Source organism: Erithacus rubecula, assembly GCF_903797595.1.
Source record: "Erithacus rubecula genome assembly, contig: SUPER_Z_unloc_4, whole genome shotgun sequence".
NCBI lineage: Eukaryota > Metazoa > Chordata > Aves > Passeriformes > Muscicapidae > Erithacus > Erithacus rubecula.
The window spans coordinates 1,185,696-1,326,796 of NW_027635670.1; the positions used below are offsets into that span (position 1 = coordinate 1,185,696).

The window sequence follows — 141,101 nt, forward strand, 5'->3', positions numbered from 1 at the left end:
TAAAACCTTCTAATAATGTAAATACAAACAAATACTTCATATATAATGTTTAGACCCAAATATGATACTGGTAGTGCTCTTGCATCCTAACATTAGTAGCATTTCCATGTTGTATTGAAATCAAACCACCACAAAATAGAGTGATGAAATATCATTGCTTTAAAGTACCAAAGAATAAAAACAAATATCTCATTTTCAATCACAGCAACCAATGGTGGTGAACAGCATCTAGTTTTGCTATTGTTATTCACATTGGCTATTATATGCTGATTTCAGCACATACATGTATTTTGTGAGAACACCTTGTTGAATATCAGTACAGCATACATATCTAACAGAAAGATCCTCAGAACAATTTCAGCTGGCAGATTCTTGTCTCCCTTCCATTCACAATATAAAACAATCAGAATGAAATACTAAACTCATTAACAAGGAAAAAGTCTTTAATACACACAGAAAATTTTCACTCCTAACAGGCCAAGGAATCCTTATGAAGGTGTCTATATGTGATATAAACATCCCTCTATATTTTAGGGAATCAGACTGCATTAAAAGAAGTTTACAACTCTAAGTCACTCTAACACCCCTTGAAAAACTCACCAAACTATAAAATATCTTTAAAGTCAGGTTTTTTCCCTCTTTCTACAAAAATGATCTATTTTCTGAAAAATACAAAAAATTTTATTATTATGAAATGCTAACAAATAATTAACCAAAATCTCTGTGTAAATCAATATTTCAGGATAGATCAAGCTCAGCTTGTAGGAAAAAGGTTTTTTTAAAAGCGTGAAAAAATTACCATACTGGGTTCCATGCTTAGTTTCAGTAAGACAACTGACAATCTTTTGTTTCTGGGATAGAGACATATCCAGCTTAAAAATAAATCCTGTTAGAAAATTTACCAATTAATAAGCAGTTTGAATTACTGTACTTTTTCCATGAGTCTGAAGTTTGTAGATGAGGAGAAGGATGAAACAACTTACACTGCACTTATCTGTACTTTCTCTAATTTAAAATACAGGATTCTAAGAACCCCAGTTGCAGGTGTTTCTAGTGGATGCTCCTGGAAGCAGTACAACAGTCACATAAGTGAACTTCCCTTTGATTAATCCTTCCAAGCTCTGGCAATTGATTGAAAGACTGCTTGAGAGGGAAGTTGTATCTGGATCACTGTGGTTCATGGGGATAGACAGACTATACTGGGGTGTTTTGTAAGCCTTTTCTTAATAAGAGCCACAATTTAATCAGGTGGAGATTGTTTTGTGATGTCACAGACTTGTTTTACACTAGGATATGGTTACAATTTTTCTACTACACAAAACTAATCCCTGTTATACAGAAGGCCCTCAGTGGAATTACATTTATTTTTTGGAAGACAGTAAGTTGATTAATTTTGTTGTTATTAAGCTTGTGAGCCTTAAAATAATTATTAAGACCACTGTTCTGAAAAAGGAAATAAGACCAGAACAAAAAAAATCAACCTATCTCATTGGACTAGGTAACATCTACTTGCCCCTGGGCTCATATCTATCCTGTGTTTCCACAAGACTTGTCAGAAAAATAACCAGTTCCATCTTAATGACCAATACAAGTATCCAATCACAAATTCACAGAAAAGATTGTGCAGTACATATTTTATGCAATGTTAAGTGTCTCTATGCCACAAGGGCATTTAGGAAAAAATTAATCAATCATAAGACAAAATAATTGTCTTATGTCTATTCCCCAAATCTTTTCCCACATAGGAGATAATTCCTTTACCACTTTCATTTTTAAAATTTCTACTCTTTAAGAATGTGATAAAACTATTACTAGGTGAAAGTGGTAGCGTAATAGGAGTTAAATTTTCTTCATGCTTACAGGTAAACTATTGCTTTTCTTTTTCTTTAACAACACATTTACAGAGACTTTAAATGGAATCATAAAACTTCTCCTAGTTTTGGTCCTAGCTTCCCCATGTCCAATCTGAAATCTTTGGCTAAGCATATTTGACCAGCAAAAGAAAAGATATATGGAGGGTTTAACTGATTCTCATAAACTCTATATACAGCTGTGCTTTCAGTAAAATGTTCTTCTAAGGAAAAAGAAAAAATATTAGGGACAAAATTTCAAGCTTTTAAGAACAGTCAACTAATACAAATTGTTTTTCACTCTTCTAATAAATATCCCCAATAAAAATCTGTAAATTTTAGCAATTTTTTGATGCAGACAACACATTTTCACAACACCTTCAAATGCAAGAAAACATATGCCATATTTCCCATGCTGCAAAAAACTGAAGAACATGAGTTACTTCTATGCCCATGAAGATTCACCACAAACATGTCAAGGTTCTGCTCTTACAGGAGTGTGTTTGGGTTTAGAACCAGACTTTAGTGTGATATTACACTGTTCTTAGGGCTCCTCATCTGTACATGGGAGGGCCCCTGGGCATTCCTGGCTGCATCCCTGGGAGACATGGATTTCCAGGGGGATAGCCAGGTACCCCAGGCCTCCTGGGCCCCGGGGGCCTTGTCACAGCTATGGATGGTGGAGGAAGGTTTCCTCCTCGGCTCTGTGGAGGATAGTGGCCATTCTGGACAGGGCCAGGATGCTGGAGTGGCTGAGAGGAGTTGGTGTCTTGTGGCTGGCCTGTCTTTGCTCCGTTGCCATCCTGTCCTTTCTTGCCTTCTGCAAAGTGTTCAGAGGACAGGGTTAACAAATGGTTGTGCAAGTCTGAAACTCCCTGACAGGGAAATCCAGCAGCTGCCTGACTATTCTTATCTAGCAGTAGAAATTCCTGCCCTCCCCTGCCCAAACCTGGGGTGATACATCCTCATGACTTTTGTGCTGTATTTTCCATCTATCTTTTCTGCAAGGATCTCATGGGGGCAGGTGGGCAGTTTCTCAAGATGCACTTAGATATCACCTATCCATGGTGAAGAAGGCAGTAATTAAACACAGTTATTCCAAAGACAGTCATCTCTCACCTGGGTTTCCCTCCTAGGCTTCAGGCAGTTTAGTGGCTGTAGGGCATGCATGATGAGGGAAAGGAAACACCAGAAAAATCCCTCGGGACAGACTGACACCCACCTGCCCCAGCCACGCTTTCTGATAAGAGATGATTCCTGTGTTCCCATTACACCTTCTCCACATCAACCTGGCACAGATAACAAATACTTTCCTTCATAGTTCTGGGTCATCACAGTGCAGCAGAAGGGTAGCAGATTTACACTTTGACTAGTTTGTGATCAATAAGAAGGACCACTAGCACTTAGACCAAGCTTTAATTGCTTTTTTCCAACAGGACTGTGACTTCTAGTTCATTATAGTTAAGCTTTTAACTGCCAGGTATGGAGTAACATCACAGTATTTCTTAAGACAGAAAAAGAGATTAGGTTAATACTAGTGATTCAATACTGCAAAGGTGTTTCAGGAGATTATAGAGAGGAAGCAGTCAAGGCAGTGAGGAAGACTAGGATCACACATACATGAGTTCCTCATCATGAGACATTCAAACAAATTCTTACCTTTGTCTGTAGTGGATTCATCTTGCTTGTCTCCTTTTGGCTTTGCTGGTGATGGTTCTGTCTCAAATGGATTTTCCTCTTGTTCATTTGATTTTTGTGCCTTTTGTTTATTTCTTCTTTTATTTTCTTCTGCTTGCTATGATAGGGAGAGAGAAGGCATCTTTCAGTGAACTGAAAGGTTTCTTTAATATTTAATAAAATGCAAAAAAAAATCAATAATTCTCTATTCTTACACTTTGTAACTTCTTTTTAAGTTCCAAGTTAGCTTCCTTGTAAGATTTGGATGTTGCGTTCAGATAATAAAGGCTCAGGCTAGATTTAAAAAGTAATAGTTTCTTGTTAGACAATTATTTATATGGAAAGACTCAGAACACTCAACAGGAATCTTTACAGTTGTGATAAAATATAAGACCTGTACAACGAACCATGCACTTCCTTACATTGTGAAGAAGGCACTGCTATTTCAGGGGAGGGAAATTAAATAAATTTTTCTATCTATTAACATTTTACATTCAATCTTATAGTATTTAAGAAAGACATTTCATTAAGTAGTGTTAAACTGTGAAATGCCTTCTATAAAGTCAATTACAAAAGTTAAGTTGCATGACATACCTTAAAAATGAGTAAATCATATTTATGAAAGCTTCTGAACAAATATAATAAGCAATCTGAAATACTGTCAAGAAAAGAACCAAAATAATATTCTTTTTATTATTGTTACTTCCTTCTTCTACTAAGAAAAACACAAGAACATTTGCATTTTTTAGTGCATGTAATTACTATTGTGACAACTCAATGAAATTAGTTGTTTTCACTATCCTGATTTACTTGCAAAAAATCTACTATGGAATCTTTAATTGGCATGAGCAGTAAATAATTAATCAGCATATGAGGTTTCTCCACTCTGCTTAATTTTGCTTTGTATTTTCACTCTTTCTTTTTTTTTTTTCTTCTATCTATTTTTAGTGTCCTTACCCTTTATAGCTAAGGGTTAAAACAGAATATGGCATTAAGTGAACCTTGGCAAAATTTCATCTCAATATTTCATATTACTGATATAAAATCCTTTTGTAATTTCTATTGTCTTCTGCAATCTTCTCTACATTTACTTGCAGTTCTGCAATGCAAAGTTGAATTCCAGCTTATCTCTGTAAAGAATTAACTTCTAGTTCAGCAGTATGCTAGATTACATGATAAAATAACCCAATGAAGCAGGTTAAAATGTCTTGATAAACCAGGACTCAATACAATCTCTGAAAGCAAATATTCCAGGGTCACCTTCCTTTACCACTTACTGAGTCACTCACGAAATCCTCCACTGGCCTTATTTCCCAGAACCTCCAAAACTCTGTCTCACACCCCTGTCTCACTAATATATACCACAGCCTTTATCAATTAAAGGCACTGAAGATCAGGTTCACCAGAAGTTACTGAGAATAACTCTGCTCCATGATGTTCGTGCTCCTATTGAACTTGCTATGGATTTATGATGCACTGTTCTGTATATTGAACAAGTGGATAAATGTCAGAGCATTGCAGATTCCCTGTGGACCTTTTCCATTTTAATAGTTTTCTATTTTTTGTAGCAAGAGCAACACTTTTTAAAAACATAACTAAGCCAAAAAAAAAGCCACTGAACAAAAAAGAGATATCAACCTTTCTGCAAGTGCATGTTAAGTATGCACAAAGAAAAGACTAATGAATTGTTCAAGCACTCATCACTGGACAATCAGCACTGCATTTCTTAGATATTCAGGCAGTGATGATTCAGAGAGAAAGAAACTTGGCAGACCTTAGGTACAGCAAGCATTGAGTCAATATTCTATACGTACACCATCAGCAGTATAAAGGGTAGGATAAGTCCAGGGTTAGAGGCATAACCAAATACCTTCCCAAACCAGGAAGGAAAGTCGTGCTCCAGAGTTTCTGATATGACTTCAAACATTCTAGTCTTCCCACTATTGAACAGAAAAGTTGACAATATATCACATACAAGTATTTTTGCAACTATGAATAGATAAGCGAATCACATCACATCACATCAAACCTGGGAAAAGAACAATAGCTGGTATGCTAATATTATTTTAAACTTTACTCTCTGAAGGGAGTATTGCCTAAAGTATGTATTCTAAGTGGGGAAATAGACACCAAAATACCTACTGTGTGCTAATAGGTTACCACAGGTTATCACCCAAAATATTCCTCAGTGAATCCGTGTATGAGTTGTGAACTCCATACCATCAACCCATGAATGAAACATAATCTGTGCTCCATGAAGACGTGGGGAAAAAATTCAAATCCGTTTTTTTTTTTTTTTTTTTTTTTTTTGGTTGGCACGCAAAAAGTGATTGGTTTGCACCTGGTTTTTGTTCAGTCCAATTCCTCTCTCTCTTTGGTCTGTACCAATGCTACATGAGCCAGTGGTTGTGTTTCAGGATATTTTTGTTGTTGTTGCAGTAATCTAGTTTACCTTCATATGTAATAGTTCCAGCTTACTTAGAAAATTATTTTCTCCCAAAGTTATTTTCCTTCAGAAGTATATCAATAGATGTTCTGAAAATACTTCTCTGTTTATTTTGCCTTTTTCTGTGCCTCAGGGCACAGAAGTTTGTCATTTTTAACCTAGACAAGACTGGCAAAATGGGTTTCTGCGTATCCATTCTAGTTAGTAGTTTTACTTAGTTGCAGGAATTGTCAGCAAATTGCCACCTGATTGTCCAGTTATTGAAGTTTCCTGTCACTGCTTTTCAGTTCTGGTAAAGAACTTATTACAAATGGGTCCTTTTCTTAACTCATTCTCAATATTTACATCCTTTCAACTAATATAAAATTTTTGCAAGTAGAATTCTTCAGACCTGTTCTTTCTCTCTACTTGCCCTACCTACTCACAGTAGATGAGAAATTTCATCCTCTGCTCTCCTCATGCTCTCCAGCATGCACAAAGCTTTTTCTACTGCAATATTGCTAATTCTGTCCTGTCTTCCCTACTCCTAGCAGGTCTTTGCTGAATTACATCTGTTGCTTTAATGAACAGATTAAAATTAAAAACAAAAAACCAAAAAACTTAAACCCCAAAATGTTCACACATTTCAAAAAGGACGGGACACTGATTTGCTAAAAGGAACATTAACTATACTGAGTCTGAATGAACATTTCAGTTTCAAGTGCATTGAAGGTTTCACTTTTTGATGAAGAGCAACAATCTCTGCACATGACAGAGAAAGAGTGACAAGCATTATCCTTCTCATTTTGAGGAGCAATCTCACCATTTACTTAATACACAATTAAAAAACTACTGCTGCTCAGATCTGACCCCCAAATAGTCCCCTCAATATATTTGTGCTAGGACTCAAAATTTAAAAAAATTTTAAAAAAGAAAAATCTTAGTTTGTATCTCTTTTTTTGTTGTAAATTCTTCTCTAAATTCAAGTAATTTTCTGTCTCATCAGAATTGTCATTATGTCATGTGATTCTCCCTTTGAGGTAGCTGTGAGTATTGCAAGGACAATCCCTGTCATTTTGCCTTTGGACAAATTTAATTTGGTGAGACTTCTGCTCCTTTACAAAGTGCACTGGAGATCCTGCAGATGCCATTTTACTCATGACAGTATGTATTATTTAAACCTTTCATTGCAGCCTGAATGACTCTTCTACTGTTCTCCTGCTCTTGCTTTGTTAATATTTTATTCAAAAGAAAGACTTTTAAAATTTTTAATTTTTTATCTTGTCTGTTGTCATATGATACAACTCATCGTACTTGTATTTCCTGTTACCTGTCAGGTAAAAATGATGAAAGTAATCCTAGACTTTCCAGGTACTGTGGACAGAAGGAGAAAGTGTAGCCAAGTCTAAACTACCTTGAATGCAAGATGTGCTTGCAAGGCAGGTCTAGGTGTTCAGAAAGATTGATGACAATGGAGGCCTTTGAAGACTTCAGAAACAAATTCAACTCCATATGGTAGGTAGTGCAGGCACACAAAATTCTATGAGCTGGAGACAGTCACAGCACTCAAAGGCAACCACAGAACATTTATCACTCCCTCATGCATTCTGATCTGCCCTTCCTACGAGGCACACAGACATTTCCTAAAAGCCATCACTTTCAAGCACAACAAAATAGTTTTCCTTCAGTGCAGCAGCAGGGATAATTTTTTTACACTGAAATTGACAAAAAGAAAATATTTTCTTTCTACATCTCAGATAAAACTTTCTAAAGAATGAGTCAGTTTTCCAGGATTCCAGCTTTGGGAATTATCCACAATGAGAAATTCACCACAATTAAATACTCAGCACATCAGGTGCTAAAACTTATTATAGAGGAACTATTTTTCATTACTGTGATGTGAGGAAGCAGTTCATTACAACAATTGCAAAAAATGGAGTTGAAATGCAAAGAACCTGAAAGGACCACAGTCAAAAGATGGTGGGATGGAGACAATGGTGTACACAGCAGGCAGTGTGGAGAGAAAGAGGATGAAAAGCAGCATGGCCATGTAGAAGTTATTGGATCTGGAAGCCTTGAAGACCCTTTCTTGGGGCACATTGCAGCACATCACTGCCCAGCACTGCAGGTACATCGATGTGTGCAGGCGGAACACGTTGATTGCTGGGAGACATGGAGCATAAAAAGATCCCATCCTAGAAGACAAGCAAATAAATAAAACAACCTCTGTGTTATAGGACTTCTCTCTTTCCAAGCATGCCACACACTCCCTCTGACAATGTGTTTTGCACACTGTGCACTCAGAAATTCATATAACCAATTTTATGGGTTTTTTTAACTGGCTTTTGCTTTTTTTTTTAAAAAGGTTGAAGGTGTACAAAGAGAATTACCTGTACAAACCTTTTATTTCAAAGTCCTCTTTCTCTGCAAATTAAATGATGACTTGGTAAAATGTTTTTCACTCTTAATTTTTACAGGTAGTATCTTGCTTGTGTTGTGTAAAAAAGGGAAAGCCATAAAGCTAGGTATTACCAATTCCTACAGCTAGGTATAAACAAAATAATTTCATTCTTAGTTTATTATTTTTATTGATATACTAGCACTTTCTTAGGAAAAACATTTTTGCTTAGTTGAGATTTATTTTAACTGCTGTTGCCAGGGTAATTTAGTGCTTCATGCCAACAATTTTATTGATTCTGTTTGATTCTATTGATTCTTATTGTTAAATACAGTTTTTTCTTATGTGTGGTTACATGGTTATGATGACACCAAAACAGTTGGCATGTTTTTTATTTTGATCACACCCTGTTTCTTGTCTCATTCTGACTGAAGAGCAGTTAAATTCATTTTCATGGTCAAATTGTAGAGAATACAAGAGATCAGGAACCTGCTTCTTCCTTAATCCTTGTCCTTGTTATCAGGTGACAAAGTGATCAAGCTACACTGCTTTGCCCCTAAGTGCTTCATTCTATTTAGACACAAAAATATATTTACATTAGGGTTGGAAAGATAAGTATAAATGCACAGATAAGTATAAATACATTTGCTTAGAGGAATTTTTGCACAGGAATATGGGAAAAGAATGGTAAAGTATGCTGAAAGGCTAATTTTCAAAGGAAAGCACTACACCAAACAGTCAGTGAACAAAAGCATAAATTTAATCTGTGAATATTTTTACTGTTTGGTTTTACCAACTCAGTGCAAGATCCTGATGTATGTGCTCCAATAATTTGAACACATAACTAGTTTTGAACTCTTACAGCTGATTGCAGTGTACCAGAGTTTGGTGTGTATTGCATATTCTTCAATCAAATTAAAGAAATGGGACATGATCGGGATTTCAGAAAAATCCTTCACAGATACAGATAAATCCCACCATCCTGCAGAGACAAAATGCTTTGCCACACCTACCAGATCATGCCTTGGTTAAAGATCAGTCCCAGCACATTTCCACTTATATCAAACTCAGAATATGATGGCTGAAAGAAATGATATGGGTGTTTTCATTAGGTTTGCACAAAGATTTTTAAATTAGTTAGAGCAGATGAAAACTTTCACTTTCTGGAGTAGTAGCACACTGGCATCATATTGCAAGGTCTCTTGTTGCATCTTATCAGTGAACCATTAAATAAAGAATATAATTCAAGGCCACAAGATAGTTTTTAACATAGTTTGAGCATTTTACTGAAGATCTTCCTGACATTTGTTCAGAGGCAGGTGTTAATGGAGAATTAAAAATCATTCTGTGTACTGGGTAAATTTTAAAGAAACAATTCAGAAAACTTCCATTGGAATGGCTACTGGTTGTCACAATATTATGTCCTCCAGTACAGCACCAGCAGTGAAATTTAATGTGATGAATGTGATTTATCTGATTTAATACCCAATAGAACTCTATTTTTATTTTCTTTTTTTCATATTTCAGGTATTGTGCTTTTAAAGTTTTTCTTTTAATGTTGATAGAGGTTGGTAATAATTTTCTTTGTTTAATATGAATATCTTATTTCTAATTTGAGTGTTTGATTCCAATTTTTCCTTTAAGATTCAGAACTTTAAGAGGTCCATGGGGTCTCATTATCTCTTTGATAGCTGAAGAAGCCCTGTGTTATACATTTTCAGTTCCAGTGTAGACACATAAATACCACCAAAATTGTTTATTGTTTTATTTATGAACTAGTAATTTGACCCTTTGTTCTGGTTTTTCAAATCTTTAATCACTTACTCATCTCTTTTTTGACCTTAATTATTAATATCATATTTATGAACATTTCCAGTTTAACATTGAATACACTGAATTTAAGCAACAATTTAAAGGCAACGTGTAAATTTGTGTTCATGTGCACCAGATCAAAACTTCCTACTCAGAAATTGGTGGTTTTCAACTTTTTGTTTATACCTGAATATCTGTTTTAAATATATGGTATATACATATATAAATGTTATTTATATATTTTTGTACCATATCTGGTGTCCTGCCTGATTCACCATAATAATGGACAAAAAGGCCATCAATAATGCACATCTTCCAGGTAGTAATTATATTGATAACTGATAGAGGGTAGGAGGGACATGAGATGAAAATAACAATTCTCTAACAGCTAAAACAACACAAAGTCATTCAACTGAAGTCTTCAATTAAAGACACAATTTTGACTTGTACTGTGCTGTGCTATTGGAGTGTTGAAGTTCCTGCACTTTTTGTGTGCAATTTTGTTCATATACATACATACATATATATATATGTAAATATATATGTATTTGCTTACAATGAACTGATATATTTATGTCTTGTATTTATCAATCTGCTTACATAAGGGGAAAATTAAATAGATTACTAATAGGCCACTTGAAAAGCAATTGACTGAAGAGGTCTGTATAGGATAAAATATCAAAAGTAACATGGAGCTATTAATAAGATCATACAGAATCAGAAAACATATGACTGTGTTTTGTAGAATAGGTGCTAATAGAAAAAATAAATTGAAATCTAATTTTTAAACAAATAAAAGAAGGCCTTCCCACACAACATGCAAGTTCATCTCTGGAATCTTCCCCAAAGGACATTTTGATTGTTAAAAAACATTTTTTTGCTGAAAATTAATGAATATATATCCATGACCACTAACCACAGAGACATAGATATAGCTACTTCCAAAGGAAGATTTTCAGATGAGCTATTTACAGAAATTCTGTGATTTTCAGTTTCAATTTCCACTTCCAGCTGTTGTTTCAGGCAGCTTACTGGACCTGAGGACCATAATGGACCAGATCATTACAGACATTCCTTCCACATTATTGCCAAATAAAAATGTCAATTATAAAATGGTTTCAGGATCCCTTACAAGCAGATGTGTTGCTGCCAGTTTTTCTGTTTATGCTGTATTCAAACTCCTCCATTTGATTTTGATAATGCAATTTGATATAATTTCCTGTTTCACCAAAACCTGACTAGCTGGCAGTATCCATCCCTACATCCCCATCTTGTTTGAGGCAGAATGTAAAGCCTAGAAACAATGCTGAAATTTCATGGCAGTCAGCAAATAAGAATGAGATTGCTGCACCAAAACCGTGAGATTTTTAACAGGAAACATGTAAATTTTCACTTCCTGTGGAAAACTAAGACTTCCCAAGATGCAGTTCTTACCAGTGCAAGAAATTTTTACATGTATGAAGCCAAAATTTTGACCAAAGAAGGTGGAAATAACAGCTACAATGACTGCTTATGCAGAAGTACCCTTGATAGTCTTAAATTTCATAGTTCTTTTCTGTACTTCTCAATAAGTACAAAAAGAGGTTTCAGGAGCTTCACAAGCTTTGGCAACACCATGACTACTATTTAAAAGGTGAAGAACAACATCAGACCCCTGAAAGCATGAGTAGCTGGCAAATTTAATCCAGATCAGGTCAATGTGAGACCAGAAGTCTCAACTCCCAAGTGAAGAGTTCTATGCCTCCTTATGTTATGGGCTTTACTATCTTTACATCAACTAAACTAATTCTAATGAAAAAAAAAAAATATATATATATATAAAAATAAAAATAAATACAGATATAGATATAGATATTGATATATAGATAAAGATATAAATGTATTAACTTCTAGAACAATATCTAGAACTATGTGCTAGAAGACCCTATTCAATCAGTGAGATCATATTCTGTGAAATGTTCACATAGTAAATGCGTGAAAAATACGGGTTCTTAAAACAAAATAAAACAAATTTTAAGATTCCTAAACTTGCTGAAGTCCAAATAAGACGACAAATATCAAGACATAAGCAAAATACAAGAAAAATAAAACACAATTAGTTCAAGGGTTTTGAAGTTGGTATATCCAACTAAAAGCTTACTCCATATCATTGAAAGGAAAATTAGCTTCGTTGCCTATTTCTGAAGCAATGTATAGAAAAGACATGTAAGATCAGATACTCACAAATCCATACTCCAAGTCCCAGCACCAGCAGTAGTTGAAGAACCGAACAAAGACGGCTCTCAAAAAGTCGCCAATCAGAATCGTGATGTATGTTGTCATCATGTCAGAGACCACCAGGCGCACAAACTCCTGTTAGAGCAGTGTTATCTTTGAAGAATGCATTTAAGCATTGATAGTTACAATAATAAATACTGCACTAATTCTGTAAGTGTGCTTATCCTGCTTCAACATGGACAAAACTCGTAATCTTTCCACATTCAGTAATTCTGTAAAGATTCTGTAATGTGCCAGAAGTACTGCCCCTCATTTCTAGAAATATCCTTTGCTCTAACTTGTGTTCATATTGTCAGATGACTTTGACTTTAAGATTATTTTTTAAAAAAGAAAAAAAAGAACAATGCTTTCAATTCTGTCAACTTACAGAGGAAAGAATTTCCAGTAAGATAAGATTCAAAGAAAATAAAATCATTTTTATAAAACTTGTAGTTCAAGAAAAAGTCTCACATACACTTCTCACATTTTCTCATGTAAATGACACTAGTTAGCCAAAATAAAAAAGATTTAGATATCATGTCCTGTAAGGCACTGTATGACCTAATTTAAATATGAGCTCCAAGCAGCTACATTACCTGTCCTACCATTGTTTCCCAGCATGGCCCTCTGGGGACATCAGCAGGATCCACCTGTATTGGAGGAGCAGTTGAATTCTCTGGAATAGTACCATTGTACAGACTGGCTTCCCATATTGTCATGTTATATTTGACTATCTTTTCTTCTTCCAACTAAGTACAGAGATAAATTGGAGGGGAAAAAAATCAACATGAGTTTGTTATCAACCCTCAAGCATATCTATTCCAAAATTCCCATTGCTATCTTAGGCCTGGATGTAATTTACAGCACAGAAAGAAAAGAATGTTTTTCTCTTATATGTCTGTGGCTGACTGGAGGTTGTCAATGCTGCCCAGCTACATGTCAAACATAGTAAAGGAAAGTAAATATCTTGCCTTGAGGTTGATTTCATCCATTAGGGCGATAATGAAAGTGTAGAGATTGCCAAGAAAAAGAGCAAAGATTCTTCCCAGCTGCCATCTTAGAGCTATTCGAGGGTGGTAATTTTCCAGAGAACTGATTACATCAAATAAAGTTGGACAGAACATTCCTAAAAGCGACATAACTGTGTTCACCTAAGGAGGGAGGGGAAAAATTAACAGTGAAATGTTATAAATAAATTCTTCTTTTTTTATTGATCTGGGTGAGGAATACATTTGCATTAGTACATTTTATTTGGGTTTTAATAAAAACCAAAATCCACTCTGACTATCACAAGTTGATGAAATCCACACACCATCCCAGTCTGTCTCCTTTGACTAATTTCTTCTGCATGACATGCTAGACAATCGTATCTGAACTGTGCTCTGACAGAGCTGATATGGAGAGGGAGATAAAAAATTTACAACATTAAGAGAGAAAAGGAGAGCTTTTCCACAAAGTCATCAGCAGCCCTTTATTATGTTGTGCACTTCAGAAATAGATAACAAAAAATATATTTACAATGAATTTCTCTATTGCATAATTGCGTGCAAACAGTGCTCACTCCCTTAATGAATCCAGTGTAATAAAATTTTCTACAAATGCAGCTTAATACTTCTATGAAGAACGTAAATTTTTTAGATATTGCTTCTTGCCTGGCATGAGGGAGCTGCACTTTTGTTTACTCTAAGTTGTACATTAGATGCTGGGATTTTATTTCTGGTCAAATCCTTATTTCATATACAAATGATGCAAACATAAGAAAATTTGATCTATAAAATATGAAAATATGTGAATTTCACTCAGAAGGCAAGTATATGCAATTAAATATTAATATCCAATCAAGCAATGTTTTGTATTCACAAATATGTTAATTGTCTGTCTATATGAAAATTTTTAGCCAAATAATGTCAGTGTTGCTTTACCCACACCTTTAGAGATACACCTGCTCCAGATCTTAACTCAGCTGCCTTAGAAGTATATTTTTATTTTTTATAGCTGTAAAACTGTGAGCAGAAAGACAAATGTTACCTGCTTTCTGGATGGTAGCCCAGTTAGTGTTAGTACAAATCTGTTACCGCACCTTTAAACTGAGAAAAAGCTGAATTCTTCCAGAGTTTGTGCTGCCTTAAATCAAGACGTTTAGTACACAGTTTTTCCTTTCCCTCAAAGTAAAATGTGATAACAATCTGCTCTCAACAGCCCTATTTCTCTGAAAGCAAAATACCAAAGGATATTTGAAAGAAGCGAAGAAAATATTTGATGAAGAAGCAGAGACACATAAGCAATTGTTTTGTTAGACATTTCCCACCCACACTCAGAATATTTAAATTATCAAGGGGAAAAAGACAACATGCAAAGCAAAGGAAAACAGTTTCAAACCACATCTATTATAGAAATAGCACGAACTTCATTTCTTTCCCACCACCCGTAGTTCTCCAGACCTTCCAAGGCAAATTGCTGGGACCTTCTGACAACAAAAAAGATGAGGTAGCCACTTCCAGCAAGTGTGCATAGGGCTAAGAAGTTAGCAAGAACCCGTAGGAATCGAGTCAAGTGAATATTTTCTTCTTTTCGGCTCTCCTGCTCCTCCACGATTGCTTCCTGCACTTGTTAGAAAGAAAAAAGAATTATGAATACTTTAATGATCAAGGCACCGCATTGCTTTCTCAATTGTTAGAAATCTACTAAATAAATTACAAAGATTCAAATGGACATCTGGGGTTCATGTTTTGGGATTAATGTATATTATCTGTTCAGGTTCTGGCAGATTCTGGAGTTTTGGCTCCCCAGGGCTTCCTTTGCCCTTGCTTTATGTGTCCCCAGTGAGTCTTGTTATACTTGTACTCATGTGTACAAAAAATCCCAGCACATTCTTTCAGCTTGAAAAGTGATAGAAGGTTGAGTGATACAGCAGGATAAATGTGTGACTGCCAGTCAGAAAAGGAAATGTCATGCTTTAAAAATTTGTGTGAAAAGAGGAAAACGTTTTACTCTGAAAGTCAGCAACTCAGAAAGAACTAAAAGGTAGTTGAGATGTAGAAATTCCCAAAAAAATTGGACAGTGTAGAGCTTCAGAGTGCAGAACATGTTTGCCCCACATTTCTCAAAGTTTAACCTTTTTCTCCACTGATTTGTAATCTTTCTCAAATAGCTTTCAGCATTTGCTCTTCATAGGCAGGCAGGGAAGCTCATACAGATGCAGTGCCTTCAATCAGTATTTCCCTGGTATTTGCTTCCTTGGAATCTTCTCTTGATGCTTTATGCTGGAGGGCAGCTCTCTGCAGCTACTCCTGCAGCTGATGAGGAGCAACATCAGCTAACTTCAGGAAAGGGGGCAAGGTGAGGGGGTGGTGGCTGCTGTGGACAGGAGGGGTGGAACTGAGCAGAGCAGCCAGTGCTTGGGGCTCCAGCTGCCGTGGTGCCACATCTCAGCATCCTCTTCATCGTCTCACAACACTGTGTATTCCTGTGTATTCACCTCTGTATTCCCTGTACGTTATTGCTTTGAAAATTAAATCTTCCTTTGCATGCTGCACTGGTGTGTCCCAGCCACCCTACAGCACAAACTCTTTAACATTCAACATATAGAATATATACCTCCCACTGTTTTCACAGCCCTGCATCTTACATCTTGCCCTACAGATTCCTTACACAATTACTCTTGAAATCAGTACACTCTAAGTGCTGGAAAGAGGCCTAAGAACATTGCCTTCCAAATAGGGCTATATTTTGTAATTAATTTGAAAACAGAAACTTTTATTACTGAAAAGCAAGTATAAACTCTAAATCCTGAGGTGGTTCTGATAACTAGTCCTATGCAGATTATTCTATTACTTTGTCTTATGATAACAAGAGAAGTTGACAATGAGAGGCTGGCAAGTGGGAAACAATATTTTTAAAAAAGGTTTTCAGACAAACACCAAAAAAATTGGAAGCCATCAGAGATGAGAAAGGAAAATATTATTTTTACAATAGAATCCGTTTTCTAAAACTGATGCTGTCAGCACAGAAGATGTAAAAGATGCTAATTTTATTTATTTCACAATTAAAAAGAAAAAAAATCTAATGGCAAGACACAGAGACCTAAAAGGATATACAGATGCCAATTTGAGTATATATTTCTGAGCCTCAGCACAAATAACTCTTGACCTTTATTGCATTTTCACACCAATGTGAAAGCCAAATCATGTTGCCTCTCCTTAGTAAACTCTGTTTTACCTTAAAACTTGTTGTGATGGAGGCAAACTTATTATCTGCTGTCTCAGGATTTCCAATCAAGTAGTCCCAGCTTGTGAACATTTTCCAGCTGAAATTAAAACTAGTGTCATCCCCACCACCGTCGTCATTTGCATTCTTTGCCATTCTACAAAAACACAGAGATACAGGAAGACTTTGTTAGCACAAAGTTCTGTTTCGTGGGCATGACTTTTAAATGGTTCCTAAATTCTAACTTCTTTTCAGAAAAACTCTACATCCTTCTTTCTGTCAGTTATGCTTTATTAAATCTTTTTTCCTGAAACAAGATGGAGATTTTCATATTTAGACAGTTTATGAGCTCACCACAGACATTTTGATGAGAAAGAATGAATGTATTTCATTAACCTCTCAGAGAAACTCTGCTGGATAAGAAGCTTAATAGAAAAAAAATATTGAGAACATCTCTTGAATAGAAAAGTGCAGAGCATTCTGAACTACAATAGACTTTACTAGACAGTTCACAAATAGAGAAAAAAGAAAAAATCCAATAGGCAAAATATTCTAAAATAACAATAAGCAAAACAAATACATAAATAAACCAAAACAAAATAAATATAGCAAAGAATATAGGGAATATTTTACAACAAGAAGACAGAAGAAAACATGGTTGCAATATATTAAATAGCACTCATACAGCTATCTTTCCTATCATTTCCTATGAACATACAAAGAGATTTATTACATTGTCCAGAAACATAAGATTATTTCTTCAGAAAAGTATTTTTTTAGATTAAACTTAATTTTGCCTTCAAAGTTCTCTGTTTCATTCATGCAATAAGCATGGCATTGCTTTGCAAACTTTTGTTTGCAAAAGCCTAATTCGAATCATTAAACTCAAGGGAAGAGTGTTCTAATAAGGTAAAAATCATGTACTTTATGTGATAGTCTTCAGTATTTCTGGTCAGGAAAAGGCAACACTTATTTTAAATCTCAATAATGCAGCAGAGTTATGTTATTAATATTAATATGTTCTATGCATCTCATTTTTAAAAGTCCAATAAAATACATGCTCTGAAATCTAGGATGAGAATACTAAATAAATAATACATAGAATCTTTCTGGGATGCCAAAAATCAATACCAGGGTTGGTCAGAAGAGTCAGAGGTCACAAAAGGTTCTTGGTAAAGTCTGCCCTGCTTCTGGTTTATAGACGGAGACATTTCCTTCTCAAGATTTTCTAATGAAGTAATTAACATGCATGTGGTTAGAGTATAATTTCTTTGAGATCAGAAATGTTTGAATTTTATGATATGCATTGCAAGAGCTGAAGAGAGGAGCCCTACATCTAAATATTTCCCCTAAATAAAATAATTGTTCCTATAATCCTCACTATCTCTTTCACATAGACCGTACTCAGTTCTCAGCCAACAGCATTATATTGCTTTTACTTTCTGGGCTCACTGTGCTTCTTTCTGGAGAAATAGAAAAGAGCAGAAGACTGCAAGAACACTCACACAATTACCTTAATATTGGCCATTATTAGTGTCATATGGCCAGATGGAAAGTTAGCATACACAATCTATTTTTTTCCCCAATTATATTTCTTTGTTTGGGCTACAGGGTTTTCCTGATACCAGGAATATATTTTTGTCTGGAAGATAGTAATTGAAATAAAATTGTCTGAGACTAAGGCTTTTCTAATCTTGGCAGCTTTATCAAAAATATTTTAAAATATATATTTGAATTAAATCAATTGCTGCTTTTTATACTAGTTTGTTTTGTCTCCAAAAATACATATGTGACTGAAGACTTTTTTTTCCTTCAAATGATTATTGATTTGTGCAGGAAGCCAATTAGAAAACAGAACATGAATTAATCTAGTGCTCATGCAAGTAAAAAATACTGGCATTAGAAGAAAATAATGGAAATGCACTAGCTGCATTTCTCTATACTTAAAAGTATATACTTAAATCCTGAACTGTACTCTTGTAATTCTTTTCACTATGGGCTTTTTATAAAACCACTGCTGGAGCTGGCTACTACTGTGTTGGTCATCTTGCTTGAACCAAGGATATTAAATATTATATTAACTGGCAGCATTTACTGTGGACTCTGAGCTACATGCAGAATTATTTGCCATATGCTTCCTTATTGTGTTCTTCCTTCATAAAAGAGTTTAACTCACACAAAGTATCACTAAAGTTAAATTATTTAATTTCCTGGATTTTAGCTGAAGATCTACTGGATGCAAGTCCTATGAGAAGATGGGCTGACAGATCTCTTCCTCACTTTATGCATTCATTTTTATTTTTGAGGTTCAGGAGAGAAGTGTTTTGCAATTTTTTTAGAGATTTATTCTCACTTTCACAACACTGTAACACATCTTCTGGTGCAGAAGGACAGGTAAATAAATACAGGTTGAAGGAGTCTTACATAACTTTTACCTTGCACTTGATCTTGCATTGTTGTGTACCTAGAATTAGTGCATTTTTAAAAAGACAGTCTCCAGGGTCAGCAGTGGAATTACCTGCCTTTTTGAATGTACTTTTTTACAGAGCCAAGCAGAACTTACGTTCGAGTGACAACCATAAAGCTATAGCCAATAGACCCAACTCCAACAAGGAAATATGAAAGAGGCATCCTGAACTTGAGCCACCCAATTGTCCTCTGGTTATTGTAATAACCATAAAAGAGTACAGAATACTGTGCAAGACCCTGAAAAGTCAGAAAAAAATTATCATGTTACTTTTCTTTATTATGCACATAATCAGTAAATGTATCAATAACAATGTATTAAAACATTCATTTTACTGAAGTCAAATCTCACTATTAACAAAACTGACAGGGTAGAAAATGTGTCCCTTTATTTTAGAAAGACATAGAATATTTCATGGCAACTTTAAAACCTTTTTAAACTGTTCATTAACAAACTGTCTATAACTTAATGAGTCAAACCTTCTCATAAATTCTACTATTTTATGACTGGATTATAATCTGAAAACTGTATGTTAAAACCGAATTCCAAGTAGAATATATCAAAATCCAAATATACTTCCCTTTTCCATGTCGGTATTGAGAATAAAATTTCAAGAACAAAATAAGGCAGAATAGACATGCTGAGTTCATCTTTTCTTTACTTGTCTTGGAGGAAAGTGGGCTATTATGATCCATTTATAAAGAGGTGTCTTTGCTCAAAATAAGGTGACCATAAGAGACCATACACTGAATTCAATAGTACAGATTTTATTTAACAGTGTGAGGGGGAGAGAGACAGAGAGACAGAAAGAAGTGGGAGTAAGTTACCAAGAGAGAGGGGAAAAGAGATGTAGAAACACAGACAGATTGAGCAGAAAGTTATTACTTAAGTAGAAGGATACCACTACCACCACGTGGATTCATTTGGCATCCTGCCAGTGCTTTTTCACCCTGATCTTCTCGGTGGGTCCCAAGACATTATCCCATGTTATCACCTTTAAACAGTCCAAACTCCAGGAGTCCATGAGTTTCCTGTGACTTAGGGTGGCATGTGGATAAGCACCTGCTCCCTTTCTCACTGCTTGCCATAGTGGGAATTTTTGTCCAGATGCTTACCAAGCCTTCACCCCTTTTAGGCTTGAAACAAACTCCTTCCTACTGCAGCATCAACCATCCTCTTGGCTTATTTTATGGGGACACTGTTTCCTGCTGCATTTTTTGCATTCTTTCATAAGGTTTGGAGTTCTTTGGGTTTTGCTGGGGTTTTGTCTAGGATAAAATATTGATTGGTAATTTGTGATCACTTATTTCTGAATTACCTGGTAGCTGGCAAGTATTGCTAGCAGATGAAAAGAATTATTTCATATGCTGTTTAAACACAGATGTTATCGTCTTGAAGGAATATTTGCCAATTTGACATGCCTCAAGATTTTTTTCCTCCCCCAGTATTTCAGGGGATTCATACCCTTTCATTGCCTTATTCTATTTTATTATGTTTGCATTTGCTCCTTCTGTTAACTGCTACTTTGTTACTTACTGTACTTTCTTCTTCACACCTGTCAGTTTCTGTTTCTGACAATTATCAAAAACTTTTCCTGTCTTTTCTTCATCCATCAGTGTCTTCTTCCATCTTCTCTCAAATTTATTTTACAAGCTCTTTTCTGATCTTCTGTATAAAGCTCTTCTAGCCTGTTCTCTTTATAAAATCTTCAAGTTACTATAATTCCTTTTATTTCTCATTTTATAATTTCATAATCATTATCTAACTTTCCAGCCACGTTTAAATTTACTCTTACTGTCATTCAAATATACAACTTCTGATGCACTAGATGCAATATCATTTCATTAAATAGTCACTGCAAAATGTTACATACACATGTTCTTAAAAAATCTTTCAATCCTTTTTTTATCCAAGGAGAATCCATCACTGGCATTGTTTGCAATCAAAGGGATAAAATGTATGGAGCTCACTGGGGGTTTTTACATATTTTCTTCTCTTTTTTTTCCTAATTCATACTGCAATTAAAATTCAGAATCTTAATCATATAAAAGCAGAAGACCAAATTCACACTTAAGAAATGGAAATCCAGTACCCTAGAATGGCAAACCAGCTTTGAGATATTTCCCCCTGTGTCTTTGGATTACTACATATACTGAGACATGCTTGTGAATATCAAGATTCAGTACGTGCTTTATCTGAAAAAGCATCTATACAGACAGCCTGTGAAAAAAATACGTAAATTCATTATCTTGTGAGTTATGTCCTGAAATACTTTGTATTAAATAACTGAACAATAAATATTGATGTGAGTGTGAATAAAAGTCATGTGGATATGCAATATTGCAAGATTATGTACTTACACTAAAATCCCAGAGAGTAGCAAAATTCATAGCAGTTGCTTCTTCAGCTCTTGGGACAGTTTTTCTAGGCAAAGAGCCATAAGGCTTCCCCATCAAAGCCTGAAACCAAAAAATGAGAGTGATTTACATTTTAAAGCAAAATAGCAGCAAAGGACAAAATGAACAGTGATCCATCCTTTTTTTAAAAGACTGGCTTTATGCTCCTAAACTCCTCAATGAGAAAGACCTACTTCTACAATTCACTGCTTCTCTGAAATGCTGATTGAAACTGCACTTAGCATATGCATTCAGTGGTGTGTTCTACATTTAAAGTGCCAAACTGTGCCTCTTACATTCAAAGGTAACACAGAAGTCCATCCATATTTCTCTAATGAGTTTATCTTATAAAAATCAACAAATATTATATTTTCTTGCACTATGGATTTTATTGGGATATTTTAAATGAAATGGAGAGGAAGATGCTAAGGAATCAGTTTTTGGGTTCTGACAGTTCCCCTGCTGTTGGCAAGATGCTTGTTCAGGCACAGTACATCTCCTCACAGATGCTTTCCAGGCTCACCCTGAAAACAGCTGGACATTGATCCTGTTTTGGCTTCTAAGGAAGATCACAGAATGACAGAAAGTTGAAAGAGACCCACAAAGGCTATCAAGTCCAGCTCCTGGCCCTGCAAAAGATCATCTCCAAGACTCACACCACGTGCCTGAAAGTATTGTCCGAAAACTTCTTGAATGCTGTGAGACTTGGCACTGTGACCACTTCCCTGTGAAGCCTGTTCCAGCCCAGCCGTCCTCTGGGTGAAAAACCTTCTGCTGATATATAACCTAAACCTCTCTTAACACAACTTCAGCCCTTTCTCTTGGTTCCTGTCGCTGGTCACCACAGAAAGAGATCAGTGCCTGCCTCTTCCCCTCATTAGGAAGTTGTAGACTGTGATGAGGTGTCTCCTCAGTCTCTTCTTCTTCAGGCTGAGCAGAACAAGAGCTCAGCTGCTTCTCATACGGCTCCCCCTCGAGGGCCTTCATGATCCTTTGGAAGTTCTCTAACAGCTTCATGTCTGTTTTATACTGTGGCACTTCCAGTTGCCCCAGCACTGGAGGGGAGGCTGCCCCAGCTCAGAGCAGAGCAGGACAATCCCATCCCTTTCTCAGCTGCTGTCCCCCAGGACACTCTTGGCCCTCCTGCCTGCCAGGGCACTGCTGGCTCATGTTCATCTTGCCACTGACCAGGGCCCCCAGGTCTCTTTCCATGGTGCTGCTTTCCAGCACCTCATTCCCCAGACTGTCCATCCCTCCAGGGCTGCCCCATCCCAGGTGTAGAATGCATCCACTGGCTTTCCTTGATCAACTGGTTGGGTTACTTTGTCAAAAAAGGATCACAGGTTTGATGAGCAGGACTTTCCTCTTATGAAGCCATGGTGGCAGTGAACCACTGCATTGTTCTTCAAGGGTTTTTCAATACCTCACAGAAAAATCTTCCACTTGACTTTACCAGACACTGACATGAGATTGACAGGCCTGTGGTTTTTGGTGTTCTCCTTTCTTGAAAATCAGAACAACACTTGCCAACTTCTAGTCATCTGGGACATCTCCTAATTCCCAAGATCACTCAAAAGTCATTGAGAAGTTTTTGCAGTGACATCAGATGATGAATCCCATCAAACCCTATAGATTTGTAGGGATCCAGCTGGAGGGATCATGCTACTGAAATGCTGGGCTGGGAAGTTGTTGGAAATTCCTACCTGACTCTTCCTAATCTGCTTACTACAAAATGAGAAAGATAAGAGGAATATGGAGTATTGAAACCAGAGAGATGGCACAATAGTTTTAATTCCTTAAAAGCCCTGCTTTTAGAAGGCCAATATGGTGGCTGAAAAAACTCAGAAGCAATTTCATAGAAGAAATTCATGTCTGAGTAGTCCAATATCTGCACTAAGTACCACTCTCAAGAGAGATGTTGCACAATGCAAAATATGAGAGGTCTCTCTTGACTTTACAATCCTGCTACACCTTTTCAGCATTTGACTGTTGCATCTGAAAGAATCCTCTGAGCCCCAGGATGAGTCTTTCTATTGCACTGCACATTTAGTCAAGATAGTCCCCCTGGCTTTTTCTCAGACTCAGTTCCTCCACTTTGTTATGCAGAGAACCACCAAAACCAAAAAAAAATAAAGAAACAAACCCATTCCCCAGCCAAAAAAAAAGCAAAAACCCTTCACCCCTATGTTATCCCAGACTTCAAAAACCACTTCAGAAGACAACCCTAAATGTATTTCACATGATTCTGTCCTGTCTAATTCAACATATCTTTCTATAGAGATAGCTGTTCACAAAGGAAGTCCTTCTTTGCAGGCTTAGTACAGTCTATTACTTGCAACTGAAGAATAAAGAGACTAAAAACTGTTTAAAGCTCCAGTCTTATGAAATCTCACAGCAAAGACAGAAATCTACAGAGCAATCCTCAAAGATAATTTAAAAGAATCCCACCTCAGGCACCATTACAAGACCAAAGGTCAATCCAAAGAGAATCATGTTTATTCCATACATCCAACGCAAGAATATGAAATAGGATGCTACTGATGAGCCAAAGTGACCTGTGAAAAAACATGAGATGTGATAAAAAGTCAGATAAGCTAGTCCTTTGACATTATTTTATCTAAGGATGCACAAAATTTATTTAAAATAAGTAAAATCAGAAGAGGTTTTTACACATTTGGTTGATTCCAATTTTAATTAATTTTAAATTCTAATGAATTCCAAATCTAATTAATTTTAATTTTAATTTTTTATTACCACAATTCTAATAACTTTTTGCATATTGCATATTAGTATGTCTTGATTTGTCTGAAAAAATAGAAACAAAAACACGAAAGTATTAGTTAAATGGAGTATTTAGGGTTATATAAAAGCTGTGATACTTGCTATTATTAAGTAATCTCTGGAAGTATGTTTCCATTATTTTTATATTTTTTCTGTCTGATGTGGATTTTAAGCATTCTTGTCATGCTAAGCCAGAACCAGCTCAGTGCAGAATTAGCCAGTTTTTCCAGAAAGATAAAACACTCCTTACAAGAGTGCTCACCAGATTTTCTCACAAGATGCGAAAAACATTATCTGCAAGTGTTTGTACCCTTTCTTTCTCTTACTTTTCTGTTTATGTGCTCTATCTCTGGCCAGGTGTGCAGGTGAAGGATTTGACCTCACACTGAGAACCAAGGGCCTGATCTGACCCATGCTCTGCAAGCCAGGGCAAACAAAAATAAAAGTTCAAATTCAACCCCAGCTTGCTTAAGCACAGCCCTTCAAATAAAAAGCTGCAATTTAAATTTGTCATGGAACTGCAAGACAAATCTGACTTGTGACCCCTACTCTCAAATACACCCACAGTATTAACTTCACTGCCTCATTTATATATGGGGCATCCAAAACCAATACTGTTCTCTCTGTGTTTTATTATGTGGCTGACAATGAGAGAAATACAACTTACATGAAGCTCAAGACAATGAAAAAGTGGTAGAATTAATTGCAGTATAGGCTACATTGTATAACCTGAATAAAAATATACAGACAAAATAAAGTGAAGGTGAATAAAGAGAATGGCTAAACCCCAGTTACACTTCTCTACAACACTGGTTCTTTAACTGCAAACCTGTAAAATAATACTTTTTATCTATAAAGTGATACTCTGAAGAAAATGTCCAACTAGGTATATTATCAAATTCAACAAATATTGGTGAAAAAATAAATATTCGTTGATGCCAAACTATGCATTGAATACAAACACATATTCTAAAGAAATTTATCACTTTGGCACACATCAGAGATATAATACTAGATCCTATTCCTACTTACTTTCAATCTCCTTAATTTTCATTTCCCAGGGTATGCAGGCTGTTTTAAAATTTTCAAAATCTCTTTGAAATTTCATCCATTTCTGAAAAGAATCACAGAAAAAGAAACCAAAATTAAAAACAAAACAAAACAAACAAACAAACAAACAAACAAAAATAAACACAACCAAAACACCCTAATCTCAGTGTCCAGATGCTCAGTTCTTCCTTGAGCTAATGTAATCCCTTAATCATCCACAAAATCTATTGGCAGGGTCTACAAAGTAATTGTCTGTAAAGAACCATCTCCTTTTTGTCTGTTTTCTACTGGATTTGTGTGAAGATCCTATTTCTACCACAAGAAGAATTATTAGCTAATCACTTCCTTTCATGCCGATCTTTTTTTCTATTTTTCATTCTTGTTTTTCCCTCTTTTTCTTTTTCTTTTTTGTCTTCTTTCTCTTTTTCTTCTTCTTTTTCTCTTCCTTCTTTTCTTCATCTTTTACAGAGGGCTGTCTCAAGGAAAGCCTGAACTTTGGATTCAGTCCACACAAATAACCAATCTAGACTAAGAGAAATTAACTTTTGCAAGATATTGAACTTTTGCAAATTCCTGTAAAACAGCTTAGTTTTCTTTTGGTGACAAGTTTCAAAAATCAAACCATAAGCTTTCATTAGAAATATTTTCATGCAACAACAGTAAAAATAAAAACTTGAAATCCATAGAAAAATAAGGAACATTATTGTGGAAGATAAGTACCCATGGCAAAAAGCTCTAGAAGGCTTCCCATTAGTTTTACAGAAGTTAGTGAAACAATCAATTTACCTTGGTCATCATCACTTTGTATGCATAGAATTTTTTCCCTTTTCCTTTTCCAAGAGCACCTTCAAACTTTTCAACAAAAAGCTGTGCTTCCCTGGAAAATGAGGGCAAAAGAGACATATAGATGTTATATTCATATTTATGCCTTCTTTATATATTTATGTTATAGTAAATTTTATATACTCTCCATTATATTAACGTCATTTTTTACTCCTCACAGAGCTTTATAAAATCTTGTTCCCTAAGCAATGTTTGGAAAGGAAAGCTCTGAGATTTTGTATTTTGCAGAAGATTATGTAACTAAAATATATGTAATGCAAAATACAACTTCAGCTGCTTGATCTAATACAAACATATTTGGAGCTCAGAGATCTGCCTATGTCCAGTCAAGGTTACCCAGTATGTTCAGTCACAGTAAGTCAGTAAACTGACTTTTATAGTTCATCTACTTTACAAACACTTATTCCTGTTATTCTGACAGAAGAAAGAAGGATCTTCATGGGATGCTCTGGACTCTTAGTGGTAATCACATTTCCTGCTTTCTGTAATCCTTTGCTATTTCCTACTCTTCTAATTTCTTCTTTGCTCTCTTCATTGATAGTAAATAAAAGTGAATTATCATTTTGATTACCAATATTTGACCTTATCTGTGTCTTAGTCTTGCTCTGGAGACATTTGAAATTCACCCCTCTGTGTTCCCATTTTAGGATGCACTGCCAGGTTTGGAGAGATAAGTGTAGATTAGGGCTTTAGTTTCCTTGTGCCCAGCCTTCTCAATACTACATATAATTTAGCCCTTCTGAAATTTTGCATGCTTCTTCTTTACCTGCATCATTCCCAGAGTAATTTCTTCAAAATGCAGTTTCACTGGTTCCCAAAAGGCTAAAATTTTGCATCTAGAGATATATAAATTAAGTAATATAAAAAGACTTTTAAACTCTTTCTAAAATGCATAAAATCCATGGATTAAAACAACAAAGAGATGATATCATGTGCATGCTGACTTTTTCTCCATTTAATCTGATTTCCATTTATGACTTTCCATTATGTCTCTCCTGACAAAATGTGCCCTAAAGGCTAAATGTCCTAAACCACTGAAAAACATACTAAGTATTCTTAACTGTCAGTGTATGCACAATGCTGTAAACTGTTTTGTTGTCACACGGGATAACTTCAAAGCACTCTATATTGTGTTTATTTTGATTGTATTGTATTGCAAAATGCACTGGGAAAAGGTAAACTATCAGGAAAATTCCAGTTTTGATGCATATTGATTGCAATGCACATTTCTTTCTTCCCAGAACTGCTGCAGATAAGTTTACCAAGTGAATTTAATTATCATGCTTATATTTTCTGCTAATATATTTTATACAAGGGAGGAGAAAATAGTGCTAATCTGATAGTAAAGGCAGTATATAGCACTGTGCTTGAAATAAAGGAGAATTAAAATTACATGAGAAGACGTGTCATAACTTTTCTAATTTAATGGTTAAAAATCTCAACATCTAGGAAAGTAACTGTGTATGTTTTAGTAACTGCAAATGCTTGGAGTGATCTTCAGTGTGAAGTTCTATTGAAGCCTTTCACAACTTAGACACCCACTGCAACAACTGCTTTAGCTTGCTGTACCAAGGATCCAAATAAGTGCACAAAAGTGCAAAACTGAGTTAATGAATTTAATTTTCAGTCATTGAGAGATTTTCTTATTTGAGAACCCTCTGAGCACTCTCTTTTCCAAGTGCTTTCACCCAAACCCTGCTGGAGAAACATCAGGGCCAGGGCATGTTCACCTGACCTTCTCAGGACTTCTGCACACCTTTTCCCAACATCTGAAATGGTGAATGTTAATCTAATCACTTTTTTTCTCTCTCTCTCTATAGCACAAGGGAAGCAAATATTCAGATTAGGAAAGATAAAAATACCCAACCACCCCCACAGCCACAGAGTGCACATATTCATCATCTGAAAAGTATTCCTTGATGATCAAGCCAGTGTCCTTTTAAGGGTGTAGGTCCTTTATTTCCAATCCTGTGCTTCTGGATCACATTTGTATTCTAGATTTTTAAGTCTGATCTTTCTATATTTAGCAAACACTGATACTGAATGGGGTTTTGTTATTTTCCAAGCCACTCCGAGTCCTCCAGAGATTTTACAGCACACTGTTCACAAAAAATTTTTCATTTTGATTGCCAGAAAAATCTACTACTAAATTCTAGCCCTCTCAAGTAAGTCAGAGGAAATATATTGGCTCAGCTTCAGGAAACCTGTGTCCAAGGGTCTCCTTTATACACAAGCCACAGGATCCAAAGTCTTGCTGCTCTGTCAACAGATCCAAGGGAGTCTGACAGCAGATGGCAGCTTCCTCTTAAATTCAGCAGTCAGTGCTGGAACAGTGCCCTAAAAGCACACAGACTCAATAAACTGCACACCTATCAATCTCCCAGGTCAGAATACTGTGTTCTACTGCCACTTCTATCACTGGGTAATTCAGGCTTGCTCATGAAAATTTTCTGAAGTCAAACCTTACAGAGTAGAAAACTCCTGTCTTCAGTCCATAATTCCGTTATGCTGCAGAATAGGAAATTCTCAAATTTTAAGTTGAAGTTTTTCAGAGTGAAGCAGTAAGTTAGAAATTTAAGAACGTAATATGAAAAGAGCAATAAATTCATTTTTAAATCCTTGATAGCATATAGGAGAACATTTAGCATCTATAGGTGAAACTCTCAAGCTCTCCACAAACTTTTTCTGATATAAAATAAAGCCAAAACAGGAACGAATTTTCCATTTACCATTTTTTTTCTATCAAATTCCTAGAAACTATTTATTTTAAATCCTTTCTTTTACTTGTTTTTAAATTAATATTTTAAGGTTTCCCACAAAAACAAGCTTTTCTTACCCTCATCTGCCTCCTGAACCCCCATCAAATAATTTTTCAACTGCTATTGTATTTAGGCTTTTTCTCCAGGACAAATCAAAAAAATTTCTTTTTGAAGGTGGTGATCTGCACCTACAGATTTTATTCTGCTGATGCTCCTGAATGTTTCCCTGGATTCTGCTTTGCTGGTGGGTGAAATTTTCTCTCTTCTTGCACCTCTTCTTCCCTAAATGTTTTATAATCTATATTTCACCAATTTTCATTTTGTTTCCCTGCATTGGACTGAGTTCATCATTGCACCACAAGCAACCATTTCCAACTGAGTGGTTACAAGTGCAGTCAACTGAGCTGCACAAGAAAGACTGGACCAAAAAAACTGTTGGATCCATATGGACACAATATTTATGAAGTTATTTTCATATTTCATCAAAGTATGAAGTAACTCCTTTCACTTCTGTAATAAATTGCTTTCCCAACTACTTAAAAGTTTGCTATATAAATCCTGAAAGAAATCACCTGAGTCCCAATGGTGGACTTGCAGTATTATTTTCATTTGCATTTGCACTGAATTTTTCTCCAATCTAATAACAGCACGCTTTTTTTTTTTTTTCAATCAGCAGAATTGCAAGCATTAGTGCATTGACCATTAATGCCCACTGACCATGACAAGATGTTTCAAGCATGCATTAAAAATTGTGGCAATACTATCTCCAGTTTTTGTGGCGTAATAGCCAAAATCATCCCATAGTTAATAATCACCATGTAATTAATGAAAGAGTAGCCCATGCTATATGGCCAGAAGAGTGGTGGTGAATAGAGTTAAACCCATCTGTCATCCAGTCTCAGTGGCATTCCCAGGGCTCTGTACTGAGGACAGAACTGCTTTATTGATGGTCTGGAGGAGGAGGTCAAGGGCACACTTTAGCCAGTCTGCCTCCTCAAAGGAGGTTGTAGTGAAGGGGAATCTCTTCTCCCAGGTACAAGTGACAGAACAAGAAAGTCTCAATTTGTTCAGGGGGAGGTTTAGATTGGGTGTTACAAAAATTTTTTCGCCAAAAATTTGTCAAGCATTGGGACAGGCTGCCCAAGGAAGTGACTGAATCACCCTGCCTGAAGGTTTAAAAAAGTGGAAATGTCGTGATGAGGGACTTGGATTAGAGATGGCCTTGGTAATGCTGTGTTAATGGCTGGACTCGAAGATCATAAGGTTCTTTTCCAATCTAAATTATTTTGTATTATTGTTATCCAATTGAAGTAAATTATTAAAAACAAAAAAAAAACAAAAAAAAAAAAAGCAAATTACTTCGTGGAAAAAAAAAACTGGAAGTATTCTTTCACTGTTGGAATAAAAGAAAACAAATTAGCTTTAATGTTCTTACATTTTGGTAATTTCTCCAATAATATTCTAAATAATATTTTCATATTGCTTATGATGCTGGAGTCATCAAACAGAATATATATTCATTCTCTCGTATTCTTTTCTTCTCCCATCAGCTCTGCAGCATATTAGTCCACTGACTAATTATTCCAGTGAGTACTTACTCCTGACCTCTGTGGTTTGTAAGTTACTGAAACCTCCTGGCCTCAAAAGTTCAGAATCAACTTGGCACCATTCAGTCAGGGACCAGGCTTGCCATGTCCTTTCCATGTCTGTGGCACATGTTAAATATAGTTCAAGACATTACTTAGGTAAGGTTTCTACTTTGATGTCTAAACTATCTAAATGAAAGACCTCTATTTGTACATCCCTGAAAATTTGTGTCAAACTTTGTCCTTTTCTCAATTTCTTTTGTGTTATAAATAAAATAACTTCCTGGTAACAGGAAGAATGAAAAAAGTCTTAGAAATACTTAACAACAATACAACAAGAACCAAAACTACAAATATATACATATTCATGCCCACTTGGAAGTAATGAGACTTCACAAACACGAGGATGTGTCAAAAACGACACAGACCAACAAAAACAAGCTTTGTAATCACTGGTATCATGTGTTAGAGGTAAATTATCTGTAGCACAAGATAAGCCAAAGTGTGCCCCACTAGCTAACTGTGAATTTAAAGAAGCTTTAGAGAAAGCTTATTAATTGAATTACAGATGCAAGAACTAATAAATGTTTCAGAGGGCCAGGAATTATTGTCCCAGAGAAGCCTGAGTTAATTATTAAAGCAAGGTGTGGGGTTACAGCTTCCAAAGTGCTAGGTGTATGGTACCTCAGGCACTTCTGTGCTGCACAGAGGATGCATTACAGCTCTTAGAGCTCATTGCTAATGAATACAACTTGAGTGCATTGATCACATTTTTCAGTAACAGTTCAGGTAGGTTTCAGACTTTAAAAACTAAAAGCTCAATATAAAACTGTTGTTGATCTTCCAGGACTTTTGTAAGTCTTAGAAGATTGGGTGACAAAATAAATATCATCAGGCACAGCTCATTTGAAAAGCAGTTCAGCAATAATAGTGGGCAAATTATAGTGATATTTAATACCCAGCTGGCCTCCAAGATAACCAGTCTGGCCTCCAGGACTGTCAGTATATCCACAGCAAGAGAGATGAAATACTGATTGATGGGAGTACAAAGAGTGCAACAAAAGATGAGAAATTTACATCATCCCACACAAACATCTTACACATCTTTTGGTTTGTATGCTTATAAAATATCTTATTTCCAATTAATTTTTTTTTGATGGGCAGTCTAAATCCTGTAATAAAATGAATTGTGCTACAAAAATAGTGAAAAATCACCATAATATATTCTGTCCCTAGCATGTGATCTGCTATAATGGAGTGACCACCTCAGTGGAAAAGGGAAGCACATCAACTTGTTGGATCTAACCCAAAGGAGAACCACCAAGCTGCTCTTAGAGTAACTTGATTAGAAGGATGAAGAGAGCTTCCTATGAGCCTGAATGAGCTGGGATTGCACAGCCTGGAAAAGAAAAAGTTTCAAGGTGACCCAATTACAGCCTTCCAGCTCTTGAAGGGGGCCTGCAAGAAAAGGGCAGGAACTTCTTAGAAGAGGATGTAGTGGCAGGTCATGGGGGAATGGCTTCCAACTGAGATATAATAAGTTTGTAGCATAAATTAGGAAGAAATTCTTTACTGTGGAGGTGGTAAAGTGCTGACACAGGCTGTCCAGAGAAGCTGTGGTTACCCTATCTCCTGGATGGGGCTCTGAGTAACCTGTTCTAGTGAAAGGTGTCCCTTCCAATGGCTGGTGAGTTGGAATAAATTTAATTTTAAGGGCTCTTCCAACCCTAGTCATTCTATGATTCTAAGTGAAGAACAGATTCTTCACTGTTCTGATTTTCCTAGAGGAAAAAATAAGGTTCTCACATTTCTCTTTATGGTGTGCACTTAATTGGAAGTCTTTCAAAAAGCCTAAACTTGATATTTTACAGTCCTTTTTTTATAACTTGCTATTTCATTTGTTTTGGTATGTACTGTCTTGTGGTATAACTTTAGAGAACACCCTTGGCACATCTCTGGATTCTTGTGTTCAATTCTCTATATGGTACCATAATAAGCATTGCTGTTGGATATTAACACTAATATAAAGCACTATTAAGCAAAGTGAGATACCAGAGGCAAACACAGTAGCACAACTTTCAAACCCTTCCTTTTTCTTCATATTAAGGCAAAACTCAGGCAGAAAAACGCAAAACAGCGATGCAGTTCCCAAAATCCAACCCTCAGACTTGAATTGGGGTAGCTTTCCATGATGGTTTTCCAGTTTGCAACAGCTGAAGCTCTGGTCCATCAGTTTTCTGGGTGTTTTGTACCCTCTTCTAATCCAAAAATAACAGAATGATAGGATGGTCAGGGTTGCAGGAAACCTTTAAGAGACTGTGTGCAACCATCTACCCAGCACTACCGCTCTAACCCCAGAACCCCTAAACCACATCCCCAAACACCGGATCCAGATGCCTCTTGAACACCTCCAGACAGGTTCTTTATTCCTTTCAGGAGCCTCATTGTCCTTCTCTGGACAGGCTCCAGCCCCTCAATGTCCCATTTAAAGTGAAGGGCCCAGAACTGAGCACAGACTTGAGGTGAGTGCCCAGTACAGGGGCACGATCACTGCCCTTGTCCCAGTGGCCACACTTCTGTTCCTTCTTGTAGACGAGTGTTATATGTGCTAATTTCTAGTCAGTTGGAACTTCTCCAGTTAACCAGGACTGCTGGCAGATGATTGAGAGTGTTTTAGTTCTTTCACCAGTTCCCTTATTCCTGTGGGGTGGGATCCACGAGGACATGCAGTGTGCCATGTGCATGGCTAATTGGCATAGCAGGACACTAACCGCCTCCTCCTGGATTGTGGGGGCTTCACTCATTTCCCCATCACCAAATTCCTGCTCAAGGAATCATAAGGGGTATCATAAGGACAACTGGTCTTGATATTGATGACTGAGACAAAGAAGGCATTAAGTACCTCTTCCTTTCTCTCATTCCCTGTCACTACACATTCAACAAGCAATGGAGACACTCTTGGTCTTCCATTTACTGAAAATGTATTTATAGAAATCTTTTATTTTCTTTAAAAGAGGCCAATCAGGTTCTAGTAGGGCTTTGGCCATTCCAATCTCCTCCCTACGTGAACTTGCGATATCCTGGTAGTTCTTCCAAGTAACCTGTGCCTCCTTCCAGAAACAATAGATTATTTTTTTTCCTGAAAGTCAAGCCAAATATCCCTGTTTAACCAGGCTGGCCTTTTTCCCTAATGACTTGTCTTCTGGCACATGGGGACAGCCTGTTCCTGAACATTTAACAATTTCCTTTTTAAAGCACATCTAGCCATCCTGGACTCCTTCTCACTTTAGGACCAACTCCCAAGCATCTCTGTCAATCAATCTATTAACAAATTAATCAATTAATCAATCAATCAATCGATTTACTCCCCCACTCTAAATCTCAGTCTTGCAAATAATAGTTAATTGTCATTATCACCCAGTGGCTTTTCATGTAACTAAGGTTGCTGACCTGATTAGGCAATGGCAAGAAAAAATGTCACAAGTTCTCAATTCCCATAAAAAAGACAAAGCAACATAATTCACAAACCATTAAATCAAACAAGAAGAAGGGAAATTACTAAAACAAGAAAACTCTTCTGAAGGAGAATATTTGTCTTGATAAAAAGCCTGGACTCGAGGCACACTCATATATTCAGTAGAACAAACCAGTGTGTCCTCAGCACCCAACCAAGCAAGTCTATTGCTTAGGGCCTAGGAGAGTGGGGAACATCTGTTGTAACATCCTTTCACCCCCTCCATATCTTCTTCCTCTCTTTTTTCACATCTCCAGACCTGTGAAGATCTGACCATGATGTCTCAAGGTGAGCTTAGACTCTGACAGTATTAATAAAGCTCAACTTCAAACTACAGTGGGACATCATATCAGAGCAATATCCTCATCAAATCACAGTTCTTCAGAGAAAAATCATGGGCTGTTTGAAATGCTTCTTTTTAGGACAGGGATGTAAATTAGAGTTAATCTAAATTTCCGGTGCAGTTCTATTAAGAATGCCATTTCTGCAATGAACTCTCAGTCATGTTTTGGCAGAAGCATTTTCTGCAGAGTAACTAGTTCTACATCTGTGCTCTAAAATTATTGTTCATTCATGCACTTTCCAAAGAATGAAGGAAAATATTTACCATTTTACAAATTAATCACTGGTTAACTATAAGTCATCTTTCCCACCCTATACAGCTTAAGCCATGAAATAATGTTTCTGTGAAAATGCTTAAACAAAATATTTTCTTTAAAATGTCCTGCTTTTTTAAAAAACACAAATTTCAGTGAAAATTAAATATTTCCCCCAAAATTGTTTTCACTCACAACATTTATAAAAAAAGCTAATATTCACAATGAAAAGTCCTAATTAATGCTAATATTAACCATTCAAAATAATATTTTAAAAAGTACTTTCTTGGTCTTGTTTTGTCATGTATAGGACTATTACTGGATAGCACTTTTTTTTTCCATTCTTGAAAATAAAATATGCCAATACATAACAAACATGGAAGAGGGGTTTGGCTTATATAATTATGTAACATTTGTCATAATGCTGAGAAGAAACCTCCAATGAAGTATCACTCAGTTGTGAAAACTGGAAGACAAAGAACAGGTTAATTTGCTCTTCTACGTGTAAGAAGATAGTTTTGCTTTTTCCAGCACACTTCCCACAATATTCTAAATCTTTCACAGGGAAAGAAGTAGGTGACAGGGTGAAATACTTGCTACTAACAATGGTTCACCAAGAGTTTCAAGAACCAGAAATACTAACACAAGGTTATTCAAAAGTCACACTGATAATTTAAAGGTTTAAGGCACTTAGAGCCAGCGTGTATCTATTTTTCATAAGTACAAGAACCATGCCAATAATTCCAATCAGACTAATGATTCTGTTATAAATCTTGCTAAAACACAGAACATAGATACCTTAAAATATACCGATACTATTGTAACAGTTATCATAATAAAATGCCCACTTTTAAGATAAAATTTTTACTTGAAGTAGAAAGAAAACTCCAGTCTTGTCTTGCAATCAGTCGAACTTAGGCTCCAAAGAAATAATTACAAAGGCAGAACTCTAGAAAACACACTCTATAACTGCATCTTGGTTTGTATGTCTTGGGATCAGAAAAGCATTAAATGGTTTAGCCTGGAAAGAACCTTATAGATCACTTATTTTCAGACCCTCTGCCATGAGCAGGGACACCTTTTACCAGGCCAGGTTGAGCAAAGCTCCATCCAGCTTGGTTTTGGACACCTCCCAGAATGTTCCTTGGACAACTCTCTGAGCAGCTTCATCCAGTGTGTCTCTAACCTCACCATAGAGAATATCTTCCCTAAATACAGTCTGAATCTAAATTCTTTAAGTTTTATTACTGTTTTTATTTAAGGTTTAATTACCAATTGTCTAATTACCGCATCCTCTTCTAAAAATTTGCTCCCATCTTTCTTAAAAGCCCCCTTTGAGTTCAGAAAAGCTTCTATAAGGTGTCTCTAGAGCCTTCTCTTCTCGAGGCTGAACAACCCTACTGTCATAGCCTGTCTCCAGGAAAGCTGTTGCAGTCTTTTGACCATTTCTGTGGCACTCCTCTGGACATGCTCCAGTGGCCTTTCCTGTACTGACGGCTCCAGATCTGGACACAGAATTCCAGGTGGGGTCTCACTAGAGTGGTTTAAAAGAGCAGAATCCCTTCCCTCCCCCAGTTGGCCACTCTGCTTTGGATGAAGTCCCAGACACGTTTTGTTTGCCGGGCTGCAAACTCACATTGCAGACTTTTCGTTGACTTTCCACCCACCAGCACCCCCAAGTCACCCAAAGGGCTGATCTCCATCTGTTCCTCCCCCCACCTATATTGGTAATGGAAGTTGCCCCAACAAAGTTGGAGCACTTGATCATGTTAAACCTAATGAAATTCCCATGTGCCCACTTCTTGAGCTTTTCCAGGTCCTTCTGGATGACTGTCTTTCAGGTGTGTCAACTGCATCACTCAGCTTGGTGTCATTTTCTGACAGTGCACTTGATCCTTCCATCTATATCATTGATGAAGACATTAAATTGCATTGGTCCCAAAATGAATCCCTGAATAACACCCTTTGTCAGTGATGTCCAAGCAGATATTGACCCACTGACCACCAATTCCCTGGGTATGACCATTCAGACAAATTTTAGCAACCATACAGTCCACCCATTTAAACCATATCTTTACAATTCAGAATGAAGGATTTTGTGGTTTAACATAGTTTAGTTTTTAGTTAAGGAAAAAATCCATGAGCTACAGAAGCTCATGATTCCCTGTAAGGACCTTGGCAGCTTCCTTCAGACCTGACAGAACCAAACAACTGGCCAGTTTTGACCATTGACACCCTGTTGAACCACTGAGGAAAGCTGAATACGCCCCTGTGAAAACACATCTAAAGACAAACAAAGGCCAGGAAAACCTCTTGATTCCGGCCTTTGACTGGACATTAGCCAGGTCAGATCCCACTCTGCTGCAGCTCTGCCCAGATCAGTTCTGCTCTGCCACATAGCCCAGCTGGCTCAGCCCATGGCAGAGCTTAGCTCAGTTTCTACCACCACCAAGTTCTAGCTACAACCAGCAGGCCAGGCCAGCTCTGCTTGGCTTTGGGCAGAGTTGAGCCAAGCCCAAATCCGGCCATGAGCTGCCAAGACATCCTGCTGGTGCCACAGAAAATCATGCAGCTAAGAACAGAGGCAGCCCTACAGATGAAACCTGAAGACATCAATCTTCTCTTGAATGAGAAAAAAAGGAATGGGTGAAAACATGTAAAGAAAATAACACAGAGACATCAAGGCCAGTAAAGAAGGAGTAAAATCCCAGATGGGAGGAGAATGAGTAGATGCTTAGTCTTGTGGTGAAGATACAATTGATACATCCAACTGTTTCTTACCCTGCAACTCAAGAAATGCATTGTGGGGGTGTAGCATTCTAAAAACTGCCTTGACCAGAGGCACCTGTGTTGAAGCAAGCAGATGTTGAAGTAGCTGTGATCCAATTAGAAGCTTGAATGGAGAGAAATGAGATAGAAAACCTTGCCCCAGGAACAGAAGAAGAAAACCTCTGTTCCCAGAGATAAAGCAAATTTTTCTTTCTATAATAAAATAGCTCATCCTAAAATTGTACCCCAACAAGCTGAAATGATCCATGGTAGCAGCTGTGTGAAAACTACCCAACCATTGGAACTTCATGACTGCAGATTTCCAGGTGGATGTTATTCATAAAAAATCAAACCACAAGAGAACTCTTTCTTCTGGAAAAGTCTCCTGCATGGCAGGAGACACTACTCTCCCTAAGTGGACTGAAGAAAGATTATTTTGAAAGTGGTAAACTGACTGAAAATACCAGATTTGTTTTTTTACCTGCCTGTGGGAAAATAAAAGAAGAGCTGGGAGGAGGAGAAGTGTTCTGAAGGTTTATTCTGACTTCTTATATTTTTCTTTTGATTCTGTTAATAAAGTTTCCTTATACCCTTTAAAGTTTTGAGCCTGCTTTGCTCTCCTCCTAATCCTTATCTCACAGCAGAAAATGAGTAAACAATTCTAGTGGGTGCAGTGGCATGTGGCCAGCACTAGTCCCAGTACATGTATCAAAGACCTTACAGAAGTCCTCCCAAAATCCACAGCCCTTCCTTGGTCTGCTGATGTAGTAACTTCATCACAGAAGGTTTGTTTAGGCAGTTCATGTAAAGACATGCTTATTGTCTCAAATCAACTCATCATCTTCCAAGAGCCTTAGCAGAGTGTCTGAGAGGATTTTTTTCTGTGAATGATTGTATTAATAGACAAAAACTCTTCAATTATTACTGCCCATCACTGGAAGTATAGAGGAAAAAAATTGCCTCTGTGTCAGCTTTCCTTACCAGATATCCCAAGACTCAGAAGTGTCTCTTGAACACCCTTGAGCTATGTGTTACAGCATCATCACTGCCCACATGGAAAAGCAATAATGGGCAATAGTCTATGGGACATACATGGACATGAAGATTCCTTGGAATATCTAGGAATTATGGGATAGAAGAATAGCTATAAAAGTAGAAACTTTCTCCATAGGAAGGCGGCATACAAGTTGTGTACATGGGGATCCTTCAGCTGTAGACTATCCAAAATCTAATTTGTTCATTTATATTTTGTGAAATTTCTCTTACCTTCACAGTGCTTCTACTCTACATCTCATAGATACTGTTCCATTTTACCACATTTTATTCTTTTCATTACCTCTTGCAAGTTTACCCTTTCCAATAATTACCTTACCTTCTAAAAGAACAAATCTATGGACTTTCCACACCATATTTAATCTCTGTGCTTTCTGTTCATATTAAAAACTCTCTGTAGGACAGACCATCCTTTATCTGGCAAATGTTCTGTGGGTGTTGCTTGGCACTTGGCACTGCTGCAGTGAATGAGTTATCTAAAGCAGGGGAGTATAGCAGTTTTGTCAAAAATATAAAGTTCTCTCTATTTACCCAGTTCCTATGCTTGGTAGAAATTTAAATATAAAGGAATACAAAAAGATATTAGCTTTCCATATTTGATTTCAGCTCTACTGGGACAAGAAAACACTCATCTGTAAGACCATTTACCTCCACTTACTGAGAATACCTCCTGGGGAACAGAGATTAGAGGTGATCTGAAGTTAATTTTTTGAGTAGGTACAGAACTAAAGTGAAAATTCAGAAAAACAGTGCAAAGCAGGACAGCAGGTATTCATTATGGAAATCAAACCATACTTCAGGACAGATAACTTCTTCTTCATCTTCCATGGCTTGTTTCGTAGAGTGGCAATGAGTTTCTTTTTTTCTTCTACTTCTTCTTTCAGCTTGGCCAACTCCTCCTCTGTAATTGGCTCCTCCTCAGATTCAGAATCAGAGCTTCAAACAAAAGCAGGAACAAAAAACATCACCAAAACTCAGATAGGACAGAAGTTTTCACAGAAAAGTACACTTTGTGTTAATTTTGTGTTAAATTTGAGACTAGATAAATGACTTCACACTTGCACAGGAAGGGGGACATGCTTCATTTAGACTTACTAACTTTAGTTTGAAAGGCAAAGCGTGCGTGCAAAGTGCAGAGCTGCAGGTGAGCCAGCACTACACCTTCAGCATCACAGGGACAGTGAACAGCACTCTTGGAGTAAAATCTGACAGCATCTTATTGTTCCTGCAGCTGTAATCAGTCTCCTAAGAGTCCAGCTCAAACTCACAATGGCCAAGTGAGGATGCTATAACTGCACCCATGAAAGCATATTCCTCCAACTTAGTGTGTCACTGTAGAGAGAAGAGACCCCACAGCCTCAGTTAAGACAAACTTAAACACCAAATGACAGCCTATGAACTTACCAAGGCATTAACATGTCATAGATGGGAAAAATTCAACACCATATTGAGCAGGACCACAAGAAAGCAGCAAGCACTCAAGGAAAGGAGGTGCAATTGTAATGGTATCTCCAGGTATGTTGTGTCTGTGATCTGAACTTACTATCCATACATCAGTTTGCAGTATCTTTGCAAAGAATTTCTGATTAAAATAATATTCAGTTTCCTACAATCTGCATAGATACCCTTTTCTGTGAGCAATTCATTAGCAACAGGTGTTTCCTCTTTTTATAGCTGTGAACAGGAAAATGATAAAAAGGAAATTAATAGACTGACTTTCTGCCCTAAAAAGCTGACAGTGACAAATACCACTCAGTGACCTCTTGGTGATAATAGTTTGATGCATTTCTATCTGTTCTTGTCGTGATCTCTTCAGCTTCTTTTGTTTATTTACAATTTGTTTGGTTTTACGATCTTATTATACATCTCTATTTTGTTCTTTGTTTCATCTCCTCTTTATGGATGTAATATACTTTTCTCTTTATTTCTGTGTATGGCATTAAAAATTAGGATGAAAATGTTTTCTTCGAGCTAGGATGTTACAGGATAAGACTAGTATGATTTTGAGAATATAGCATGACAATTAAATAAAGTTGACTAAACTTGAAATCTTTTTTTCCTGTTTTTCATGCAAATTCGATTCATACAGATAATCTCCATAGTGTTGCCTGTTAGTTAATGCTATTCAGCTAGAAAAAAGAAGTACTGTCTTAAACGTCCATGTACCTCCAGGTTTTCACAGAAGTATATATAAGTATTATACTCTCAAGCAAACCTAATGGTAGTCAGTTTATTTACTCACAAATAGAGCTATGCAGTAGGAAGAATATAATCCCATTCCTATTTTTTTTTTCTCATGTGACTGCACAGCTTCTAAAATCAATCAGACAAAATGAAACGAGCCAGTAAAAAACTAAACCCTTTTTTTAACCCATTGACATCTGACAGTGAGACTAAAGGAGAAATTTATCACTGATATTTTGGGGTTGATAGTTACAAACTGTTTAGAGCAGGCCCTCTTCACACCCTCAGTAACAGTTAACAATCAGCCTCATCAACAACCATTAACATCTAAGAATAGATTTAAAATTTACCCAGAAAAAATTCCTTTCACCAAGACATTTCCCTGGGAAACTCACTACCACAAATTAACCAAGAGTGGAATATTAAGTTTTGAAAAAAAAACCAAAACAACTAAACCATAAATCAATGCAGTGTTCTAAGATTCTCTTGTGACCTTTATGTAGAATAAGCAGTGCATGAAGAGGTTTTTGTGATTTAAACGAAATGTACAGAGGGGGAAGAGAGAAACTGCAGCAGATTCTGGTGACTTGTACTGTGACCTCACCAAAATGGGCAATGCTGATAGTTTAGCAAAAGCCACAATGACAGTGGCAAATACAATACGATCTCTCTGTCAAATACTTTCACTTTTCATTTAGGGAAATGTTTTCTGTGCTTTCTTTCTTAACTTCTAATTTTGCTGTTTTCATGATATTTCATGCTGAAACACCTTTGTAATTAAAAAACTTCATCAGCAAGGCCCATTTTTAAACAGTAGAGAGCATTTGTTGAGATAGATACTCACAGACTTGCTAGACAAGTTGTATTTCTATTCTGCTAGCCTTATTTTCCATTCTGAAGCTTCACAAACCCTTTATCTCAATCACAGCCAAATTGATCACCAGTCTGCTATCTTTCATTCTTATATTATTTTGTTTTTCTTTTTGAAAATGTTTTAAAGTATTCTTATTATTCAGCAATCTTTTCAGCAGGTCCTGTAAGTCTACAAATGCCATATTCTTGAGTTATTTTTGAGAGTGTCCTCATCTTTTCCTCAAATGTTGTTAGGCTTACTGCTTTATGAACGAAGTCTTGTTCCACGTAGCAATTTCAAGTTATTTAACCCCGAATTATGTATTTTAATTCTAAGAACTTTGGAAGACAACAAAAAACATTGTACCCTTGTTCAATTTTCTACTTTCAGTAGCCTTTTAAATTTAATGTTGATTAAGACAAATTAAGACAAAAGAAGCAAAGGAGCATAGGTTTACACAGTCAGGACTGTTGCTATGTGAGTATAGGAAACTGCACACAGGAGTATAATTGCCACCACAGTGAAGAGCAATCAAAAAGATTTTAGGCATTCTCATTTTCGTTGGGAAGGGAAATAAAGTAGAAACATATAGAAATGTGATCACAGACAAATTAATATAATGGCATATGTCACTGTATTTTTTTCTTTCCTTTTAGTCCTGCTGTGCTCTTCAGCAATGCTTCTGGGAACAAAAACAGCTCTAACAACCACTGAATGAGGAATGGGAGTTTCTCCCTCTCCTCTGAGATAAGTGTGCCTAGATCCATTTGCTCCCTTACACGTTGGTCCCAGGGAACAAGCATTCAAAAGCAGAAGGGACAAGGAGCAAGGGAATGCTAGGATGGCAAAGAAATAGAAATATTTTTCTGAAGTGCTCCCTGTCACTGGAGACTTCCAGAGACCCAGGTTGCTTTAGATACTTCGGAAAGTGGTATTTCAGAGAAACTGAGTGAGAGAAGATTTGAAAATCCCATCTCAGTTTTTGGTTCCGAGTTGCTGAAATTTGGCACTGATCTTAAAAAGCTGGTTCACAAGAATTTTCTAAGAAGCATCAAGATTCTAGTTCTATACTGGAAATAAAACTTGGCTTTCTTGGAGGATTATTAGCTTGGGGCTTGGGGCATTTTATTTTTGCAAGAAGAAAAAGCAGGGCAGATCTCACCTGTTACCATCTCCTTCTACCTCTTCCTCTTCTCTGTCATTTTTGCTCCCCTTCTCTAGCTCATAAACTTGGGATGTAACTAAATATGACTTTCTGGAAAGTTCTCATTTCACTCAGCCATCATTTCCCCATTTCAAGACAAAGAATATCTGACCAGCTCCAATTAGACTGTCACAAGAAAGAGGGTCATATTGAGTCTTAGTATGTCACAGCTGTAAGTGAAAACAGGTTTTATTTAAGACAACTATGGTTTCGTTATTAAAAAAAAGAAGAAAACCTTAATTACCCTGATCCTGATTTCTTTTTGTCCTTTTTCTTCTTGTTGGCCTTCTCTTTTTTTCCTTTTTTATCAGACTTTTTGTCCCCTTTCTTCTCATTTTTACCTTTCCCACCTTTACCCCCTTTCTCATCTTCCTCTTCCTCATCATCTTCCTTGGATTTCTGATTTGCCTGATTCTTCCTGGCTTTTGCAGGTTCCATATCAGAATCACCAGCCTCATTTCCACCTGCTCGTCCTCGTCTACGGCTTCTGTGCCTGCGATGCCCAGTTCTCCTTGTCCCATCTTCATCATCCTCATCCTCCTCATCACCATGCCTGTCTCTCCCTCTGGCATGTGCCCTTCTGGTTCTTGGTTCTGCTTTCTTCCTCCCTTTATCTGTGATTGATTAAAAAACATTTAAAAACGTGAGAGGAGGGTACACATTAGAAGGAGAACTTTCCTCCTCCTTCATTCTTACTAATAATCAGAAAGCAAGTCTGACCTCAGAGTAATCCACATCACTGACCTGTTCCTTTGGCAGTTTCTTCATTCTCAACTGCACTGCCTTCTTCATTGTCATCATTTCCATCTGTTAATGAAAAAAACAAAGGCCAGTGCATGTGAAAGGCAGATCAATCATTAGGAATTTGGGGGTTTCAAGAAATTCTTGGCAATTGTGGCTTTGTACTTCTTTACAACATTTTATGAACCTAGCCTTTTGCAGCATTTTTGGAGCACACCTTTTCAAGAGGTAAGATGAAGACAGAAAATCTAGTGCTTTCCTTCAGCACTCAAATAAATAAGCCTCAAAGGGGCACCAGGAGGGACTCTTTCTTATGGAAGCAATATACTGGAAAGGAGAATGCTAAAAATACTCTAAAATTTGGAGAACAAGGAGGAAAATGCCTCAATTTTATGAGATCTTCTTAAACATGAGAGATAAATAACTGGTTGAGATTAAAAAATACTAAAAGAATAATTTTCTGATTTGACTGACTGGAGCACGTAGAGCTCCAGTCCTGCAGTGTAGCTGAAGAGTGCAGTTCCAGAAGAAAGTGCAAACTTACTTTCAGTTCCAACAACCAAATCTTTAAGCACAAGTACAAAACTTGATCAAACTCGCTTGTATGCTCTACCACAAACAACTGCTATTCTATCACTCTGTCACATGAGATTTTTTTGACATTGAAGGCTTTAGAGGGATGGTCTATTTACAGAAGATTGTACTGTTTCTGCTTAGAAAAATCTTTGATTTGGAGTGGATCTCTCATTTAAATTTTCATTTTTAAAAAGTTCAATAAGAGACAATGTCTGTGCTGCCCATCAATTAGCAGAAAAATATTCACTTCATTTGCCTGGTACACTTTGAAACTACAATCATAGATTTACAGAGAATAAACTAAATAATAAAAATACTACATAATATCTAATTAGCATGTTCTTTGAACATGTTGGCATGAACATATTAGTTAACATGTAAGTAATCTGAAACTGCAACTGATATTCCCTAGGAAAGTTTCTTCAGAAGCAATACTTGAGAAGCCAGGTTCTAATGGGCCCTTTTGAGGTTTTTTTGAGCTTGTAGGTGTGAGAAAACACTTCAGACATATGGGTGATGTTAGAAATATATGTAGAAATAGATGTAGAAATAGATGGTAGTAGGAAATTAATAAGAAGACTAACAGAGATTGCCATGAAATAGTAGAAATAGGTAGCAGTCATTCTACTCCTATATCATCAGTATATTCTCTGTGTATATTGTTTCCCTCTGGACAGGTGAGAGGTGCTGATCCTTATAGATGCATTTTTCAGGTGAGAAACTGCAAGTATCTTCCTTTTTCAATAATTTCTAACATTTCTGAAATTTTCTTTATATTCTTTCTTCACACATTCCCTGGTTCCCCAGTTTCTTCTGTAAATTTTACTAACGCACTAGCAACTCATTGAAAATTTATACACAAATTGGTTTATTTAGGGACTACTGTGGCTATCTGTGAAGGGCAACCTCTAGGCTTTGCCTCATATCAAAGAAAAGGAGCCGACTATGCCAGGCTGAAAACAAGAAAGAATCCAGGGTCTTGCTTCACTATGCACAGTAACAGGCAAAGTGTTATTAACCAGAATTTCACTGGCATATTAAAACTGTCTAACTTCCCTATGCAAAATCTCTAATTGTAATTAACACTTCCTACCACTTCTACAGGATCTGCACCATTATTTTTAAGACTATGCAAAAATATTGTCATTCAATATTATAATTGAATGTGACAATAAATGCTCCCTTGTTCCTCCTGGACACATGCCTCCTGCTGCTGACAGTAACAGGATCTCCTTTGATAAAGACCATTATGCTTCTATTGAAAGCTTGCAAAGATGAAGACAGACACCTCTAAAGAGATACTTCTCATGGTACTATCTCTTATTGAAACAAATGCTTTGGCTGACCTCCTATGGCAAAACAGAAATTCCCAGAAAAGCACTTTATTTGTTAGAGAGTGGCCTCAGTGCAGCCTGATGAGCTCATACAACAAGCAAACAAATGGAAGCTTATCATATGTAATGAAACATGCATCACCAGTGAAGTCTACCAAGCTTGAATTGACATCATATTGACATAACAAAAAGAGTGACAAGGGAATGTGAGACACAGAGACTTAAACAAGGTAGAAGATATCTGCTGGAGTCTGTTTAAACTAGTTGCATAAGGGTAGCAAATTCACTACACTGAAAACTTGAGATAAAATTCTAAGCTAATTTACAGATTTCAGACTGCTTGGAAAAAGCATTGAAAACATGTGGGTGAACATGTCTGAATACCAAGTTCTGTATCTTAATGTTTTTTGATCTGAATTATCAGGCACATAAGTGATAAAGAACAATTAGAAAAAAAAATAATAAAAAGCCTATAATCAAACAAATACCAAATTGCCATAAAACAAACCTGGAAAGCATGACCAGTGATTATATGGGATTAGCTAGAAGTGGCTACTATAGCTATGCCCAGCAAGCACTAGTGCGCCTTCAAAATTTGCCTGCAAAGATTTAAAATTGTATCTCCAAACTGAATTTCATATGAAGATACAGTGTGTTAATAGGAAGACTGTTGGAGGTGTGTCTTTCTCATTTTGATGTGTCTACAAAGTACGAGACCTCTTCCTTGGGTATGACATAGATGCATACAGAGAGCATTTTGCTGAAGCTTAAAATAGAGCTAAAAATTATCCATTGTGGCAGCTGTGATAGCAGTTGGTGTTGTTTAGAAGAGAAAATAATCACTGAGGAGAAGGAATGGAAGAGCTTTGTCACCCCTGAGAACTGCTCTGAACACGTATATACATGGGTTTGTGTAAGCTGCACAGCCACCCCACAGTGCACAGTGCAGCTGCCCCTGGCAGCTTGTATTTCGAACAGGCTACATTAATAATTATTTGTGTCTGTTTGCACTTATTATTGAAAGACACGTTAATAGTTGGCTGGGTATTTGTATAATAAGAGATAAATAAACTTTACCATATGGAAGAACATTAGTAGTAGTAGTAGTAGTAGTAGTAGTAGTAGTAGTAGTAGTAGTAGTAGTAGTAGTAAGCAATTCCAGGTCATAAACTCTGTGACACTTTCCAAAGAGGAAAGGAACAGGCTGGGCAGCTCACAATGCAGCAATTCAGGTGCTTGTGTAAGAGCCTGTTTCAATGAACTACAGGAGAAGCATTTCAACAATATTCAAACACAAATTACGCTTTGTGATGACACTATCTCTAAATGGAGTTTAGCACTTAATTTCAATATTCTGCTGTAAACCACAACATACACAAACAGTAGAGTGCAGTTCTCAGGTACTGTATTAGCATCATACAGGGTCCTAAAATGTATTTTTTATGCTTTGGTTTGTTAAAGTTGAATTATAGTATTCATTGCCGGGAAAAAAAATCCTCATTATATGGGAAATTCAAATACTAATCTTGAGAATTTTCAAACAGATTGTGTGATCCCACTTACCAAAAGTTCAGTGAATCCTCCTATAAAAACAACTAAGTGTCACAAAAGCACTGTCTAGAATTACTAATTTTTCCAGAAAAGGGTTGATAGAACCCCTTATCTTTACAGTATTAATATTCATGGGCTAATAGCAGCCTTTGACTCAGATAACTTGAGTTAGTGTGACTCAGTCCAAAACCTCAACTGCTACACCTTCCAGGATACATCATCTTGTCCTAATGATATTATATTAGCATATATATCATTAAGTGTAATTGAAAATATAGCCCATAACTCATACCCATAACTAACTTTTAGTCTAGGAAATCCAATTACTTTCTTATTTTTTTCCCAAGTAGTTTAAGGGAAACTTTCTCATCTTTCTAGATTAAGGGCAGTGATAGTGTAATCTAAGTAAGCTATCATTTTACCTGAGTGTTATTTAGACTATAGCCATAAATAAGACTGCAAGACCTAAGGAAGGTGTCCTGAGTAGGGGCTCAGACCAATCTGCAAGTCATAAGGCAGAATATCAGGCAGCTAGGAGAAGGCTCCAAACATTGACATGGTGGCTGGTGAGAAAACTATGGGCAGAAAAAACATGCATAACACCATAGTCTTTGCTCTATAAGGTGTCTATATATCAGATCATATGAATTGTTTTACCCTTACCTTGTTTTCCCAAGTTGTTTATACACATTTTATCAGAAGCTATTACCCAGATTTCATGCTTTGGATTTTTTTTAAATTTATTCTATACTAATATAGTTTTATGGATCTTTCACAGTGAGAGGGAAAATAATTCTTGAAACTAAATCTTAGAATATAGCCCATTCTTGTGATATCTATGCTCCCACTACTACTGTGTAAAGCTGATTGCTGCTAAGCAATTCTGCATTTTGGTGCTACAAAAAATTCAGTGGAGTGCAAAGTAACCTGTATATCAAAAAATGCTGACTTTTTGCATATGTTATATATTTCTACTTTATTAATTAATTGTCAAGCCAATGAAATGGATCATCTGCCAAGCAATTACTGTGCTTTCCTCTGAACTGGGCTATGTCTTTTCAGTGCTGGAAAGACATCAGCCTAGATAGATAATAAACTAATTGTTCAACAAGAGGAAATGTCAGAAATGAAAGATTGTATTAGACAATAAATACCTGGCAAGTACTAGCCAAAAAAAAGGGAAGTGTTATGTAATACTCAGTTTATATTTACATACATTTCCATGTTATTCTTTCTAATCATGGTTATATGAGTGTATCTCACAACAATTCTGTAATAACAAATGACACTAGAAGTAGCACCTGTGAAATACACAAGAACTAATATATCAAGATACCACAGAAGGTCTGTTAGAAAAGTGAATTAGTGCAGAATTCAACATCCAAGACCTTAACTAGAGACCTGATCCACTTAGTCTCTTTCCAGACTTTGGGAAGAACACCTTGTCCCACATCACACATGTGTCTTGAGCACATAAGAAGAGAGCTTGAAATACAGAAACCTCAAATAAAAGTTGAATTTATGGAGTAACCATAAAGCTCAATCTTTCAGACTATGCTTTATTTTTCCTCTGCTTTTCCCAGTAAATGTCACAAATTTTTCTTTCAGTGAACAAGCATAAAAATCACACAACTCAAAAAAAGTATCCTGACCAGCAATAGCTATGAATTTATAAGGTAAAATTAAAATTTATTTTCACTGGATAATTTATTGCTTATTTATCCCATCTAAATTGACAATATCATAAATACCAGGATGAAGTATTTATGCTTCAATGTCATAAGGGCATCTGGGTCTTGGAAGAGTTACTAGTCCTGCTGTGCCCTGCAGACCTGTATGCCTGAATCATTTTCAGAAATTGTCTCTGGGGCAATGAGTTTTCCCTCTCTGCAGTAAAGAAAATTCGCCCACCTAATATTTGAAACATTTGAAACATTTGAAATCAATTTTTGAAAAATGCAGTTGGGGACCACACGGAGGAAATTCAATCTGTTCTATTCATATCCATAAATAGCTCATTTCTTCTCCATTGGTAAGAAAAAATTCCTGATTTTCTACTGAAAGGACAGAGGCTGACCTCACATAGGTCATGTTGACACTGTAGCTAGCATGGGATACATATCTGATTGCTCTCTCCTCTTTCTGGTTTCCTTCTCGGCTGTACTTACACATGGCAAGGTTTGATAGCTGTCTCTCAGTTTAAGGGTCAGGACTTATCCTAGGCTAATCCTACCTTCAGGAATAAATATGTTGTTTATTGCATTATTTCAGTGCAAGGATTCTAAAATCTGATATTACTGTTACAAATCTTACAAAAGGTAAGGGGAAGACAATACAATGAGAAGCCCCTCAGTATTTTATCCTTTTCAGGGAAACATACGTAAAGTTTTCAGGCCTCTGTTCCTTACTCCATCTCTGTGGATACACCTGTGCCCTCCTATCTGTGCCCTACAAGGATCTAACCTTGGACTGCTTTGCCTCATCCAAGAGCTGAGAAGCTTGCAGGGCACATTGAGAGCTGTAATAAAACAAGACACAGCACTTGCATTTGGTCTTCATCACACATTATGGTGGTGGTGGGATATTCTCCAGTTTTGCTGCAGTCTTTACTGCAAGAATTAGGATCAGAATATTAAGTGTTCAGTGTACCTTGAGAAGTCTGAGGCTGACTCAAACCATACCAATTTGGCCTTTTCTGGTTCTGAAATGGGATTTATTTAGCTCATTGTCATTCACTAATAATGATGTTAAAATGAGAAGAACACATGATCATATAGAGAAAAGGGTTTATATTCAAGTTAAAAATGAAGGGTTCTTAGTGAAAGTGAAGACAATTGCCAAAAGGCAAAAATGCATTATTTGAAACTTGCAAGAATATTCCTCAGGACTGTGATGATACAAAACCTCCTGAAAAGAAACTTTAACTGGATTAGTTCTTGAACTCTGTGCTATATAACTCCAGCCCCTGGACTTTTCAAGTTAGAATTGGATTGAGAACTACATTCTGGAAGTGTCTCATAGTTATTTGTAATGGAAGTCCAGCTTTTTTAGTGTTCTGGAGTCATAATGCAGTTCTAAGTTTACTCACACGACCTCATCTCCAAATGCACACATAACTGTCATTGAGATTGTTAGGTTTTATTGTAAATTATATATATAAGATAAAGTTTCCTGGGGAAAAAAAAAGTGTCAAAGAGTGATCATGATTCAGGGACAAAAGTCTTTACCTTCTCCAGGTAAATAGTGTGCAGTATTGGCTTGCCATGGGAATGATATCTTCTATAATTAAAATTAATAATAAAGTCACTGGATCACAATACAAGTCAATTCAGTCAGGTATTTTCAAGTAAAAGGTGGATTTTTATGGCAGACTTAGAACCTTTTTAGTCTTAGAATTTGTTCATTATAAATGCTTAGAAAAATGTGTATATATATGCTCATAATGTTTCTTATGGAGATAAAAATTCTTTTGTGGCCATTAAGTGTTTTGCCTATCCTGCATTGAATTTTGTGATTTTCTTGTGCTAAAATAAGTTCCATTAGCATATACTGCTTGAAATTTAAATTGGTCAGTAAAGCACTGTAGGAAAAAAAATTGGTGAAGAATAATAAGAGGAGCTCAGATGATAAAGAAAGAAGCAAATTGGATGGACTTTAAATATGAACTGCTTGTTATATTCTGTCAAAATGCTCAGCAGTCCCTTCTGATGTTATCTATTAAAGTAGAACATTTTTTACTATTATTGAATGTTATAATGGATTAAAAATCTAGAAAGCCCCTTTAGTATTACCAGGCCTGGTACTTAGAGCTAAAGAATTAGGTCCCTGGAATTTTTTTCCATGGTGAAGACAAGAAACATCATGCTTGTTGCATACAAAGAGATCCTTGCTTTAGAAAGAGAACTGAGAGCACTTCCCATATTAGACTTGCTTTACACATTGCCAGAATAAGCCACTAGGCATTATTATCCTACAAAAACATTTCTTATATCCAGAACAGTGTAACATTAGTATAGAAATACTGTTTATCTTACTGTGAAGAATTTTTGGCATTTCATAATAAATATTGAAAGCAGTAAGAAAAGGAGGCATTGTTTTTGTGCACCTTACAGAAGCCACAAAATAATACTGTTTTCTTAGTCTTTCCTGCAAACTATAAGTGTAGTTTACAACATAAAAGTGTAAGAAAAGTAACAAGGCTGTAGTCACAATCTTTTGATTTACTAATCAGTGAAAAGCCACACTATCACGCTACAACTAGTCTAAATAAAACACATTTCTGAACAAAAGTTAATGAATTGTGACTGACAAGATTTTATATTAAAAAATAAGCAGAAGAAAACAGAATTTTCCAACTGATGAGCTACATGCAGAAAATGAACATGTGCTTAGGTTGCATAATTATATTCATAATTACCATTTCCTTCTGTTGTCTTGTCCTGTTTAGTCATCGTGGTGTTTCACAGGGCTTCTTCAGGTGCTGGATACACAGGAAAATGTCTGAAAGCTGAGTGGCTCAAGATGAAGCATACCACAATATCATCCTGCTTGTCACTGAACGGATGGCGCTGGTGAAGTTTCACTCACTGAAATATAAGAAGATACTAATTTCGTAAGTGATAAATCTTTCATGAATGTTTAGTTTGCTATTTAGGTTTGGCATGCTAGGATTAAAAGAATCAAAGAAGTTATTCTTTATTATTACTGCTGAAAAAACTCTCCTGCAATGTACTTACTTATGACTAACACTAATGTTTAAGTGCTTAAGTGCCTTGCTGAGGAAGGAGGTTGCACAGTGTCTGCACCAGTATGCTCTCATGCTGCATAGAGGTCTACAGTTCTGCACCTGGAGAAAATTACATACTTTATTTTTCTGTCACAAAAATCAGCTTTTACCATAGGCAATTTTAATTTGCATAGCTTTAGAACAGCCTGACACTGATTTAAAAATCTTAGCAAAAATTCTTAGCAGATTCTGACATATCTACTGGCTTATATTCACAACTCCTTGCACTTTCATTAAGACTCTTTCTTCTGCCTTTATACCCAGATATTACACCCCAAGTTTACCAGATTAACTGGTAAATGAGTTAATTTAGATCAAAATTTTGATCTAAATTAATAGTGAAAGAAAGCCAAAATGTAGTTTACAGGACAAGTTAGGCTTGGAAGTAAAAATCTGTAACAATACGTTACCAATAAAGAACCTGAAATACAATTCTTGCAGTAAATATTTAACTAGATAATTCCATCATAACTCCTCATCTGAAATTCTTGCAGCGTGACCCAGCTGAAAAAGAGTGTAAGCATCTGCAGAATAACCCACCTTCTCAGATGCTCCTTAGTGATCTCTGGATCCTCTTACACACAGGGCCATGAAAGACATTTTTTTTTTTCTTTGGAGCTGTCATTCAGGTGTGTGAAGGAAGTTTACCTGGAAATTAATCCAGTGGGGCTGACTACCTTACCTTTTAATTTTCAAGCTTTAGCACAGAGTTGGGGTTTTTTTTTTTGTTTTGTTTAGAAACTTAATGCTAATATACATTGCTATATATATTGCTTTTTACTCTTAGAGCATTAACATTGTATGTTTGAAATATTCCCCCAGAGATTAAGGTTTACAACTGCAAGAGTCCCTGTGCTATAAAATATATTTTCTGGACCAGTATTATTCAGTTTTGCTGCATTCTTATATTAGTGATTGCATAATATCCTAGATCCTGTGTTTTTATATACTTGGGAAAGACTTCTAATACAAAATGAGAAATTTAGGAAAGCATTCAAATCATCTCTGAATATCCCCAGTTAGACTATGTTTCAAGTATTGAGAAAAGTAATTATCATGTTCTAAAAATTCAGTTGGTAGACTTCTGTACTTCTTTAATAACTGAAATAAAAATTTATTGGGAAGAATGATGACCATGTTTTTTCAAGTACTTGCAAAAAAGAAACAGTGAAAAAATTCTAACAAGGTATTTTCTAGTTGCAGTCAAAATGGGATGAAAGCACTGGTCCTATAAGCCTTCTTCTGAATTTAAAATTAATAGTATCTCACATCTATTAGTCACATTGGAAAATATTTTACTGGATATGCAAAAAGATGTTGGAGTCAGTGAGTCGGGGTCTCTCTGAATTCTTCAGGGAGGAATCAGACTGCAGGGATTGAATTAAAGCCTTTAGATGAAGTATATTAAGCCACTTACACGTAAGGTAGTTGTTTAAGTAGAAGTCAGTAAGTTTTAGTGTGTGCTCTAGTGCTTTTGCTAAGTGAAAGGTTTCAAATGCCAGAGTAGCAGAGCAAGTTCTAGTGATGGTTGAAAAAAAAATACTGATGTTTTCAGTAGAGGCTCAAAGACCATGGTTGCAGACAGGACTTAGACATAATAGAGCTGTGGTAATACTCCTTACATTTTTCAGATAAAACAAGATAGTCATATGCATAGTCTATAGGGAACCTGGTGTGCTAAGAAACTAGAATTCTAATAAGTTAAGGAATGGTGGTCTGAGTTTGTGTCTTAACTTGTTGGGAAAATCCTATATAAGAGTATGTACTGGGGAGAGTTGTTGCTTTTAGCTATCTGCTTTTTGCCAGGGCTTCTTGCCATTTGCTTTTGCTATTTCCTTTTGCCGTTGCTTGTCTGCTTGCCTTTTGAGACTGATGTGCTTTGTAATAAAATGTGCTTTGTAATAAATAACCTTTTAGCAACTATTAACTGCTTTGCTCATTTAAGAGAACCCAATGAATTTGGTGCCTAGAGCACCGGAGGTTCCCTAACCTCACAAAAAGGAAAAGGACAAATATTGAATGCTGACTTATCAATCTTACCCCAAAAAAACCACAAAATACAAAAATAAGAGATGCAAAGGCAATATTTTAAAAATACATAAATAAAAGTTACACATGTAATTTGAATGTTGTCTGTGGGTGAGTATTTGCAATGATGCACGTGAATTGCACATTCCACTTCATGTGTTTCTCAAAATCTCCTGACTCAGTCAGCAATCAGATTTCATTAATTAGTTTTATCAGTATAGTATTTGTTAGTGTTTCCAGTCTGGTTTGTAGTTTATATTTGTGGCAGTAGAGTTAAATATTTCTTTAAGTTCCACTACTTGCTGCTCTCAGCAGTACGTCACTGTGGGGTGGCAGTGCAGACTGGATCTCTAATCAAAGCAAATCATCAGTTTCTTAAGTCAGCTTAATGCAGTGATCCCATCACAACACAGTCCACAAACAATTGTATTAGCACAAGATGAAGTAGTCAAATTTTGACATGATGTGGGAAAGGGCAGCCAGGGTCAGGAGACAGGAAGAGGCTGCAAACCTTTGAAGAGTGACTTTTCACTGGAGCTAACATAGCAAGGACATATGTGCTAGACTGGGAGTCTATCCTGGGAGTTCAAATACTAGTCAGAGATTGAGAACAGTTTTTGCCAAACCAAATAAACAAACTAAAACCCAAGCAAGCAAGCAAACAAACAAAAACCTCAAATCACTTTAATTTAGATCTATACCATAGCAATGAAATCAAAACAATAGAGAATTTAACAAATTTTAAAAAATTGAAATAGTCCCAATGCAGATGGATTTGGAGAACTGGCCTTAATCCTGACTGAGTTTGTTGAACATTGTGAAAGCTTCCACTGTTGGCAAACATGTCACATTTTATTCCCTCTGTTCAAATCTGCATCTCTTTGTCAGAAATATTTATTATATATTCCAAGAGCTGAAGGATGCATAGTAGGCGAAAGCTAAAGACGGCAATACACAATTATCTCTACCTAGCTGAAAATCCATGAGAAGAAGTGGAAAGTACTGGTCTATATACTGCTGAAGTGATAGTCCTCTGCCAAACAGATAAATCCAGCCAGGGAAAACAGCAATTGCACCAAAGAATGATGACTTAACCATGTTTTATATAAACATTAATACCTCTGTAAATCTGCAAGCGTCTGAATCTGAATCTGCTTATAAACAAACAGCTTTTAAGTTACTGTGCCACAACCCATGCACAAAGAACCACTGTAATTTCCTTCTTCACTCTTCTACACAGCAGCTGGAAACCCTTTCTTCAGCCATGAAATGCACTGAATGTTGATTTTTACATGTTTCAAGGTGAATTGTTCGTCTGTTTTTAAACTTAATGCAAAACATAAGGCTATATTTTCTGACAGACTTTGCTAAAGGTTATTCTTTTCAGGATGAAATTTTAAAATGCCATTTTGTTTAAAGGCACTCAAAATGTATATTCTACCTGCAGAAGGACATTATAAAATCAGGGAGCTCTAGAAGTAAATAATAAAACAATCAAAAACTCTTTTTTCATTCTAATGTACTACTTAATGTAAATCTTTCCCTAACTCTGCATTCAAACAACTCAGATGAGCCTGAACAGCATTAACTGGTAAGTCTGTGCCTACCACCCTCATTATCCCACATCTTTTCACAGCTCAGTGGATGAACAGCAGGAGGCTGCACCAGGAAGAGGCTGAGGTGGGATGGGGGTCAAAATTTCCCTGGGGCCACCAGCCTGCAGCAGTGCTATCAGAGCAGGGAGGTGGCACTGGCACTGGGGGGACCCTGGTGAGGGCAAGGGTGAAGGGCACAGTGAGATAACCAACCAGATTCACTAATTTCATGCCAGAAACTTCCAAAAGCTGACTTGCATTCTCTTTGACTATTAATTCCCAAGTCAACGAGTTGAACATTGATATGGGAATGCCATAAACAGATGTACAAGCAATGTTGTTCTGATGCCTCACTCATATTGACTGAGAATAGAGTTACAGCTTAAATCTATTTGTAGAGAGAACTTTATTTGTGCAGAGATCTCTGTGTCCCTTGTGGAAAGGAAATCTAACAACTAAGTTAGAAAAACTGCAGGGAATGCCAACACACTTTTATAATTATTGTTTCTAAAGCCATTTGTAATTTCTCTGACATTTCTGAAATGCTGTATTTCACATTTTTCTAAAAAAAACCCTGGAATTTAAGCTAGAAGTACAGCAGGATGTAATTTGTATTAGATTCTCGTGGTAGGCAAAAAAACAGGGTTGAGAGAAAAAACATCAAAAGTCTCACAAAGAAGACATTAAAAAATTCTAATCAATTGACGAGAATAAAGATATTTGGGTGACATGATTTAGAAGAATTTATCCAAATTAGTCTTGGTCAGTGAATCTATCCTGCTCTATTAGTAATTGGAATGTCTTATTAAAACCTCAAAATCCACTTTAAAACCCTAAATATTCACCAAAACTCTCTAATTTTTTTGGGTTTTTAATTAGAAAAGAAAATATTTAGCAGAGTTTCTATAGATCCATATGTTCCCTTTTTGCATCACTTCTGGAAATGTTTGGGAATTTAGTATGAAGATATGCATATATATATATATATTGCCATAATGATTATACTAGTTAAAATTAAATAATTCTCCTTAGAATCATGTTCTTGTTTTTCTTCTAGTGAAATTAATGGCTGAATGAATGGTCATTAATAGACCTGCTTTTTTTTATTATTATCCAGCAGCACACAATGGCAGCAAAGACTTCCTATGTGACTGCTTCTAGCACTGCTATGCAGACAAATTGGCACACTGCTCAAATGATTGCATTTACTACTTAGGTGTGGCTGCACCCAGTGGAACAACTCTAGATTTTTTTCCATTACTTGAAAAATACCGTGCTCTAACCCTGGACACACAAACTGAGGCTTGAAACCATAAAATCACCTTCCCCTTAAAACCAAAGACAAAGTTAAGTATATTCAAAGAACTATTTGCAACATAGAAGATCTTCTAAGGAAAAAACAAAACAAAACAAAACAAAACAACACAACACCATTAAGTATAATAGACAGTGAAGTCTGTCTTAAAGTTACTATGATTTGGACAAAATTCAGCTAATATTCTAAAAATCTTTCTGAAAACTACACCATTGTGACATGCTAGTGAACTTTTCTTCACATAAGCTTTGGTATTCACTGGAAGACAAAGGCAATTTTACAGGACTTTTTTCGGAATACTCTTGTCCTTGTGTCTTTACATAATAACATTGTTCCATCATTTAGCAACACAAATCCTTTAGAAAAAGGATTTTCCTAAGCACAACGATCTCCATCTCTATGGTGATAAAATGCCTCAATCAACCAGGTGTTCCTGGTCCTCCAAGCCCTGGCTCAGTCTTCTAATTATCCCCAAGAGGAGGTGAGACAGCTGAGTATGAGCCATGGAAAAAACTTTGTTTTCTTCCTGAAGTTTCTTAATGTCTCCAAGTATCCAGTTTCTGTGGGCAACATGCCATGTTGCACAGTCCTGGCCTATCAGCCAAATTCTGGGAAAAAAAATTTATAATTCTATTGGCATACATTTTCATTATGTGATGCAATATTCACTCATTAATTGCAGTTTTACTCATACACACATTATATTAATTGACTTAATGCTCCTCATTTATGGAGGAATGGAGAAAAATTATTATTTTATTCTTTCCATCACTCTTCGGCCATACATACACACATACAACAGTGTCAAACAGAGAGAGATTGGAATTACAGTTTGCTGGGAAAACCTCCAGAGAACAGACACTGGAGTAGCAGGGTAACATCAGACACTAGTGGCACCACTAGTGGAGACCTGCAGGGCTCCATCCTCAGCCATGTGCTCTTCAAGGTCTTCATCAACAACTTGCGTGCAGGACTAAAAGGAACATGTGTAGATGACACTTACGTGGAAGAGCTGACAACTGCTTTGAGGGCAGAAAGACCCTGACAAATAAGAGAACTGAGCAATCACCAACCACACGAAGTTTAACAAGGAGAGGTGCCAGATTCTGTACCTGGGACAGGGAAACCCTGGATGTACAGACACACTGGGAAATGAGAGATGGAAGAGCAGTGCTGCAGAAATGGACCTGGGAGTCCTGGTTAATGGTGAGTTGAACACGAGCCAGCAGTGCCCTGGCAGCCAGGAGGGCTAAGTGTGTTCTGGGGCCATCAGACCCAGCACCACCAGTTGGGAAAAGGAGGGGATTGTCCTGCTCTGAACTGGGGCAATTGCCTCAGCTTGAGTGCTGGGGGCAGTTTTGGGTGCCACAATATAAAACAGACATGAAGCTGTTAGAGAACATTCAAATGAGGGTAACGAGAATGGTGAAGGGTCTGGAGGGGGAACCGTATGACGAGTGGCTGAGGTGCCTGGTCTCTTCAGTCTGGAGAAGAGGAGACTGAGGGGAGACCTCACAGTGGTCTTCAACATCCACATAAGAAGTGAAGGGTCAGTATTTTAGGTTGCAATGCGAGATGTAATCAAAAGTATGTATTCTATCACCATCTGTTAAAACCAGGGGAGGCAGTGATCCTTCTCTTCTACAACCCCTCCTTCCTCCAGGGAGATATCTTCTGTTAATGGGCCATTGGGTCTCACTGCACGGCTGATAAAATTACATCACCCCATTGAGAGATGTTCCACCCAGGGGTAGGAATCAAGCATTTCCTACCTAGATAAAACCTGAGATTTGGAACACCACAAGTGTAGAAGAACATTTTATGGGACATACAGAATGGGGCTGGGGCCAAGCCTCATCCCCAATGGGATGCACACATATCTGACGTGTAAACAGCACTGAAGGAAAAAGAAGCACAGAATACTGATGTGCAGTGATCAATCAAAAAAGAATAAAAGGGTACATAGATGTTGTGCATATGAGAAACAGGGTATAAAAGGTTATACTGGGGAATAATAAAATGCTGATGCTTGAAACCATTCTTGGTTTCATTCTTGCTTGAAACAAAGCAGCCTTTTTCCACTGGATTACCAGAGGAAGACCAGACCCATCTACACCACTGGGCCTTCAGAGGAAAACTGCAGTCTTCTACAGGACCACTGCTTCAGCAGAACCACATCTGCCACTGCAAGATGACTGCAGCCACCATTTGATTGGACTTCTACCAACACCCTGACTGACAGGGTGTCAGGTTGTATTCTGACTCTGTCAGTGTTTTTGTACTACTGCATATTATTTTAATTTTCCTATTAAATTGAAATCTCCCACTGGTTTGCTTTCAAACCAGCACAGGCAGGCACTGATTTCTTTACTCTCACAACCAATGGGGGAACTCAAGAAAATAACATGAAGCTGTGTCAGCGGGTGTTCAGGCTGGATATCAGGATTTTTTTTCCCCCCAGAGGGCTGTTGAGCACTGGAACAGGCTCCCCAGGGAAGTGGTGACAGCACCAAGCCTGACAGAGTTCAAGCAGTGTTTGGGCAATGCTATGAGGCCCACAGCATGATTCTTAGGCTGTCCTGTGCAGGGCCACGAGTTGGACTAAATTATCTGCCTGGGCATCTTCCAAATCAGCCTATTCTGTGATTCTGTGATTCTGACCTCCCCTGTGGGTTTGCAGCTTCAGCTATCAGCAGATGTCAATTCATGCAAACCAACTGCACCTTAATGCAAGGGTTCCCTCACAACAAAACCTGCATCAAAGGGAAATCACAGTCTCATTACTTTGGAAAGTAATGGACCACTCAACAGATGTTTTGCCTAAAAAGAGCAAAAGGGAGAGCATGAAAATTAAACAGCATTAATCTTGCATCGTGTCAGTTATGTTCATTCTTTCCATGACCTGTTACATCTAAATTAATCAACTGTTTGGGTGGTAGAGATAAAATACCATTCTTGGTCAATCTGTCAGTGATATAAACAATGCACTCTTTTGTTTCATTGTATGGAAATAACTTCAAAGCAACATCCAGAGAGCAGCTAACTACAAGAGATAAAGGCTCTGGAAAGAGTCCACATTTGCTATGACATGCAAACCTTCCTTTTTGGCAGGTGTTTCTAACAGTGAATGAATACTTACATGCACAAATTGTACCACTCAACAAAGCAAAGAAAAACTACAGAAGAAAGCAAGGACATCTACATGTTTTATTTCATCTCTTCCATCCAGGAGAAAAATTAGAAATTTAATTCTATCTCCATGTATCCAAAAGGCATATGAATCACAAAACCTAAATGTGGCTGTCAAGTTTAAACAACTGCAAATAATTTTGTGAACCCATGAACCATATGAACAACATATACCAAAAGTCTGCTACAGAGAAGACAGACATTAACTACAGAGGCAGACAGGTGGACATGTCTAAATATGTATTTTCAAATATACTGACCTTGCCTTTCCCCTGTACCCTCCTTTTAAATAAAGTCCATTTTTCTTTTAATGGTCAGTCGTATAAATTTATTTATATGGCTATATCATCCCTTCAGCTCTGTGACTATTACTCCCATCCCCATTATCACATTTGAAGATTTCTATTCAAATCTATAAATATAAATAAGGAAAATTCAGGAGACGATAGAAGTTTTGGCCCAGTCCTAGAGAAAACACATCACTGGCAAAAGCAAAACATGGTGAGAGGAATCCTGTAACAGAGGTGCCTTGCTGGAGAGTTATAGCCCCTGTTCAGGAGGCATTGGCAGGGCAGGTAAGGTGAAGGGGTGGCATTTTATGTAATGGATGGTCTGAAGACCCTTCATGTAAGAATGAAGGGGAAAGAAAATAAAGAGGATACAGGAAGAGCAGACTTCAGGGTGCAGAAGAAAATACTGAGTAAGGTTCTCTGAGGATCTGCTTTTGAATTTACTTGGGTCCCTGAAGGCTGGTTGCTTTTCTGTCAACTCTTATGAGTGACCATTTCGTAAGAGCAGGCAATTTCAAAGTGTCAGAGGTCAAGCTAGCAGGGCAGAACACCAGCTTGGCTGAACAGGGATTTGCTCCCAGAACTTGTGCAAAAAATGAATGTGTACAGACAGTGAAACCAAAGACAGGCAACACAGGACAGCTACAGCAATGTTGCTCCCTGATGTACAGAGAAACTGTGTTTCTCCTGCATGCACTCAAAATTCAACTGGAATTCAGGCTACTCATCACTGTGAAGGGCAACAAAAAGGGCTTTACAAGTATTTTAAAAGATGAAGAAGGATCAGACATGAGACTGGTCTTCTATTCACAAGCAAGTCATAGACAGACATAGACACAGACATAGACAAAGCAAAAACATTAAAGCCTTTTTCAGCTGTTGTCTTCAAAACCAGTGGTGGGCCCTGGTGCCCTCAGAGTTGGAAGACCATGACTGGGGAAAGATATACTCTGTGGCAATTCCAAACTTGTTCAAAACTTGCTTTCTCACCTAGATGCACATAAATCTCCAAGGGGGCTCTTTCCAGGGTACTGAGAGAGCTGGATGATGGCATCACATTATCTCTCTCCATTATTTTCAGCATCTTGGGTGTCTGGAAATGTCCCAGTGAACTGGAAACTAGCAAAAGTTGTCCCATTTTTCAAGAAAGGAAAGAAGGAAGGCTAGTAATTACAGACAGGCCTGTCAGTCTCACAGTGCCTGCTGAAAATATGGAGAAGGTTAATCTGGGAACTACTGAAAAACACTTGAGAGGCAACAAAATCATTTTTCACAGCCACCACGGCTTAACAAAGGGAAAGTGCTGCTTAAATTAATTGCCTTTTACAACAAGGTCACCCCCATAGTTGACTGAGGGATGCCAGGAAATGGGGGGGGGGGGGGGTTGGAGGGTTAATTTTAGCAAAGATTTTGGTAACGTTTCTCTCAGTATCCTTACTGATAAACTGGCCAACACACAGCAGGACAAGCCAATGATATTTTGGGTGAGCAGTTGTCTGGTGGTTTGGGCTCAAAGGGTTATATTTATTGGGGTTCTAACAGGTTGGCATTTAGGGTCAGTGCTTTTTAATGCTTTTTATAAATTATCTGAACACAGGAATCAAACATAAATTCACTCAAAAATTTTGCCTACCATAGCAAACTGTGAACTGTTGTGAGGGTAGGGAGATTTAGAGAGAGATCTAGATAGACTAGAGAGCTGAGCAGTCATGAACCATATGAAATTTAACAAGAGCAACTGCTGGATTCTGCATCTAAGAAGGAAAAATCCTAGACTTATGTACAACTGTGGTGTGATAAGAGGCAGGGAAGCAGCCCAACAGAAAGAGGCCTGGGGATGTGGATTGGTGGCAAGGTGAACATGAGTCAGAGTGTCCTGTGGCAGCCAAAAGAGCCAAGCATTCCCAGGAATATAGTATCACAGCACAGAATCACTGTGTGGTTAAGGGATGTGATTGCCTCACTGCACACTGCACTGGGGTGGCCTCAACTTGAATCTTGCGTCTTGTGTCTGAGCACCTCAATACATGAACATCAAACTCTGCAGTATATTCAGAGGAGGGTGACCAAGCTGAGGGTGAAATTCCTCAAGGGAAAGACTTAAAGGGAGCATTGGCTTGTGCATCTTGGAGAAAAAAGGCTGGCAGGGGGTGGGGGGGGCATTGAAGTGAAACAGTGGAGGGAATGATATTTCCCCTCTGAGTGAGACTCTCTTTGGGAACCAGAGCTGCTTAAGTGGAATGAAACTGCTTAAGAAGAAGTTCAGATTGGTCTTTAGGAAAAGATTATTCACTGAAAGCATTGTCAGTCACTGAAATATGATGTCCTGGGAAGTGGTTCACAGCACCAAGCCTATCAGAGATCAAGCAGATTATGGATAAAGCTCTAGCTATATGGTTAATCCTGAGAGAAGAAGGGAGATGCACTCAGTGATGCTCATGGCTATCTTCTGATCTAAGATATTCCACGCTTCTGTGATTCCATGATTAACTGTTTTGCTGTTACTTATGTGTACAGTGTTCAAATGTTTCAGTGGAGGCACTTGAGCTTCTCTCCCAAGATACCTTCAAAGGCAGCAGAAATTTTAAGGAATGGAACGAACCACTACAAGGGAAGAACTAGGATGCTGAAATTTGTATAGTGTTGGTCTGAATACCAGCATGAGGACTTTGAAAGTCTAGAAGCTGAGGGAATGTCTCTGGGGGTCTGGATGCAATGGTAAAAGCGAGGGATCCTCCTTGGAATGCAACTTACCTCACAGTCCTGGATAAAGTAAGGCACATACACAAAGCTGGCACTCTTACCTGACTATTACAGAGGAAAAGAGCCAGTAGATGGCACTCCAGTATCTGTAACTTTCTCCTTGGGGTTTACAAGGGATGTAACACCTGCTGTTTTATTTGCCTATGCGATGCTATGAGCTGCTTAGCATCCTGAAAGCAAGATCTGAATCTCTTAGCAATGTTGGAAATGCAAATGCAGGAAACAGACATCTCCCTAGCAGTCAGCACAAGTGTTCCTGGAAGTCTCCACTATCCCCAAGGTGCACATGGAACCTGTGGCCTCTACACTGAACCATGGAAGTTTTTTTCACTTCATCTGGACAAACTATTGAAATCAGTTAGTAAAAATGTTCATGTGAACCAGAATCAGAAAGGACTTAACAGAGAAAAATGTTTCAGAAAAATGACAAGAGGAGGATATCTGCACTGTGAATGCACAGACCCTTCTTGTCTTCTGGCAGGATTCAATATTTCAAAGAGCTTCCTTAAGGAGTAAGTGTACTTTTACAAAACTCAATGAGTTCAAAATTTCAGCTGACCATTATTTTTCTCCTGTGGAGCAGGACTGGTTGGGCTGTACTGAAGAAGTTAAATGGGCAGAAGCAATGCAGATTCAGATGCAGCCTACAGTGCCTGGCCACATAGCTAGCCAAAGGTAAAGAAGTAGCCCTGGAGAATTCCCAGACTTCACTAAATTTTTCCAATGAGCTCTGATACCTTTAATGAAGAAACTGACATTAAAATCCTCATAAAATTAAAGTATTTCTTGAATTTTGTACTTCATGTAGCGGATCAATTAAAAAATTTTGGAGGGGATGAAGTTTTTTATTCCAGTATAGTGTTTCTTCCAACATTTTTACATAACATATAATGTCTTATCTTTTTCATTTTTTATTTTGATAATGAGGTCCTGCTGAAGGCTTAAATCCTCTTTAAGTTTTTGTCTTGTTCTAATTGTAAAGAATATGTTTCATTGCCTTCATTTAAACACAAGTTATCAATTTAAGACAGAAAAACAAAGCAGTGGTGTGGAGAGGAGTGGTGTTGCTTTAAATTAAGTTTCCAGAAGAGGGGAGCCTCAATCCATCCCATTCCTACCAGCCTCATGCCAGTACCAGCAACAGATGCTCATAATCTAGAGAGGGATGACAAGTCAGCAGGAGAGCTGAGACAGCCCAAAAGAATTCCAGCCACTGCAGTTAGTAAGTCAGCTTCATAGGGAGTTGTATCTAAACACCTCCATGCAAATGCACACAACACGGAGAATAAACAAAAGGGAATTAGAGACATGCACATGCCTGCAGGACTATGATCTTACTGGAATCACAGAGATGTAGTGAGATGACTCCTATGATTCCAGTGTTGGAATGGAAGGACACACACTGTGTAGGAAGGACAGACAGAGCAGATGAGGAGGGGGTGGCTCCCTTCAAGTCAATGACCTAATTAAGGCAGGTGACACTATAGTGTGAGTCTGCTACAGACTGCCTGATCAGCAAAACCAAGTGGATGAGACCCTCTATAAACAGGAGGAGCAACCTCATATTCAGAAGCCCTGGTCCTCATGGGGGACTCCAAATACCCTGACATCTGTTGAGTGGCAGCAGGGCACAGGCAATCCAGGAAGCTCCCAGCATTAACTGATGACAACTGCCTTCTCCAAGTGAGAGAAGGAACAATAAGCAGAGGTGCTGTGCTGAACTTTGTTCTCACCAAGGAGAGGCTGACAAGGAAGGTGAAGCTCAAGGGCAGCCTAGGCAGAAGTGACCATGAACTGATGCAGATTAAGATCCTTGCATCAGTGAAGAGGACAAGAAGCAAGACAAAAAGGAAACCTACAGAGGATAGAAAATTTTCTCATAGAGAAAATATGGGTTAGGAAACCTACAGCCATGATAGAATTAAATTTTGACAGGGACATCAAGAACAACAAGAAAAATTCCCACAGGTATGCTGGTGGTAGAAGGAAGAGCAGGGAAGATGAGGGACCTACTCATAAAGGAAATTGGAGACCTGATTACCTGAGATGTGAAGAAGACTGGGGCACTCAACAAAGTTCTGCCTCGATCTTTACTGGCAAGTACTCTTACCACACCACCTGAGTTGCAGAAGGAAAAGGCAGGGGCTGGGAGAACAAAGAGCTGTAGAAGATCAAGCTCAAGACCATCTGAGGAAGCTGAAAGTGCACAAGTCTGTGGTACCCAATGACATGCATCGACAGATCCCAAGGAAACTGGCAGATGAGATGTCTAAGCCACTATTAGCCAGGTTTGAATGGCTAGTCAGGGCATAGTCTGGTGAAAATCCCACTCACTGAAAAGGAATATAAGGTCTCTTTTTAAAAACAAAAAAAAGGAAAACCCAACAACCACAGACTTCCCAGTCCCACCTCTGTGTCCAGCGAGACCATAAAGCAGATTCTCCTGCATGTTAAAGGAGATAATAATTGACAGTCAGCATCATATGTCTAAGGGCAAATCATTTGTATGGGACTGGGGTGAGTGAGAGTTCCTTTCCCACAGCAGCCCTCTCAGTGTTGCTCTCTGCATAGGTTGGAAGATGAGCAGTGAGCAGGGCTGGCACAGTAAAACCACTCCATCAGCAACATTCTTCCTCATCAAGGGGCTGGAGTGAGCAAGACTCTTGGAAGAAACACAATGTGTGATCCAAACTAACCAAAGGATGTTCTTCCACACCAAATGACATCAGTTCAGATATAAGAGCAAAGGAAAGGGGAAGGAAGGAAGGAAGGCAGACATCCATTATTTTCAATATTTACATTCTGGAGCAACTGCTACCCATGCTGAAACCTTGCTTCCCGAGAAGTGGATGAACATTGCTTGCTGATGGGAAGTAGAGAGCAAACCTTTTTTCTTTTTCCTCTTTTTTGTGCATTTATAAACTTTCACTTTGCTTCAGTAAACTGCCTTAGCCTACAACTCATTTTCTTATTTTCTCTAGCCTGTCTAGCTGGGAAGGGGAACAACAGAGCAGCTTTGTTGTCACATGGCATTCAGCCAAGATCAACCCACCACAATCCTTTTTGATTCCCCATGTGGGGCTTGAGGGGTTTCAGACAATGGAAGATTTGGTTGGGATGTACTGAATTGAATTTACATTTCTAGTGGTGTTCAGCTGAAAATGAGCAGGCTCTTGTGCTTGCCATGGGCCCCTATTTCCTGACTGAATATTAGAGTCTACTGCTTGCCAGTAGGCACTTTTTTTTCTTTTGCTGCTGCTGTAGTATGCATCACGGTCCCGTAGTCTGCCTGGGAACACTTTGGTTACAACTACAGTGAAGCCCCTGCATGGACAGTGGCCAGTGGCCAGTGTGGTGCTGCTGCTTTCTGTGCTGGGATACTGGGCAGGATGGAGCCCCAGTGTGAAGAGCTGAAGGGACTGTGATGTGAATGAGACCATGATGGAGCAGAGATCCACCTGCAGCCATGAAGGACTAGGATGTGGACTATGCTACTGGTGGGCTCTGGAAGAACTCCTCATTGTTAGACAAGCTGAGAACAAGAGGAGGGTTTTGTTGCAGGGTTAAACCAGAAAACCTGGTCTAAAAGGACCAGGGTGGAGATTGTAATGGATATAGTTTTAAATTATTGTAAGCCATGATTTGAGTTGCATGTTTCAGAACTTATGATGAGAGAAACTACCTAAACCAGAGGAGGAGAAGCCTTACAAGAAACAATTGCAGTGCAGCAGTGACCCAGCCTGATGTGGTGTTGATGCTTAGTAAATCCATGCAACACAGCACCTCTTCTGTCCTGAGGGGCCCCCATAACAGAGCCCAAAGTCATAGACTAATTTAACTTAATAGACATTTGGTGGACATTTTGTGCACGTTCTTCAGGGGTGGTCCATAGGCAAAGAGAGAAATGTGTGTGTTTATTATATAAAAAAATAGGAAGTGGGGTGGTCATTACAGGAGTTATGTGGGATCTATGCATGAAGCAAAGCATATGGAGTAAGGATAGAGAGGATGTGTTGGTTTTAGCTGGGATAGATACTAGATTTAGAAAACCTATTTCCATTTACCCTGCTGTCAATCTTATGTAGTCTAAAGTAGTAAACAGTGCAAATCAATGCCTTGAGATATTGTGACAGGACACTACATCTGTGCAAGCTAGATTCAAATTGTAGTCAGCATTCCTCATCCAGAAAATTTCCAGTCTGGTTGTACTGGTGCAGGTGAGTAAGAAAACATTGCAATTCTTCTGTTTCATCTTTTATTTCCATTTCTGCATCTTCCATTATTATTTCATAGCGTTTTTCGAGAAATGAACTGAAGCATACAGTAATGTAATTTTTTTTCTGAGATTCTCTGAACATAAGATGAAAGTGTATCAAGCTTCTCAAGGACTAAGAAGAGTCTGGCCACTGTTGACCAGAGCCACAGCCTCCTGCACAGGTTGTCCAGATGACTCGTGGTGACCCTAGCTCAGGCAAACATCAAAGCACATGCTCATGTGAGGCACTACAGCAGACTCATCCATGAAAAAAAAATTAGATGTTTAAGTGATTAATCATGATTCTTCTTACCAAATGGCATAAGCATGAGATGTTTACATCTCAGCAAAGCCAGAGGCAAAATCCCCATCAAGAATAGACCATGTCAAGGTCAGTGACTAGAGAGCAGCCCAACCATTTGCTGCAAAGAGTGTTCAAATCAGACACTGGAGGTTTGTGGAATAGATAACACAGATAACAGGGAACTACTGCAGTTCACCATGTCATTATTCTAGTTTTGGACATCATTGAAATATAGTTTTGAATCTGTACAAGTTATGTAATTCAGCAGTGAAAAAATCTCAGATCTTTTGTGGCAACTATTTTTTCCTTATTTTAACATCTTACTCAGTTAGACTTTATGATAAACATAATACATATTTCTATCTTTATTGATTTACAGCTTAGTCTCTTATAAGAGATCTACCCCTGCTAATTTTCACTCATTTTTCTTATCTTACAATTTAGTTTTAAAAAATACTACACACATCACATATTTTCAACCAAAAAGTGACTTTTGATGAGATTAAACTAGAATAGATTTTCTTATTCTATTTTTTGTACTAATATGCTACCTTTTTGGGGTTAATTTTTAAAGTCAAAATTTCATTGATGTAATTATATAATGCAGATGAGAAAACAATAATACAAAATTCTGTTATTTTTATGATAATGGTTAAATACTTTGTGTATATATATAACTCAAATTTCAGTATCTGTATTAATGAGCTAACCTCATTGCTTTATCTTTTTGTATTCTTTCTGTACAGTAGGGAACAGAGATGGCCCTCCATCAGCATAAACCTTATTGGCATGTACAACTATTGATTATAGTTTCTCTACTCCTTGATTTGACATTGACCATTAAAAAATAATTTATTCATATACACACACCATTTGCAACTTGGATTCAGTGCCTGTCAGAGTAATTAAATCATTACTGTCAGCAGGTCAATCAAATCAGTACAGGGCACACAGGTAGTGCAAGATTGCCAGTGATCAACCTTCAGGTGCTTATATAGAATACATGCTCAAGAAGCTGCTGTCTTCCTAGTTGGCAGGAAGCACAACCAGGAATATGGTTTGTGCTCTTTTTCTGGTTTGCCATAATTAAGACAGAAAAAAATCCAGCACTTAGGTTTAGTTCTGTCACAACAAAAAATGTATGCATTTTGTATCATGTCTTTCCTTGTATGTGCTGGTTTATTACAGTCAATGTAAAGAGAACAACCATAGTAAAATGTGTTTCAGATTAATTGCCAGATCATGACCTTATGCCAGGTACATCATTTAACTTCACTCATCACTGCTAGATATGACAAGCTCACACATCCTAGTGTTTATCTAGCACCCCATCGTTTAAAAATGGAAGCTGACCTTCCTGTTTTTAACCACACTGATCTGTCATGTGAGAGCTGTGCCACTCTTGTAGAGGGTGCCAAGTGTAGCTAAGTTACTCATTGCCTCGTGAGCCAAGAAAACACTGTGCTGGATCGTCCATGCCCTGACAGAGACCTCACCTAAATCAATTTTTGGTGAGCTAAAGCTATGGGACATTCTATGGACAGTTTCCAGCAGAGGAATGTGTGAGGGCAAATAAAGTCTTGTAGACATCTTGGTTTGCTTTCGGGACAGAACAGAGAGCTAAATGAAAATATCCATTAAAATGCAGAACAGCCAGTGAGACTCACATGTTTATGCAGAGCAGCTCTTAACACCCACTGATGCTAGTGGGACTTAATTAGAGGAAGTTTCCAATGACATCCTCATCTGACAACCCAAACATGGAGCCACACTGAATAAGTGGGCTCTCATGAAAACATTGCACTAATGATTAGTATCACACTCCAATGTGAGTTGTAAGTACTAAAACATGTGTAGGGAAGGCTTCTTGCAAGACCGAGGTCACCTCTGGAAACCATTCTACCTACATTTCATAATTTCCTTCTACCTCACAGAAGTCTTAAAAAATAATGTATTACTTATGCTAAGAGCCCCCACACAAGAATTCTGAGTTAAAATGTTTCCCCATGACAATGGGGGAAGTCATCCATTTGAAATGGACACCCCCCACTGTTCAATGTCAATACCATCCATGTTTTCAAAAATATTCCTAGGACATTATTAAAAGTAATACTCCACTCTTCTGTTGGTTTGCTATTTCAGAATAATTTTTGTACTTTTGCGTAAATATAAATAAGATCAGCTCCCCTGGTCTGGACTGCAGGTCTCTCCTGCCTGTAGCTATAAACTCTATGGCCACACAAACACTTCCAGCTGTGGAAGACAGACATCTCTGACTTCCTTCTAGTGCCCTCCTTGCAACCTCTCCCTTTTCCCAGTTCAGAGACCTCCCAAACCTGGTACAGCCACTGTGCATTAGCCAGTCCCCAGGAGAATTCTTTTTCATTAATTTATCCATCAAGCCATGCACGACTTAGGTGCCCTTTCACACCCTGACCCCTATCAGCCTGATGAACCAGTGGCTCTGCTTGCTGATTCCTCCCAACATTCATTTTAGAAGAGACAGAGAACAGACATCTCTGCCTAGTCCATTGCACTCATGATTTGATAGTTCCCTGAGGAAAAGCCTTGCTTTCTCAGATATCTCAGCCATGGCCTGCCTCTGCTGAGCCCTGCCCCTCACCATGCCATGCATGCCACACACAGGCCAGCTGAAGGTTTGCCACTGAGGAAGGATAACTCAAGTTACAGTGAGAGAGACCTGCTGAAAGGTGGAGCATGGGCAGTTTGGACCCTTGGGATCTCTGTAGAGATTAAGTAAGATTCCCAATATAAAAGTCACACACTGCAACTTGGATTTAAGAATATGGATTTTGTTTTTTGCTTTTGTTTGTTCATTTAATAATTCTCAATGCCTTTATGCTTTCACTGACTGTCAGAAAACGGAAAAAAACAAATAAACAAAAAAACAAAACCAGCACCTACGTAGAGTAATGAGCAATGTTCTTTTCTTCTACAATAGCAAGGAGAAGTGTGGCTTTAAAAAAAAAAAAAAAAAAAAAAAAAAAAAAGGCAAAAACAATCTGTTTCACCCTGTGACATTCATGTGTGCTGGCAAATGGGATTTTTTTCAAAGCTCCTTTCTAAAACCCTGAGCTGGAATATGTGCCCTGGAAAAAATCCTGCTTGATAGGACCGCTGAAGTTTTTCTTCCTCCAGTTCCCCTCTCTCCACCTTGTATGGTCTCCCTGGCTGACACTCGGTGGCAGGGTACAAAAACAAGTTCCCTGCCTGTCTACATGCATAGATGCTGCCCCTATGTATGCCCCAGGACCACAAAACTATTTTTGAGACTGCAGACAGAGAATCACTGCACTATACACAAAAAATCCTTGAGCCATTCCAGAGATTAACTCTGCTCTCAAACACACAGAAGCGTGTCTCTGCTTGATCACAGCTGGCATCTGTTGTAACTCCTTAAATTTAGTGTTCAACAATCCCACAATCGATTTTAAAACCGAGTCTTCATAGAAGAAGGAGAAGTCGTGTGCTCAAATGTGGGTCAGAATTTCAAAACAAATATTAAGCAACACAAGAAATGAGTCATTCATGTTATTACAGGTTTTCTCATTGGTGCAGCTGGAAGAAGTGAACAAAAACAGGAAGAGAAGCATGAGCTGCTTTCCAATGACTTTTTCAACTCAGATACAGTAGAAGTGCCTGCTCCATCACATGTGAAGCTGCCATCAGAGCCAAATCTGGCAGGATCTTTCTCACCAGTAAGAAACCATCCCCCTCCAACAAACTGCTTCCCCTATCTGCTCTGGATTACACAAGAAATTAATCTGTGGTTGAAAAGCCTGAGAATTTTAATTGTTCTTGGGGACAAATAAATAAATAAATAAATAAATAAATAAATAAATAAATAAATAAATAAATAAATAAATAAATAAATAAAAGCAGTGAATTAATTTAGCACAATAAGGTCTTCTACTCCCTTTGACACTTTTCTATTTCTCATTTCCAGATTAATATTCTGGATTTGCAAGCAAAGCAATCAGGTGTCCAAGAAAGTGTCAGGTTTCCTACCAACCTATTTTTTAAAAAATGAGATATATTTCCCTGGAGCTGATATCAGAAGATGCTCTCAATTAGTCTGCATATTAAATGAACCGAGGGGGGCAAGGAATACTGGAAATATCTGCTTTCCACACACTCTTTAATTACCTATTATGTCTTTGGTAACAAAATACATCTCATGCTTTTTATCACCTCTGCTTTTTATCAGGGGTAAGCATAAAGTAAAGCTGAATTATTAATACAGAGCTATCTCCAAAGCAAGTTATTTATTAGTAGCTTAAAGAAGAGGAAAAGCTAAGAAGTTTTACTACATGATATGGACATGAAAAGGGCTCTGATTAAGTCACTAGTCTTGGTGTGATTTAGTTTAGCTGAAAAGTTAGTCCATCTGAATTAAGCAAAACTAATTCATTTTTCAGGAGCTAAAGATGTTGCTCATTCCACCAAGCCCAGTCCTGCAGGACAGGACACCACAGGCAGCCAGGGCTCAGGCAGTAGCTCTTGTTCTCAACACACCTGAGCTTGAAAATTCTGCTGTAAAAAGCCTCATTTCCCTTTTTTAGAAGTATTCATGCTGAATATGGGTAATACATTTGTTGTATTTGATGCACCTTTTTCTTCCTGTGTCCTGTTCAGTATGACTCATAGAATTGCAATTTTGATTTGCTGACCTGATAGCATTTAGCAAATGATTTTGAGAAAACCATAAGAACCCACATGCTTCTGGATTTATTCACTAGATTTTCAGTTATCTGATTTAAACACTGTCTGCTAAGATAAATGAGAGATAGTAGTTTGTAATATGCCAAATTTAATGACACAGAAAACTTATGTTAAAAATAAGCCTGAAGCCTTCTAATAATGTTCTTAAAATACTGTATGGTTTCTCTGAGATAAAGCCCTTAATTCTTAGGCAGAAGACTGAGTGCTCAGATTTTACTCTGTAGTGTGATTTGTAAGAAATCCCTACCTACACACTAGATCAAATAGAAAAACAAAAATTTCAAGGAGGGCAAAGTTGAGACCTTTATTATATTGTTGAGATATTGTTGTAAAGGGAAGAATGTAAATTGAAAAAGACAGCAAAATGCCACATGGTGCTCTAGGAACAGGCATAAGGAGCACACAGATCTCTCCTAGACACCTGTGTAGTTCAGAATCCTCTTATCCTTCAGATCCTTTTCCATTGTCCCGCATAAGCTGCATAGAAGACCTAAATTTTTCAACAATAATTGACATTTCTGAGCCTAGGAAAAATATATTAAGAGTTTCACTTCACACTTTCTTCCCTTTCAATAAAAGCGAGAAAATACAGAAATTATCAAGCTAAACTTGTCTGCAGCTTCAAATAAATAAACAATTCCCCTTGTATATAGATAAACAATTCCACTGATTAATCGAGTTGTGATTCTGCTTTCCTTTCATTCACTCAGTCTTCTAAAGGAAATTATTCCTTCTATTACTAATTTTTATTGTCTTTTTTTTTTGTGTCATATTGTTGAAATACTACCGATATGTAAAATTGCTCTGTGCACTGACTCAGATATCACAAACCAAAGTGTATCTTCATTTCCTTGTTTTTACCAAGTCTGAGTTAATTCAGAAGAAATTATCCCCAAATTGTAAGTCTGTTTAAAAATTGTATATATCTACATCTCCAAGAAACCTCCAGTGTGTACAATGTTCTTAAAAACAACTTGTCAAATTTCTCTGGATTGGATTTCACTGAAATCACAGCAATCACTAAGGCTTTATTTATTTTTTATTTTTTAAAGGTGCACCTCACTAGGGCAGTAGTAGGGAAAGGCAGTGGTCCTCAGTGGTGAGCCTACTGAGCCATGCTGGATGATAATACCAATTCATAAAAGAACATCAAAGGGGAGGAAGCCTCTCACACCCTGGCAGAATGTTTATTTAATATCAAAGCATCTCATCTCTTGCCTATCACAGTATCATTGACAAAGCAGTCACATCAAATGGGACCTAAAACTATACATTTAACTTAACTGTATTTAAAAAATGAAACTTATTCAGAATGAAGGAAAAAAAAAGAAAAAAAAAAAAAAAGAGAAAGAAAGAAAAAGGACAATAATCATTATTTAGAGAATGGCAATGCTGGATACAGGAACACATAGCTGTTCTTTTAAGTCAACAGAGAAGAACAAATAAAACCACAAGGCATTCTTATGAATTAAGTAGCACAACACATATCCTACCTTCTATTGTCAAGAGCCATCTGAAATGGTTTTATATATATATATAGCTTCTGAGAAGTGTACCTTTAGAAAGTTTTTCTCTCAAGAACAGGATAACCTCTCCTGGTGAATTGAGAGGTTTTAGAATTGCTACTTTGCTGTGAGAGTACCAATCATTCCACAGTTTTTTTCTGAATGGGGAGACAGTCTGTGATTCAAACTGCTAGTACCCCTTTTAGTTTTGGATGTCTACAAGTTTTCATCTTACAAAAGACTGTCTCATTTCAGTGTTTGGAAACACCAGATTTCCTATTTCTTGTTGATCTTCCTTTCATCAAACACATTCATCTGCTGAGAGGTAATTAAATCCATTTGAAGAATGAACATAAATATTTCATAAATACTGCCCAAACAGATCCCAGAAAGAAAATTACAAGAGCAAATAAATTATAACAAGATGAAATTGTACCTCCTGAATATTAAATATCAGTTGGATATTAGTTACCAAAAATCTCTCCAAAGCCAGGTCATTCATGTTTGTCTATATAAACATGAATGGTTTCTTCCCACTGCGCCTTCACCAGTGTCCCCACTTTGTGAATCCTGTCCAAAACTTAGTCAAGCTAGGGACAGTAGGGACCACTTCAGTCCAGGCTGAAATCTGTGTCATAATTCTGCATACTGAGTTTCAACTGTTATGTGCCACAAGCCTTTACCTTAGCTAACAGAAATTCCATGTTCTGATGTGCTACCTGAAAGAAGAGGTAGGCAGCACTTACTGAAGTGCCTGCTCAGGAGAGTGACAAAAATGAATATGACTCTATTCTTCACTAGAGAATGTTAAGGTTTACCTTTAATAGTCTTCATTAACATGATGGACATGGCTATGTTACAAGACATCCAGCCTGGCCCAGCTTCCACATCATCCTTGTTTCAGCTCTTCAGTTCTTACACATCATGAAGGTAATTTGCTTGGGAAATATTTTTTTGTGTCTTTTTTTTTCCTTTTGTCACAGATGAGCTCTCTAATCTAAGCCACTGTATGATCTCACAACCAGTTTGTATCTTTACTACTGAGAGTGTATGTAACTAAATTGAGTTATCTTGGCTTGGAAACTCATTTTGCCAGTGACAAAGAAGGGTGGAGCTAAACCTATTCAAGTTTAGTCTGAGAATAAAGGCAAGGGGTAACAGCCTTTAACAATCCCACCACTGCTAAAAGAAATGCTTGTTAACTAGTTATGGAAAGTTCATGCTATGTAAATGTAGCCATGATCTACTGCCAAAGAACTACAAAATACATTTCTATTGTCTACTGAGAGTCTGTAACAGGTGGTATAAAAAAAGCAGAACAAAACTTAAAATCTAATGTTATTACATACTTCAAAAAAAACCCAGCAGTTTAATCAGCTCCAGTCAACAATCTGAAAAATGTTCTACACATCTCTTGGAAATGGGTACATGTTTCCTCAAGAGGAAAACTATATAGCTTCATGGATTCAGCAGTATAGTGCTCTGGGGAAAAAAAAAATGAACTGGATGGATTTTTCATGTCGAAAAAACAGTGTGAAATTGTTGAGGTGTTTAAGCTTCTTGTAAATATCACATATAGAACAGGGAGGGGAAAATAAATTCCAGGTGATCAATTTGTTATTTACTCTGCCAGAAAGAGAACTGCTACATAAAAAAAAAAACTGTGAGGAACACAGTAGGAAAACAATAAAACAAGTAGTAGTTTCTTAAATAGGAAAACAGCTTCATAAACTGGCATTACAATTTGAGAGTTATAGCTCAATGGGTGTCTCAGTCTACTGATAAGGAATTATACCTAACACCAGAGAAAATGAGTTCTTCTCATAGCCAGTAACCTAGAAAATATAACAATGTAAATGAATTGCTTTTTCTATTGTTACACATGCAGTAAAATCTTCTGCATTACTTAAAGAGGTCCTTGCATTTAGTAGCTGTTTTTCTGACTTTCAAGTGCAATTGCAGTGATGATAGTCACCAATCACATTGCCCTTCCTGTTCTAAATGAGTTATATTTCTCTTCCTCATCTTTACTCATACTCGCGACACCAGCTGCAAATGATGATAGACTAATTATCAGGTCTATTGGGTAATGCATCTGCTAATTAGCACTGACAAGAAGAACAATGGTAATAAAAGAGTCCTTGCTGTATGCAAACAGAACTTATTTCTTGTACTGTTTTTAAACCTTTCCTGACACTTAGAAAATCCAGCCTTGAGTGTGATGGTCATTCAGTGGCCAGTTGCTTGGTAAAAATATGTTTGATTCCTTGCAGACTTTAGCTCTTACACTTCTCTTTCCATCATCCTTCTAAGATTTCAAGGAAACAGATTACTAGCCTGTATAATTTATAATTTATCTAAGCAACAAATCTGTTGCAACTTACTTGAGCATTTTAACTTAGATTTCGTTCTCAGCTTGGCTGAACATGGTAAATGCAATTAAATATTAATAAACTGACAGGAAGACACCAGAAAACTCACATCATATACAGAAGAGTTTTGTTCGATATTCCTGATTCACAGATTGCTCAGGGAAAACAAAACAAAAAAAAAATTAAGCTAATTATTCAGGGGACTAGATAGACACTTAGCTAGCAAATTGGTGTTCTGGTTGATGGTTGGTTGCTAACATTCTCTGCCAGCTATAAACAACACTAGAAAATGGGTTACAAGAGCACTCTCCTGTCCATTCAAAAGTGGCTTATCCAGCCAGACAGTTTGAGTTGATCTACTGATTTTTCATCATATGGATGATTCACAGCTCATGAAATTCCTTCAACTAGAATAACATTTTCTTGGCTGATGGCAGAAAAGCTGGCTCTTCATCTAAGAGAGAAATGTCCAGAAGTGGGCAGCCTCCCCTTTCAGATGGTCCTGAGCTTCTGGGGAGGACAGACCCGAGCAGGTGCTGACTACACTACCTACCACAAATGCCAACAAGAAAATCACTGGTAGAAAGAGATATCCTCCCCAATAATAAAAGCTCACATTCTTTCAGATCTAAATAGAGCAGACGAGTCCTTAAATGAGCATCTTGGAATTAAGAGGACATTATACATCAGGCACCTCCAGAGAGTCACAAATTTCTCAAGCAAATTTGGTTACAGCATTACAATAGAATAAAATAAAGAAATACAAGCAGGTAGGGTTAGCAGTTGTTTGTTTTTTTTTTTTCATTACCCAGAAAATGTTATCAGTTATTGTTTTTCATTATTTTGTGAGAGACAAAATATTTGCAATCCTTAAATCTGTGAACCCCTGAACACTGAATTCACTGCAGAAAAGAAGTCCTTCCCAGGGCAGGGTGCATTTTCAAGGTACCTCAGACACTTAATTCTTTAGAGCAAAAATGTTCAATAAACTAAAAAGATGTGGACACTGCTGAAGGCCTAGGCACATTTTAGCTAGGCTTTTTTTCTCAAGTTTTAAGTATTTTTCTCAGGCCATGAAACTTTCTCAGCCTCAGCTAGGATTTTTGCCAAGCTAGAGACTCCTTCTTTACTGTAAACATAAGACAAGGAATCATAACAGAGATAAACACCTGCAAGGTCCCTGAGAAAGCCAGGGAGGAGAGGAGTCTCCTTCTCTTATCAATGATTTGTCTGTATTTTGTTTTGCATGAACTGCTTTATCTAAGGCAATGGCTTCTTTCAATAAATTGCTCTTTCCTGCACCAAGAGTGTATTGTTGCTGTGTTCTCTCGCTGCTCCGTAATCTTTCTCACAGCAACAGAAAGGAATTGTTATTACAAGCATTTAGATAGCATCACAAGCAAATGCTGCCCTAACAAGGCTTCTTCAGGCAAGCACTGCACAGGCCATTCCTGCCTGCAGGAGACTTCATTCACTCTTGAAAGCAATTGTGATACACTGTTGTTCTTTACACAGCTTAAAAGATGCGTACTCACCAGAGTAAATAAATGGTTGATTTAGCAGTCCTTTCTTGTCCAGAAAGCAACAGAGTTGGCCATCAGGATATACAGCTTAGAAATATAATGGGATACACAAAAACATTACAAAATATTTTCACATAAGTTTAAGAACCTTAATAACATTCAATTAGTTAGAACTAGCCTTTTTTTCCTCATCTCATTTTCTCTTCTCCTTCAAACAACTTTTTTTTTGTTTTGTTTTTATTATAAAAAAGGCATTCCTTTCAGCAGATATTTCTAATATCTTAATACTTCTATCAGAAGCTATGATTTTGAAAAAAAAAGCTAAAATATGGGGCTAGTTATAGATGGAGTGAGCTAACCCAGGAATCCCTTTCTGCAGTATTTTTGAAATAAGTAGGAGCAAGTCCACCATGGCAAGATGCAGTGAAGTCCCTGCAATGATTCCTCAGTGGGCTGTACTCCCACTTCTTCTCCCACTCTCCTTGAGGCACCAAAGGGTTTCCAGTGTATTTTTCAGTCAGCACTTCTCACCCATTGACATGATTTCCACTTCAACAGCTCTGCTTCTCCCCCATGGTGGTTAGTTTGACTCAGACACCCTTTTCTGTATCTTGAGCTACTCTCTTGAGCTATAGGAGGAACATGGACTGCTATATTTTTGCCTTTGTTCTGATAATGTCCAAAAAACAAAAGCCTCTCCTACACCCACACTGTTCTTCAGCACTGAAAATTGGTTCCCTGGTTACAAATTTAACCTTGCTGTTATATTTGTTTGAAACTTTGAGCTTTGCTGTGCAATGCTCAAGTGCATGTAACCCTCACTTTCCGTTCTCTTTTCAATTTGCTTCCGTGACACTTTTTCATTTCCTTTCATGTAGAAAGGGATTACCACTCTGACATCTCTTCTGTAATAGCCACTTCAGGCTGCACAAAACACTTTCTCACATAGATTAGACCACTCCAAATGGTGCTGTTGTTGTTGCTGCCTACACTGACCAGTACCCACCCACCATGGACGTCACGACAATGCCTGCAGAAAAAAGTGCCAGGACTAATGGGACAGGAATGAACTTTGGTCCTGCAGGTGTATCAGCCACAAGGAATAGGATCAAAGCAGCTGAGCATTGAAATAGCTCCTACTCCATCCAGAATCCAGTTCATTCTATACAACCAAGACTTTTTTCAAAGAGTGGTAGGAAAGGATGAAAAATGGAAGGAGGAAAAAGCAGGTTGGAGACATGCAGAAAGCACTTTTAACAGCCTTTGAAACAAATAAAGATCCTTCTCTGTGGTTGTTTGACATGAACATCTCTCCTTTATAGACAAGGTCTGCACAGAAGCACTTGCAAAGCTGACGAAGATACAGATGACTCATCTAGAATAGAAACAGTGATGTGGTCAGTGAGTTGCTTATTTGGCCTCACAAATTCCTACCTTTTTTAATTGCAAGGCCTCTCCAAGTCCTCCTACCAGGAGGTGGTACCCACCAGGGCACCACCCACCCCTTCTCATGTCTGTGTACCGCATCTGAAGGTGACTTGCCTCTGAAAACAGGGAGGAATTTGGTGCATTACTTAAACTAGTACTGGACAGGTGGGGTAGGAGTGGGATAGGACTGCAAAATGAAAATGTGCCATAGCACAGAAGAAGTGAAACATGTAGGCTCTGCATGCTATATTTTATTTCTATTTACCTTTGCAATGTGTCTTGCTGTTCTCTGCCCATTTTCTCCTTGAAATTAAAGGATTGTTTGGGTTTGGGGTTTTTTTTCATTTTCACAGTTTTGTAAATGTGTCTCTACATTCATTGTCTCTCATGACACTCTGCTATACAATCATTCATTTCTCTGTGACTGGCAGTTTCTCACAAAACCATTTGTATACCTTTATTAATATTTCTTCTCCAGCCAGAACACATATATTTCTCTACAGGCCATTATTACTTCCACTTTTAACTTTGTTTTAATCCCCAACACCAAACAAACTACCAAGGTCTTTAGGGACTTTTGTTAATCTTTTTTTTTTTCTTGTGGAGAATCTTGTTTGCTTCAACAGCAATTAGCTTCCAGTGTTCTACTTCCCTCCACCTTTTCACTTGGTCTTCCTCCTAGATGTTATTCCATTGCACTATAACTCTTCTGTGTGTTTGGAGAGTACCTAACATGCCATTGCCACTGCACATTATTGTCACTGCTGTAAGAAAGAGGTCTTAATCTACTGCTTAGGAAATATCATGCCATATTATTTCCTGAAATTTCTACAATCATATCATCACCTGAGCTTAACGAGCCAGCCCACTAAAATTCAGAGGAAATACATAAAGGACAAATTACATTTGTATAAAGTTCAGTCAGTCAAATAAATATCTTAGTATCATAACCATCTGCACTTGGTATCAAGACACTACCCTTTAATAATTCACTTTTAAGAGTAGGATATCTAGACCTTCTAAGAAACATGAATAGTTCCATAGGGACATATCTGATCTTTCCTTTCCAATTTTATACAGGTCTATTTATAAATAAGATCCAATAATCATCTACTAACTATACTTCCTTAGTGGAAACAGCCTGTCAGAGGTAACTTAACTGGAGAACTTTGGCTTTGGTTTAGGAGGGTGTTGTGAGCCCTCAATTTACTCTGAACAGAAAAGCTTTGTTGTATTCAATGACTTGGATTATTCCTGCTATGAACAGCCCAGGTTAATAACGGTAACATTCCAACTCCTCATTCACCCCCACTTGGTGTTATTCTCCTACAAGAATTATCTTTCTAAAAAATTCATTGAAGAGCAACCTTTTCATGTGTCCGAGTAGATCAGAGTCAATAGAATCATAGAATGGCTTTAATTGGAAGGAACATTAAAGATCATCTAATTCCAACTCTCCTACCATGGGCAAGGACACCTTCTACCTGTCCAGGTTTCTCAAAGCCTCATCCAGCCTGGCCTAGAACACTTCCAGGGTTGGGTATACACATTTTCTCTGGGCAACCTGTGCCAGTGTCTCATCACTCTCACAATAAAGAATTTTTTCCTAATATCTAATCTAAACTTGGTCTCTTTCAGTTTAAAACCATTACCCTTGTCCTGCTGTGATATGCCCTTGTTAAAAGTCCCTCTCCAGCTTTCTCCCAGAAGGTCCCCTTTAGGTACTGGAACACCCTACCACCCCTCTAAAACCTCTTCAGCCTTCATAAGAAATCCAGCAAGTGCACCTCACCAGCTGAGCAACTTCCTAGAAATCTGCTCCTAACAAGAACATGGGTCATTTTCCTGCTCATGTGCCCTGCTCCTGCCAGTTCAGCAGCTGCTGTCTGCTGGACTAAAATGGCCCTGCATGCTCAGCAGGTCAAGCTGGACTCCTATCAGCCAGCAGCTCTGGAACAGACTCAGTGCTCCCCCAGTGCCTTTATCATGTCCTTTATAACCAATTTTTTTTTTTTTTTTCTATGACCTGCTCATGCACAAATACATGACAATTGGAGAAGAATGTGCTGGATAAGAACTCTAAATGATGGGCACATTGACTTCAGGCAGGGTAAATCCTTGTCACTGTGACTGATCAATTTTTCTTTTGTTTGGGTGTTGGTTTGGGGGTAGAAGTTTATTTAGGGGGGGTTTTTGTGAGATTGTGGGGGGAGGGGGATTCTATTTTGGGTTTGGTTTGGGGGGGCTTTTTGTTTGTTTTAAATACACGCTTGGGAATAGAAGAGAAACAATTTCTTCTTTATCAAGTACCATGTAGGCTGCTGAAGCAGCATGTACTAGCATTATTTTAGCACATGACATGGCACTTCCTTAATAAAATATGATCTTTTAAATGCCAATTGAAACACACAAAGATGCGGCAACATTCATTGCCCTGACAAGGAAAATGCTACAAAAACAACTACTTTCATATCAATCTAAATCTGAGGAATATCAAAAGCATCAGACAGATTTTAAAATATCTGGGACATAGCTCTCAAATATAGAATGTTACCTCATTAATATCAAGCAAGATACCTTTTCTCCCAAAAGGTAACTTAACCCTGCTATCAGCATCTAAGATTCAAACTAGGTAAGATGTGGCTGAAACTTCATTACAGTTCCCATTTTGTGAACACTGCCTGCCATTATGTTTTGGAGAAAGCAGCTAGAACTTCTCTTGGTTTTATCAGTGTTTACTTATCAGCTCTATGATATCTGCAAAGCAAGAACTGAAAACTTTGGCTTGATTAGTTCTTGTCAATTGTAATGTAAAAATTGAAAGGAATTCACCTGCTCATACTTTGGAACAGGAATTATAAAGCAGCAGCTGCAGTAAGTGGAAAGGTAAATACTCTCAGTATAATTACTTTTTGATTTTTGGATGTCAGCAAGAGAAAAAAATGTGCCTTTTCTTAACTACCTGGCTTACTATAGCCTTTTAAAAAGGCTACAATTTAGAAAACTGTGAGAGCAGCTCTTACACAAAACCAGCTTATGTGCCTGGAATTCCAGCAAAGGCTTAGGACCCTTTCCAAATAACTGCCTGTCAAGGTTTGACTTGGGTTTGCCAATTTTAATATATTTAATTTTTTTTAAAGATAGTATTTAGGAGAAAAAACAAGGCAGGCTTAAAACTTAAAAGGGTGTAAGAAGACATTTATTAATAACACACAAAAAAAGAAATTTAGAATGAGATTTCCAGATTATTCCCTCCTCCCCCTTTCCTTATCATCCACATTTCTTAACAGCAACATACAGAGAGCACTTCAGTCAGTTATTTAATTAAATAATCATTTCAGTTTACTCTAGAGAGAAAAGTTCCTTTTTAGGCTTAGAGGATGTCTTCACTTTCACAATCTGTGTCCACCCGGAGAAAAAAACTGCAAATCGTGAACTTCCTCTCATCCCCACAGTCCCTCCAGAGCTGCACACTTGGGGTATTACTTTTAAAGGGGAGCTGCTGAAAGACAAAATTCTCTTCATCTCTTTTTTCTTTTAAATGTCTCTGTCCATATCTCCAGTCCCAAAACAAAGAGCCTCACTCTCTCGAGGCAAAAAGATCCTTTTCTCAAGAACTTTAACCTCCCCAAGTATTTTTCACAGTTTAAAGGAATTTCAGTGTAGTCACAGTCCCCTCATAAACCAAAAAAAAAGAGTTTTCAGCTACTTATCAATGGCATCTCTTCAATCTCTTCCCATTTGGAAACTTAATCTTCATTTCACTAACTTCAGTAGACTCCTTGCTTTATTTTTCTCATTCAGGGGAGCTCAGGAGATCCAGGTCTTATCCAGGCATTAGAGACTTAAAATTGCATTCAGAAAGTGAAGAAGCTGGGCCAGGCCATGCTGGAAAAACTCTGGGCCACATGGAAAATGCTGGATGAAAACTCCAAAGCTCAGCTGCACCTCTTCATGCCACGTGGGGGCTCTTCATGCTGGAGGCCTCTCCTGTCAGAACAGGGGGAAGGGAGAGCCTTGGTGGCTCCCCCACCGTCCCCCTGCCTGGCCAGGCTGCAGGGAGAAGGGGCCGAGCCAAGCCGAGCCAAGCCGAGCCAAGCCGAGCCAAGCCGAGCCCGGGGCCAGGGCCACGCTGGTTGCTCCCTGCCTTGAGGCCGTGTCACGGTGTGACTAAAGGGTTTGCCAATTTTAAATATTTAATTTCCTTTAGAGATAGGATTTAGGAGTAAAGACAAGGCAGGCTCAAAACTTTAAAAGAAAGTACAAGATAAAATTTATTAATAACACAAGAAAAAAGTATTCAGAATAAGATTCCTTGATTATTCCCCTCCCCCCCTTCATTCCACATTTTTTGCCAACCACATACAGAGAACACTTCAGTCAGTTATCCACTCAAATAATCATTTCAGTTCACTTTAGAGAGAAAAGTTCCTTTTTCTGCTGTAGACTTAGGGGTTGTCTTCTCCTTCTCAGTCTGCATTCGCTGGGCACCTACAGAACTATGAATTTTCCTCTCATTCCCACAGTCCTTGCAGAGCCTTGTTATGGGTTACGATGCACGCATGGGCTGCTACTTTTAAAGGCAGGCTGCTGAAAAACAAAATCCTATTCATCATCTTCTCTATCAAATGTCTCTGTTCATATTCCAGTCCCAAAACAGAGAGCTCCATTTCCAAAGGCAAGGAAAGTCTTCAACTCAAGCACTCATCCACCACAAGTATATTTCACAGTTTAAAGGAATTTTAGTGAAGTCACAATCCCCTCATAGCCCCACAAAAAAAGGTTTTCAGCTACTTGTCAGTTGCATCTTTTCAATCTCTTCCCATCAGTAGCTTTATTTTCATTCCGCCGACCTCTCTGGACTCCAGGCTTTATTCCTTCTCATTCAGGGGTTCAGGAGATGGAGAATCTTATGCAGGCATGAAGAAGTTCAAATTGTATGCAGGTCATTAAGAGCAAACATGCGGGCGGTGCCGGGGGCCATGCGGCCCCGCCGAGCCAAGCCGGGGCCGGACTAAGGGCTCCCCGCAGAGCCGGAGCCGGGCCGGGCCCCAGAGCGAGCCCGGAGCCGGAGAGCGGAAGCCCAAAGACCCCCCAGCACTTGATCCACTGGGATTCGTGAAAGTGAAACAACTTTGCATTGGTTTCCCAAGCTGTCCATCACCAAACCAGCTCTCTGACTGGTGCCAGCAGCTCACAGGAGAAGCTCCCAGAGACGGGAGAGTCCCTCCCACTCCCCAGCCTCATGGTGCTTGCCCTGAGGGGAATCCACCCCCCACCCAGAGCAGGTGAAACCCACACACGCCAGAAGACAAAAGAGACCAAGTTAACTTTACCAATGTGATTTATGAAAGCGGAATAACTTTTTAATTGGTTACTTGGGCTGTCAGCTACTAAATCAGCCCTCTGATTGACCTCTGCAGCTCACAGGGGAAGTTCCCAGAGAGGGATCAGCCCTCCCGTTTCCAGGCCTGGTGCTGCTCCTCTGAGGTGGCTCCCCCCATGTGAAACCAGCACACTGCCCATATTGTTATTGTCAGCCTGGTTGCACAAAACAGTGTGGGCCTTATTTCATCTTCCTGTGCTGGTTCCAGATTAAGTCACTTTCTCTCCCCCATCTGTAGGATCCTCCATATTACATGGAATATTACATCTCCCTATGTTGAAATATTTAAAAGCAACTGCACAAAAGTCCTCTTAGTCCACTGTGCCCATCCTCTTTTTCAGATGAATAGGTGACTTCAACATGTTATTCTTTTTTGTTGAAATTAATTAACTTTTCCACATATTGCGAGCACAATATCTTGACCACAGCATTGTGGACCTCCATGCAATCCTGCTAATGATCCTGTCCCTAGGAACAACTCAGCAGGATCTCAGTATCTCTTGGGGTGACACCAAAAGGGCAGAAAGAACAGAAATATTCTTGAACATGCTGGAGGGAGAAAGATTCTCCCTTCAGCCAAGTACAAGAGGGTAGACACAGAAGAACATAAAGTCCCAGAGATGCCTCCAGTCCCTGATCTTGAATTCCTGCTTAGATCACACTCATATCCTTCACCCCACACCCACAGGGACCTCTCCAGGAGTTAAAGGGAGTTCCAGGGGTCCTTTGCACTTCCCTAAAGACCTCCTGTCAGCTATTAATCATTACCAGGCCCCAACCTTCCCTTTCTGTTGGACACAGATGGTCATTTTCCAGGGTTTGCAGCTTCTCTACACTGTCTCCTTGGGGTAGTTTTCCTGCACTGCCTGCCACCAGCTGACCAGACAGAAACCAAAGGTATTTAAATCAGGGCTAGAACTGATTAACTGGCTTTATTTTTCTTGCACTATAAAACTTTTAATGAAGGTGTAACACTTGTAAATCTCTCGGTAAATGCTAGCCTAGACAAGTTTAAATGCAACAGAAAATGTTTGCAACTGTTCTACTAATTGATTTACACTCACAGGCAGAAGGATACAGTCTTCCATTTTAAACCTAAATATAATAATTCCTTAAAGTCCTTCTCTGTAAAGTACCTGTGTCTTTTTTTCCATGCCCATAACCAAAACATTTGATGCCCTACAAGATTATGCTAACAATAATAAATCTCTCATCTTTCCCATCATGTAGTAGTTGGAACTCAATTAGGGATAATTTTAGGCTTTGTTGCTCCTGTGTTCCCCTTAGGGAGCAAGCAAGTCTTGTTTACTGAAACACTAGTAAACAGGATTATGACGAAACACACTGTTGAATTAAAAGAGCTGGGGTGTGAAGCCCAAAGCATTTAGAGAAATGCATTAGTCATACCTTGGAAATTAATCAAGAATTTGAGGAAGGGGGGCAGAAAGCTAGTGAGGTCAAAAGCAGCCAGAACTAGATGTAAATAACTTCTCTCAATATAGCTGACTATTACAACATGCATGAGCTGAAACTTGTTTATTTGAACCCCGTGAACCCAGTACACATTTCTGTTGGTTAAAAATCTTGGAGTTGGAGGCAGATGCAAGATGTGAAGGCTACTCCCTAGTTAGTAACACAAAGCAACCTGCTCTCCCACACCTCTCCACTGAGAGCTGGAACAGGAATGATCTAACAAAAAAATGCTTAAACCCTAGGAAATACATTCCCCTGTGACAGGTGGGAATGGTCCTGAAAAACACCATGCACATCTACTTTTTTTACACACTACTTTTTTGGTGCAGACCAGATCCAATAAAGGAAAGGAAGGTGAGACACACTGCCTTGGAATTTTCATTAATTTTTTTCAGCATCTCTTCTGCCTCTTTTTTCCTTCTCTGCCCATGTCATTCTATGACCTTGACACTTTGTTGCTGAAAATACATATTTTGGCAAAAAATGCAGAAAAAATAGCACTGGACACCAGTTAAACCACCCTGAATAAATGTGGGAGAAAAAAAACCCTAGGGAATGAAAGCTTTAAACAATCTCTAAAACAGTGGGGTCTTGCTACTTCATGATTCTTTTTCTAGTCAGTTTCTGGATGGTGGATATTCATACATTTCATTGATGAAATTTACTCACCTGCAGATATGTGTGTTCTAATGTGTTTTCATTTTAAATTTTAAGGAGGGAAATACTAGAAATGCGAACAAAGAGAAAACATGTCACTGTAATAATAAACTTTCCAATCCAAGTGCTAAAGTCAAGCTGTAACAAGCACATAAAATTAAAACTCCTGTAGTGCTCTAAGGCCGCCTCATGGCCTATTCCTGCTGCATCTCAAGTCACTTAAAATCATTTTGGTCATGTCTGCCCCATTTTACAACTGAACTCAGAAGCTATCTAAAATTAAAAGCTGAATTCATGTGTTTCCAGTAACCTGGAGCAGATCTTTTCTTGCAACCAGAATATGCCAAAATTCCCCAGTGTCACTGTTAGAGTGAAAAGATTATTCATATAGTCAAAATCATGACAAAAAATTTAAGAGGAGGAAGATGAAGGCTGAACATAATTGCTAGCTGAAGTGAGAATAGTTTGTGAGTGCCATTCACAGCAAGACCACTGCAAATCTGTACTTTCACAAAAACACGCCTATCACAATGGTAGTGCTTCCTTTCCATTACTGCCATAGTTATGTACAGTATTGGAAGGAAAGAGATGCTCCCTGATGCCCATTATTCTCTAGAAGGGAAGGAGAAAAATTATAACTTTGCTATCTTTAGAACCAATCCAAATTTCTTGCTGTAATGTTCACATATTAAGTATGTAAGTTTAATTGTCATTATCTCGAAATACAAATACCTATTTTTTCCAGAAGAAATGCCAACTGACATTGTTCTGTTTGAACTGCTGTTCATATGTAATTACATTTGAATAGATACAAATATCAACTTAGAGGAGCTTCAGTACAGCAAAAATAGTAAAGCCAACAAAAAAAAAAAAAAAAAAAAAAAAAAAAAAAAAAAAAAAAAGATGTTTCAGACAGTAAATTGGTGCTTCAACAACATCAATTGCAAATTAGCATTCATGACAAGACTGTACCTTAGTTATTGTTATTTCAAGGGATTATATTAAAGTAATAATAGGTTAATTTTTACAATGTAGGATAATTCAATGAGCTGCTTCAGGATGAATATGATAAGGCATAAACAAGTTTTGACAACAACTAGGTTAGCATAACATGGTTTGCATGTGTGCTGTGTGCATTGGATGAAATTTACACTGTTATGAATGTGTCTGATCTGCAATACTGATTACTCATCTTTGCTTGCAGACAGACTGAAAGTACCTTCTGTCAAGTGTGTGTACCAATTAAGTCACAGAGTCACAGAATATCCTGTGCTGGAAGGCACCCATCAGGATCATTGAAGTCCAATTTCTGATCCTGCACAGGACATCCCAAGAGTCACACCATGTGCCCAAGACTATTGCCCCAACAATTCTGGAACTCTGACTGGCATGGTGCTGTCACCACTTCCCTGGAGAGCCTGTTCCAGTGCCCAGCCACCCTCTGGGTAAAAATCCTTTTCCTGATATCCAAACTAAACCATGCCTGGCACTGTACCCTTATGGATTCAGTAGAGAATATTGTCATTCAGGATGATAGTGCTTCAGATATTGCTGCTTGGTGAACAAATTTTGTTGAGTTTTTTAACAACTTTCTGTTCACTTGTGTTATAGTATCTTCACCATCCTACAAAACTAGAGCATAAACTAAAAAAGTGTGCCTACAATTTAGCTATTTCTAGTCCAGGATTACACCAGAAGACATGTGTTTCTCCTCAGTGCTTTCTGTGGAAGGTTTGCAGAATGAATGAGTTTGACAGCTCTCTGAGCCCAGTTGCTCCTCCAGTTGTACTTTGTGGTAAATCCCATGAAGGTCAAGGGATATCATACATCTGCATTCACACTTGTTCACTGCATAGCTGTGTCATCCTCTGCAGTTACTAAGTTAAACTTAAGCCCTACATGCAGCACTTCATCCCTCCAGTCATACCCTGGTGACAGGTCAGACACAATTTCTTTCCTTACACCACTATCAGTTAGGAACTACAATCAATACAGATTATTACACTCAAAATTTTAAAAATACCTTCCACTCAACTTCCACAAAGAGTTTGTGGAACCACAGAAAATGGTTAATACAATGGTTTTTATATTATCTGTTGCAGGGAAAATAGCTACACTTCACAACTTGTTTCTAAACAATTGGAGCTTTCTATTTGGAGGAATTCTGCACTGAATGAAGGCAGCAGCCCCAAGCCTGCATTATTCCTCTTCCTGACAGCATTATAGGTGTGAAAAAGAGTCAGATTATTTAAAATGTTGGCATCTACAGATGACTTTGCAGTCTAGAAGTTTTGAGACCCTCAACCAAGAGGCTGAGGAATCACAGCTACCGTTCCCAGGGCAGACAATTCCTGAATTCTGAGAGCTGCCAGAATCAGAGTCAGAATCAGAACCAGTAAAAGAATTTACCATTCTTCTGCTGATGACTTGCACTTGGCTGAGGCAAGTCATGGTGAGAAGCAGAGGTGTTCCAGCTCTGAAGCTGCATCTCAGGAAACAGGTGACCAGGGCCCTTGGGTCCCCAGCTCTCAGAGCACCTGCACTGAGCAGGCTTCAGTCTTGTTCAATCACTTTTACTGCATCTATTTATATAGGAAAATTGCTAGTCTAACACCTAGCACGAGATGGCAAATAGTTCTTACCAAGTAGTGAGCTCTGCTGTCTGTTAATGAGAGTTTTTTAAAGTAGTATAACCTTGCTTTGACTTTCAACAGAAAAGCTTTGGGTTTAAACAGGCTTCCAAAATACTTAGAAATTCACAGAAAATTTTAGAAAATTACCTCTGAAAACCCAAATTTTTGTTGTGGATACGTTCCAAAGGAAGTACTCCAAATGTGACAGATTTAAAATTGGAAAGAAATCACTGCATATGTTGTGTTTCAAACCTTATAATTATTTTCACTGTAGAAAAAATGCTGAAAAAATGCTTTCTGGCCTAATGTTTTGTTTTTTCAAGGTCAGGAAAAATGCAATTTAAAAAAAAAAAATCCAAAATCCCTCTGTTCAATGTTCAAAATAAAAGGATAGAGCTGCAGTAGTATGAGGAGATACATTTTTTGCTTCATTCTAACCAGTACCTGTTCAGAGCAAGACCTCAGACTTCACAGCTGCAAAACCTGTGCCACAGAAAGCAGCCTGTAGTGTCATGAGTGTACTTTGTCCATGCAAATCATCCCACTAACCTTAACGGGACTGCTAATTTTCTAGGTTGATCCATATTCTCCAGTGTTTCCACAGTTTGTGTTAAACTTATCTGTTGAGGGAGAAATAAATGATTAAATGAGTTATCAGCCTCAATTTGCCTTCTATATTTGTTAAGCAAAGCTGTGTTTAAAGACATAGCCTTCCACTTCTCTTATGGACAGCACAAATCCAGGACTGTAAAATGCAGGACGGCCTCCTACAAAAGAAGGATAGAAGGGGGAGGAAAAAGTTCTCTTTCTTGTAGAAAAAAAAATAACACAGATCTTAGCTAGCAATTTAATGATAAGTTTTTTGCAGTAAAGTTTCCTCATGCAATTATTTTCACCTTTATCCAGATCCATTTAATAACAGGACCATAATTTCCAATTCTTAACATCCAGATCAGTTCAGCCTGGACAACTGGAATATTTTGACACATGTATTTGCTTTGAGATTAACAGAAGAGATAACATGTGAACATTGGGGCTTACAGAAGACTAAGAGTAAAGTTTACTTCAAAACCTGAAAAGGCAGCAGCTTGATGGGAGGGTGGAGCATGAATCATCACCTCCTTAATGACACTGATTGCTTTGCTTACTTTCTTGCCTGATATGTGTCCATTTAAATACCCTTTCACTGCCAGGTTATTTGGAAATGGAAGAACCTTGGATCTCCTGAGAAAGAAAACACTGCTCAAACATGCACATTTTCTGAGTATTAACAGACTAGAATTTCTGCACATGAGTGAATGACATTGCACAGGAGAAAAGCAATTATTATAACATGCTTATCTCTGCTCTTTTGCCTCAAAAGGTATAAGACTGCCTGTCTGGCATCATTTTATGGCAGTACACCAACAGGAAAACTGTTGACAGTGGGCTGACCAGCACCTTAGCCACCCAGGCAGACGGAGCCCAAGCCATGTCACACAGTGTCCCCTCCAGCATGACTGCATGCCCAGCTGACCCTCAGGAGTATTTCAATCATTAGGTAGCTGTGATTAGGCTCCTGATCCCATAAGATGCTGTTCAGATTAGTGTGGAGTGACAATGGCTTCTCTGTTTTGAAGTAAATGTGTAGATGTACAAGTGCCAACTAACTCTGCACACTCCTGCAGACCGTCATCCCATCCTGTGACTTTCTTCCCACAGTAAATAACATCTAGGCCTATGCCAAATACATTCCTATTTTGCTCCTTTCCATGTATACTAAAGTGTGCATAATGTACACCCCTCTGTCGGCCCAAACTTGATGTGCACACCTTCTTAACATAAATTTTACTCAAGAGAGGGAAAACCACATTGTGTTCTAGTTTAAAAGCAGGGAAGAGGTATGGGCAGAAATTGTTTAATCAATTTTGAATGAAAAAGGTAGGGATACTTTGCTGCCTTTCAATAGGCACTTGTGCAAAACTCCCTGTAATTTTATGGTTCTGCAGACACTTGTCACATCTCCAAGTGTTAAGTACTGCTTTTGTTTTAATACAGTTCCCTAAGGGACTGTGAATGCTGGTAAGGGTCACAGAAAACTGCACTGATAGCTGTAAAACGGGTCAGCCATTAGCACGAGTTTAACAGTGCTGATATGATAGGTTGGGCTCCACCTCTAATTGTTTATACTTAGGCCTTTTTTTTTTGAGAGTCCTAGCAAGTAGTAGGTTCCTGAAGAAACAGAGAGAGTAGCCTTGGAGGACAAAAATTGCCCAAGGTTTTCTTCTCTCATGTCATCAGTTCAAGGGGATGCCTTGGGCAGTAAAAAGCCATTAAACTTGAAAATGTGTTCAGACTTTTAAAAATGAACAGTCATTTTCAGATACGGGGCTAAGGTTGATTATTAGCCAGATATTGCAAGTATCTAATTGCTGTATTTCTCTCTGTTCCTTTAATGGAAATACTCATTACTGCGAGATCATAGTGGTTACGCCTGCTTTCTCTTACCCAGGGAGTTACACGAGAAAAATACATGGTGTCTTTATATTTTAGACCTTTATATTTTGCAATCTTTATATTTCATATATATATATAAACAACAAGGTGTCAGCCTGCAATCTAGTTCACAGAAAGCTTTGTGTCAGGACACTGCAAAGTAAATCTTTAAAGCTTGGGCTGCTAAGCTGCAGCAAACAGGTTTGCCTGCACACTTCATGCACATGAAAAACAGATTAATGCATATTGCATTATTTTAATTCATCTGTATTTTGGTAATAAAGACAATGTACTTGGCATCCATTCACCACACACAGAGAAAAGACAATTTGAACACACACATGCACACACAGTCTTCTTTCATGCAGTGGAGAGAGTATTGGAATTGTGGCCTTATATAATGCACAGCAAATAAGTAACCAGCAGCTAACTGTAAGACAAAAAGTAATTTGATCTCACATAGTCCAATTGAGTAAATATAGCTGCTTTTTATTAAATTTTGGGTTTCATTACAAAGAATGATGAACAATGAAATGAAGCTGAGAATATCATGAAGAGAAGGAAGGAGTTTGCTCCCCATTGTCACTATAATCTCAGCATTGTCTCTATCAATGCCCAGAGTGGCAGTCTGGTTTTATTTTCATGCCCTTAAATTAATATTTCCCTCACTTAACTACTTGTATTGGATTTGCATGGCCAAGCTTTCATAGCAGGGGGCTACCAAGGTGGCTTCTGTGAGAAGCTTCCAGAAGCTTCCTCCTTGTTTGGCAGAGCCAATGCCAAGTGCCTCCAAAGGCCAACATGCTGCTGGCCTAGGCTGGGCCAATTATTAGAAATGACAAAAAAGTCATTGCACAGCTGGAATCATGACCAGAGAAAAGTGAGGTGATGGGAACAGCCCTGCAGACACCAAGGTCAGCAGAGAAGGAGGGGGAAGAAATGCTCCAGGCAGCAGAGGAGCCCCACACCAGAGTGGAAGCGATGCCTGAGAGGAGCTCTATGGAGAGAGGTGCCCACACTGGAGCAGCCTGACCGTGAAGAACTGCACCCCATGGAAAAGGGACCCACACTGTGGCAGTTTGAGGGGGACTGTTGCCTGTGGGACAGACTGACATCTGAGAAGTTCATGGAGAATTGTCTCCCATGAGAGGGATGCCATGGTGAGCTGGGGCAGCACTCCTTGCCCTGAGCAGCGAGGGAAGCAGACCATGATGAACTGACCATAACCCCCATTCCCTGTCTCCCTGTGCTGCTGGGGTAGGCTGTAGAGCTGGGAAGGAGTGGGGATGGGGTTGGATGTTTTTGAGGTCTGTTTTATTTCTCATTATCCTGCTGTGATTTTGTTGGCAATAAATTCAGTTAGCTATCTCTAAATCTAGACTGTTTTACCCATGATGGTATTTGGTGATTGATCTATCCCTTATCTCAACTCATGAATCCTTTGTTACACTTTCTCTCCCCTGTCCACCTGCACAGGGGAGTCAGAGAGCTGCTTTGGTGGGTGTCTGGCACCCAGCCAGGGTCAGCCCACCACCACTGATGAAGAAAAAGAATTGTGACACTTGTGAAGCAATAATGAAACAGTGAGATAAATATCCTGCATTTTCCCGCCAATTGCTTACAGGCTTTCTGAATTAGTGTTCAGGAAATTGGCAGTCTGCTGACCTAGCAGCATCTCTGAGTAAAGCAGTGGTGTTCAGCCAGCCTGGCAGCTCAGCCTCCACACCCCGACATGGCTCTAACTCTGGTCTGTGGTGTTTTATGACAATATACCAATCTTGCCATTTTGTAGCTGGGGCATAACTTGGAACAGAACTGGAAAGCCAATACAACTTAAAATTAGTCTAGGATTAGTAACTAATCTTTTTTTTCTGAGATATTTTTGTAATGTTAAAGGACTTCACCACCAGCTTATAAGTGGGGCTTTGGTGCAAAAAGGCAGGACTACACCTAGGCTGCTGAATGCCTATACAACATTATTTTCTATAGAGAAGCTAAATTCTAGTGTCATAGTCAGAATTATTCTAGTTTGGGAATCATATCAAATAAGAAAACAAATTCCCTAAAAAGTAGTCTAGAGCAGTCGTACATCTCACTTGTGCAACTCCATTAATTTAAGTGACACCAACATAAGCCAACCAAACACAGAAAATTACTTAGAACTTTTCTGCTTTCTTTGAGTTACATCAAGTTATGTACTTCATGGTAAGCATACCATCTGAACAGGCACACAGTGGCAGCACTCATACACCTTTCACTTTGCAGTGAGTTGATGCTTTCAGACAAAGAAGGTTTCCTCCTATGGTTACACGTGCTTACAGTAGTGCTGACCTCCATTCCCAGTGGCATTTTCCTAGTACTCAGATGCAGGCAATGGAGCAACTGAAAAATGCTATGTCCTGCCTTAGGAACCCACAGAAATAATCCCAGGAAGTTCTCCTGCCATCTCATATCTGACTCCTTCAAAGAACCAGTGCCAGCAGACAGCCACAACCACCAGAAACGCAGCCCAGTCTTGTCTGATAGTGAGACAGATGCACTACACCCATGGTGAGTGGACACTGGTCACTGCAAGCTGGCTGCAAGCCAAGCATTGTGCTAGTCAGCAGCTGTGACAGCAGCTATAAGGTTCTGGCTCTGGTAGAGCTAATTTTCTTCACAGTCACTGGCAGGGGGTTGTTTTGGATTTGTGTTGAACACAGGGTTGGTAATAGAGTGATGTTTTTGTTCTTGTTGAGCAGAGCTTACACAGAGCTTTCCAGTTTTCATCCTGCCATGCTGGTGAGCAGATTGGGGATGCATGGGAAGTCACAGGTCCCTCTGTATACTCTGCAGCTTCACAAGAAAGAAAACAAGCATGAGACCAAGGAAGGAGAAGCCTAGGTACCTGCTTCAGCAAGGCCAACACAGAATAGCTTCATTTAGCACATTGTGGTTCTGGGACCAATAAAGAGACATCATCAGGGAGAAGAGAGCAGTGCATGGCTGCAGAAGACAAGGATATCTGTGAGTTTCAGCAACAGGGACATGCACATAGAAGAGCTCCTGCAAGCACACAGAGCACCTGGAAGTTCATGATGTTCAGTTGGTGCCTGCAGGTGTTAATTAATACAGAGTTGATAGCCTGACAAGCAGAGCTCATGACAAAGGTGAACACATCTCTTGTATTACAATTATTGCCACTGTTTTCTCCCCAGCAGTCCTCAAGACAGCTATTGGCCAGCTTTATGGATATTACTGTGTATTTTCCTGTCTTCTGAATCTTCCTCTTTTATCTACAACAGTTGATGAAGACTTGATTATGTCAGGAACAAAGAGCCACCAAAACAGATGCAGGAGAACCACAGAGCATGGTTTTGGGAAAAGCATGATCCTTGATGTGTAATATAACCCCAGAATTCAATTCTGAAGCACTGGCTCCAGTATTGCCTGAAGCACTACAGGATGCATTGCAGAAAGACACCAATTTTCCAGGCAAGGCTTGGTGCACTAGGAGGTGCCACCTTCTAAAGGAGAATTGTTGGGAATATGATATCAGGGGCATCTCACACAGACATGAAGACATCCATTTGGCAGAAAGAACCTTGAGTAGCATGTTGGGTCAGGTGTCCTAGTTCATCAGGTGTGAACCACTGGCCAACGTCTTCTGAGAACACACTTTTGCTTCACCTTTCGTGTGCTTTATTGAAGTCACATGCCATCTATTTTAACATTTTGGCTCAAAGAAAGAAACACTCCCCTCCATGGAACTTCTCATTCTTTATAAAATGGTATTTTCCGGCTGTTTCTGGGCAGTAGCATTTGGTTTAACGGACAAAATGAGAAAATTAAATTACATTTGCACAAACAATAGCTCTCTCTTTCTCACACTGCAACTGCTTACATGCTGTGCAAACAGTGTGGGCTCTATAATACCAGAAAGAGCTTGGTTTGAAAGTCTTAATCTTTGAACTTAAGTTTTCTTACCTCTTGAAAGCCCCCTGGGAGCTCCAGAGACTAAAGGAGTTAATAAAGCACCATCTTCACCTTCAGAAGGATTAAAGCAACTCAGCTTCCAGGGGTCACCATTTTTACTACAAAGGGAATCACAAGCTGAAGTTTCAAGGCATGCTTCTGAGAGGAGGCAGAATAATTCATGCCTGTCAAAAGGAAATTTTCTGCCCAGCAGCACAAGCCCTTGTACAGATCCTTTGCAGAGTAGCAGGAAATACCTCACCAGCCCTAAATTTGCTGGACATTTCCCAGTGCCCAGTTCCATTAAGACTGTCTGTATACAGCCCAAATTTATTCTTCCCTTTCAGGCAGTGTTATTGGAGTTTCTGAGTCACAGATTCTTATGGGCAGCTGTTCCTCATGCACAGGGTTTTCAAGGCCTGCAGCTGATGGGACTTCAGGTTACTGTACAGGCAATCAGGCACCCAAGTGGAAGAAGCAGAAGAGCAGCATGAAAGCATGCCTTGTTAGTTCATTTAACCATAAGATCTGTTTCTGCAATACCCTTCCAGTTCCCTGAATATACCAATTTCCTTTTTTTGGCAATTTCTAGATGTGTGCTTGGCTGCTTTGCAGGTTGTCCTCCATGTGTAACTCTTCCAAACACAAGCCTCTTCCCTCAATTTCATTGTTCTCACCGAGGTTATCAAACATGTTGGCAGATATTGTGCAATGTTTAGCAACAATGTTCCAGGAAAGCTCTGGTGTCGTTTGAATGTAAATTTTCTGATCCTCATTATTCAGACTTTTTGGTAGCACAGTCAAGCACAAAAAACCCCAGCAAAATAGCTGCTGGCAATCATGTTAAACTAGAGGAATACATTTCCAAATGCAGATCTCTATATCAATGCAGCTTGGGTTACTACTAAGTAACTTCAACATCCACAAAAGTCCCAGGTACAATTAATACTCATCCACAAAGTAAATTTTTTCTTATCATATTGCCCATTCTGCTATGACCTGGTCATATTACTTTTTAATATTGGCTGAGTTTATATCTTTTTCTGTGTCAACAAGGATTGCTACAAGACTTGACATGAGGAACATGGTAGTATAGTGTAAGTCAGAACTCAGATAACCAAAAAGGAATATGGAACTCCAAAGAAACTCAGTAGAGCTTGCTGAGCTAAGATTAAGGGGGAAAATTACAAACTTTACACTTGTAAAAATTAAATATAATCACAGCTGACAAGTAGTTCTTCCCCTGGGGGATGCTTATTCAATCTGTTTTAAAGTTCTGATTCTTAATTAAATCAAAGTACAAACAGGTCCAAAAGACATCAGAGACAGCACAGTCACTACTGGAATAATAAAATATAAATAAGCCATCAAACACAAATCAACTGATTTCTTATCTGTCTTGTTCTTGTCATGATGCAAACCCCTGTTCATCTCAGTTAAATACCACTCTTTTCCTCTGCTGGCACTCAGTAATTTGCTCCTTTCTTTATGAGCAGCAATGAATTGTGGAGGTGGAACAATGAACTCTTTCATGGACAGAAAGACAAGAAAATAAAACCCCTTTCACTGGGCAACTTTTGGTCTTGGTATCTCTCTTTCCTGAGACAACGTCTGCCTACATATTTTCAAAAAAAGAGAAAGCTAAAGGAGAGATTATTAAAGTTATAATGGTCCAAAAGGGTACTCTATTCAAAGCACATCTCTTACCTATAGAGTTGCAAAATTCAGAGGGCTAGATCCCTATAGGTTATACGGAGGCAACCTTTTATAAATGCTGGAAATCTCTGCAGGCACTCATGGTCTGACACTGTCTGTCTGTATATTTGAGATCTTCATGTTGTAGGTCTGTATATGTGAGGCAGGCACTGGGCCAGGCAAAGCTCCTCTGTGTGCTTGACTCATCAACCCATTCCAGTGCTGCTGCCATCATCCTGCAAATGTATCTGTATTGATAAATACAAGCACTGATACTCCCCAAAGTTGCCTGTTACATCCCTTTAAGACCGTGATATCCAGCCTGGCAAGATTTAAGCACCTCAACATTTCAATTAAACTTTTATTTATTAATCAGTAGCTATAGATCAACATTTATGGTTAAGCAATTGTGCTGTGAATGTTGTATGCTTGGCTAATCTTTTCTTTTAAGGGAAATGGATGGCAATCCTAAGGTGAATGTCTGGGTGAGAGCCACCAGGGAGGAAAGGTAATTCCAGAAGTGAGCCATCATAGCCACCAACTCAGTGGCTCAGTCCATCTATTTAAAACATATCCCAGACTCAAATGAAGGAAAGAACTTCACCTGCAGACTAAGAAGCATAGGAAACAAGAGATATAACTAATAAATAGGGGTTTGAGTATTAAAAAATGAAGTTATGCAATTGTAACCAATGAATGCTGGTTTATACATTTTTAAAATGATGAATAGTGTAAAAAACTTTACATGGTTTACTATCAAGCTCCCTATTTAGAATAAAATTTAGAATAAAGGATAGAAATATGAATTGGTGCTGTGTATCAGGTAACGAGCTCGTATCTGGGAAAACAACATTACCCTACTAATTAGAAAAATTAGTGGAACTCATGGAAGGTAAAGGAATTTGCCCATGTGGAGTAACTTGTGACACTGGAACTTTCTTCTGTCTTTTCAGTGGTGCACCAGGAGGTTGAATAATGACTTCCATAAGGACTCCTGGATTTTTTTTTAATCAGATCACAACAGAAGTTTATGGTTTCAATTACAGCTGGTGAAACTTGAGTCTGTATTCCATCCCCTCAACCACAAAGATCTTTTTCCATGAGATTTTGATTTTAAAAATATGTTCTTATTGTTCCTCTTTTCCAATGTCTGTGTTTCTCTAAGAACAATCTCAAAGGCTTTGTTGAAGTAGTAATTTATTTTCTCCTCCAACATATTTTTTTTGTTAGAAAAAACTTTGTCATTTGCTACATGATCTGTGTCCGCTGAGAAGTTGAGCAGCTCCTGAAAAGTGTGAGTGTTTAGCTCCTCATAAGGGAGGTCCAAGATAGCATTGCTCCATCCATTTTATAGCAGATGAATAGCTGCTGCAAGAACAAAGCCTGTGTTTGCTGGCAGAACAAACTAAAAATAATGCAGTCCTATAGGCCTGGGATTTTGATTCTTCTTTGAGCATCTTCACATTTAATATTCAGTCTTTTAGACTGGAAGATGAGAGGAAAAGGAGAGTGCTGTATGTCATCAAGGAAGAGAGGCCAGTAGCCCAAAATGCATTACACATCTGTGAATTTGCTGTTTAGTGTTTCAGGAAACTTAAGTCAATCGGGCTTCTACCACGGCCAATCACTCCTTTAATTCAAATAGCAAGAAAAGTGTCAGGATTCTTAATCTTTGTTCAAGACCTATGTGAAAAGTGGTCAGGAGATCTCAAAAGGACAATTATTTAGTTTGAGGGGTAGCTTCCTTTTTAAAAATCCCAAGAAATTATGTCCCCATTTTTCCACCTTTCTCCACATCTGTAATGAATTTATGTTGCATAAAGAATCACCATCAGAGTTGGTTTTGTATTTTTTTTAAAGGTTTAATATAAATTTCCAAAAGCATAACTCAAGGAAGTTCAATGTAAGGTTCACTGTTTTACTTATTACATTAATGAAACATACAAAGGAAAATCATATTTAAATCAATTCATGCATGTATACAAGCACAAAGAAGTATGTACGGAGGTATATAACTGTTAAAAATTCACCTCAAGTTCAACTCATGTTGAATGCCTTTGCACCTCTCACCAGGTGAAGGCTGAGCTTCAGGCAGGGGAGTATCAGCCCAATGCCAGATTTTGGCAGCCCAAGTGCTGTAAACTGCAAAATTGCTGAGTTCCACGAGGTGCTGCAATAGGAGGGAGGTGCTGGGGCAGCTTCTGTGGCCCAGCAGAGCTCAAAGAGCCTAATCTGGGACTGCAGTTTAGGGTTAGATATACTTGTCCATCAGTCTTGCTCCTGGCCATGACCTGGGTTAGAATTTTCCTCAGAAGCCCAGTAAATACAATATCGTTTCATCCAGGCAAATAGTACACATAAATAACATTCCAAGGCGTTAGACAGCAGCAGTTGGTAAGGCAGCAGAATTTCCAAGGAACACTGTCTCTGATACACTCAGAGGGAGATTAACAGTAAATGTGAGAATTACTGGGATGTATAGCAGCCAGAGCTGGAGGGCAGGGGACCATTAAAAAAAAAAAAAAGAAAAAAAAAATCTTACATGACTCTGCAAAGTTTAAAGTTCAGTGAAGTCTCCGTGTTCCTAAAGATGAACAAGTGCTATTGTTGCAGTGACCATGGAAAGGTACACTAATTAGCTCTCAATTTTGAAAGTTATAAAATAACCACAAAACCTTCTTACCAGAAAACTACACCTTAACTCCCTGTTCTTACATTGAAAACCTAACCACTGCTAATCATTGCTACTTGGGAAACACAGCATTTTCAGTACACGAATTTCTGTGACCTCTTGCCTTACCTTGCAAAGTTCTGCTGAGCTGATGAATGAAGGCACTACCAATCAAAAATGCCAGAAGCTCCTCACAGTGCTTTTCTTCTTTTTGAAAGGGTGAGCATGCACAAGGCTCAGCAAAAGGAATCTGCTAATCTAAAAATGGCAGATTCTTTGTGACACACCATCTAAACAATATACTCATGGGCATGTCTCCAGCTCTTGCTTCACCATCAACTGGAACTGAAAAAGTGTGAAAATTAGGAAGTGGCCACCTAACCTTAGAAAGAGCAATTTAAAAAATCTGTGTAACACCAGAGCTCCTGAGCAAAGCGACACTGATGAGATTGTGCACAGGTAATTTTCAGAAAAATCAGAGTTGCTATTAGCAGGTGCTAAGATTCTTTAGCGGGTGATAAACACTAGCAGACAGCTCCTGTTCATTCCCCTAAGTAGTAAGAATTCATCTTATATCAGACACTAAATGATGTGTGGATTAATGGTCTTGTGATCCCTAAAGTTACAACGTGCTGTAAGACTTTACTTAACATTTTAATTTCAGTAATGTAATGGTGCTATATACTGAAAATCATTAATATAAACATTTTTTAAAGGGGAAGAAAAAGTCATTGGTGGATATGTAGTCAAAGACAGTGAATCAGCGATAACAGACTATTTACTAATAGACTGTTGTCTGGAAAAAATTGATTCATTACCTGGTTTTCAACAAGCCAATAACTACACACTCTAGAGAGACATTGTTTATTTCAAGGTTGCACAAGCCTGGATGCCTGGTGGAATTCCACAAATCAAGCATGCCTAATATTAAAACTTTTTACTGTAGCAAACAAAGGAATTAGTGTTCATCTTCCACAATGTTACATACATGTTACATAGTTCTTATTAATTATTATCCTATCTTCTACTGTGTGATGATTCTCTTCCTTCCCATGCTAATTAGTCTGCATGCTCAGTCTTTCTCTTCTTTTGACTCAGTGGGTTTCTTGGGTTGGTGCCCTGTGAGCTGGTGGTCACAGATTCCCCAGCAGGATTTACCTTTCACCCAGTCAGAGCTAATTTCAGCACAGTTCCTGAGTTCACTTTATTAGTTTCTCCCTTATCTTGGGAGTTTTACCAGATGTCACATAAATTCTGCATTCTTTGTGTCCAGTATCAGTGGACATCCTTTCTTCACAAGCCTTGTTAAACCTCCCCCTAGATCTGAGATATTGAAACGTGTCAAGCCCTAAACTTCAACAAGGATTTATTTCTCTGATACATGGGTACCATTTGGAGTTTGCTTGTTAGCTGCTATCTGTTTCACAGATTAAATCTCCCTTCTTGTTGATTAGGCTTGGAAATATACAAAGATCAAACATCAAAGAACATCCTTTCTTAAGAAATCTTTTACATATTCCACATGTTGCAATAGGACAGTACATCAAAGATTAATATAAACCTTTGCAGCTGTTTTGTTCTTATCATTTTACCTTTTGGGGATTTAGTTAAGGGCACATTTTTATAATGCTGTGTTTTCTAGAAAGATGGTCCACAGAATTATTTTTACCACCAGCTCCTGTGAGCTGCCAGGTAACTCCTTCAATTGACAGGGTGTGACCCCAGCCCCACTTGAACCTTTTGTCAGCCCTTAACTACCTTACAACAGGTTGGCTTCCCTTGTGCCCCACCTATGCGCTTTGATATCTTGTTAATGACACATAATTTCACACTACCCTGAGTACAAGAAGGAAACGAGAGAGGGATTTTTACATGCCACAGTTAAAAGAAGAAATAATTAGTCGTACTACAGTGGAGTGGGGATGGGGCTTGACATCCACACCTAAAGAGCAGAAAAGGATCACAAAAATACCTTCCCAAAAGGTATTTGAGACCAGACAGCAATGAGTTGCTCCTTTCTTCCATAGTGTAAACAGCAGTTAAATAGGGGGAGGAGAAATTGATCCAAAAATACAAAATCCACTGTCTACACCATAAGAAAAAAAATTTGAAATCTTGCTTTGAAATTTTGAGAGGAGTAGGAGCAAGCAGAATATCCAGACACTGGCACCAGGTAAAATGTCACACAAAAGTATACAAATACAGCCCAGTGGGCTCTTTATACATATTCTCTGCAGTTCTGAGCCTGTAAGCAGCCTGCAATCCATTCAAATCCTTTAATAAAAGCCAGGGTTCATGATTGTAACCTCCCTAAAGTCACTAACCAATTGGCTTGGTACAAGCACTTACAAGTACGACAAATTTTACAGTTGAAATGAGAAGAGTCCTTGCACAAAGGGGAGATGAGAGCCAAAAGCATAGAAAGTCTTCCACCCAAAGCCTCTTGCCCAAATCTGGACACAAGGAAAGACAGCAGCATGCAGACAAGCCAATTCTTTGTCTGCTCCTTTTTCCTAGAGCACACACTAGCACTACTACAAAACAGCTGCAAGCTGGAAAGCACAAAGCAGTGCACTCACATTCATCTGCTCAGCAAGAAGTCAAGCTAGAAATGCTCACTAAGTTCTGGATATTTGAAAGCAGCATCAAAGCAATTGGAGAAAAATAAAAAGGCGGGCCTGAGTGTGTGCTGATTCTTTACAGAGAGAATTGTAAAATAAACCAACTAGGGAGTGGATGTGCCAAGCTGAGTTTCAAAGCCATAAGCTATGACATCTTTTTTTGATGGGGCTTTTAAAAATTTTTTCCAATACATTTTCCAATGGCTTCAGTGCTGCTCTAAAGTCCAAGTAGAGAACCTTCCTATTAACATGAATGAAATATGTGGGTTAAATAGCAGGGTTGTTGTAACTTCCATTCTGCACGAGGGGTACAGGGACAGGATCACTGTGACCCTCTACTGGGGAGGATTGCATCCTTTGTGGGAAGATGAGAAAAGAAGAAAATGGGAAAGCAGTGCTCTGGTCACCACATGTGAGTGGGCAAGAATCCTAAGCAGGGCTCAGCCATCATGTGAAAGCAGACAAGAGAGACATGCTGTACCTCACCTGCCTTTCCATGATCCCACTTCCATAAAGACAGACAGCTCAGAAAGTCCCATGATAAAACATCAATGAAAAGCTTCTGGTATACACCCAAACAGAGAGGTCACAACTCACTTGTGCCATTCTCAGGATCTCCACAGAAATATCACTGGTATAATTTTTAGAACTTCTCCTAATTTACCCCATTGCCTTAGTAAAATAAATGTTTTCCTCTTCCTCCTACAGATGAACAAAACCACAGGTACAAAAAAATAGTTTTGGAATTAAAAGGTGCATGCTCCAAAAGAGTCTGTAGCACAGAATCAGATAGAGATAACATCAAGATATATCTGCTGTATAAACTTGCAGCACAGTTATCAAATTACTAATTTGGCTAAGAGGAAGCCAAGAAATGAGGTCTCAAAATTAGCAGTTGTATCTGAAGAACATTATTATCACACTGTCTACTTAAATATCCACCAGCTGTGTGTATGCCTTTCTGTGGACTGGAAGAGTGAAAATTTCCCAATTATAAAGCTACCAGTCAAAACAAAACAAAACAAAACAAAAACAAACAAACAAAAAAAAACCAAACAAACAAAAACCAACAACAAAAAATTGGATTATTGGTTATACTTCAGATTTACCCTTTTTTGCCAGTGAAATCAGACTTCCTTAAGCTCTCCCATACTACATATTTTTGGGGGTTTTTTATGAGCTGTAGTAACCACTGTCAAAACACTGCTTATAGGTATATTGCTTTTGTCTTGCAAAAGCTAGTCCCTTTGAACAAAGGAAAGAATGTTTTCAATATTTAACTACACTCTTAGGTGTAATTATGATCTCTTGTGCTTTTCAAATGTTAAAGTGATAAATCAAGTGAAGTGGAAAAATAGGGGAGAGATAAACCACTGTCCTGGGTATTATCGTCATCTTTAATGAAGGGATGGAACTACAATTGTGCTAAAGATGATTTAAGGTTTCAAAATGCATCAGACTTGAGGTTGTGAAATTTAAAGGAGCAAGAATTCACCCATAGCCAAAGAAGTCACGGGTTTCTTTGTTACAAGGCCATATAGAATATTTTAGTCCAATGGAGAGTTGCTGCAAAGTATATTTTGTTTTTCTAACCTATCACTTAATTTTCCTGCATTGTGTATAATTTTATCCAATGAGATACTATGACATGTACACACATATGTTTCTACTATAACACAAACTCCTAGCTCACCCTATACAATTACATTACTACACTACAAAATCTTTACCATCTTGTCTAATACAGTTTCTTACTTACTTAAGGCATATTCTTACTTACAACTATAGAAATGTAAGTCTACAATTTTTCTGCTTAATGTATGCATACTTCTATTTCTACATCAATCCAGCTTTTTCCAAGGCTGTAAATCAAACCCTTCAGTATGTGTGGAAGTTTCTACCTTTCTGTTTGCCACACTGGGTACCCCTAAATAATATTGTATTCCTTATCTATCTCTGCCCAAAATTGTCTCTTCAAGACCCTGCAGCCAGAAATGAAACTGCAGGGTAGCAGAGGGGCATGCTGTTTCCTTTTAGAAGTCAGAGTCACCCAAGCTGAGTTCTCCTGTTTCTTGCCTCTTAGCTCTACTGGCAACAGTAGGAACCCAAGAAGCTACATTTCATAATCAAAAACTGTTTCAGAGTGATTTTTGCAGCAGTAAGAGCCAGAGGGTACCATTTTCAGTGCTTAGGGACACTGATTTCTCCCCTGAAACACCCCCATGGGAACAGCAGCACTGATAGCTGTGAAATACAGGAGGAGGCAGTGAGACAGCAGAGTCTGGACTGCCCAAGCTGGCTGCTTGCTCTCCACTGCCGACAGTAGAACATCATCCCTCCATGAGTTCCAGTCCTGACAACGAGCATATGGAATACACTGCAAAGAAGGCTTTCTTCAACACATCAAAAAGGACTTTGCAGAGCTTCATTCTGATGGGACTCTGATGATAGAGAAAATATCTTTTGAAAAAGCACTGTAAATGTTCTGGAAATACCACTGCTGTGACCATGAGGACACAGAACTGGATGGACCAGAAAGGACTTCAGAGTCCACTGAATTGAGAATGCAAAGCTCCAATATGAACACCTTCAGTAAACTCCCCCATGGCTACCTAAATTTAAGATCTGCCTTAGTCATAAACTGTGAGATTTAAGAAAAAATGTGATGTTGAAAACAGAGGATAATAGAAAGATTATCAGACAACAACAGAAACCCACCAGAAAGAACAATGCTAAAAATTAATGTGTTTAAAACAAAAACAGTAAGCCCAAGTACTGAAAATCCAACAGAACAAAAAGATATATATCTTTTAGGATATAGGGATTTTCAGGCCTATGGTGACTGAGTTTGCAAGACCACTGGTGAGTCTCAAGGAATGAAGCCAAAATGTCTAGGGAGGTATCCCTGGTATTGCCTATGATAGGTCTGGAAATCTCCCTTAGTACTTTCACATTGAGTGCCAGCTCTCAGTGGAGATTCTCCCTGCCTCTGTAGCCTTCAGCCTCCAGATTATGACGAAAAACTGGCCAACCCCACTTACCAGCACAGTAGAAAAAGTCATCTGATACCATGGGGAGACATTCATATCAGTAAATTTGCTTCTCAGACTGCATGTCTAGAAAGAGGTTTAACTGAGTCTGTGAGCTAGCATGGCAGGCTGGGCTAATATTTAACAAGGAGGAGTACTGTGAGCACTGATGCAGTTTCCAAAGGATTAAACAAATGGCAGTTTTCTGATTTCTAGATTTCTAGAAAGGTTCAGAGTAATTCCCACTTTGATCCCAGTACAGCAGACCCTCTTCATCCCAGAAGAGAAATGCGTCTTCTGCTAAGAGTGGGAGCTTTAAAAAGGAGGCAGCTAATGTAATGAGATCATCAGCAGAGAAAATGCTACCTGTTTTGTGTATCAATATTATAGATCAATGTTGCAATCACTGCTTTTTTTTTTTTTTTTTTTTTTTTTTTTTTTTTTTTTTTTTTTTAATTTCAATTCAGGTTAAAATGCAAGGAAGCATGCAGCATTACCCAAAATGGCAAGATACACTGGCAAGTACATCTGGGTTGATAGTTCTCCCTGCTGGTATCTGCATTCCCTTATTCCCTTTTGGATCACCATTACCATATATTCTAGGTAAACATTACCTTTATTTTTTAATAAATTGATTCTCTCTCTTTTTTTTTTTTTTTTTTTTCCTTGTAGGACTATCAAAGGGACAAGCAGAAGCTAGAAACTGGTGCCATCAGATATCTGGAAACGGGTCAGGAATGCACAGACAAGCAAATCTTCAAGTGCTAAGAAATGAATAAGCAGGTAACAAAAAGGTTTTTGGTGACTTTGGAGGGCCATGCAGTAAATGCTTTCTCAGAGCTGTTAATTCTGCACATTGTTTATGTTTCAAACTGCATTCTCAGCAATGGCAGCATGATTTTTCCAAACATATCTTACTTCTGGATATGAAACATGAATATCAAACTACTATCTTAATGAAAGAAAGAGTAAAACTTACATTGTTTTGGGGGGGTGGAGGGTGGAGGGGATGGATGTTCTTCCTTAGACCACATGGCATTCATAGTTTACTATTGATAATATCCTGCCAAATATTTACATCTCTGTAGTAAAGAAATTATAATTCACATATCCAAATTAACTCAAAAGAATCCCACTTTGAAAAGACAGAAAGGTGAACTGCTCCAAGCGAACTTGTAGGAATGTTTTTATGTCATACAGAAAACTAAGTAATTGCTGTGCCCTGATGACTTTACCTTCGGTAGGACACACATCCTAGTATATGTAAAAAAATCCTGGTTTACAATTACATCAATCATAAGGAAAGGTAATAAGGCACACTGTCCACAAGTAGAGCAGGTAGCTTAGCAGGGTTTGTAGAGCTACACAGACAAAAGAATGTGAATGAGGACATTGCCCACCTGTGTTTAACAAACAGGTGCTGAAGATTCACTGCTTTCACATTGCAGCTTCTCTGCTACCTCACGGCCCTGACCTCTTTGTCGATCAACACCACAGCTACAACATCCACCTTCAAATACTCATCTCCTTCGCAAAAAATCAAAATATATTTGTTGATTCTCCAGGACTGAGAACTGGTCACTTCTCAGGCTCTCTGTATCAGGACGTGTGTCACACCACAACACAAGTACAGTTTTGTCTTTACTTAGAAGATGCTCAAAAATACACAGAAATCCAACAAGACAAATTAGGAAATGTTTTAATTGTTAGATACAAAAAATAAAGTACTAGAGTGGGCAGAAATTCCCTGCAGTCTAAATGACCCTATCTGACTCCTATTTAAATGTAGAAACAAAAAAAAAAAAATCAATCAGGATTATCAAGAGAAGAAGATATACACTACCAGTGCAGCAATTTTTATCAGAAAAATAATTGAGAGGAAGATATATGGCCAAATAAAGCGAATAATCTATCCTCTCATTGCATTAAAATGACAACAACAACAACCAAAAACCGGGCAAATTTTAGATCAGTGGTCTCCACTGATAAATTTGTCAGGGCACAGCAATTACTTAGCATTCTGAGTGACACTTTTTTGGTGCATCCCTATTAGTAAAACATTTCTGAGCACACATACCTAGTGTACACATACTTTTTTTAACAGTTGTATACATACATTACTGAAGTTCTAGTATTTTTTTCCTGCATTCCATTAGATCATCTCATTTGGGCCCACTTTGGACACCACGGATTTAGATCATCTAAGTACCTTAAACAACTGCAGTACTTTGGAAGACAGAAGCAACCAAACGTGGGCTTCTTCCTTGCAATGTTGCCTAAAAGAGCTGGATGGAGGAATCTGTAATACCTATGGTCAGATACAGCTTCCCAGACACAAATACAGACTATCAAACCATCAATTACATTCTGTGCATTGATTTTGGTTTCAAAATTATGCAGTTGTTAGAGAAATTCAACCAGTAGCTGAGCCAGCATCTGGGTAATCTGCTGATGCAAAACTATTTAAAGCACCATCAGAAAACAAGCTACAAAAGTATTAAAGTATATATTAAAAAGAGATCTTGAGAATTGAAAGTGAGAAATATGAGACCAGAATGTGAGGATTTCCACAGAGAGAGTACTATGCAGAACCGTGTGTGAACTGACATGATTTTTGGGAACGCAGTAAACTCTGAAGAAAATTAGGCTGGACAAGACTGATGTGTCATTGGCACAACAAGGAGAGGAAATTGACAAGCACTAGCCAGGATCAACACAGTCAGCTTCATTGTTCACCAGAGATTCACAACTCAGCATACCTTAAATTACACCATAGTAATAATAATTCTAATATAATAATAATAATAATTAACTGTTATCTTACTTGGAACAGAAGTTTACAGTACTTTCAGTAGTAAACAGAAAAAGAGCATGACGACCCTGTAATCATTCTCTACGTTTCGTTTAGTCCCTACAATGGAGGCATATGTCAAATGTCAGCATTGCAAAAGAAAGTAGCAGTGAAAAAGTACTGGCAGTCTTTTACTGTCCTTTGTAGGTGAAATCTTAAAATCATATGCCATAGAGTCGTCCAATGCATTTCAGAGAAGGATCTGTGGGAAAGATGGTCACTTATCCCTCTCTTGGACTGCACACATAGGAATGTTACATCTCAAGTCTCTTCAGAGAGCAGATGCCTTTCATCAGGTGAGCTTACAGTCTCTCAAAGGAGTGTCTGGAACCCTGCTCAGACTCACAAACCACTTATTTCCTGCTTGCCTCATCTGCCAAGTTCTAGGTACCCGCATTCTCGAAGAATTCACAACATACAACCAGACACAACAGGTGTAAGCCAATGGAAGCAGTGTGTTTCTGCTCTACAATGAGTATTTTCATGAGAGAAGACTTTTGTAAAAGTGTGTCCCTTGCTTGAACTAGTCACCCATTTCCTTAGAAGGCAACTTGCTTGTGAGGCTGCTAAGCAAACAACAGGTCAAAAATTATGCCTTCTTCTGAAGCACCTTGTGGTAAAATCCTAGGGTTACCCTGGGAGTGTCCTCCTTTTATGGATCTCTGACATTCCAAACACAGCAAGTTAAAAAAGATCTCCAAGGAAGTTTTTGTGAATCTCACGATATTTTTGAAGGTACTAACATCTTAGAAGATAAGATTCTATCTAAAATGGCAAGTAGAATTATCTCGTTATCACTGGATTAAGTAAAACTTCTTAAGAAAAGAACTTCTTTACTCTTTCTTTTCTGCGAAGCTCGGCCCTTCAGAGCAGAAAAAAAGGACTACGTTATCAGACAACTGGCAATGAAATTTATAATCGGCTATTTAAATTGGAAGTTCTCTTCCCTTTCGAGACAACGCTCCTTCATTTTTACTTTCCATCTCACAAGACGCCTGGATCCTGCAAGTCAGATTTAGGTCAAGCAGAAAGAAATACCCGAGAAAACGGTATTTTAAAGGCAATCTGCGTTCTGCAGGGCTGGGGCGCTCGGACACAGCGGTCAGCGCTCCGGCGGGCTGCGCTGCCCGCTCGGGCTCCCGCGGCCGTGACGCGGCTGCGGCCAGCACCAGCGGCAACGGGCGGAGCGCGGAGCGGCAGCACGCATGCACCGGCGGGCGGGCAGGGGGAGGAACCGCGTCCGCCGGGCGGGCAGGGGGAAGAACCGCCTCCGCCGGGCGGGCTGGGCTCCTTGGGGGAGGAACTGCGTCCGCCGGGTGTGCAGGAGGAGGAACCGCGTCCGACGGGAGGGCTGGGCTCCTCCCTCCTCCTCGCCCCTCCTCCTCTTCCTCCTCCTCCTACTCCTCCTCGGCGTCGTCTTCTTCTTCCCCCTGCTCATCCCCCCGCCTCCAGCGCTTTCCCGCCGCCCGCCTTCCACGCACGGCGGGTTCCGCCTCGCGCCGCTGCCGACACGGCCGCCGCTGCCGCTGCGGAAACAAAGGAGCGAAGCGGCGGCGGCGCGGCCGCCAGCCCGGCAAGTCGCGCTCTCCTCGTAGCCGCCCGGAGCAATCCTCGGCGCCTTCTCCGGCACCCGCTGCGGGGTTTGCGACCCCCGCCGGGAACAGGTGGGTGAGGGATGGCAGGCTGGGCTCGGCTCCGCGGGGCCTTCACCGCGGCGGGGTGTGCCCGGGCCTCCTCTCGGGCGGCGTCGTTGCGTTCGTTCTTCGGCGGGGCTGGTGCGGGACAGCGCAGGCGGCGAGACAATGAGGTTCCCGTGTCTGGCGGCGGCGCGGGGCCTGGCGGCGGCGGGGCCGACCGTGACTCAGGCGCTTGCGAAGAGCAGGCCGGCCGGACACCCCCGCCTGCTGCCGGCAGGCTCACGGGTCTTTTGTGTCCGGGTATCGGAGGAGGGAGGCGGAGGGGATGGACGACGCAGTTAGGACGCGCGGCGCTGCGGGCACTTGGCAGGAACCCCCGCTTTGTCTGAGTCAGCCGCCGGACTGCACCCGGCCGGGGAGGGCTCTATGCCGCTCGGTTCCCCCGTACCGGCACCGGGCTCTGCCTCGCCCGACAGCGGCCGTAAGCGGCGAGCGACCCGCACGGCCCTTGAGCATCGTCCTTTTGTTTTGTTCCTGTGTTTCTCGTGTTTATTGTGATCCCTCTTCGGGAGGCGGATGTTGAGGCAGTTCGGCATTTAGGTCGGTGAGCCCGTTGCTAACGCAGTGCCCACGTTTTGGGGCTGGTTTCAGCGCGCGTTGGGGGCGTCGTTTTTGTCGTTACGCCGCCAGTGCGGGATCGGCCGGCGGGACGGCGGCAGCCGGGCCCCGGCCTCGGCGCCGAAGGGGTGACTGAGGTGCGCGGCCGGGGTCGCTAACGGGGTTTGCCCTCCCCTTCCTCCGAGCGGGGCTGGTGACGGCGGGGCTGCAGGTGGAAGGAGACCCTTTTCACTTATCTTTTCCCCTCCTCTCGAAGAGGAGCGGTTGGGTGTAACTCTACCTGTCTCGGGTCGCGGGGCGCATCTGTGGAGCGATGGTTGCCCCGGGGCGCTGCTGGCGGAAGGCGGCGGGCTGGCGATGCCGCATTTTCTGGGCTGCAGGTCAACACCCGCTGGAAGGGAAGGGCAGTCGGATTTCGCCGGCGCCTCCTCCCGCCGGAACGGGCGGCCTGCGGGAGATATAAATAGGGACTGACTTCAGCGGGCGGCGGGGGCGGCCGGGCGGCCCGGGCCCGTCACGCCGCCGGCTGACAGGCGGAAGCGCAGGCGCCCGCCCGCCCCTGTGACGGACCCGCCGAGCGAGCGGCCGTGCCCCGGCGCGGAGCGGCGCTCAGCGCTCGGCGCTGCCGCTGCCCGAGGCGCCTGGAAGGTGAGCCTGGGTGAAACCCCGGCCGCTCCCCGGAGCCTGGAAAAGCACGGCTTGGTCAGCGCTGGCTGCAACGACTTGGTCGTTCCGTTAGAGACGTGCATTTCAGGTCGTGGGAGACTCTGCAGACCGAAGGAGATGCTGAGTGTCTAGTTTGTACTAGATTATTAGAGTTGGCACCTAAAGCAACGTTTAATAGGTGGTGAAATTTGTTTTAGCACACAAACTTGGAAATTAAGCAGGTCTGTTGGCAGTGCTTTTAATAGTAGCATGTTGATGTTACCTGGTTAGTAACAAGAGAGCAGAAGTAGTGGGGTTTTTTCATTATATAGGCATAGGTCTTTTCCAAGATGTCAAGGTTTTTTAAAATTTCCTCTAGGTGGGCCAGGCTTTTTACTAGCTCCCTTGACTGGTGTGTTTGGCTATGAAACTGTATCAAAATAAGTGTGAAGCCGTGTTGTAGCCAGAAAGGACGCTGTTTATACCTGGAAGGTGTTAGAAAGCTATAAATAGTACAGCTGTTTATATCTGGAAAATTAGGTCCTGTGACCACCAGCAGACAAGATGGATTTTGCTTGTTTACTTTCTCCTGATTTTGCTTTACAGTGATCCCAGAAGTTTAGTTTAGCTAAAGACACCTGTAAATTGCAGTTGTGGTAACAGGGAAACAAGTTTGCTATTTGTAGCGTGAGCTCTCTTAATTAGAAGCATTTTTCTTTATACTGCAACAAATTCACTTTTGGATTTTTGACTTCTGCTAAGTGTCAGCTGTCAGATATTTCTTACTGTGACAGTTTCTGCATAGGAAAACAGCAATCCAAAGTTTATACTAAAATGTCTTCACATGCCATATGTACAGCTTCTACTAAATTTAAATTTTAGTGCAATATTATTACATGTCCCCAATTTGTAGCAAGTGTCTGATTACTGTGTTCCAGTTTTATTGCCCTTGGGAAGCAAGGATTTGGCTGCTATGCAGTTTTCTACTCACCTTGCTTTGCAGAGGTTAACAGGCAATGAAGGTGAAAACCTTATTTCTAACATGTTTAGCACTGTCTGCTTCTAGGAGGCTTAGAATTATTAACACAACTGGATTAGAGAAGTTTTTTTTTTCTTTTGCAAATGTGTAAGCTATGTAATAGAACATACTCAACAGTTTGGAATTGTTAGTGTTATCTCCCCCTTGGAAGAGTGTTGTGAGAGTAGGAATTAGCATCAAAATGATCTGAGATCAGCACTGAAAAAGCAGAGCTTTTCTGCTGGACTCTCTTGGCTCTGCTGGAGTCCAGCAAAAATAAGCTAAGCTATTTGCCAGAACTGGTTTGTGGCTATGAACTTAGTCTTACTTATTCTGCATATGCCTATTAGTGCTCAGAAGCTGGTACTTAGGGAGGTCTTTTTGGCTGTCAAATTAAATTAACTTGCACATGCAGTTCAGTGCTCATCAAGTATATTATTTCTCAATATTAGTATGATGACACTTTTTCTTGTCTTAAAGGTTCATACTGATGTTACTTAGCAATAAATTGCAGTCTTGAACGGTATATTAATGTTCAAATAACCCTCTTTAGGAATGATGATATCACTTGGTGGGGCAGGGTGAGCAGACGTAATTATTTTCATTCTCAATACTTTTAACCCTGAAATTGATTTTGATGACCAGCTGGATCCTAATACAGTTTTTTGGTTTTATTTACAGCATCGAGATGACTCAGGAGACAAACCAGACCCCAGGGCCTATGCTGTGTAGTACAGGATGTGGATTTTATGGAAATCCTAGGACAAATGGGATGTGTTCTGTTTGCTACAAAGAACATCTTCAGCGACAGCAGAATAGTGGTCGAATCAGCCCAATGGGTAAGCGTGTGGGGAGTTGTTGGGAGTTTCTTTATTTCTTTTGAATTAAAGTATACAGAGGATTAGAAGGAATACTATAACATTTTTAGGAGGACTTTTGAAAGCTGACTGAAAGAATGAATGTTCAAAGAGAATACTACTATAAAGCACAGTAAAGACAAAAATAATTTCTATGTAATATGTTCTGATTTGCTTGGCATTCAACCATAACTTGCGTTCCCACTTCTGTTAGCAATTTTTATGCAATCTGTATTTTTATTATTAAGTAAAAAGTGTCTTTAAGTAACAAGTAGTAAGCAGTAGCATTGAAAATTGTATGCAGGCAGTTCATAACTGTATAGAAGACTGATTAATGTGTTTTCTGCAATTTGTTCATAACTTGTCAAATTCTTATTGCATAGGAACAACCAGTGGTTCAAACAGTCCTACCTCAGACTCTGCATCTGTACAGAGAGCAGACACTAGCTTAAACAACTGTGAAGGTGCTGCTGGCAGCACATCTGAAAAAACAAGGTAAAATTAAGGTTGTATTGTGACAGTTGAATGAGCTGTGTATGTGTGTGCAGGAAGGCCTGCAGCAATCCTGCCTTGTTGCATCGACTGTCTGCAGAGGAAAGAGTACCTGACAGGTCTAACGGGGCTCTGTGAATCCATGTAAATTGAAAAATCATTCAAATACTTGGTTTTGTAGCACTGCAGAAGAAGAATGTTCTTTATCCACAGAACTAATTTGTTGTAGGCTGTTACAGGATTGCCTGTTTCCTTCTGGGGAAACTAGAATAGAATAAAGAAGTGTGTTTTGAAGACAAGCATAGGTCAGGAAAGCCTGACAGTAGTGACTGAACTAGTAGTTCATTAGTGGGTCTGCACAGCTCAAGCTCTCACTATGAGTGTAAAACTGATGTAAATAATGTGTTTCACTGTGCTTAAACAGAAACGTGCCTGTTGCCGCTTTGCCTGTAACACAGCAAATGACAGAAATGAGCATTTCAAGAGAGGAAGAATTAACACCGAAAACAGAGACTGAGCCAGGTATGTTCTCAGAGTGACACTGGGCATAACCAGTGACTTAACACAGTGGAGGGTTTGTTTACTTTCTGAGTAGCCATCTCCTCTAATGGTGGTGATCTTAAGAAATGCATTTAAGATGCTTTTGAGTACTGTCTCATTAGAATCAAGAAAAAATGAACTAGTTCCAGAACAGATTTAAAATATGTTAATTTTTAGTAGAAGAATTGACACTTATGAGGGTATTTTTAGATCCCTAACATTTGTTTTTTAAAGTGAGGCACTCTAAAATTGTATTAGGGCAAGGTGTTCAGTTTTGAAGTCAAACTGTTGGGATTTGATGTATTATCTAGGAGAACAATTCCAGCTGACTCACGGCAGTCAAAATGGCTTGTTGTATTTGGAGAGGGGTGCTTAATAAATTCCTTTCTACAGAGGAGTGAGGCTGTGGGGGAAGGGAGAATATGTGGTTTGGAAACATCAACAGAAGTTGCTTAGGGTTCTTGAACTATTTGAGTAATCTGTCGATATAATCAATGCATTGTTTCAAATATGTAGGGTAGTTGCAGCTTTAATTGCTGTGTGTGAATTGTCCATTTAAGAGTTTTATTCTCGTGATTGATAGTTGTAGCTGGAGTAGTAAAACTTCAATGTATAAACTACTTCTTGGGGTGAGGCAGAAGGCAGAGGCAGCTTTCTTAACATAACTAGTGAACAACTGAATTCATACCAGTTTGTTCAAATGGAATCTTAACGTGCTTGTTTTGTACTTCAACAAATCCAATTTTTTAATATTTAATTTACCAGCTCTGAAACCGTTTTAAAAAGCTCTGTGTAGTAGGAAGTCTGTTTATTCAAGCTGAAGATAAAAATCTATTTTTTCAGTTTCATTGACATGAAGATGGCATCTGATGCTACTCAGCACTGTATCAAAGTGATTTTTATCTAGTTATATCTTTGCCAACAAAGATTGGTCTGACACTTGATGTTTGAGTGCGCAGTATTTGTACAGAGGGTTTTACCATTTTCAAAAGTCATGCTAAGTCAAGGTTCTATTGCACGAACTAAAGTACAGTTATACAATATATTGGGTTTTTTTCATTATGTATGGACTAAAAGGGAAATTTTGCAATTACTAAATTTCTGTAGCTGGTGTCATCTGAAGAGACTTCCATTATGTGACTGAAAAGTAATTTTGACTTTGTAACAATATTCATTAACTCATTGTGTCATATTATGAAATCCCATTGGAATGTGTCAAGAAGGAAATAAGAATGCATAAAATGGTAGTAGTGCAGAAATAATAGGTGTTTTTACTTTTCTTAGAACAGTTGTCATTTTGCCAGCTGTAAAGATAGTCCTTAGTTACTGTTGATACCTGTTTTTCAGGTACTGTGGGTCAGCTGTATGGTAGGTTGCATGGATCACTATTGATTAGAATGGGGGAAAAAACCAAAGCAGATCAAAGATACTTAGGAAATGTAGTAAATGATCTCAGAGGGTGAAACCTGTAAAAGCTGTCATAAGTTTGTGTAGAGAAGATTGGAAATACTACCAAAGAAATTAAATGTCTCTGGAAAAAACTTGAAGAACTCAGCTACCTTCTGAGAGAACATGCCTGTAAATTCATGAAGCAGCCTGAGCTGATCTAATGCCCAAGTTCCCATTTAAGTAGTAAAATTTAGTAGTTTGTAGTAGTAGTTTGTAGTTTAGTAGTTTGGCACAGCTCCTAGACAGCATAAGATAATGTCCTTATATCCTAGTCTTGGGGTTTGTTGGACATCTTAAATCTTAAATCACAATGTTGGCTATATTTAGTGGTGCATTACTCTGCATCGTGCAGGCAAGAGAAACTGGCCTAGACTTTTCATGAAACAGATTCTTGGTGTGTTTGGGCTAGGCAGATTGGTTTTTATCTTCCTTTTTTCCGGTAGCATCCATTATGTGTTGATCTCTCAAGGACAAACCGGAACAATGGTAAATAATTTGTATCACCTAATAGTAGTAAAAGTTAATACTTTTTTTGAGGTGTGATTCAATCAGATAATGCAGTTATGGGGTTGTTAAAGAAGCAGAGTGTAGCTGTAAGCATAGCCTGTTGCTCGGGGCAGTTTCATAACCAGGTGGTGATAGATCAGGGAGTGTCACAGCGACAGAGACTCCTCCAGCTGTGAGGCTGAAGAAGCTATTTACTGAACAACCAAACCACATTTACAGTGTGGATCACAAACTGCAAATAGGACAGCAGTCCATGGGACAGCAGAAGAAAACAAAACTTTCTCACAAACCGTGAGAACTGCTTTTCAGTGGTGCCCAGGTGTTAATATTTTATTAATTCCTTTCTGTTTTTCCCAAATGTTATCATCCTGGGAAAGGCTCAGGCTAGAACTGAGAAAACTGTCTCAGCCTGGGAAAGGCTTACCTAGCATGAGAAAGGGAAAAAAGGTTTCAAGCCTTCCAGTCTTCAGCCTGAGGCTTCAATGGTGTACACAGATCATGAACTGTATCTTCAAAAGTATGAAGTAATTCTTTTCTGCCAGATGTCCATTAGCAAAATAAATTTTGTATTCTTCCCTTGTGAATCAGAAACTTTAAAAGGAGGATCACGTCTGGTAAGCTAATTTTTTTGCAGCCTTGTAGCATAAAATTATACTTTTTTTCTTTTGGAATTGAACCGAGTGATTGAAGGTAGAAAAGTTGAGAAAAAATTAACTGTGAAGTTTGACAAGCTTGTTTCTCTTGATTTTGTTGGGATTTTGTTGTTTTTCTTTTTTGCTCAGGTTGAGGTTGAAACCTAGATTTGGCTGGTGCTAAGAGGAGTAATTGTACCTTAGCATCTGAAGAAAGGCAGATGGTGGATGTAACTCAGTTGTAACTCGTGTGGTTGTTTTCTTGTATCTTCTTGTGTTGGGCTGAGTCTGACTGGATGCCGGGCACCCACCAAAGCCTCTCTATCCCTCCCCTCCACAGCTGGACAAGGGAGAGAAAGTAAGATGAGGGATTAATGGGTTGAGATAAGGATGGGGAGAGATCACTCACCAAATACCATCACAGCAAAACCAACTTGAATTAGAGATATGGAGTTTATAATTAACTAGATCAGAGCAGGATAATGAAAAATAAAAATAGACCTTAAAAACACCTTCCCTAATACCCTGCCCATCTACTCTGTTCCTCCTAGCCCAGTGGTGCCAGGAGCCAGGGAATAAAAGGGAGTTATGGTCAGTTCATCACCTCAGGCTTCCCCTGCTCAGGGTTGCATCCCTCCCACTGAAGAGAGTTCTCCATTAACTTTTCCAGCATAATGCCATGTCACAAGCAGCAGCTCCCTGAGAGCTGCAACATAAGTCCATCCCATGGGCAGTGGCACCCCTCAAACTGCTGTAGTGTGGGTCCCTTTTCCATGGGGTGCAGTTCTTCAGGGTCAGGCTGCTCCAGCACAGGAGCAGGGCTCTGCTCTTCACAGGTCTCCCATGGGTCACAGCCTCCCTTCAGGCATCCCCCTCACACATCTGGTGTGGGGCTCCTCCATGGGCTGTAGATGGATCTCTGCATCCCTGTGGATCCCCATGGCTGCAGGGGCACAGCTGCCTCACCATGGTCTGCATCACAGGCTGCAGGGCAATCTCAGCTCCATCACCTGGAGCATCTCCTGCCTCTCCTTTTCACTGACCCTGGTGTCTCTGCAGAGTTGTTCTTTTCATATGTTCTCACTCCACCTAAGCAGGCATAGCTGTTGTAGTTCCTGAGCGAAAACTTGTACTGCCCACATTTCCAGACTAAAATTGTATGTACAAGCAGTTCATTGTCTTAGACTAAGCCCAGCTGGCAGCTAAGTACTATGCAGCCACTCACTCACTTCTTGCAACCCAGTAGTGAGGACAGTTGAGGGGGTGGGCAGAATAAACCCTGTGGGTTAAGATAAAAAAACACTTAATAATTAAAACAAAGTAAAATAAGCAATAATGATGGTAATAATATTGTAAAGAAAAGAGGAGAAAGAGGAATAAACTCCAGAAATTTCACAGGTGATGCATACTACATTTGGTCACCACCTGCTGACCTATGCCCAGCTCATCCCAGAAGAGGGGATTGGCAGCTCCAATTCAACAACCCCACATTTATATATTGGGAAGGGTGTTCAGTTGTGTGGAATATTCCTTTGGCTAGTTCATTCAGGTCAGCTGTCCCAGTAGTGCTCTGTCCTGGCTTTTTGTGCACCTGTTTGCTTGCAGAGCACATGATACTGAGAAGTCTTTGTTTTAAACTAAAAGCACTATTTAGCAACACTTAAAACGTTAGTTTCATTGATATAATCAGCATTATTCTCATACTGAATTGAAAATACAGCTCTGTACCAGCTATTGAGAATATAATTAATCCATGCCAGCTGAAACCAGGACAATTGTGCAGTATAAGAATTGTATTGTTTCTAGTACTTCTACTACTTGTTTCAGCTCCAGAGCTGCAGAATTGCATCTGAAGTCTTTTGGATAACTTCTGACTCTACCTTTTCTCTCTCGTTTTGTTTTTTCCATTTCTTCAATTGAGGGAGTTGGTAGTTAGGTTCATCAAGTCACAATCCTTAAATCAAATTCTCCTTGCTTTCAAGAATTGTGCCACCTGAAGTTTAAGGTGTATGGATGTTATTTTGGTGAACTTTTCTTTCTTCAGAGAAGCTTCTAAAAACTTTATTGTGTTACTTCTGTATCCCTTTCTGGTCACTTTTAATATGGAGAATCTTAGAAAATATTACTGATTTATTTTCAACGTTTTCTTCAACTGAAAAACTGGATTAATTCCTTTCCAGTGTGAAATCTGTATAATGCTGGTAAGATACATGCTTTTGTTGAAGCAGCCATGCTGCTTGGTATAAGAAAAACTACTGACAGCTTTGGACATTCTTTTCCTAGAGTGGTTTTTAATTTTGAATGGCACTGATTTTTATTCTTTAAGAAGAATTTTGTTCCCCAGTTTGTAGAACATTTTTGCATGTAGATTGAGAAGCAGTTGTGTTTTGTCATGTGGCTGACTGGTTCCATCAGTGGCCTTGCTGCTCCTCCTGTATAGATACATCTTACCTTCAGGCTAAATTTGAAGAAAATTTTCCCCAAATTCGTGATGAAATGTCTGTATTTGTGGACTTTTTCAGGCACACACCTCCATTACTATGATACTGGAAGAGTACTCCAGGAGTATGGTAGTCTTTATCTTTCATTTGCTAGGATAATAGTCATCATTGGGCATGATGGTAATGCATCTTTATAGTGCCTACAAGCAGTCATTTAAGACCAAAATAGTAATTAATAAAAGCCTACCCAGTTCTGCTAACCAGTTGTTCCAATTCTCTCTTGTAATTCAAAAATGTTTCCCCTGGTCTCATCACTGTCTGCCCATCTATAAATCTATCTTTCTGTTTTATAAGCTTGGAAAGGCTCCGGTAAGGTATTCTAGAGCCTTGCCATTTCCATGCTGAACAATCAAATCTCCCTCAGATTAACTTCATAAGAGAGGTGCTTCAGCCCCCTGATCATCTTTGTGGCTCTCCTCTGGTGTTAACCCAGCAGATTCACATCTTGCCTGTGCCAAGGACTCCAGAGCTGGATTCAGTGCTCCAGGTGGGGTCTACAGTAGCAGAGTAGATGGACAGGTCTTGAGCCCATTTGTTGAGTTTGTCCAGTTCTCCTTGTCTCGCACTCCCTCCTCCGTGCTGAGGGTGCACTTAATCCCACTGTCTGTGTAACTGATGAAGATATTCAAGAGCAGGGGTCCCAAGACAGGGCCCTGAGGGACACATCCTGTCCATGACAGGATGATGCCAATTTAATGTCACGATCCGCTCAACCCGAGTGGGAGCTGTATGGTTCGTTCGACTCCAGGGTGCAAAAGACAAAAAGCAAGAGACTCAATTTTACTCAGCAGCAAGTGTAGCAACGCAGTTTATTGCTTGCCAACAACTCCGTTTTGTGATAGGAGAGAGAGAGAGAGAAAAAGAGGTAGAGGAAACAAAGTAAAAGGGGTGAGAGAGAGAGACAGGATGGGATGTAGCTACCAACAGGACGCATCCTCCTGGTCATCCAACAATAGACATGTCTTCAATCCGTTGGGGAGAAAGAGAGTCTCTTTAAGAAAGTCACTTTTATAGTCCTTTTACAATGCAAGTGGAGAGTTTTCCAAAAGGTGGAGAGATGTATGGACTATTGTTGTGGTGATCAACAAATAGGTGCAGGAACAGGACACAAGAGCCAGTTCCCTGCTCGAGAGCAGCGTACCGTGGCAGCAGCAAGCACACTAAAAACAGTCCCTTGGCAAGCATCCACCTCAGCCAGGCCAGAACTCAGGTCCAGAGTGAGGGGTGAGGTCCTGGGGTCTCAGGCTCTGATGATGGTCGTGGGGCAGATCAGAGACACTACGGACCAACCCTTAAAACCACTCATTACCAGTCTCCACCTGGACATAGAGCCATTGACCTCTGTGGCTGTATCCATCTAGTCAATTCCATATCCACCGTATAATCCATCTTTCAACTCCATATTTCTCCAGTTTGGAGATGAGGATGAGAAAGTGCATGCATGCCAGTAAGAGCTCTTTTACAGTGGCGAGAAGGTCTAGTGGTGAGGAGTTTGCTTCATGTGAATGCTGTTAGTGAGGAAGCAGGTACCAGTAACCACTGTTTTCTAGCTTTTGGCCTTTTTCAGCTACCTGTTCTGTGGTGGTGCATAAATCATTTAGAGAAGTTTATTTAACACTGTGATTTCTGGCATTAATTTAATTTGATATCTTGAGGACTGGAATTGTATTTGCCGGGCTGGATTTGTCTTTTCATGTTAAAGGAAACCTTTTGTGACAAGCAACTGTAAGAACAGTTGTTTTGATTTAGATGGACTCCTGATGTCATGGCAGAACAACTACAGTTTTCAGTATTTTTCATCTATAGGTTCATGTAAAAGGGAGTTTTGCCCTGAGCTTTCAGGGACAGAGTAGGCAGCTTTTTCTTCTGTCCTTGTCATTACTCAGAAGCACATTTATGAATGAACATTTAACATCATGAAAGCCAATCAGACTAGTCTGCTGGCATAAAATAATAGGAAAATACTTTATTCTTGGAAAATAATAAACGGAACATTTTAGATTTAGGGAGCTATGCTCCCTCTTGTCTTGGTACCTTTTAGTGATCATTATTGTGTGTTATGCTTTTCCTCCTTGGGAGATGTTTTAGTTATGGGAGGAGGATCCTATTCAGCAGCCCTTTCAGGAAATGTGCTGCTGCAGTTCCTTAGGATCACTTTCATCACTACCCATTGTTGGGCTGCCATTGTTGTAGTTTCTTGATGCAAAGATGGAAGTATACCTATAGTAATTGGTAACATTTTCCCTAGATGGATTTGTTCTCAAAGGTTTTGTTTTGTGGCAAGAGTGATCTACTAAGCTGTCTCTTGCCTTGATAATTGTTGGGAAGTTGCCGTTTTCATTTTTGCTTCCTTGTTGACATGTGTTAGGCAGTGATATAAATGGTTCTCTTCTAATTTTCTCTAATTGTATGTTGTGTCTTTATGTCACTGTTGGTTTGCTGCCCCCCCAAACCCCATTTTCTTTTGCATATGATTGAGACAGCATGCATGCTCCCAGGGCTCAAACTTTTAAATTGGTTCTGAAGTAGATGAAGCTTTCACTTAGCTAACTACACACTAAATTGCAACATATGTGTTTCTGGTTCCTCTTATTCATCTGTCTTGGCTTACAATTAGCTTTTTATTTTTAAGCAAGCTAGCAATATAAATCTTTTAAAAAGGATTTGACTGTGCTTTTGGGGAGGTGTTTAGTATTTTTATATTTTTAAAGCCGTAGCTGATGGCTATTAGACAAGGTGCATAACCTCCAGCAGCTACAGTGAGTTTGTGGTACTGCTGTCTGTTAAGCCAATTTTTGGCCACACGCTCTCTAGTAGCCAAACTGGTATTGAACAGTGATTTTCTTAGGATTTAAAGACAAGTTCAGAGTGTCATATTTGTTAATGTAGAATATCTTCAACAAAACAAATTGTTTTCAAGAAAGAACTTACAAAATATCTGCGATGTGACCAAAAAATCAGGTTGTAAATTACCTTGGTTGTTGATTAGGACTGTTGCTATGATGCAGAAGTATAAGAAAATATTAGCAGTCATTTGTTTTGCTGAGTGAACTTTTTTGGTTATGAGAGTACTGAAGGTTCTCTGTTACTTCTGAAAGTTGGTTGCTTATAAATCTTGTTAAGATTATGAAGTCTTGCTTGGAGCCTTTCTTGTTGTATGGTGAATTGTGAAGTTTTCTATGACAATGCAAACAGAATTTAACAAGAAAGTACTATTCAAAAGAATTCATCTAACAAAGTATATTTGTGTGAAGTTGATTGCAAATACATGCTGGAGGCTTATATGCTCCATTTATTGTGAAATGCTTTTTGTAGTCAGTAGGCATTATGATAGAGGCTATCAAACACTGGGAGTGCTGGGCAAACTTTTACCAAGAGCAGGTCTAACAGTTGTGTAGAAGTGTATGTCTCAGCTTTCCTTAGTTTCAGCTTTGGATATGAAGAGGATATCAATTTAAAAAATTAAAATTATGGGAAAAAATGGTTTTTCCAATAAAACAGTTATTTCTGGAGATGTCTAAAGATGCAACTGAGAAAGCATTCATTTTGACTGTACCTGCTTGAACACTGAAACTAAATAAATTACAAAAAATACAGATATGCAATGCAGATCTGCACTTTGTTATTTAAATGAGGGCTCTTTTGAACTGTGTATTTTGTAGCTGTATTCTGGATCTATCACAGAATTAGCTGCTTCCTAGCTGCTGTCTTTGTGAACTGCTTTAGGTACCTGACTCCACTGCAGAAGTGGCAAAACAAACCATTGCTATAGCAGGAACACATTACTGCATTTCATTTTTTTCTAGAATATGTTCCTGTTAGTTAAATTTCCTACAGAGGTATCTGTGTTCAGCCACTTTAGCTGTGACAGTATTGTTACTGTTTTAAATGGTTACTTGATCATATGATATATTCAAATATAAAATGTGTACATGGAATTTATCATGCTTTTCAAGCCCATATAGGTATAATTAATAAGTGCCATATATCTTCTAGCTGGTTGAAATGTGGGGGAAAATATGAGCGTTTCAAGTAGTCAGAAAAGTACCTAAAAATCCTTATTTCTGATTCACATTTTTAAAGTACTCTGTGTAGTACTTTAGGCAACAGATGTCGGGGTCTTAGTTGGTGAATTAATCCTTAATGTATATGTACAACTACTGGATGCCTAGAGAAGTCAAGAAAAGCGAACGTAACCTTTATTTCCTTTGCGTACTTTTAACAGTTGTTACTCAACCAAGTCCATCAGTTTCTCAGCCTGGTACTTCAGAGAGTGAAGAGAGAGCTGCTGAACTGCCGAAACCAAAGAAGAACAGATGTTTCATGTGCAGGAAGAAGGTTGGTCTTACAGGTATGAGAACACTGTCAATTTTAAACAAATTTGCATGATCAGTTACCTCTTGCTAGATTAAACTTGACAAAATATGTGTTCTATGAAATTCATCAGCTTCTTTACAATTCACACAACTTAGTAAATCCATTTCTTTTTCTTACTCTGTATATAATAGTAGACAAACATATACCCTTGGCACCTTAAGTAAAAACTGAAATCTTCCTAGTAATGTTGTTTCTTTTTCTGTGTGCAGGATTTGACTGCCGATGTGGAAACCTATTTTGTGGACTTCACCGTTACTCTGACAAGCATAACTGCCCATATGATTACAAAGCAGAAGCTGCAGCAAAAATCAGAAAAGAGAATCCAGTTGTGGTGGCTGAAAAAATTCAGAGAATATAAATTAATACATTTGTGAAAAGACTGACTGACTTTTTGTGGGGCTTTTTTTTTCCAATACATCCTAAAAAACATGAAAAGAGCAGGTGCATGGTCATTTTCCTTTGTTTTCCAAAGTTTTGCTTCTAGTCCTGTCTGTCTAAAGGATACTTCAAATGTTTGGGTGTTTGCTACAGGCAGAATTGGATAGATACAGTCCTTGAAAATATACATGCCCTCCCCAGAATAGATGATGATCAGAAACCTGCACAGGAATACACATGCACAGAGGACAGACTCTAGTTCACATGTGCCAAACAGATGTATGCAATCTGCATGTGTGCAGCAGCTCTGCCTTTTGAGATGTGCATGAGGTATATGTTAAGTGCCCGTTTTGGAGAGCAATACATCAAAACAGTTGGCAGTCTACTTCTATCATTTTAAATCTCATTCTTCTTTTAGTTGCCACACTCCATTTTAGTTTTCCAGCAGAATGCAAGCTCTGTAGAGGGGTCTAGCATCCCAGTAAGATGAGTGTCTTTGCCATATTTAAGTCACTTAACAACTGCACTGATAAAAATGGAGAAAATCATGTATGAGAAGAAAATTGTTTTGTAAAAAATTACATTAACTTTAGAATCTTGAAAAAAAAGTTCCCAAAGGAAATGTCCTGTTAGGAGCTTATGACCTGGCCTGCAACAGTTGTCTGCTTTTCCTTGCATAGCTAAAAATGTTGTGTAGCAGAATATTGTAAGATTGGTCTTCAAAAAACAGTTACAAATCTTTCTAGAACTATCACAGCATCTCTATCAAGCAACAGAGGTCTAAGTAAGTTGCTGAAAACTAGAGCAGTTTATTATTCATGTACTACTTATGTTCTGTGTGTTCCAAGTTCAAAAGAATATTAGGAATTAATTTTTCTAGTTTTGAGTGTAACAATTGCACCGTTCTGCATGGAAAACCATACCTAACATGGCTGCTGTAGACTTAAATGGTAGCTGGAACCACTCTCGGAGGGCTGCTTTATCATTTTTAATTGTACTTGGGTATAGGACTGTAGTGTTCTTGGGTGTATTGCATGGGCTGGCTGCATTATCTACGGCATTGTACAATAACAACTCTAGAAAAGGCAGTATTCTTCACTGATGCTTGTCTGGTAATATATATCACTTCTGTGTTATAATGGAAGGGGTTTTTGTGATGTATGAAACTTGTGTTTTTTATATAAACGAATACGGTTTAGACTAGTGTTGTAGTAATGCCTGTTCTCATCTGTAAATAGTTACATACGTACACAAGGCACTACTCCTGACCTGATTTTTGTTGCCAGTGTTCAGTCTTTGTTTTTACTTCACTATTAAAGCATCAGGTTTTCGCTTCTAACTTTGTTCTTCTGAGTTACTAGATATGCAAACATGTACAGATAGTTCATATTTATGTATTGCACATAAGCTACCCAGCATCTATGCTATATTGTATTATGTAAATAATAAAAATAATGTACAGAAGGAGATACTTCCTTTTATGGTAGTTCATTGCTTTTAGTTCTTGCTGTAATGAGAATGAGACCTCATAGAAACTGAAGCACAATGTTTAATTTAAGTTCTTACAGATGTTCTCTTGTGTGTAGTCTTTCCTCTGTCCTTATGTGGATATACCAGCTTTTTTTGAGACAAATTGCACGAGCAGCTGGAGTGCAGGTAACTAATTGATGACCTGACAAAAATGCCTTCTTAATTCTAATGGATCTGTCGTGGTAGAACACTGACTGTAAACTATTCTGTCCACGTCTTCACCAGCAGACCTCAGCAGAGTTACTGTCAGTGTCAGCAGCCAACTTCAGTTGGTAAATATACTGGGTTTATCCTTCCCAGTGAGACAGAAAAGGATACAGTGCACAGCACAAGTTGCAGTGGAGGAAGGCATCTTCAGTACTGGATGATCCATAAAAATTGCTTATATCAGAAATGGATGATGTGTATCCCACCAGTCAGCTGATAGTCAATGTGGTAAGTTAACATACTCCGGCACTTCATCATGGAACTGATTTAAAGCACAAAATTACAGTACTTTGACCTTTTGTATTAAAACAATATCAGAAACTCCACTACAGCATAAATGTGTTGGCTTTTTAATCCTGAGAACTCACAGTAGCTGGACATTTGAGGAACTGGCTGGTTTTGATACTTTCTTGTCTGGAGTGGTTTAGGACTGGTACCAGTACTGACATCTTTAGTTAATGATTGTGGTAGTCTCAATCTCCATCTGTTTTTTCTGTACAAAGTTGTACTTGCAAACACTTGTTAAAATATTTGATCTTGGCACATCTGTATAGGAAAGCATGGAACAAAATATCCCTCTTGTAAAATTGTGAACTGTATTGTGTTAGTTACACTTAAGTGGAGTTATCAGCCTGTCCTCAAGTCTGCAGCATGGCCAGAGCTTTGTTCTGTTTATAGTGCATATTGTGTGTATAATCACTTCTGAGCTGTGATTCTGTTGTGGTTCACTAAACAAAGGAAAGGAAGATTGTTTGAAAAGAGCAGGTACTGACAAAATATGTGGATGGGGAGACTATTTAGATTTAGGTGCAAGCACTGGTGCATCTTCCAAGAAAGAAACATAATTTCTTCACATATCCTCACTTAACATTTGCCAGTTATACTGAGATATTTTTAATTCATGCATAAACACAGTGCTCTGGGAAGAGAATCACCGTGTTGTAAGCAATGGTACTAGATGATGGTGACTTTTTTGGTAAGGAAAACAAAGTACCAGATAAAACACATGAGTAAATGAAAACACCTAGGTCATGATTTCATCATCTTCCATCTCAGAAATGCTTGCCTAACCCCAAGTGTTATGGCTGTGCAGTATTGTACAGGATTCTGGGCAAACTTACTGATAGCTATTACTGTTAAACCTGACATTTGGAATGTAAGAGTGGCCTTCTTGTAGTGGTCCCAGTGCTGATGAGCTGCCAGATGCTGTGGTTGGTTGTTGGTTGTGATGCATAAGGATGCCATAGGGTCAAGAACCCCTGACTCTCTTTGTGGTACTTTACTCCTTGAAACCATGCTATTGATCATTGGTTACTCTCCTTTGGAAGGTGATTATTCACAAGTGTGACAGCGTGTCTTAGATGCTTGTATTTGTCATGGCTCCTAATCACTGAAAGGGAATAGGTTTGTGTCAGGTATCCGGATATGTTAAGTAACTATGACTCAGTCACAAATGGAACTCGGCTCTCTATATAGATGTGTGATTTTTCTGCTTGTTTTATTAGTTTGTCAGCCAGAAATAAGAACACATTTTCTCACAAATAACATATTAATGGCTCCTTTGATCTTTTTCTGTAACTAAGCACCCAGGATGTTTGATGGACTGCTTTCTGATTTAGGAGACACAAAGAGCTTTGGCAGTACATCTGGAAGTACCTGGATGGCATTCGAGTTGACATACAACAAACCTGAATAGTTAGGAAACTTCAGCTGGGAAAATAATGAGTGAAATATAGTGCAAGAACAAAGTGAGTGCAGTGAGAGTTATCACAGAGAGTTTTAAATGCCATTTTGCAAACCTGAACTGTCACTTAATCTACTATTAATACTTAGCAGAAAGTGCTTCAGCCTTTAAGTTGCATGTTTTAGAAGCAATTTATTGATGGCCAAAGAAGCAGCGTTGAAGTTTGGGGGTTATTTTCACCAGAGGCTGTTTCTGCTTGAAAGGGCACATCAGCCTAATAAAGCAGAACCAAAGACTGGATCAGTCATGGTATGAAGAATTGAGTTCTGTAGGATGGAAATTAGCAAAATATCAGCAGTCTGATTTGATGTAAATTAAATGAAAATAGGGGTAAAGATAGGAGTGCTGAAATAAATGCAAGCATCAATACCTCCAATAGCAATGAAAAACACTGGCTTGAGTTTTATTTCCCTAGGTAAAATCTACCTATTAAAAAAAGTTGATGATTGAAATTAGTAGTGTCACAGCTTTTTGAAGAAGCTGTCTTGTACTTTTCTTTTGTACTAGATGGTAAGATTCAGATGAGAAGTTATTTTTGTAATTCCTATTTGATTTCAGTGTGTGTTTTTGTTGTAAGCTCACAGCCAGCATTGTAGCAGTGTCAGAAAATGGGCTTCTCAGGTGAGTGTTGCTTTGGCTCAAACTGCCCAAGTGAGGTGTCTGTCTTCATTAAACCCCCTTGTGGTGCTCTTTTTTTTTCTTTCTGTATCTACAGCCAGTTTACCAGCATTTATTTCCAAGCAGCTGTAAGCCTGTTTATCACAATCTGAGGTTTATTCACAATGGAGAGAAAACAAAAAGTAAATGGGATACTTATTGATACTCTTGCAACTAAGTGTAAGCAATGCACTTAGCACTGCTAAACAATGCAGGGTAGACTGGGAGTTGGACTTTGATAATCCTTGTGAGTCCCTTCCAACTCAGAATATTCTGTGATTCTCTAATTATTGTGTGATGAGTCCTAGTCTAAGGCAGGTTAGGTCTCATTTAACTGACTCTAGGTGTCTGAGGCAGTGACAGGGTTGAGTGCCTCTTTCTTTGTAGGCATTTTACAGGTTACTTAATGATCTGTGTCAAGAGAAGGCACTTCAAGAGCCCTCCTCCTCCTCCATTCCAATTCCCATTGCAATGCCTGTAAATGCTAAATTACTACCATTGCTCTGTTATGCTGTTTCTGATCCATGCACAGGTGACATTTCTCAATTATCTTACTGTGACTGTGGATCAAGTTCTTTGTTTTGTTTGCTTTTTTTAATGGTCACACATGTTCGGGATTTTTTTAAAAATGTTGAGGGTGTTGTGTTTGCCACTTACCAGTGTACCATGATGTTCTCTACTGATAGACCAGAGCCATATTTGCTAAATTAACCACCAAGACTGGCATGCTTCATGAAAAATGTTGAAATCCAAGGATGGAGTAGAGTCACTGACTGCATAGTAGCCCAATGTGCTTGCCTAATTGGACTCAAGATGCCTTACCTGCCCACTGAATCACTAGCTAAGCTGCTGTACAATGTGGCTGTGTCTGAACTGATTTTACTTTGCTCCATATCCAGCCATCTTCACCGTGGTTTGGTAGAAGCAGGGAAAAATCAATGCTTTTTAAATGCTTTGGGGATTTTACCAGGAGTTTATTTTGATAGGGCAGTAAGCACTATTGATGAGAAATCACTTTTAGCCTTTTCCTACTCCATGTGTTTCTAGCTTTTTCCTATTGATCCTAGATGCTACAATAATTAAATTATATATTTATATATATAAACTAAAGCTATCATTCAGTATGGGGCCCTGCTCACTCCAAAACTTTTCTATTAGCTTCATGTTTCTACTGCAGTCATACCTCTCAGTCCCTTTATTCAGTGTCTGAAAGGTGTCATTAAATTTTAACTGGGCCTATTTAGAGATGTTTGTTTGGACTTCACTTTATTGGTTTACTTTCAGATTTCTCTGACAGCAGTCTTGACTGGTAGTTAATGTATTTTGTTGTCTGAAAGCTTTTTAGTGTTATGTTTGTTACCTTGTTGGCATAATCTTATGGGAGGTATTAGAAAGCATTTGCCAAGCTATTGCATGGCAAGCATGTAGGTAAAAAAATGCTACCTACAGCTCTTACCTTTCACTTTTGGAGACCTACAATGCCTGTGTCTAATACATTTGCCTGTTTAGTATATTTTCAAATATAGCAAAAGAGAATGAAGTCCAACTGTGATTCTTCACTCGGTGAGATCCAAGGAAATCAATTTAATTCACTATTCCTCATACTTGTTGATCTACTCTTCACCATAGCACACATATATATTGTTTAAAACCCACCCAACCTGTGTCATTTTTTGGATTAGGGTTTTCCTTAAGTGGAAAACATTTTCAGATTTTATTGAATTTTCTTTAGTGGGTCAGTGAGAAGTTGGATGCATGATGACTGTACCCTGGTTTCCCAAGAAAGCCTGTGATACAGTTTGTACACAGGACTATTTGACTTTGATAATGCTTCTGGGAGACCAGGTCAGATTGGGTTTAAGCAGGATTAGACTAAAGTAGATTTTCCTCAGTTGTATTTTAAGTAGCATGGGATTTATGAGGGGAAAGTAGATTTATGACCCTGGAAAAATCTTGATCCCTTTCAGCGTGCTTTCAGTCTTCAGAGTGAGACTGAGCTGATTCCTCTGATTGCTGGATTCATATGATGGATAATACCCACACTGATTTGTGTATTTCTGTTAGAATTCCTGACTGACCTTGTATGACCAAAGTCTTGGATGTTTTGTTGTCAATTCAGTCACCACAGGAGCTCGTGGGAAGTTCACTGACTACTGGGTTTAGTGCGAGGATGATGCACAGGCAGGCAGGAAGGAGAGATGGGACCACTACACACAGATTTGCACACACTGCTTGGGAATCTCTGTGCTGAAACAGTCTGGCTAGCAGCTTCAAGCACAGCAGAGATGCAAAGATCAGCATTTGCCACTGCAACTTCAGGGTCTGCTAGCTGAGTGTGACCCTGTCACCAGCAGGTTGTGGAAACAGCTTTACATTCAACGGGATACTTTTGCTGAAACTAGTTAGTAATTACATGTCTGGACCTGGAAGGGCAAAAATCCAACAAAAATCCAACAGTAGTAGCAGTTCACTGGCTTCTGGGCAGCATTTTCTAAGCTAGAGTTTGGAAATTGTGCTATGTTAGGAAATGGCCGTGAGATTCAAGTTAATTTACTGCACATTTCACCTAAGCAGGGGTGGTTGTGTTTGTCATGTGCTGAAGGTGAATCACAGTTCAGCACAGGGTGATTTCTTAGCGTTGGCCAGCCTTCAGTAAACAGAGGCATGTGACACTCACCCTGCAAATAGCTGCTGGAGACCAAAGGTTATATCAGTGAATAGTAACATCAGGACTTTGACTGACTCTGCCTTTTCATTTCCCAGAGCCCCTCCTGTTGGTGGCCAAGGGCTGCTGTCCCCAGTGCACAGAGGGGAGGACATGGTCCTGCAGTTCTGGCTCCAGCTGTGCCATATTGCCAGACTGCAGGCACCAGCAGCTTGACTGTCTTACAGCACTGGTTTCAGCCTAACTCGTGTAATTGCTTCCTGATTTGGTTTTGGAGAAATGATCCAAGTTAAAATGCCATATTTTGAAGAGCAGTGCCACAGATCTCAGAGTTATGCTACCAGAAGCAGAGGTGCAATGTCTAGGCATGCCCCAAGTGCTAACTAATGCCATCTTTCAAACAAGAGAAGTGCAACATCTGAGTTCTGAACTGCTCCTGGCCGGGAAAAGCAGCAGTGCCATGCTCTGGACTCAGCTCTCCTTGATTCTTCAGTTGTTGCTGTGCCATGCCTGCTTTCCTCAAGCTCCAGAGTGGTACCAGGGAGGAGCAGCAGCCCTTTGGCTGGGTCATGAATAGGGACTACTCAAGACACAGCTCTGCAATATCATGTTGTTGGGCAAAGCCAGATGAAGCCTAGAGTTGCCATTTCTATATTTACCTTACAGCAAATACTGCCCCAAAAGATCTGTGCACTCCAGTATGCTTCTCTGGAGGCTAAAATCCACACAGCACACACTTGACCTCATCAGGCTACTAAAATTCCTCAAACACTGGCACTTCAGCTCGGGAAACAATGTCACACCAATGCCAAGAAAAGCACCAATAGGCAAGAATGCACATAAGCTTCTGCTGCCTTCCCTTATTCTGTAACTTATTTCCTGCACAAGGTTTGACTGGCCTTTTTTCTTTCATTTCATCCCCACTTGTGACAGCACTTTAACCCTCTGAAGTAAACACATTTGATTTTCTTAAAGCAGTTCACATAATTTGAAAAGCTGATCTGTGTGTATGTGTGTGTGGTGTTTTTTAACTGTGGTGAATGGTTATGCTAAGAACATATCTCAGCAGACTTTTTCAGTACTGAAGAAAGTAAGTTGATATATGCACTGCCTGCAGTGTAAGTACTTCGCTGCTTTCGACTACAAATTGAGAACTATTCTTAGAAAAGCTAAAAGCAAGAATACCACTATGGACAGCAAGTCCTAAGCAGTCATGGTAACTTCCGCTTCTTTTTCTGCTAAATATGTTTCTTTTTAGGGAATGTTTTACTAACATCAGTTAAGTTGCTAGCTTATGTTTGGGTGGTTTTTTACTGAACACAATCTAGTTAGGTGGAGTATAGGTGAAGCATACTGTTTGGAATCTCTGTTTTCACTGACCTGGTCATTGTGGTTTCTAAAAGCCTGTTGTTCAAACACACCTGCTTCCTACCCAGTTTGGTTCTAGGTGAGAGCTGCATCTGAAAATCCCTGCCCCTCACTCTCCCACCTCAATCATCTGAAAGCTGTGTAGAGAAGCAAAGTCTGGTGTTCAGAGATCAGAAATGTACTTTTTTTGTTTCAAAACCTTTTGTGTGTGCAGAGTTTACAGCCATGAGCATACTTTATAGCATTTTTCCTTCCTACTTCAAGGAAAGAGCCACTCAGCCCATAAATGTAGAAACACAACCAGCTCAGGAGTTTGATTCAGCTTTATATAACCAGTGGCTAACCACTGTCTTCACTGTGCCTCAGTTTCCCTCTGGCATGTCTGAAAGTGATTCACAAAAATCAGCTGTAGAGAAAGGGTGTCCAGGACAGTCCACCAGGGTCTTCCTGCTGTGGGTTGAGCCCAGTGAGCAGGAGTCCCAGCTGTCATGCCTCTCAAGAGCCCAGTTTGGGCCACCTGTGTCACTGCAGCAGTCCCAGGCTGGCTGGCAGGGCCATGGGGGTCCCAGCCCTACCCACAGCAGTGCCAACACCAGCACACACCCTCCAGGAAACACATCCTCACCCCACCACAAACCTCTCCCTTCAGTGACTCAGCAGCTAAATAACAGCCTTTTTTTTTCCTTCTCCCTGGGTGCTTACATGGAATTCCAATATAAGGAAATTGTTTCTAGAAAAATGCTCAAATGAAATAAACTAACTGGTGTCTTAAGGGTCCCCTTTCTAAAGGCTAAAAACTAAGGGTAAAATGACCCCATTTTTTCAAAGAAGTTGACAGTCTTACTGGCTAGTCCCAGAGCAGAATTCCAGGAACAAGTAAATATTTTAGGCAGATGTATTTGTTTTATCTGTGCTCATAGTGCCAAGCTGAGGGACAATCAGATCACTTTGACCATATATTTCTAAGCACCAGAGCTCAGAAGAATATTGAGTAGGCCAAAAGGGCAGGGCATGGTGTCCTGGGGCTGTCTATGCCTCACCACCACCATGACAATGGATCTGGAGTTTCAGCAGTATGTGGATGCAGTCAGCTCCCAGGCCCTGCCAAGGGCACTATGAAGGGGTCAGTATTTATGCCCAACATATTGCCTCTGCTTGTCCCCAGGACGCTGGGACAAGGGACTATCAGATGGAGAAATGCTCCAAGTTGCCAGGCAGAGCTGAGCCAGCAAGAGGGGAGAACAGCACCTCCTCCATCACCATTGCTCCAGCATGAACAGTCTCATACCCCCACATTCATTGCAAGTGCCAGGGAAGGCTGAGTTCCAACAGGACATACTGATTTGATTTTACCTGTGTTCAGAGCCAAGGCACAATAGTGCCACAAAAGCTTGCACAAAGCCCTGCAAGCAGCCATGTGGATCATGCAGTGAGGATGTTTTGTGCTTCAAGTCCCTTTTTGACTTTCAAATACTTTTCCTTTAATAACAAGGAAGGTTTAATGCTTGTAGTTGTTCTTTATAGGGCCTCCATGTGAATTTTGCCCACATCTGATCTGACATGTGAGAAAAGTGGGAGTGGTTTTCCTGTTTATAATTTTATAAAGATTTGCAACAAGGAATTTAATATCATGTTTAGGTGAATTATCATGCAAATGGCTGTAAAAGAAGATAAGAGTATTTGTTCTGTTTTTATGATGATATGATAAAATGTTAAAATTGGAGTCTCAAAGTCCAGTATACAATGCTAAGACCGTGGTTGCTTCAAGGTGCTCCCACTCTGCATGGTGAATAGACCAAATAAAATGCAGAGGAGTGTGGGAGCTATTTATGTCAGCGAGAGACGCCACACAATTCATTCTCTAATTATTATTATGGATTTTTGTAGGCAGTGGAACAATCTGCTTATCAAATACCACTTTGAAATACATTAGCTCTGGCTTGTTCTGAAGTCAAACTTACAGTGATTTAGTCAGCTTAGTGAGTCACGATTCCAGTAAATGCAAAAGACAGCTCAATGCACTCAGCACTAATATCACAATTAACACTTCAGAAGCCTGCCGAAGTAATAGAACCACCCAAAACAATTATGTAGACATTTTTAGTAGCCAGGGTGTAGTGCTTACTGAACAGGCAAGAATCCTTACATGCTATTGAGACTGAAAATAGTTGGTTAAACTATGCCAGTAAAAAGGTTTAACTGTTCCAAAGCAGCACAAACATTACAAAGGGGAGCAATAGGATGCAATCTTTCAATGTCTATCAGAACAAGTTGCTTAAACACCTTTGCAAGCTGTCAGCATTGGCTTCCTTTGCTCCAGAGAGGGGCAGAGCTGGCAGGTGAGTCCTGGAGGCCAAGGCAGGTGCTCATTGCTGTACCCCCCATCTTAGCAGAGAAGCCACAGTGCCCAGCTGGGCTCTCCTGGGCTCTGCCAAAGACATAAAAAGCAGTGGGACCAGGCTGTTGTCCTTTCCCCCTAGAGTAAAAGTATGAGTAAGTGTTTTTAAAAGGTTGTTGTGGTTATTATGAAGTAATTCTTCGTTATGTCTAATACCTTATTCTGAGAGAGGGCCAGATGAAATGTTCATCTTTGCATCAGTGACGATGTTAAGGTTTCATGGTAATCTTCAGTTTAGTAAACTCACAAATTCTTATCCTTACTATTAGTAATATCATGTAGTTCATCCTTCCATCCCACATTTATCACCACAGTATCTGAATTTTATCAGAACAATTTAAAAAAAAAGGTTCTGAGTGCTCATGTGAATAACAGGAGTATGAATCCTGATCCAAAGGGGTATTTTGCACTTTGTACATCCAGTTGCAGTCAAGCTTTAAATCCACTGTGGTCAGACCTCAAGTATGTCTGTAGTTTGATGCAAACTTTTAAACTTGTCCCAGAACATAAAGTTCTGGTAGTGTTTACAGAATGCACATCAGCAGGAACATACAAAACATCTCCAAAAGGAGATGGCACACCCAGGGCAGAACCACCACCAGCACTGCCTGCTCCTCTCATGTCCTTACTAGAAGTGCAATATTCCATATTGTGATTTTACTCCTTTTCTGCCAGAAAGGATCTATTTCAAGAACTAGGTTTTATATACACAAGGGCCAGTGGGGAGAAGGAAATACCCTTCTCTTCCTTCTCTCCCCTCCTTCTTTGCCCTGTCATAGAGTTTCTGCTATCCTCTTCATAGCAGCTTTCCTACCACACAGCACATTTGTACAGGAGAGAGGAAATGGTGGAAACTTCATGCTGTAAATCAGTCTTGGATCAAGGCAAGTATGTTAGCTGCACAGTATTTCTTTTAAAGTCTGGTGAACCCTGAATCTGACACCATCTTCCAGCAATTCCCTGTTCAGCCTGTCTATCAGCCTTAGCATGGAGAAACAAGATATTTTAATGGCTTCAGGCAAATGCCATCCTGTTTGGCCCGTGCAAAATGTTCTGCTGCTTCCAGGTCTATGAAATGGTCTGTTTTATTTGGGGGATAGGCAGTGCTGGCAGCTCTTCCTTATTTTCTGAGAAACCAATCCAGTCTACTTCACATGTAATTTACTGTTCAACCCTAATCTTTCTGTCTCAAGCCAAACTACAAAATAAATACATGAACACACCCATTTAATAAATTGAACCAAAAATATAAGAAGCACAAACTATTTAGTCTTCCTTGAAATAATTTTTAAGGACATTAATGCTTGTCAAAAAGGTGACACTACACTATTCACTAGAGCTTGCAGTCTGGGAAGCAGGGATGTGTTTAGGCAGCCAGTAAAACAGACAGAAGAAAGGACTCTGCCACCCAACAAAAAGTCAACAGATGGAATTCACAGTTGCTGGATTTTGCAAAGAGCAAAAAATATGGATGTATCACAAAGGAACTAGGCAAACTAAAGACCTAAACCAAACTACTCTAATGCAGTGTTGATGTAAATGTACACGACTTTCTGGCTGAAAGCAGGGAAGTCTGCAGGGGAAGGCTCGCTCTGTGTCCTGCCTCCTGCTGCACATCTGTCCTGGTTTTACCAAGCCTGGTTTGCAGTTGGGGGGTGGTTCCCTCTGGGAATAGCAGAGCCAATCAGCTAGATTTGAAGATGGACATCCAGTTCAACCACCTAGAAGAGTTGAACCCTCCTCTGTGGCACACTTAGAAACGAGCAAAGCCTGGGGAAAGCTTTCTTGGCTTCTGGCCTTGGAACAGGTTACTGGTCCCCCATGAGATCTCTGCGGCTGAGGCCATCTCGGCTTGGCTTGCAATGAACTTTGCATGGCTTGCATAGCTTGGCATGAATTTTGTGTGTTTAGCCACTTGGAGTCAGCCGTGCAGTAGAAGGACAGAACCAGAAGCAGCAGCTTTTCCTGTTTATCCCCGCAGGGAGAGACGCGCTGGGCGGCGCCGGCGGCTGGAGCGGCTCACGCAGCATCAGCGGGAGCATCACCACCAGCACCAGGCACCATCACACACCCACCAGCAAGAGAGCTTCCTGAAACACAGCCTGCATCACCACCAGCACCAGGCACCATCACACACCCACCAGCAAGAGAGCTCCCTGAAACACAGCCTGCATCACCACCAGCACCAGGCACCATCACACACCCACCAGCAAGAGAGCTCCCTGAAACACAGCCTGCATCACCACCAGCACCAGGCACCAGCACACACCCACCAGCAAGAGAGCTCCCTGAAACACAGCCTGCATCACCACCAGCACCAGGCACCATCACACACCCACCAGCAAGAGAGCTCCCTGAAACACAGCCTGCATCACCACCAGCCCTGCAGGGCTGCAGAACTCTATAAAACTGCTTCCATTGATAAAGCTTGAGAGCGAATGAACACCACTTTTCTCCTGAATCAGGAAAAGGGAGGGGTGAAGACACGTAGAGAAAACAACATGGGACACTGAGGTCAGTGAAGAAGGAGTGGAGAGGACTGAGGAGATGCCTTAGTGTTGGGCTGAAATTCTTTTGTAAGGCTGTGGTGAAGGTATATTTGATATATCGGACTTCGTTTTTTTCTCTATAGTTCATGGAATGCATTGGGGGATGTGGTGGTCTAACCACAGTCATGAGCAGAAGCATCAGTACTGAAATAACCAGATGTTGCAGTAGCTGTGATTCAATGAGAAACTTGAGTAGAGAGAGATGAGAGAGATGAGAAACCTTACCCCAGGAATAGAAGAAGAAATCCTCTGTTCCCAAAGATGGATGAAGAGAATTTTTGTTCGTATGCTAGAACAGCACATGGATAAAATAGCACCAGTACATTGACATGGCCCATGAAAGCAGCTGTGGGAAAGCTGTGAGGCATGGGAGGGACTTTCACACTGCAAACAGATTTTCCTTTCCCTGCAGCTGATTTGCTATGACACTAAAGCCAAGAGAGAACTGCATCTTGAGGAGAAGTCTCCATGGCTTGGCAAGAGAGACTCCTCTCCCCAAAGGAACTGAAGAAAGACTATCTTGGAGGTGGTAAAATGACTGCAAGTCTCAGGTTTTGTCTCTTTATGTTGTCAGTGGGAAAGAAGAGAGGGTGTGGGGGGAGAACTCTTTTGAAGGTTTGTTCTGATTTTCTTATTATTTTTTCTATTAATTTGGTAATAAAGTTTTCTTTATACCCTTTCAAGTTTTGAGCCTGCTTTGCCTTCTTCCTAATCTTTAGATTACAGCAGAAAATGAGTAAATTATTCTAGTGGGTCCACTGACACTTGACCAGCACTAGACCCACAAAATTGATGCATTGCCCTGGAAACTCAGATTGGCGAACCAAAACCACTACAAGATCCTTATTATTTATCAACCTTACTAGAAACATCACACTTTTGCTAGATAGGACTTTGGTCTGACCCAGTTTAGTGCCTTTCATATCCTTCCCCAGTGAATAGTGCAGTTATCCCTGCAGAAGACACACAGTCAGGAGAAGATGGTGTGCCATAGAGATGCACCTGCTGTCCATGTGAAGAATGTAATATTGTTAACAGCTCTGGTGTTCTTGTAGCCACTCCCTTTGCTGTATTTTTTTCTCCAAACCAATTATTTTTAATACATCAGAAAGTTATGGGTTTTTTTGTCTGAAGATAGAAGGGCCAGGGTCATCTGATGGCTGAAGACTTCTGTGAATCCACACTGTGAATCCACATGTTATGCAGGAGAAGGAGTTGCTCAAGCCAGCTTGATGCCTATTAAGTCCCACCACAGTTTAATATTCTCAGCAGAATTTACAGATAACATTTACCAGGATAGTTAATTTTTTTTTTTTTTTTAACAGGTACAATTTTGCTTTCTTTCTTGGATGCCTATAGGAACTTTATAAGAGATAAGTGAAACAGGAGAGGCTGTGAGGTAGCACTGTGAGGGATTGTTTAGGTTGGGTTGAAACCCATGATGATGAGGACAGGTTGAGTGGGTGAAGATCAGGGGAAGGGCAGCCGAGTGGATGTCCTGGTAGGAGTCTGTTACAGATCACCTAGCCAGGATGAATAGGCAGATAGATCATTCTACAGAGGATTGGGAGAAATCTCACAAGTGCCACCCTTGCATTCATGGGGGATTTCAACTTGACAGATACCTGCTGGTAGTTTAGAGAATAAGGGGGGTCCATCCTGAATCTCGTGACTCAGAAGGATAGTCACCCTTTTTGCATCCTTACCTTTTTTATGTCTCCTAGTAAATAATTCTAAATCAATTCTTATCTGATTTTACTTTGTATGTTTCATCCATGTAGTATGCAATGCAGAGATTCTTGCCATTTAACTTTGTTCAGCTGGGCAGGTCATGCCCTCTTCTCCAGTGCAGATTTCAGTACTGCAAGAAGTCTGGAGGACTTTTTTTTAATGGAAGGTTTGTATGGCATTGGTGGCAAAGTATGAAATGGTAGTAGATATTGTAGGGCAATGACTGCAAATTGCATGCAAGCAGTTGCTTCTCTAGTTGATGGATTGTGCTTCAGAGTTGTGAAGGGCTCACAAAAGGTGATGAAACGTATTTTGAAGGGCCCTTCTCAGAGGGCTGTGGTTTACCAGGGGATTAGGATCACTGTAGATGTCCTGCCAGCCAACCTTGAGGAGTCATCCTCCAGGAGGAGGGAGAAGACCTGTGCAGGGAGAGTGAAGAGCAGCACAGGCAGGCATCACCCTCCATTCCCCTCCCTGGGCTGCCACCACTGGTATGAAACACCTCATAAGATAAAGTCTAGGAAATAGTGTAGGAAAAACTGAACATCTTTTCCCCCCTCCTGCTGTTCTTCTCATTATTCCCTTTGCTCTTGCTTTCATTTTTCTCTCTTAATTTCTTTTCTTTCCTCTTTAACTCCTCACAAAGGAGGTTTTGCAAAGGAGAGGCAATACTGCCAAGCCCTGTTCATTTTAAAGAGAGGAAAAACTGAACTGCAGGAGTTTATGAAGGTAGCTCATGACACCACCTCATGCAGTTTCACCTGGTCTCAGTTCCACATCAGCATCTACAGCCAGGAGCAGCAGAGCTACAGGATAGCAGCAGCTCCCAAAAGCTGAGAGCTGTTTGTGCACATAAGCTGCTTAGAGATGGTTTTTGCATCAGAAGAAGTGCAAATGCAGCAATTTGAATTTAATTTGACAGTTTATGATGTCGTTGAGATGAGGATGCCCAGGTGATGGGATGTGCCTTCTCTCCAACAGCCTCCAGAGAGAGTCTGGCTGCTTCTGTAGGCTGGCTGAGCAACAGGTGCCCAAGCAACCCCCCAAAATATTTATCACAGCACTACACTTAAGGGAGAAAGACCCATAATAAGTTGAGACACTGGGTGTTTAGCATGTGCACAGTGTTATGTTGCTCTTACATAATGTGCCCGAAACAACTCTAGTCCTGGTCACTCCAACCCACTCTGTGTGTGTTTCACTGAGACATTCAGCCCCAAGGGTGGGTACATGATGCAGACGTGAGACATGGCCTCACAGGTGCCTCAGCCACCCCTCTCTGAGTGGAAAGGTCAGAGCAGAGGATTGCAACGCTTAATTCTTTATAGGTTTACACTTATAAAATCTGTAAATCTCTTTTTCTGTAACAGCATCTCCTGCACACAGTTCAAACTCTTCTCTTTCTCCTGTTACCCCTTGAAGCAAATGAATTTTGTGTAACAATGCTGAAATGCCCAGATGCTACCCCTCAGCTGGGATAGGGAGGATTGCCCAGCACTGGCTGCTGTGTCCTGCAAGGCAGTGCTGATCTCATGTGGCTCATCTGTTTGCTGTTTCACAAGCCACAAACATACAACAATGGGGATTCCTTCTCAATAAAAAATGGCCAGGGAGTAATTTTTAGAGTATGGAGAGAATACAGTGAGCATTAATGCTGCCCTTAGCTAGCTGGAATTGATATTGTATATGAATTATCAGAGAAGTTGGGTTTCTGACAGCTGTGAACTTTCACCAGTCTGCTGGGAGGTGAGATTGGCTCAAGCAGGGGCAGAGATGAAAATGTACCTACTGCTTAATACTTCCAGTTTCTGAGAAGAAAAATACTTCTATATTTTGTCAGTTATAGCTAAGACCAATTATGAAATGAAGAGGCCTTGATTTCATGGCCTTTATGCCATATTTTTAAGATAATTCCCAAAGGCCATATTCAATTAAAAATAATTAGAAGAATGCAGTCACATGCTTTGAAAGGAAGACAGCTAATTACGGAGTACAAGCATAGGGCAAGCAACCTGCATTTTGCATTTTAACTGTGCTCTTAAGTCATGAACTGCAAACCCATTAAGCTGAAATATAAACCATCCACTATCTTATCTCAAACTAAGAGTATTTTTTGTTTTCTGCTTTACAGTCATGGGAGAAGACTAATAAATTTGTGTTGATAAAGTGTTCAGGATTA

The 141,101-nt window shown here is 39.2% G+C and overlaps 2 protein-coding genes across 3 annotated transcripts; one reads left to right on the top strand and one right to left on the bottom strand.

The window, feature by feature from the left end:
- Positions 1-2,332: 2,332 nt before the first annotated feature.
- On the bottom strand, positions 2,333-51,354 carry TMC1 (transmembrane channel like 1). The gene is made up of 20 exons (XM_079331550.1): positions 51,299-51,354; positions 43,424-43,486; positions 42,924-43,293; positions 39,234-39,374; positions 26,105-26,195; positions 25,301-25,382; positions 23,936-24,042; positions 21,452-21,550; positions 19,188-19,330; positions 16,637-16,781; positions 14,825-15,019; positions 13,390-13,569; positions 13,015-13,167; positions 12,386-12,514; positions 9,364-9,431; positions 7,908-8,147; positions 5,342-5,467; positions 3,743-3,821; positions 3,510-3,645; positions 2,333-2,670 (listed from the first exon to the last, which is right to left on the bottom strand). The coding sequence occupies exons 1-20, from the start codon at positions 51,330-51,332 to the stop codon at positions 2,405-2,407; spliced, it is 2,847 nt and encodes a 948-aa protein (XP_079187676.1). The 5' UTR covers positions 51,333-51,354; the 3' UTR covers positions 2,333-2,404.
- A 58,395-nt stretch (positions 51,355-109,749) lies between these two features.
- Positions 109,750-125,412, top strand: ZFAND5 (zinc finger AN1-type containing 5). Of its 2 annotated transcripts, none has more exons than XM_079331468.1 (6): positions 109,750-110,086; positions 113,022-113,179; positions 113,581-113,692; positions 114,114-114,211; positions 123,544-123,669; positions 123,905-125,412. In XM_079331468.1, the coding sequence occupies exons 2-6, from the start codon at positions 113,029-113,031 to the stop codon at positions 124,051-124,053; spliced, it is 636 nt and encodes a 211-aa protein (XP_079187594.1). In that variant the 5' UTR covers positions 109,750-110,086; positions 113,022-113,028; the 3' UTR covers positions 124,054-125,412. The 2 variants fall into 2 exon arrangements, with proteins under 2 accessions (XP_079187594.1, XP_079187595.1); XM_079331469.1 differs by lacking the exon at positions 109,750-110,086 and adding an exon at positions 111,312-111,431.
- The last annotated feature ends 15,689 nt before the right edge of the window (positions 125,413-141,101 follow it).

What these genes read in the sequence shown, in the direction of transcription:
- TMC1 (XM_079331550.1), bottom strand. Translation starts at nt 51,332, where the DNA reads ATGACTAAACAGGACAAGACAACAGAAGGAAATG. An exon ending in GTCTTGTAATGGTGCCTGAG is followed by an intron (nt 21,551 to 23,935) that starts GTGGGATTCTTT and finishes TTTTGGTTTCAG; the next exon opens with GCTTTGATGGGGAAGCCTTA. An exon ending in TTAAAAAGAAGTTACAAAGT is followed by an intron (nt 3,646 to 3,742) that starts GTAAGAATAGAG and finishes TCCCTATCATAG; the next exon opens with CAAGCAGAAGAAAATAAAAG.
- ZFAND5 (XM_079331468.1), top strand. Translation starts at nt 113,029, where the DNA reads ATGACTCAGGAGACAAACCAGACCCCAGGGCCTATGCTGTGTAGTACA. An exon ending in TGGTCGAATCAGCCCAATGG is followed by an intron (nt 113,180 to 113,580) that starts GTAAGCGTGTGG and finishes CTTATTGCATAG; the next exon opens with GAACAACCAGTGGTTCAAAC. An exon ending in GAAGAAGGTTGGTCTTACAG is followed by an intron (nt 123,670 to 123,904) that starts GTATGAGAACAC and finishes TTCTGTGTGCAG; the next exon opens with GATTTGACTGCCGATGTGGA.